Source organism: Solanum dulcamara, chromosome 11 (genome assembly GCF_947179165.1).
Source record: "Solanum dulcamara chromosome 11, daSolDulc1.2, whole genome shotgun sequence".
NCBI lineage: Eukaryota > Viridiplantae > Streptophyta > Magnoliopsida > Solanales > Solanaceae > Solanum > Solanum dulcamara.
Genome location: NC_077247.1, coordinates 43,824,663 through 43,938,218, shown reverse-complemented (window position 1 = coordinate 43,938,218; position 113,556 = coordinate 43,824,663). Strand labels below are relative to the sequence as shown.

The window sequence follows — 113,556 nt, the reverse complement described above, 5'->3', positions numbered from 1 at the left end:
CTCATACTACACAAGTGCTTGCGAATTTTGTTTTACCTCTGGAAGGATATTAACTTTGAAAGATTTACTTTATACTCCTTCCATGAGAAAAAACTTGATGTCTAGTTTTCTTCTTAATAAAGCAGGCTTTAAACAGATTATTGAATCTGATCAATATGTAATTGTGAAAAAGGTTATTTTTGTGGAAAAATGGTATGCTTGTGATGGGATGTTTAAACCGAATGTTGAAATGAATAAAATTTCTACTTCTGTTTACATGCTTTCTTCTACTAATTTTTGGCATGCTCGTTTGTTTCATATTAATGATCGTTATGTTGGAATCATGAGTAGTTTAGGATTAATTCCAGTGATTAAAAAGAAATTTGAAAAATGTGAAGCTTGTAGTAAAGCCAAAATCACAAAAAGGCCTCATTTTTAAGTTGAAAGAAAAACTGATATGTTAGAATTAGTTCACACTGATATTTGTGAATTTTGAGAAATTTTAACTCGTGGAGGAAATAAATATTTTATCACTTTCATTAATGATTTTTCTAAGTTTACATATGTTTACTTGATGAAAAATAAAAGTGATTCTTTTAAAAAATTTAATTTTTTTCTCCATGAAGTTGAAAATCAGTTTGAAAAGAAAATAAAAAGAATTAGAAGTGATAGAGGCCATGAATATGAGTCAAATGAGTTTAATTCATGAAACTACTCCTCCTTATTCTCCTTCATCTAATGGTGTAGCGAAAAGAAAAAATAGAACTTTGGTTGAATTGACTATGCCATGCTTATTGAGCCAAATACGCCTTTAAATTTTTGGGGTGAAGCAATTTTGACTGCGCGTTATGTGTTAAATCGAGTGTCTAATAAAAAGATTAAACTAACACCTTTTGAGTTGTGGAAAGGTCACAAGCCAAGTTTGGAATATCTAAGAGTTTGAGGTTGCTAGCCTTTGTGAGACTAATGGATTCCAAAGTTACAAAATTGGGTAAGAAAGTTACTACTTGTGCTTTTCTTGGTTATGCTTCAAATAGTACAGCCAGTAGATTTTTTAATTTTTTTAAAAAATATTATAATAGAATCAGGTGATGCTATTTTTCATGAAAATAAATTTTCTTTTGATTCTAAAAATAGTGGGGGTCAAAGAATTGAATAAAATATTTTATCACTACCTAGTTCTCCTTCTTCCACTTTAAAAAATAAAGAAATTGATGATTTTGAGTGAAGAAGAAGTAAAAGAGCTAGAGTAGAAAAAGATTTTGGTCCTGATTTTTATGTTTTTAATATTGGAGATGACCTTTTTACTTTACAAGAAGTTTTGTCTTCACATGATTCTATTTTTTGGAAAGATATTGTAAATGATGAAATGGAATCACTAATTTCTAATAAAATTTGGAAGTTAGTTGATTTACCACCAAGTTGTAAAACAATTGATTGTAAATGGATATTACGAAAAAAGTTAAAACCAGATGGATTAATCGATAAATATAAGGCTAGACTAGTTGCTAAAGGATTTAAGAACCTAGAAGGCCTAGAGTTTTTTAATATTTTTTCTCCGATTACAAGAATTACATCCATTAGACTTTTAATTGTTATGGCTGCAATTTTTGATTTGCATATTCATCAAATGGATGCAAAAACTGTTTTTTTAAATGGAGACCTTAATAAAGAAATTTATATGGAACAACCTGAAAATTTTGTTGAAGCAGGCACATTATGTTGAGAAAATTTTGAAAAAATATATTTCTTGATTGCAAGCATGTTTAACTCTTTTTGATTCAAGTGTACACTTGTTTTCTGTTCAAAGTGAAAATGATGTGATAAATCAAAAGGAGTATGCTAGCTTAATTAGGAGTTTGAGATATGTGATTGATTGCACTAGGCCTGATATTGCATATGCAGTAGGATTACTTAGCAGTTTTACAAGCAAGCCAGGTAATGAACATTGGCATGTTATAACAAGAGTTATGAGATATTTAATTGGAACAAAAACTTGTAGTTTGTTCTATAAAAAATATCCTATTGTACTTGAAGGCTTTTTTGATGTAGATTGGAACACTCTAGCATGTGATTCTTGTTCTACCACTGGTTATATTTTTACATTGGATGGTGATGCTGTTTGTTGGAAATCAAAAAAGCAAACTATAATTACTAACTCTACCATGGAGGCTGAACTAATTACTTTAGCTAAGCGAATTGGTTAAGGAATTTATTATTTTAAATACCTTATTTTGAAACACCAATTTCTCCAATTTTAATTCATTGTGATAGCATTGCAGCAATTGATAGAGTTCAAAATCGCTATTACAACGGTAAATCCAGACCTATAAGGAGGAAACACAGTAATGTAAGATCTTATTTGACAAGTAGTACCATTAATGTTGATTATGTTAAATCTTATGAAAATCTTGCAGATCCTCTTACTAAGGCCTTAACAAGAGAAAAGGTCTGGAACACATTGAGGGGGATGGGATTGAAGCCTATAAATTCATGAGTCATATATGAGGAAACCCAACCTGGAGACTAGAGATCCTATAACCAGATTCAATGGGAAAAACGAATCATATGATGACTTGTTGTGAAAAAATGCACTATTTTTTATTCCCTCCCTATGATGTGAGTGCATTGTTTCCTATAGTGAATTGTGGAGGTTGAGTTTGAAAAAAAACTCTTAATGAAAATCTGTTGCCCGTATGGGTGGAATGTTAAATTTACAGGATCACTCTCGACAGATTTCACCTATGTGAATGTGGAAGTAGGCCGCTTCCTATGAGAATTGGACTTATTCTCAAAAGCACTCATAAAACCAGGATAGCACAAGGCCGTAATGTGTTATCTTATAAAGCTCGCGACAATACCTTGATTACTATGTGTTAGCAGTAATATTTTATGTCCCTTAAGCAGTCATAGTTCAAGTCTGAGACCACTACGGCTCTGGAGTAAAATTTATTGTTTCACTAAGTGGAGGTTCAATGCAGAGCACACCTTCATTATGTATAGTAGTCTTCCTTCAGCTGATAAACTCTCTTAGATAATATTCAAATGAGTGGGGGATTGTTAGTTTTAGCATTTTAACATCAATATTAAGTGATATTAATTTGCATAAGTGACATATGTTATAATTTTCTCTTTAGTGCATAAAAATGCATTTCATTATCATCTTTAGTTAGTGCAAGATTATTCATTCCATTATGTATTTTTTAACCTAATTATCACTAATAAGTGGTGCACTAAATCATAATGGGGCACTAAAATGATAATGATGATAATGATGGCATTTCATTATTTTTTCATCTTTTGAATGATTTCCTCTCCTATAAATAAAGAGGTCTTCTTTGTTTTGAAATGTAAGAAAACATTGAGTGTATTAAGTTTGTCAAAAAAGAGAGTTCTTATAAGTTGAAGGGAGGTGTTCTTTTTTGTGGAGCTTTAAACTCAACTCTTGTCCAGATTTTGTTGAGTTACATTTTGTGATAAGGCTGTTGTATCCTGGAGGGGACAAGTCAAGAGGACTACTGCTAGATTGATGAAAAAATTTGATGCAGTGGGCTTGACTCTCCTTAAAGAGAGCGAGATATCCGCGCCTCAGCCTAGAAGTGAATTTATTTTTTTCATTTTATTTTTCAATTGTAATTTGTAATCTTGTAAAATCAACAACACAAAGTCATGTTAATTGGACTTTATTCCCCCGTCCCCTCCCCCCACCCACACACACAGAGCTGATAGCTATATGATAGATGGACTAATGAGTATTTTATACTTGGCGTTGGCAAATCGAAACTCAAAAGCCAATGATTTCTTCCAGAGCTCTCGTCCTTTTTTCTTTCTTGGTGACTTTAATTCATATTTTCGAGTCGAAAGTGAGAGCTGCTTACCATAGTGAAAGTGGAAATTAATAAGAGTTTCTGATTCTACTATTCTATTTACATTTGAATAAAATTTTAAACAGATTTCACATAAAGCATAGAAATTTCAAAATAACCAATTGAATTGACCTATTCGTTATGCAATTTATCAATATTCTATAGATATATAAAAAGTTATAATGTATAACAGGTGCAGAAGAATATCAAATCTTTAGGATTTTTTTAAAAAAATATCATAATGTTCATAAATTTAATTTAATAAGTGCATTCCTTGTGTTGATTTATGTGTAAATATTTTTTCTTTATTTACTAAAACCTAAAAAATAAGTTATAGAATATTGTTGTATCGAACACAAAAAAAAAATTAGCATAATATCTTTTACTTATTTATCGAACAAAATTTTTTTAAAAAAAATCACTTATTTTTTCAAAAGACATTTTTCATGAAAAATATTTCCGTTCCCGCATTTAACACAAAACCCTAAATCAACATCATAGTAATCTTAAAAGATGGAAGCTATATTTGTGTTTACAAAGTTGCATTCATTGGGCATGTTGGCTCTATCAGATTAAGCACTTCAAGAACATTTTGTTGCAATGTGTAATTAAGTTGCCTTCTTTCACCATTAATGCTTCAGTCACATCATTACAGCAAAGTCATTACTTTGTATGAGGAAACTAGTCCAACTTAGAAGAAATTCAATTCTCTATTTCAATTTATATAACGGTGAGCATAGTTTGGCCAACTCAAAATCCAAATCAGAATTTAATTTTCTTTTGTTTTATATTCAGCCCTACTCATATTATATGTTCAACGCTAACAAGTTCAATTTCCAAAAGTCAAATAGATTTGTAATCCAACAAATTCATTCATAATAATATTAAGTCAATATGAAATCACATATCCTAGGGACATTATAACCTCAATTCTCGTTAACAATAAAAAATTATAAGTTTGCAAACTATTAAGTGAATTTTAGAGAAAACAATCAAGGGAAAACATTCAATTCAAAGAGAAAAAGAGTAAAATGATGGTTCTTAGTCAAAACAGCAATAATATATCGGTGAAATTCCACAAGTGAGGTGTGCAGATGGTAGAATATATGCAAATTTTACCATTACCGCGGAGAATGGTTCTTAGTCAAGAAAGCATAAATTTTCCTTCACTCTAAAATTTCCGTCTCCTAAAGCTCCAATTACTTTGCCACAAGCCCATAATCAAAGAACCAAATGTGAATCTCATTCATTAATCATCTTTTCCTAATAAGTAATTGCACATTTAAACACTAGTCAAATCTGGAAAAAAAATTATAACTGACATGTGCAATATGTCCAAATCTTAGCTTCATCAATATATAAACACCATAAACTCCTTACACTTTCTTCATCAATCCAAAAACAAATTAAAGATTATCAGATATGGCTTCTTCAAACTTCATTATGGTTTCATTTTTCATCATAGTCCTATTGTGGAGTTCTTGTTATGTTCTTTCTCATTCAATTCCTACAAAGTTCTACCATTGTATTTGCAAGAACTCTGATTTCTCTGACCCTTTCCCCACAGCTTTCTTCACCCCACAAGATGCTTCTTTTATCCCAATCTTGAGTTCAACAGCTCAAAATCTTAGGTGTTTGATGACATCAGTTCCTAAACCTGAGCTGATTTTCATTCCAAAGACAGAATACCAAGTCCAAGCAGCTGTCATTTGTGCAAAAATGCTCAATATACAGCTCAGAGTTAGGAGTGGAGGCCATGACTATGAGGGGCTCTCCTACATTTCTGTAATAGGGTCGTCTCCTTTTGTCATCGTTGATCTCTCTAAGCTTCGAGGGATCAACGTGAACATAAAGGAGAATTCAGCTTGGGCTCAGGCTGGTGCTACTGTTGGTGAGGTCTATTATAAGATCTCAAAGAAAAGCAAGACTCTTGGATTCCCAGCTGGACTCTGTACTAGCTTGGGAATTGGTGGTCATATCACTGGTGGTGCTTATGGTTCCATGATGAGGAAATTCGGGCTTGGAGTTGATAATGTGATCGATGCTCGTATAGTCAATGCCAATGGCACCATACTCGATAGGAAATCGATGGGGGAAGACTTGTTTTGGGCTATTCGCGGAGGTGGAGGAGCTAGTTTCGGGATCATACTTTCTTGGAAGATGAAATTAGTCACCGTTCCATCGACTGTCACTGTGTTCACGGTCCCGAAAATATTGGAAGACGGAGCAACAAGGATTTTTTACAAGTGGCAACAAGTTGCTGACAAGATTGACGATCGTCTCTTCATGAGGGTAATCATAAGTGTTGTGGACAAAAAAGAGTTAGAGGGGGAAAGAACTGTTCAAACAGCTTATAACTCATTGTTTCTTGAAAATGCTGACAGACTTTTACACATAATGAATGAGAGTTTTCCTGAATTGGGATTGACACAAAAAGACTGTACAGAAATGAGTTGGATTGAATCAATTCTGTACATTGCAGGATACCCAACAAACACCCCACCAGAAGTACTCCTCCAGGGGAAATCACAATTCAAGAGTTACTTCAAAGCCAAATCAGACTTTGTAAAAAAGCCAATACCAAAAACTGGACTTGAAGGGGTATGGAAAAGGGTGTTAAAAGAAGACTCAGCATTGATGATATGGAATCCCTATGGAGGAATGATGGGTAAAATATTAGAATCAGAAACCCCTTTCCCACATAGAAAAGCAGTCATTTTCATGATTCAGTACTTAACTGTCTGGAATCAACCTGATCAAGAATTGGCCACGAAGCACGTCGATTGGATCAGGAAGCTCTACAAGTACATGACTAAATATGCATCTATGTTCCCAAGAGAAGCCTATGTGAATTACAGAGATCTTGATTTAGGAATGAACAAGAATGTGAATAGTAATTCCAGCTTTTTACAAGCCAGTATGTGGGGAAACAAGTATTTCAAGAACAATTTTAACAGGTTGGTGCAAATAAAGACTAAGGTGGATCCAGAAAATTTCTTCAAACATGAACAAAGCATTCCAGTACTTCCTCTTAACCAATAAAGGGATGATGCTAAGTTTATATTTGATCAATAGTAATAGTATCCTTTACATAATGTATGGTTTAATCAAGATCATAAAATATAAGTAATTTCATCTAGTGTCTAAGGGACTGTTGTAATATTGAGCATCAAATTTCTTTTTGTTATTTATATTGGTAATGAATAAATAATTAAATTAAAAACTAATATGTATATTTGAGAAATGACTTCTGTTAGTGACATTTTGTATATTATTTATTTGCATCTATCCATAGTGTGTAGATGTATGCTGCACGTTGACTATAGGATGCATTTGGTGTGTCATTATGGTGCATTACTCCTTTGTGCATTTGTTACTTAGGTTACAATTTCTTCAGTTTGTGTCCGTGTTGCATTTGCACGTTGGGCATTAGTTACCCCTACATTATTTCACTCTTTAATTTATTCCTCCATTATACCTTGTAACCTATGTAACTCTTGCCTATTTATCTTTTCTATTTACTTTATCATTATTTTTTTATTTAGTGCTAGGAAGATTTCTTCACCTATAAATAGAGATGATCTTCTTTTATTTTGGACACATAAAAAAATATAGAGTGCATAAAAGTTAGTCAAAAAGAGAGTTTTTATTAGTTGAAGGGAGGTCAGTGGCGGAGTCAAAAATTTTGTTAAGGGTGTTCAAACTTTAAACAGTGAATTTTTTTTTAAGCTGAATGGGTGTACAAAATATATTTTTTATTACAGATGAGTGGGTGCACCCAAATTTAAAATTAAATTACATATCATTAACTAAATTATATGAAAATTTATAATTATAAAACTATCAATGGTATAAATCAAAACTAACAAAGAAAAGTCAACAAAAACAGTTTTAGCTACTACTCCCTTATTCATCTTGTCTGTTTGACTTGGCATACCCTTAGAAAACAATAAATAGGAGGATAATTTTACTATATCACTCTTATTAATTATAAGTTGTTTATTAAGAAATGAATATTATTTAATAATAGGGATAAAATAAACATAATATAATAAATTATCTCTTAATTTTTTAAACTAAACAAATAAAAGTGAATAACTATTTTTATATATTGAACAAGTAAAGTTAGACAAAAGAAGTTATTGAATTATATAAATAAAACAAAAAAAATCTCCATCAGTAATTTTTTTAAAAAAAATTGAAATGTGTACCATTTTTAACGTGGATTTTATTATGATGATGGGACAAACTTTCATAGTATTAGTAAAAAAAAAACGTATTTAATGGGCTTGAATAATGGGTGAGAGGGCTAATTATAAGATAGGTAGCTATTTCTATTTATTTCCCTTCTGTTTTCTTTACAACTTAAAAAGATTATTACAAAATTGCTACATCAAGATTCCATGGACACTTAAATGAACACCCTTACCGCTAGACTACCAATCTCAATTGTGTTTAAGGGTGTGCATTTTGTATTAATATAATTAAATAACAGGAAAAAAAAAACTTATGCACACGATTTAATTTTTCGATGAAGGGTGGTCACCTGACCACCCTAATAAGGCTGTAGCTCCGCCCCTGAGGGAGGTGTTCTTTTTCATGGGGCTTTAGACTCAATTCTTGTACAGAATTTGTTGAGTCACATTTTGTGATAAGGCTGTTGTATCCTGAACGGGACAAGTCAAGAGGACTACTGCTGAATCGATTTTGAATCTCCTTAACAAAAATAAAATATCCGTACCTCAGCCTAAAGATATTTTATTTTCTTCATTTTATTTTTCAATTATAATTTTGTAATATTGTAATTTCACGATATTAAACTTCAAAGTAACAATTTTGATATGAATATAGGAAGTTAGTCATAATTAGGACAGATTCTGATGGAACTATTAAGACAGATTCTTATAGATTTAGGGGAGGCTTGGCCCACAAAGAATTTTATTTAGAGGCCGTTTGAATTAGCTTATAAGCTGCTTATAAGCTGTTTTTAGTTTTTTTTGAGTATTTAGCTGGTCAATTTAAAGTCATTTTGTGCTTAAAATAAGCCCTAATAAATAATTGAGTTTATTTGGATGAACTTATTTTAAGCAATTTATAAGATGAAAATAGTTTATAAGTTAAAAAAAAAAGTTGGCATGTACCTATTTTTTTTTTTAATTTAAACAGTTTTCAACTTATAAACTGCTTAAAAATAAGTCAATCCAAACAAACATGCTATTAGTCCTGTCCTGTTTAACATTTTTTTTAAAAATTGAGCTGCCTCACCCTGCCCCTCTAAGACTTGCCCTGACCCGTCAGACAATAAAAAAAAAAATCCTCCCTTTTTTTCCTGTTGTTATTTTGGTATATTTTCTTATTAAAAAGTTGCAACTAGATTCTTATTAGATTTTTTCATAATAAATTAAACTAAGATTAGAACATCAATTAGTACTCAGTGGTAAACAAATAAGTAACGAGCAATGAGAATTAAGAATAAGAACTAAAACATTCATCTGTGGTTCTTTTTCAATTATTGTTTTTTTAATTATGTTACTGTTACATTTTACATTTAATTATTGTTATTTGAAGAGTTAAAGTATTTTGCAGCTCATTTCTACACATTCTTGCAGGAAGCTAACATATGAAAATACAAACAACAGATTGGCTTCTAACGTTGTTAGGAAACTTGTCTATTTTATGTCATGGTTTGCTGTTAAAATATTTTGACCCATTAATTACCTGCCCTGCCCCATAAAAATTATTTCACAGATTGAGTTTCGCCCAATCCTACCCCCACCTTACCCTATTTAAGTACTCTCCTGTTTTTCTCCGTTAATGTTTTGTCTTGCCCCGTCCCGCCCTATTATCATTCCTGATAGTGAGGAAAGATTATAACTTTTATCGGATATCCTCAAAAGGATAAAGGCGGGAAATCCCTTGTTTGATTTCAATGGTGCTTTAGCAAATTGGTCTAGACACCCATATAAAACTTCAAAAAAAACAAAAGCAAAGATTGATTTTAAAAATTTAAATGAATTCACTTGAGTATCATAAACTCATAATCGAGGTTTACAAAGAAGTAAAAAAAAACCATCTGTCTTATTTTTACTCCTTTGCAGTAGCATGCTGCTATTCCTAAAATCAAAATGAAGTTTTGATCCACAACTATACACATACATCCTAGTTAAAAACTTTTAAATAGATGCCCATTTTTAATATTTTACTTAATGGTAAAAATTGAAATTATTAGGTCATCATAGTTTTAACAAATGTTATGTTGATCTCAAATGTGTTTTAGAGCATTACTTAAGTCTTTATGAATGATAGAGGTGTGTGTAAGACGGATCAGATATCATCAATATAAGCAAATTTGCATGAGAACATATACAAACTTAAATATATATATATATATCCACACACATATTTTTAAAGTTTGACCTTAAGTCATTAACTTGACAGTATTTTCCCGTGAGAAAGTTTAGTTAAACATTAGCAATTAATTGTAATTTTCTTTTCTAAAAATCATATATCGCTTCAAAATCTTCCCTATAATATAGAGAAAAGGTATAAACAAAAAGCAAACATCCCATTAGAATTCCTAGTTTTCATGACATCTATTTATAAAACAACAAATCTATTATGTATATAAATTTTACGTTTACATATAAAAATCAAACAAATTTATTTCGAAATTTTATAATCTTGAAAATGACTTAAATACAGAATGTATATGATTTTAAAACTTTTGTTTTAAAATACATTTATCTCAAAAGCATAGAAAATCTTTATATAGATAATGTCATTTATATCTTTGCAATTTTTTTCTCTGTCTCTTTACATATAGTTCGTTAATATATACTTTTTAAAGAAAGCATCAGAACACAGTCTGGTAATTAAAGACGATACAAACGTTCAAAAATGAAATAATAAAAGGAGAAATACATCCATAAATTATTCCATAGAATGAAGGGATACCGTAAAGGAAGAAATATTTTTTACGAGAAAAGTAAATAAGTAGTGAATCCAAAGTGTAGATGAATTTTGTAAATGACTTTCTTGTTTGTTTTCTGATGATGAATGATAAAATAATAATTGTAAGTTTGTAACATTGTGAGAGAAAACTGAGATTTTAGGAAAACAGATATATCAATCTTTTGAGTTTGTGAGAGTGATATTTTGGGAGACGCACAAAAAAATCATTCACTAATATTATGTATCAAAGAAACTTAGTAGCATTGATGCAGTTCACTTTTAAATCTAAAAATGATTTTTAAACTTATCCAAAGAATTATTAAAAAACTTAAAGCAATTATATAGTACATCTTGACCGCAAAATAAAGTAAACAACTTGATAGTTAAAAGAATATACTATTATATGAATTCTTTGTTATGGTTTCTAAAGGATGTTTATCATGTTTTTATCAAAATTTTCTTATATATAATTGGTTGTTTATTTTCTTTCTATATATAAATGATTGTTTTTTATTTTCTTAGAAGGAAAAAATAATAATATATAATACTTGAGGTTTTCTTTTGCCTCTAGAAAAGTGGATCACAAATTATTACAATATAAATTAAGCCTCATTAGTAATATGATTCGCCATATAATAAATTAAAAGATCTTTTTCCATCCCCCAAAATTAAATCAACATCACTGTATTTGAAAAGATGGAAGCTCTATTTGAGTTTACAAAGTTGCATGTTAAGTCTATCAGATTAAGCACTTTAAAAGCATTTTATTGCAATGTGTAATTAAGTGCTTTCTTTTACCATTATTGCATCAATCACATCATTGTCACTAATGGCATTACACCAAAGTCATTACTTTACTTTGTATTAGAAACACTAGTAGAACTTAGAAAGAAATTTAATATTGTGTTATTAATTATTATGATTTATCGTACTTTTTACGTTATTTTTGATAATACAAATTTTATTTTAAAAAATTTAAAGTTTTTGTAACCAAATTCACAAACAATTTAGAAATTAGAAATCTCAAAACTTTATTTGTGTTACATTAATTGAGACGGAGAGAATACTCCTTCCATACAAATTTATGTTGGGGTGGGCATGGTTTGAGCCAAATCAAAATCCAAACTGATACTCAAACTTTTTGGATTTTTAGATGACGAATTGGACTTTAAAATTTTATTTTCAAAAAAATTTACGCCTTATATTCAGCTATTCCGTCTTACTCATGTCATATATGTTCAATGCTAATAAGTCCAATTTCCAAAAGTTAAATAGATTAATACGTTATTATTTTATCTGGTATTAAGTCCAATGTAGAATCATGACAGAATGACCTAAATTTTCGTTAACAGTAGAAAACAAGAATCAAACTATTAGGTGAATTTTGGAGGAGACAATCAAGGGAAAGCATTCAATTCAAACTATTAGTCAAGAAAGCATAAAAAAAATTTCATTCTAAAATTTTCTTTCTTTTTCTGTCTCCTAAAGCTTCAATGCCTTTGTCACATACCCATAATCAAAGTTCCAAATGTCTCCAAACTGCTTTTTGAGGAATCATCCATTAATTATATTTTCCCAATATTAGTAATTGCACATTTAAACACTGACATGTGCATTATGTCACACAAAGTCAGCATCAAATCTTAGCTTCATCAATATATAAACACCATCAACCCCTTACACTTTCTTCATCAATCCAAAATAGACTTCTTTTTATTAGTTATGGCTTCTTCAAACTCTATTATGGTTTCATTTTTCATTATAGTCCTATTGTGGAGTTCTTGTTCTGTTCTTTCTAATACAACCCCTGAAAAGTTCTACCAATGTATTTGCAAGAATTCTGATTTCTCTGATTCTTTCCCCACAGCTTTCTTTATCCCAAATGATGGTACTTTTAACACAATCTTGAATTCAACAGCTCAAAATCTAAGGTGTTTGATGCCATCAGTTCCTAAACCTGAGCTGATTTTCACTCCAATGACAGAACCCCATGTCCAAGCAGCTGTCATTTGTGCAAAACAGCTTGATCTTCAGCTCAGAGTTAGGAGTGGAGGACATGACTATGAGGGGATTTCCTACATTTCTGAAATGGGGTCTCCTTTTGTTATCGTCGATCTCTTGAAGCTTCGAGGGATCGACGTTAACATAGAGGAGAATTCAGCTTGGGCTCAAGCTGGTGCCACTGTTGGTGAAGTCTATTATAGGATTTCAGAGAAAAGCAAGACTCTTGGGTTCCCAGCTGGACTCTGTACTAGCTTGGGAATTGGAGGTCACATCACTGGTGGAGCTTATGGTTCCATGATGAGGAAATTTGGGCTTGGAGTTGACAATGTGATCGATGCTCGTATAGTCAATGCCAATGGCACCATACTCGATAGACAATCGATGGGGGAAGACTTGTTTTGGGCTATTCGAGGAGGTGGAGGAGCTAGTTTCGGGATCATACTTTCTTGGAAGATGAAATTAGTCACTGTTCCATCGACTGTCACTGTGTTCACTGTCCCGAAAACATTGGAAGACGGCGCCACGAAGGTTTTGTACAAGTGGCAGCAAGTTGCTGACAAAATTGACGAGGGTCTTTTCATGAGAGTAGTCATAAATGTTGTGGACAAAAAAGAGGTAACGGGGGAAAGAACTATTCAAACAGCTTATAACTCAGTGTTTCTTGGAAATGCTGACAGACTTTTACAAATAATGAATGAGAGTTTCCCTGAATTGGGATTGACACAAAAAGACACTACAGAAATGAGTTGGATTGAATCAATTCTGTACATTGCAGGGTACCCAACAAACACCCCACCAGAAGTACTTCTCCAGGGGAAATCACAATTCAAGAATTACTTCAAAGCCAAATCAGACTTTGTAAAAAAGCCAATACCAGAAACAGGACTTGAAGGGCTATGGAAAAGGCTCTTAGAAGAGGACTCACCATTGATGATATGGAATCCCTATGGAGGAATGATGGCTAATATATCAGAATCAGACACCCCATTCCCACATAGAAAAGGGGTCATTTTCAAGATTCAGTATTTAACTCTCTGGAATCAACCTGATCAAGAATTAGCCACGAAGCACGTCGATTGGATCAGGAAGCTCTACAATTACATGACTTCTTATGCATCTATGTACCCAAGAGAAGCCTATGTGAATTACAGAGATCTTGATTTAGGAATGAACAAGAATGTGAATACTAATTCCAGCTTTTTACAAGCCAGTGTGTGGGGAAACAAGTATTTCAAGAACAATTTTAACAGGTTGGTGCAAATAAAGACTAAGGTGGATCCAGAAAATTTCTTCAAACATGAACAAAGCATCCCAGTACTTCCTCTTACTAGTACTAGTACTAATAAGAAGAGAAAAGGAAAGAGAATTAACCATTAAAGGGATGATGCTAAGTTTATATTTGGCTAGTAGTAATAATAGTATCCTTTACTTTATGCTGTTTAATGTGGTATAATGTATGGTTTAATCAAAGATCATATAATCTAAGTAATTTCATCTAGTGTTTAAGGGACAGTTGTAGTATTGAGCATCAAATTACTTTATGTTATTTAAATTGGTAATGAATCAATAAGTATATTAAAAACTAGCATGCATATTTGAGAAATGATTTCCAGCTTAATCTATTATTGGCTTATTACACTTCATAGTTCAAAGTAACAGTTTTGATATGAATAGAGGAACTTCAAGTCATTAGGACAGGTGATAGTGTGGAACTATTGAGGGGCAGTTTGGTACGCGGGATAAGTGGGATATCCCATGATTAAGTTTAAGATAAAATTTATACTGAGTTGGGAAACTTTATCTCAGGCTTAATCATAGGAGAAGTGAGCGAGTTCCCTGTCCCGTATCTCGGCCATCATATTTGCGAGGGCGGCTTCTTCCGTTTGGTCCAATTCCAGCTGGAGCGCCTTGTGTAGTCGGCTCGGATTCCACAGAAAATTGATTGGGAATGAAGAGGAGGAGCCCGTTCAACCCACTCAAGCTCTCGTCGCTCTGGACAAGAGAGCTAGTGGACATGTGGAGCTAGCAAGCGAAGCGTGTCATTAGTGATGGAAAGAAAACTATCATTACTTTGCCTCTTTGTTGGACTACTGACATGAACATAGTGGTCTCTGATCAAGACCAGGAACTGATCACCTTATTCCATTCAACTTGAGACTATTTTATCCCATTTCTATTCTACCCAATAGGATAAATTAGTACAATAATTATAATCTCTAGATAATTTAGTCCCCGTATCAAACAAACCTAGAAGATTCATACAAGTTCTTCTAGATACAAATTATACATAAAGTATTAAGTTAATCATAATCACAGTGTTGTTAATACATGTAAGAGATTTTGAATAATGGGCCTTGACCAAATAGTTAGTAAGTGGCAGTGTTTTATTGACTTTTGATGACCAATGCACCCACAATCCATATTAAGTCAATCAAACGTGCACAAATGTCCCATGACCTAGAATTTCTAATTGACTTTCAAGTTCTTATCCCATGTGCCTAAGAACCAATATCTGCCTAACTTTCAGCAGAAAATGTCAAGACAAATTATGTTGCATTTGAAGAATGAGTATTCAAAGAGTCACTACACTTTTGCAATTTGACGTACGTGTCAAGGATGATATTGTTGGTGCATAGTAACGGATTCATCCCAACTCAGTATTTTCGATAGAGCATAGTTATATATATATGAAAAAATAATGTATATATAAGCTTATAATTTTAAAAATATATTAGATTTAGTGCTAAACATCTTAGAGATCGAATTTATCAAATTTAAATTCTGAATATATCTCTATCCGTCCGAGTGTTATTTAACAAGTGAACCGCACAATGGATATTATATTCCCGTTTCAAGATAGATTTTAAAGGGAAGAGGCAAGGTGGAAGATGAAAGCTGTATACAACTAAGAACAAAGTACCTAAGAAAGTATTGGTTTTATAAAGCTATAAAATGAAGTTTAAGATATGCTCAGCATCAAACACGACTTTATAAACTATCACGGTAAATTTGAAATGGGGAAAAAGTTTAATTTAATTCCTAAATTATTTAAAATAGAATAATTTTACTTTTCCTTTTGTTTTTAACACAAAAATACTCTCACCGTTAATCGAGTAGGCTCCAATTACTTAATATCTCTGACACGTCGTTTTTATACTTCTTTCGTTCTCTTTTATATGCCATATTTTGCCTCTGGATAGTACGGACTTTGACCCACACATTTTAAGATGTATTTTTTCATCATATTAATATGAGAAAGATTGCAACCTATAGTACTTTTTGTATACTTTTCGAACATCTAAATTTAAAATTTAAAATTAATTTAATTCAATTTATCCTAAAAAATTAATAAAATTGAATCGCATAAAGCAAAATGTGACAAGTAAAAATAAACTGAAGGAGTATTTACAGACTGAGGTCCTATGTACAATCTAGAAACAGATTGTATCATTCGACATGCTATATATAAATTCACGACTACAAGACGTGCAATATGAACACGAACACGAGTTACATATATACAAGTACAGCACAACCTGAACATTTTGATTACTTACACTACAAATACAATAGAAATACCGATCACCCGTACTGGAATCATCAATATGTTGTTCTTCGACTTAACCCATTTAATTAATATGGGGCGCAACAATACTATAGTAGAAAAGTCATAGAAGAAATTAACACATAATTAAAAGAATAATTTATAATACAGGTTAAACTATACTGAGATAGTCATATGAACAAACTTTTAGGTTGTTATTAATATATATACAAGTTAAATCCTAATTAGATATTCCAACTAATTAGGTATTCCAAGAATTCTTCAACTACAATTGAATCGGCATTCGGCATAGTGTTTTTATTTGAAGTATAGTAACACATTCTCAATGTTGCATTCTCCGCCTAGAAATTTCCAAATCAGTTTAAAGTTCATACATAAATTTAAACTACAAGTCCTCAACTATTTCTAGATAACTACTTTTCATTGTTCTTAACGAAGTGCCTTGCATTTAAAATTAATTGGATATTGTTAAAGGATTTAACTTGTACTATACAATACTATAAGCATAGGTTTCAATACCTATAATAAATCCTCAAAGTATTACTCTCATCAAACAAAATTGCTTGGTCATATATGATATATGTTAGATGTTTGAATTAAATCCAATATATACCTAAATTGCTCATTCTTTGATCATATCAAAACATGACTTATTCCATAGTACTACTAGTTTTCTTTCTTCTTACAACATTAAGCTATGGAAATCTTCAAGATTTTGCCAAATGCATGTCTTTTCACACAACTTCAACCTCTTCAAGTGTTGTTCACTCCCAAAAATCTCCTTCATATGCATATCTTTTACAAGAATCTCAACAAAATCCAAGATGGTTGAATTCAACATCACTACTTAAGCCATCATTCATAGTGACACCAAAGACACAAAATGAGATCCAAGGGGCAATTCTTTGTGCCAAGAAACATGGTTTACAAGTTAGAGTGATGAGTGGAGGTCATGATTATGAAGGCCTGTCTTTTCTTTGCAAAACCCCTTTCATAATCCTTGATTTAGTCGATTATCGATCGATTAACATTGACATAGAAGATGAAACTGCTTGGATTCAGAGTGGTGCAACCATTGGAGAGGTTTACTATGACATAGCTAAAAAAAGTGACATTCTTGGATTTCCGGCTGGCGTATGCCCAAGTGTTGGTGTTGGTGGGCACTTTAGTGGAGGTGGCATTGGCACCATGATGAGAAAATATGGCCTGTCTGCTGATAATATCATAGATGCCAATTTGGTTGATGCAAATGGTAGAATTTTAAACAGAGGAACAATGGGAGAAGATGTATTTTGGGCAATTAGAGGAGGTGGAGGAGCTAGTTTTGGAGTAATATCAGCCTGGAAAGTGAAGCTAGTTCGCGTTCCGCCCCTGGTGACAGTTTTCACTATTCACAAGAGCTTAGATCAAGAAGGTGTCAAGCTTGTACATAATTGGCAATACATAGCTTGTAAACTACCCAAGAGTCTCTTCATTCGAGTAATTATTCAACAAATCGATGGAGTTGATAGCCAGGGGAATGTGAAGCAAGTCGAAGTCTTGTTCAATTCACTCTTCTTAGGACTGAAAACTGACCTGATTTCTGTTATGAACACGAATTTCCCTGAATTAGGCTTGAAGACGGAAGATTGCACGGAGATGAGCTGGATACAATCCGTCCTCTACTTCACAGGCTACCAAAAAGGCGAGCCACTAGAAGTCCTGTTGGATAGAAAAACACAATACAAGAGCAACTTCAAGGGAAAATCAGATTTCGTCGTTGAGCCAATGCCTGAAAGTATTTTCCAGGGGATTTCCGAGAGGTTTTTGCACCAAAAAATGGTTTTCGTGATAATGGATCCATTAGGAGGGAAAATGGATGAAATTCTTGAATGTGAAATACCATTTCCTCATAGAAAAGGGAACATTTACAACATACAATACATAGTGAAATGGGATTCAAATGAGAGATCCAAACAATATTTGTATTGGATCCAAAATCTTTACAATTACATGGAGCCATATGTGTCCAATTCACCAAGAGCTGCTTATATCAGCTATAGGGATCTTGATTTGGGAATCAATCAACAAGGTAATTACTCAAGTTATCGACAAGCTATCATGTCTTGGGGTGGCAAGTATTTTAAAGGTAACTTTCAAAGATTGGCGAGAGCAAAATATCAGATTGATCCAAGCAACTTTTTCACAAATGAACAAAGTATTCCTCCTCTTTCTAGTTAGTAACAAAAGATGTGACTCCACAACTTTCATTAAAATAGTTGGCATTTTATTGTTGATCAGCTTAAAAGACAAAATAAATCATAAATGCCATTGCAAAAACTACTTTCAGTTCAAGCAGTCATAAATGTAAGTAATGCAAAAGATGACTCATCATTTCATTCTAAGTAAGAAAATGGAACTTGTTAGTCAATGCTCAAAGAAGAATTCCATTACTAGACATGGGGTGAGAAATTAAAAAAAACTGTTAACATAAAAATCCTAGATTCATCTCTATGCTAAAAATGGTATTTGATTTCTATATACAAATATATTTAACTTTTTTGAATTTGAAATAAAGAAAACAATTTTTGTTGATTATTGAAGGATCAAAACTACTGAGGGGTATAATTTCTTGGACTATTTGAACCTAACCCAAACATAATACTTAAACCATTTTTCTAATTTTCTCTATAACAACACATATTATAAACACCATCAGTAAAATCATGCACAATGCTCAGTAATAACCTCGTGGACTCAATTGATTCCATACTCAATTCTAAATCACGGGATAACTCAGCCATTACTACCTCACGTACAAAAAGAAAAATATCATTCAATGCTAATATTATTGCAACTTGCGATCCCACTGGCCTCTACTATATTCCTTATATCCTACTCTGACAAAAACTATACAAAGGATCACATTCGAGCACATTTACTATATGTGTGCTTAGGAAATTCACTCTTCAATGAATTGATAAATCTATGAATGAATTCATCAAAAATAATTTTCTTAGCATTATCTAGAGACATATAAAGCATTTGTAGAGCTGCAGGACCCGACGAGGAGATGAATATTTGGAGGTGATTGGAGCTGTTTTCCCTTCTAAATTAGTTGTATCTCTGCTGTGGGTATTGACATAATTGTATTGTGAAGGGATTCTACTATATTCCTACAAGTAGCTTGGAAAATCAGTGTTTTGCCTCATTTTCAAACGATTCATAACTAGGCTATTTATTCGTAAAAGTTAGACTCGCCACCTATTTTTAAGGAAATTAGAAAATCATTTTAAACAAGAGAGGTTATTTTAAGGGAAAATTTCTTAAATAACCACTATAATAAATTCAATTAGGCTCTTTAGCTATAGTTTGAATATTTACGGGTTGTAGCTATAGTTTAAGCTATCTTATTTGTATAATTCGCGGATAATTGAATTATTTTTGTATAAATTAAAAATAAAGAATTTATACAATCACAAATATTTGAACTTTAAACAGTTATACAAATTATATTATACAAAAGTTATACAAATTATATTATACAAATTTTGAATTATACAAACGTGCGAATTTTACAAGCTTGAACCGTAATTAACATTAAATGTTAGTGGAGAATTGTAAATTAGCTAAAGTATAGTTATATTAACTAATTAACTAGTATATGTTTGCTTTGCAAATTGTAAATTAGCTAAAGTATAGCTATGTTAACTAATTAACTAGTATATGTTTACTTATTTACGTAATTTTCCCTTATTTTAAAACCTTAATTTCAAACCAAAGGGTAAGGGTTCTAGGCGTTCTAGCCATTTCCCAAGGAAGGTGTAAGGCACCTCAGAAATTCGCGAATATGATTGACCGGTGAATTTAAAATATTTTGTGGCTAAAAGTGTATAAATTATTTAAAATGGAAACTTTGAAAAGAGATGTTTTTAAAATTACTTTCCGCATTTAAATTATTTCATTAATACAACTAGTGAATTGACTTATAATTTTGACTAAATTAGTAAAGAAATGACTATTTCTAAAAAAAGATGTATTAGTTTAATTTTAGACATTTAATTAAATTTGTTAATTCAACTTCTAGACTCACAAATCGTTAGGCTTTTTCTTGATAACTATATGATTTATTCTTTTAAGTTATTTAATGCTCTTTAATTAATTTTAAAATTAGCTAGGTGCTTTTCGGAATAGAAAAAAAAATGGTTTCTTTGGATTCACATGATTATTAGCTAAAAACGCCGTTTGAACATAGATATCCTAACTCCTAAGACGATGGAGGAATTAAAAAGCTTAACATTCACCATTTAACTAAGGCCCCGTTTCACCATAGATATTCTGTAATCTCAAATATATTTAAAAATAAACTTCACAAATATTGTATGGCCTTACAACTTGTCATTATTTGACAAATAATTTTGGCAGACAATCCAAATTCTCAAACACTAGAAAAAAATTAGTATTTGGGCCAAGTTCTATTATTTGGAAACTTTTAAAAATTACCCATTTTTTTATATTTTATAAAAATATCTATCATTTATAGTTTTGGACTAAATTTCAGTCCTAATTCATTGTACAAATTTATACAATTAAAATGCATATTTTATACAGTTTTTATCCTAGCTTGCTCTCCGAAGTTACCTCCAATTACAAGTAGTAATAGTTGTTTTTAGTATACAAATCAATGGCATTTTTCATTTGTTTTCTTCATCTCTACTAGTCAAGTGTACGTGCTTTGTATGTGTGTATAGCGTTTATTAATAATATATATATATATATATATATATATATATATATATATATATATATATATATATTGTTATTGATATCAAAAGTCAAAATTAATTTCTATTGATATATAAAAACACACTATGAATGATAATGTAAAGGAAAAATGAACGCTATATTATACATGAACATAATAATATAACATAAATACTCAAATCATAAGGAGCAATTCTCGAAATCGTCTAATGGCCTATTTATTCCTCAGGCAAACACCAACATAGACCAACAACGAAAATTTAACTGCAAGCCAAATAACTACGATAATTAAAAATCAAATCTCTATTTTTCTGATATGAAGGAAAAAAAATTCATACTAAATTATATATTACATAACTTCAAGAACAAATTTAAAATATTTATAGTAAATTTACCTCAAATCGTAAGGAGCAATTCTCAAAATTATCTTTTGTCTTTTTATTCCTAAGCAAACAACAGCGAATTAATAAATTTCAGGTCATACAAAGAGAAAAAATTCACATTAGGATTAAATGTTATGAATGTGGAATACTAATTCGTAATTTTTATTAATTATTATTTTACTTGCTTAATCCAAAGAGCTAAAAGTAAACTAAAATATACTTAACCCTTCTGCATTAATTTTTTTCTGAAAGCAATTAGTGGCTACCTTTGATTTGATTTTTCGCTATATGTTTTTTTTAATAACTATGCCAACAAAAATAATCAAGAGAAATATTCTCTTTCCATGAAAGCCAATCAAAAAAATCAAATCTAATACTAATATTGAATAAACTAATTATTCTTACTTTCTGAAAATAAAGTCATAATAATAATTATCTCCTTTTTTTTTTTTAGAAATTCTTAATCAAAAAGGCCAAAAAAATAAAATCAACTCTCTTGAGATTAAAGAGCCTTTTCCCAATATTCAGAAATTGAAGCACCGATATAGTCTTTTCACTATTTTCTTTTAACTATTATATCATTATTTTAATAATATTAAATATTGACTATAATAAAAACTAAATGAAGAAGATTTTTTACAATGCTTAAATTTTGAAGAATCTTTATCCAACTAAATTAAACTTGATTCAGAAAAAATATAGTAAAAAAACTTTCAAAATAATAGTCAAAAAGGTTTTATAAAAACGTCCAAAAAAAGGTCCACAAAAATACAAAAATAGGCAAAAAAAATAGTCAACAATATCCCAAAAATAGACAAAAAGGTTTAAAAAAACTTTCAAAAAAGAATTTCCTTCAACATAAATTTCAAAACATTGATTTATGGCAATCATCATAATAAATTTGACGATATTTATTTTTTTCTAAATATTTTTAGGACTCTTTTTTCAGATACCCAAAAACAAAACAATTTTTCATATATTTTTCTCTAACCATATATTTTAGAACTCCATAATTTTTCAAGTTTATAGTTAACATTATAAAAATAATTAAGGTGTATTTTTCAAAAATGAATATCAGCTAATAAATATTTTATTCTCCCTGAATTATTATGAAACTCCTCCTTTTTCCAAAAGAAAAAGACTTAAGGGGTCGTTTGACATAAAAAATAAGAGATAATATGTACATTATTTTATTTATTACTTGTCTCAAAATTATTTATCTACTCATTTAAACTAAAATAATGGGATATAATAGATGACTTGGTACGATAAGTAGTATGGAATTTTTCGAACTTATCTTAGCGCAATTTATTAAAAAATCCAAAAGTTGCTAGTAATATTCGAGGCACATACTGGATGCGTGAGTTGTGACCAGACTGGCAAGTGCGTGCCGTAAATTTACCCAATAATAGAAAACTTAATTAACAAGTAGAAAAGTTAAAAGTAAACCGACTCCTAAAAATATCAACCATTACAGCCAGCAGTTGAGTGTTTTGTGGTCTGCACATAGAGAGAGACATCCTTTCAATTGGGGAGAAAAATACTGCATTTTTCGAGGTAAGTATCTTCTCGATTCATTGTATTGTGGTTGAGTTTTCGCCATTTGTGAAATAGATCTATGTTGTTAGAGTACAGTATTTGGGGTTTTGAGATTTATGACTTTTTTTATGTGTGGTGGTGTGAATGTGCATTGTGGAAGGAAAAAAAAACGAATCTTTAATGGGTATGTTTGTTGTTGTTGTTGTATGTTTGTAAATTGAATTGTTGAAGTTCCGTATGCATCTACAAGGATTTTGATGTAATTCATGATGTTTAAGCAAGTTGCTTTTACAAATCAATTACGCTTTCTTTCTCGTTATCCTTCTTTTTTTGGGGGGGTCAAACGAACATAAAAACAACAATTTGAAGGTAACTGGAGAATTTATGAATCTCCTCTGCCTGTATTAAGTAACTAGCAGTACTCTGCAAGTATATGTAGCTTCCTGATACATTCATAACATGTTTGCAAAGGATATCATTTTCAAGTATTTCTTTTATCCCAATGGGCTAAGACTGATATACTGAAAATTTGATGCATTCTTCTATAAACTGAATGTTATGAAAATCAATTTCTTGTGTGCTTGAGGGAATTTTCTTAAATATTCTAGCCTGCTTTGATACTTTCTGCAATCTTTTTTACTGGCTTGTTTATTTACAATTTATGGTTCCTCTTGATAAATAAGACCAGTTCACCTAAGCCATTTAAAAGATATTACTAGTAGTTAAGAACGGAAATGAAACAAGCGGAGTTGCGCCATTTTTTGCCATTGTTTGTCTATTCCACGGTAACTGATAACTTCCTCATTTCCCCTTTAAATTTTTTGATTTTCCTATCTTATATTAGTAAAACTTCAATTTAGTGGGAGCATTTTACTTTTACTTTTGGAATCACATATTGACACAATAAAATCTCCACTCTTACTCTTGACTCTTTCCTTGTCAAAATTTGATCTTTATGTTTATGAGGTAGCTACTTGGGATAGGTCAAATGATAAACAATCATAAATGAGACTTATCACTTATTTTTCTTGATTTTTGCAATTACATTTGATATCATATATAAGCTGCATGATGTTTGCTTGATCAAATACACTTGTCTCATAAAAAAAGGATTTATGCATGCTTGTGCAGTTTGCCAAAATTTTCCTTGAAAATAGTTCAATGAAGCAGGCCAAGCTATTTTTGTTTGAGTTAGTAGTTCTCCCAGAGCACCCTGAAGTAAATATAACATGAAATCTCTTCTGGACTCAATCATGGAGCTACTGAATTAATTTAAGTGCCCAAAGAGATAGAATGACTCACCAAGCGCCAAGATGTATTACAAGTAAAGTTCTTAAAGATAAAACATCAAATAGCACCTTGTGGGTAGCCATATGATCTGTCTTCTATTTTCTTTATCGGAACTGTTCTCATCTCAATAGGTGCTCTTGAACTTCTTATCGAATATTTCATGTAGAACCATATCTTAGCAGCCTTCTAACTACTTTCTGTTTTCTTTGCTAGATCTATCAATTAGCTTCTATCCACTATGGTTGCACAAGGCTTCACTGTGGATTTAGATAAGCCACTTGTATACCAGGTAAAACTCTACAGTTTACACCTTCTATATTTTTTTTCTTCCATCCTACTTTATTTGATACTTAATTTGGGAAGTCAACGATTAATTTTAACTACATTTCTTCTCAGATTTGTTAAATAATTTTTTAAAATATTTTTAGTCCACCTAATAGTTGGGAGTTGGGACTATATTTTAGCCACATTAATATGTTTACTCTAGGTCTTATGCTTTCTAGGAGGCGCTTAATCCAATTTGAGATATATATGCCACTGTGAAATATAGAAACTTCTAGTAAGGATTCATATACCATACTCCATGTCCCCAACTAGCTTAGGATTAAGGTGTAGTAGTAGTAGTTGTTGTATAGTATTCCATTTGCTCCAATTACATGTCACTCTTTCCATTTGGGGAATTTCAAAATATTTGATGGAGTTCTACTGATACATATTATTCCTACATTATTCTTAAAGTTGTAAGAATTTCAAACTCATTAACTATTTAGCTTTTCAACTCCGATATGATGCTTTCTCTATGAAACTCTTTTTTTGGTCATTACTTTACTATTTTCCTCCACTCTCATTAATATAGTACACGGGTGAAATTCGCATCCTAAACTCTGTATACAGTTAAGCAAGTGCATTCACTAAAAAATGTGATGGAGGGTATTCTTATATGTAGTGTCTAAATAATTTATAAAATTGATGAAGCAATGTCAAAATGTTTGCCGGAAAGTAGACCATTTGACCGTTGTACGCCAAACTTTGTTTTTTGGGGGGGGGGGGATGGATGATGCACTTTTATTTAGATCTGCACACGTGTCTTTAAGGTTTACGTTCTGCTCCTTGATCTTCCTTCCTGCCAATCATCAGGGTTTTTCATTATGTAATTAAGATTATTCCAGTATGTATTGGCAGAGACATTTGTCTTATTATTTCATTTTGTTTCAACCTATATCATTATTGAGCTCCATAATTCATCTCTTTGTTGTACTTGTCAAAGTATGCAGAAAATTAAATAACAATGACAGGAAAGAAGTAGAAAGGAATAATATGTGGTGATGTATTTCCTTGTCATGATCTTTCAGATGGAAAACTATTTATGGTTTTCCTGTTGCAAGCGCCTTTTCTTCTTCCTCTTCTTTTTTTGTTCGATAAAGTCTTTGTAAAGTCTTCTTTGTCATGTATAACAGGTTCCTTGGCCTAAACCCCTCTATTCTGATTGAAATTAGTAAATAAACCGTCGTATTACCACTTGTATTTTTTGACTTCTCAAATGTGCTCTCAGGTTGGCCACCTTGGAGACTCTTATCAAGAGTGGGTTCACCAGCCCATTGTCAGCAAGGAAGGTCCTCGATTTTTTGAAAGTGATTTTTGGGAGGTACAGTTACAGTTAGAATTATTCATTTTTCTTTTAGCTTGAATTTTCATTTGCCATGCGTTTCTATTAAGACAAGATTGATATAAAACTTGTTAGAGTGTGCACCATACAAATACCCCACACCACGTGAGATAATTCATTTTCACATCATCTTGCTATGTACATAAGGTATTGATACCTTTTATTTGTGAAACAGTTTCTGACTCGCACAGTTTGGTGGGCAATTCCTACCATATGGCTTCCAGTTGTGTGCTATAGCATCTCCATATCTATCCGTATGGGTCGTACTGTTCCAGAGGTGACACTGATGGTGACTTTTGGCATTTTCATCTGGACACTGATGGAATACACTCTTCATCGTTTTCTTTTTCACATCAATACAAGGAGCTATTGGTTAGTGCTCTCTCTATTCTTTTTTGTAATCTGAGAAGGGAATGATCATGTTTGTACTTATTTTGCCTGACGTTTCCCTCTGCTTCAGGTTCTTTATTCCTGTGTGCTTAAACTCATGTTTTGTTACAGGGGAAACACTATTCATTATCTTCTTCATGGCTGTCATCATAAGCATCCCATGGATGGTCTACGGCTGGTTTTTCCTCCTGCTGCAACGGCTATTCTCCTTGTACCAGTATGTTGGATTTAATATCTTAACATTGTCTTATATTTTACCTGAGAACTGTTTTTTTATTTTATTTTATAATTTCACACAAATCTAAAAGATCCCAATTTCAAATGGTTAAAACCGCTTTTCATGAAATAAAAGATAATTACTCTCTCCATTCATTGATGTTTCATTTGGTTTTCAGAGGTCAAACAACGCTTTGGCAAAGCCATCTTATCTGCCTAATAAATGAAGAAAAAACACTAAAAAGGAATTAAGCACTTGGTATACACCAGATATTACATGAAACTCCACTAGACAAATTCTAGTTTGATTTTGGAAAAGTCAACATGGCCAAAGCAACTAAAGGAATATAATACTAGCCTACTTCCACAGCTTGTCGAAGTTCGGAGTTTATATACAAAATGTTGCAAAATGAATGAAAATCATAAGTTTCTTATTATTTGCCTTTCCCCAAGTGACATTGATCACGACTATACTTAATGCTGAATTGTGCGAGTATGCTTAAGAACAATGATTATTTGCTTTTCCCACAACTTTTGATACTGTACTTTGTAATTGCAGTTCTGGAACTTGATCAAATTCCTGTCAACTCCCTCCACTGCTCCTGCTTTGTTTGGAGGTGGATTATTGGGCTATATTATGTATGACGTAACCCACTATTACTTGCATCACGGGCAACCATCAGCTGAAGTGCCTAAAAATCTTAAGGTAAGAGGATATGTTTGTTAACACCTCCCTAACGCCATCATTGTGGTATTCAGTTAGCTTTTTGTGATGTCTCCTGTCAGGTGTAATAATGTGTCCGTTTGAGAAGATGCTTTTAGACCCTGCTGGTTTCTTTGTTTAACGTTTTCAACTACTAACAAGAGAATTGTCATACCATTGCAAGTTATGTTTTCACTTGTGGTACTTGAGATTGAGACTGTTGTTTCAGGTTATAGTTTGTGGTTAAATCCTTTGTTTAGGGTAATAAAGAAGCACTCTACCTGGGGTTTGTCATGGGTGGGTGGGGGAATGGGTATATGGGTTGTTTTGAAGCGATATTTTCATCTCAATTTATGAATCTCGATAAGATGCAGCATTCTTAACCTGTTCTATGATCCTAACTGGTGATCTTTTGCCCTTCTTTCACAGAAATATCACTTGAATCATCATTTTCGTATCCAGAACAAAGGTTTTGGTATCACCTCCTCTTTCTGGGATAAAGTGTTTGGAACTCTACCACATTCAAAATCAGCCAAGAACAGATGATTCCCTTCGGATAGGAGAATCATAGCACTATGCACTTTCTATTAGAAGGGTTAGAATTATTTTTTCTTTGAAATCCAGTTCCAGTTTTTTCATTTTGCCACTATTTTCATGCTACAATATAATTGGAACTTGGCATTTCATCCTTGTGATAACTTGTGTAAGGGTTACGTAACCTTGCTGCGAAACATTGTGCTCATCAGTCCATCTAGGTTGTATTTATTTATCATTGGGCTGTATGTTGGCCATTTATTGTATCTTGTACCAGTTTGGCAATTATAAAAATCCTGTTGAAGCATTGCAACAAATTCTCTTTTTTCTATGTATTAACGTGACAAACTGGATTTTTAGAAAAGAAACAGAACTATTTATTGTCTTAAAAAGTATACTTGGAGGAGTGTGACAATCTATAAGTGGGAATGCATCAATTCTAAGTTTACCACACATTTCAAATGTAATGGAATTATTTGAGTGGGAATATATTTTTTCATATTAAGCATGTGTATCAGGTGGCATAATGTTGCTTCCTACCTAACCTTCTCTTTCCTGCCCCACACGAGATTCGTTTCAATTTATTTGATATATTTTTTTAATTTATTTATAATTTTTTAATTTCAATTTTTTATCTGATATGTTTAAAATTAAAAAATTGTTTGATACGTATTTTTAATTTTAGATCATAAAATTCATAAAGTTTTTGACTATAGGTACGTTGTAAAGAAACAAAAGAAAAAGTAATGGCACCATAGTAGGACCTCTAATTATAGTGTTCCCACCTTCAGATTCCTTTATATCATCCTCTCTCCTTCTCTGTTTCTTCCAAAGATATTTTTTTTTTCCATAAGTATACGCGTGACCAGACCTAGATCTTCATGCCCGTCTATATTATTGTCCAAGATCATGTGATGTTCAACAGTCCAACACTATAATGTCTTGACCCTTGTAATGTTCTTGCTTCTTATCTTCAGCTTTGTTTTGGATTTCCCCTATTAAAATTCCTCAGATACTGCATATTTAGAGGGGGGAGGGGAGGAGATTAGATTTTTATTGAGTTTGAATTTGGATATTTCCAAGCATGTCTTTTCCATGGAAAAAGTTAAAGAAGACAAGTATATCTCAATTGGTGAAGGACCATGTTCGTTCTCAAACTCCTCTTATGGTGGAGACTGGTTTCCCCTCTTTCCTTGTGGATCTTTTTGTCAAGAATCGTCGAAAGTTCATGAAAACTTCCAAGAAAAAGAGGCATCCTCCAGTGGTAGCTGAGCCCCATTTGAGCTCTCCTTCGACTCCACCTTTTCCAGGATGTTGCACCATTGAGAGGTCTCAGTTAAAGGGGTGTCAGGAAAAAGATGAAAGATTTGATCTTGATGAAGCTGTTGATAAAAATATGGTGTTAATAGCGCTTCTGAAGATCTTTCTGGTGGTGGTTTTGGTTTTAGGAACAAAGAAGCTTGTAATGGGAATAACAATATCAGCTTTCTTGTTGTATTTCCTTGAACATTCGGGGGAATGCGTCTATAGATGGCTCATGCCTGTTGCAGGAGCACAAAGGAAGAGTCTGTTGGTGGTACAACAGGTTTGGAGATCCTCTGGAGTTAAAATGGTTGAGTTAGAAGAAAAAGATTGCGTTTTTAAGGTGCCATTATTACAGCAAGAAGAGTTAAGTTCCTCTGAGTCCAGTAGGGAAGGAATGGACTCAGAGAAAAAAGAGGAATTGAGAAATGATTTGTTGGAATCCAAGAGAAAGAAATCTCAGAAATCCAAGATGAAAAGATTTCTTGCAAAGAAGTTCAGAAGGAAGATAAGTAATCAGATGATCACAATAAAGGAAAATGATGTTAAAACTCAGGAAAAGGATAAACTTGATTGTCAAAAGAGCTCTGAAAAAGTGCTTGATGCAACCATTGTTAAGGTAGATAATTTAGCAAGAAAAGAGCAGAATTCAGCAAGTATTGTTCTTCTTTTGGTTGTTCTAGTTGGCCTTACAGGAGGCCGGACTTTCGCCCTTGTATTTACACTAACATGGTGCATGATGTCAAAACAAGTTTTGCTCAAAACTCTAGTTAGAATGGTTCAATTTATTCCTGGAAAGCTGTGAATTGCAGACCATTTTAGATTAGTTTGGTTTGTTTCTACTGAGAAGTGCTCAACATTTTGGTTGACCACTTAGGTGGAGATTTTTGTATTGTGTCTTGTAAAGGTTCTGATACAAGAGATTTAAATTTGTCATATAGAGAATCATATGCTGCCTTGTCTTGCCAAATAACAAAGACCATATAATGCATAATTAATGTTGTTGTCTTGTATTCCTTTCTAAATCTAAATGCAAATATAGACTCTATGGCATGCCTTGGACACTTTAATATCCTTATCATTCTAATTTCTATCTCAAGTTGTTAAATTGCACGCATGTGTTAAAATAAAATGATTTAGGAAAAAGAAAGTTGTTTTTCAAACCGAAGGAGGTAAAATTGAGCATTACGATGAATATAAGTTGCTTAAGAACCATCGTTAACAAGCTGAAAGTTCATCGAGTCAATCAATTGAGCCACTAAGATTTTCGAAATGTCCATTCAACTAAATTGCTTCTTACATCAGATTTCATATATACAACAACAACAACAACAACAACTCAGTGAAATTCCACAACGTGGGGTCTGGGGAGGGTAAAGTGTACGCAAACTTTACTCCTACCAAGGTAGGACGGCTGTTTCCGAGAGACTCTCGGCTCAAAAGAAGCATAAAAAGAGGTCAGATAAGGCTAAGAAGTTCAAAGTGATATGGGAAAGCAAATAGCGAATAACATAGATAACGAAAGCGACATAGATAAGATAGAGTAATCAAAGTACAGAAAGTAATAGAAAGATAATAACAGAAGTCAGAGCACAAGAAATTATTGTGCGCTAATGCGCCTACTAATACGGAAGACTAACGAGACTATGTACTAGCCTTCTACCCTAATATGGGTCCTCCACACCCTCCTATTTAAGGTCATGTCCTCGATAACCTGTAACTGCGACATGTCTTGTCTAATCATCTCTCCCAAATATTTATTCGGCCTACCCCTACCTCTTCTGAAACCATCCATGGTCAACCTCTCACACCTCCGCACTGGGGCGTCTGTGTCTCTCCTCTTCACATGCCCAAACCATCTCAGTCGCATTTCTCGCATCTTGTCTTCCACCGCCGAATAGCCTCATTTCTAATCCTATCGCTCCTGGTCTGCCCACACATCCATCTCAACATTCTCATCTCGGCTACTTTCATCTTTTAAACATGAGAGACCTTAACTGGCCAACACTCTGGCCCATATATATTTTCTTTAATTTTATTACATAAAGGGAGGAAGATGGAAAGGGGAGGGAATATTATGGTACTAATAGAGTTTGAACCCTCTATACCTCACCAGTAGAAGATCTCTTGAACCCTAGAATTTCATAAAGTTGATGCGTTAATTGTTTTTAGTTTTTTATTTTATGTCTGATATTTATATAGGCTTTGAATAATTTAAATGTATGTAGGGTTCAAACTTTAAAAAGTTTGGTTAATAATTAAGAGATTTTACTCATTCTACTACAATCTTCATAAGCTTAATCAGGATTTAAATTTAACAGGATCATTTTTATATCCTTAGAATTAAATTATTGCCTTATGTGTTTGAATTTAATAATTGTTTTTTTTGATATTTCAAGAAGATTTTATTTACATTATCCATATAAAAATCATATAAATTCAAATGAATCTTTAGCCGAAAGGCTACATTCATCCCCCTACTACGCCCAAAAGGGTAAATATTTATTCACAACGGATGTCTACATTTAACAGTTGTTTTAACCTTAGTTAATTGAAAAATAAGAAAAAGAGATATATTAATTAATTATGATTAAGTGAGATATCTTTTGCATTCATTATGGGGTGTAAACCTCCTAAATGAATAAAATTATTCTTTGTAAAAAATTGTTTTTTCCCAAAGCGGCAAAACCACGTTTCCCCTCCAAGTGTTTGTTTAGGGAATAAATTAGGGAAATTCATCAAATATGTCATCAAATTTTGAAAAAAAATATTTATACGATTCATTAAAAGTTTGGCTCTTTTATGTTATTCTTGTTTGAAAAAAAGGATTATCCGTGCCATTATTTTTTAACTCCAATTTTGCAAAATCATTTTTTACACGTGACCAAATTAATTATTTTCTTTTAAAAAAGTCAAAATTCTAAATTCATTTGTGAAATTAAAAATATTCACCCGTATTTAAAAAACTGAAAATCAATCCCAAAATTTTGAAAATTTTACTTTGATTCGTGTTTTTGTTGTTGTTTTGACACTAGATTCTTATTCCCTAGTGATTTTGAGTCTATGTTCAAAATTTCAAGTGATTTGAAGTTATGAAAAAAAATTACAATTAAAGGATGTTGAAGTTTTGAAACTTCAAAAAATGTCAAGTGAGTTTTGTTAAGTTAGGTTGAATTTGAGTTCAAAATTGAGTTTTGGTATCTAGCTCAGATAATCGCTACTCTTGAAATTTGAGGTGATTTTGTGAAGAATTGAAAAGGTTGAAAATTTGGGAATTCTTTGTGTTTTTTCATGTGTTCTTGAGGAAAAAGGAGCAAAAGAGTGAGTCTAAAACCTCAATTGAAAAATGTTAAAAGTTGTTTGGGGACTTGTTGAGTTAGGTTGATTTTTTTAAAAAAAAATAATAATAATGACGTGGTCGAATTATAATTGGTCATGTGTAAAAATGATTTTTTTTTGGCAAAATCGGAGCTAAAAAAATAATAACATGGATGGGCCTTTTCTCAAATGGTAATGATATAAATGAGCCAAACTTTTAACGGATGATATATATAAATCTTTTTAAAAAAAAATTGATGGCATATTTGAACATTTTCCCAATAAATTATTTTTATGAATAATAACACTTTTGATCCCTAAATTATTGCTAGATTACAACTTTGGTCCTTGTATTATTATTATTATTATTATTATTATTTTAGTTAAATAAAGTATGCAATTTTGATCCTTAAATGCAATTTGAAGTCAACACCATTAGCTTTTGATTATTTAGTTTTTAACAAGAAAAGAAAGAATTATTTTCACCGTACAAAAATGTTTTGTAAGAAAGAATTATTTTCACCGTACAAAAATGTTTTGTTGCTAATCATTATTTGAAATTTTGGAGGAAAAAAAGAAAATACTTTTTAAAAAAAACTAACAATGTTAACTTCAAGTTAGATTTAAAGACTAAAATTACATATTTTATTTAATTAAAAATTAAACGTAGTTAAACTAATAATATAGGAACTAAAATTGGAATATAACAACAATTCAAGGACTAAAAGTGCTATTTTCTCTTTTTTTTATTGTATTTATTTACACCATATTCCATGAGTGATGAGTCCATCAACCCAAAACCCCTTTATTATAATCTTTTCAAATTCCCAAAACCCCTCAACTCAACCTTCTTGTCCTCTTTTTCTTTCCCACAACAATCTTTCCTTTATTTGGTACCCCTTTACCCCCCACCCCCTTCTTCAAAATTCACAATATATGCATGTATACAATCACAGTTGTGTATCCCTGTTTGCCAGTAGTAGCTACTATCTTCTTCACCCTTTCTTGATTCTTTGTTATCATTGCCAGTAAGAGGTATTTATCTTTCTTGGTTTCTTGTTGATGGGTGTTTGATTCCACTTTGTAACCCTTCCCCTACCCCCAATTATGTTAAAGGTACAATCTTTTTTCAGCCATTCTTGATTCTCTGTTACTATTTGCTTATCTTGTAAAGTAAGTCTTGTGACCCTTTTTTCTTTTTAAGGGGTATCTTTCAAAGGTAACCACTCATCCAACAAGTATACAGTTTTTTGTTGGTTCTTTTGACCGATTGTTGAACTCTTGTCATCTGAGTGAGGACCCAGAAACTGATTTTGTTTTTATAGTGGTGAAAAGAATGATTAGTTAATGTGTTATTATTCATGTAATCTGCATTTTAGAAGCAAGTTTTTGTTAATCATATAAGATTCCTGTTATAAATGCAGGACATTTATTGATTGCTTCTTTCTCTAATACCTTCAGGGGTCGTTTGGTTAGAAAATAAGTTATGCCTTGTTTGGTTTGTTGTATTAAAACTAATAAGCATTGGTTACTTTCTATAAGTTATTTGTTTACAAAACTATCCTCGGTCTTATTTAGCTTTTTTTATATTTTTTGTAGAGATTTAATTGTTACAAAATCAAAGGAATCTCAATTATTTATAAGTTTTCAATCCACAAGAATAAAACTGGAGCAGTCTATTGAGGCTCGTGGGAAGCCTCTCTACTTCACTGTCATAAGCAAAAAAATAAAAATAAAAATGAATCAACATTGGAACGAAAACTGCACCAATATAATAGCCTAAACTGGGTTGCAATTTGGTAAATTTGGTAGTATTTCTTGTTGTAAAAATAATTTTTTTTCCAATTACAACAAGAAACAAAGTTCTAGAAATTCCTTTGATTGTCAAAAAGGATGCAAGCAGTTGAATAATTTTATCATGCTAATTATTGATTTATGTGAAATTAATCAAAACTTCATCCGATGAGTAACAAAAATTTTCAGCAGGCTTTATAAATGAAAAGTGATAATGAAGTAGATTTCAGGGATATTTTTGTCATTTTAATTGTTTTATCCCAGGATAAGCTATCCTGGTATTGTTATTCTACCAAGAGGAAGGGATAACTTATTCCAGTACTATTTATTACTCTTGGGATAAGTTATCCCATACTCTGTAACCAAACAAGAAATAAAGAGGTACTAAAAATTTATCCCATGACTATTTTGTTTTATCCATCACACCAAACGGCCCCTCAAGGTATAACAAACCCATAAAGACTTTTTTTCTTCTGATAATGTTGTGTGTGGTGAAATAAAAAAAAAGAATCAATTTTTGGACTCTGGCATGCTGCTGTCGAAAAGTGTAAACATGTAACGGCCTCTCTAAAACCTGATTAGTTGTTTAATAAAGTATTAACGCATGGATGGAGATTGCTTACTTCTCCTGCTGCTGGCTCATTCTGAATGGAATGAGTATTCAAACCTAATTAGGGAATTATTGGTATTTACTATTGTACTGTGTTTTGGCCTTTATATGCTTTATGTATGATGCACGATGGGAATCAGTACTGAAACACCTTTTCAGTGTAGGAGTTGAATTGTTATAAGTATTCAATTCGCCTGGCAAAGCTATGGAAACCGGAAAAGGCCCAGCGAGTGGTCCAAAGAAATTACCTTTCACGCCCAAGGCCATCATACACCAGAGATTTGGTCCTAAAGCTTGCTATAAGGTCGAGGAAGTTCCAGAGGTTGTACAAAATGGATGTCCTGGTTTAGTGATCCCTCAGAAAGGTCCTTGCCTCTATCGCTGTTCTCTGCAGCTTCCAGAATTTTCAGTAGTCTCTGATACCTTCAGAAGAAAGAAGGATGCTGAGCAATCTGCTGCTGAGAAGGCTATACAAAAGGTTGTCTTATTCTCTGTTCTTGAGCTATTTAAATATTTGATAGAGAGGAGAGGCTTGCCATAGGAGGTCTGTTTTGGTGATGTTATCTGCAGAGGCGAATCTAGGATTTGAAGATAGGGGGGCACGATTGCTTTAAAGGAGAAAAATCAAAAAAAAAAAACAGCCCCTTGTCTGGGCTCGAACTCACAATGTTGCAAGATAAAGTTAGGGCTTCAACCAGTGCACCCAGATGAGTAGAGTGCACAATTAAATATATCCTGGCTTCAACCAGTGCACCCAGATGAGTAGAGTGCACAATTAAATATATCATCCTTTATTAGACTATCTATACATATATATAGAAAAAAATTAAAAATTACCGGGTGCACGTGCACCCTCACGGCACCATGTGGATCTGCCTCTAGTCATAAGGGGCATATGCAGGGGGGTTTCCCCGGATTCACGTCCCATGCTCCCCTCCCGAAATCATATCTAGTAGTGTTATATTTTTAAAAAAATTCTTAAATATAGATGTGTGAACCCGCGCTCGAAGTATCATATAATCTGATGATTATTGGGTGCACCTCTATAAGTGGGCTTAGAAATTTAAATCTTATATCTATCTTGTTTCTTTTCTTTCTAAAATTGGATAAGACCTCTCGAAGTAGTTATTGATAAGTGGTAACACTTTTGGCGTTTTAATTGCAGAGTACTATTTTTTTTCCTTTAATCTTCCAAAAATTTTAAGTCTGTCAGATTGAAAATTCCTAGTTTTTTTAGCACCGTAAAGTTTTTATATAATTAAACCAAGTAATACTGGATGATGTAACATACAATCAATGGTTCAACTAATCTCAATACCTTCGACACGAAATATAGCTATATATATAAATTACTATTTAAATAGATAAGAATTATTTTTGGACCTATAATTTTAAATATTAACGGGTTCAATGATGAGAACTTAATGGTTAAATCAGACAAATTTATACCTTAGATCCACCTTTTCATAATAGTGCACCCATTCTCTCGAAATCCTTGGTACGCATCTGGATGTCATGTGATGGCTAGTGCAAGAATACTGCGTGTGTTTTGGAGCATAATCTGACATTAAGGGTGTCCTGTATTAAATGTGTTCTTTTAGTGACTTAATATAGTCCCTTTTTTTGTCGACAGTGTTGAAGTTGAAGTTGATTGACGCTCTTTGTAATTACCTTTGCATTCCATAGAATTAATTTCTTGGAGTATCTCCTCAGATCAAATAGTCTTAAATGCTGCCCTTATTATTGACTGCCACAAGGGCCCGACTGTTTGGGGCTCTAGAATAGCCCAGTACAAAAGAAACAGAAATATTAAGACTCGGGTAAATTGGGTTTCAACTCAAGGAAACAACTTTTTATTTTATCTTTTTGCTGATAATTCAGGTTGTAGAATTAATTCAACCAACTCTTTATCATAAATTCTTCAATTCACTTTTAAGTTTATCCAAGCTAAGCATGCACTTATGATGAGTACTGCAAATGAAGTGAGCAGTTGATGAATTTTTTCTCTCACAGCTTGTCGTATAGATATTCGAATGTCTATGAGAAGTTCATCATTAGCTCATGCTTGTTGCTTATCTGCAATTCTGCATGCATTTGTGATCAGTTTTAACATATGAAGTGGACAAGTTCTGATTTTTGTCTCGGCTTGGATCTTAGATTTTCAAATGTCGATGACAAGCTAATGTATTAACCACTCGTGGTTGTTGTTTATCTGCAGCTAGGCATCCAGCCTAAAGAAGATAATCTCACTGTGGAGGAAGCATGGGATGAATTGGCTGGTCGACTATCATATTTATTTTCAATTGAGGTATGCAACTCAATTGGTGTAAAAATATGGTACTGCAATTTATTTATTTTTTGGAGTCAGCTAAAATATTACACAGTTTGACTAGCCATGGAGATTAAGTGAGAACTTTGACTTATATACATGTTTATTGGCATAAGAAAGTATTTAATGAAATTATTGAAACTTGTCTGTGAAGCTGGTTTCTAACAATCTACTATGTTTTATTAGCACAGTTTTAAAAAGGATAAATGACCTGAAATGCATGCTAGAGTTTGTGAAATATTTAATGCTCATAAAGGTTTATTAAACTTTTTCTGTTGCATATTCATTGAATCCAGCTTTAGTTGATAATTACTGAGTTGTTTGTGTGAATAGGATTAAATGATGTAAATGGATAGACTAATAGGATGTAATTCATGAATGCAACTTTTCTGCAGCTAATGAACTACCTAACTGATGTTAATTTGCCATTCATTTTTTTCATTTCCGGTTGTTGATGAAAGTTCCTGCCTGCAATTCATCCGCTTAGTGGTCACTTTAGAGCAGCGTTGGTGAGAGAAGGTCACCTCAATGGATTTGTTCCTCTAGCAGCTATTGCTGTGTTTGATGCAAAGATTAATAGCTTATGTAAATCTATATCACCTGAAATGGAGTCAAATCACTTGTTGGTGATGTCACTTATTATTGAAGCTGCAAAGAGATTAGCAGATTCCCTCTTGTTCTCTGAAGAGAAGCTTTCATTGAAGAGGCTAACTCCACACCCTCCTGATATTATACAGTCTTTACTAAAGAATCAACCTAATTTCCCAGAGAGCATTTCAATTGAAGCAGTACGTATCCCATCTTCAGCAGAGAAGACTGTGGAATCTGTGATGCTTAATGCCTTTTCTGGCAATTATTACCTGGATGTTATTGCGAAGGAACTAGGGGTTAAGGATGCTTCTAAGGTTCTGATTTCTAGGTGAGAAAGACTATACACACAGCATTGGATTAGTACCTTGTTTCGCTGGTAGAATGTTGTAATACAGTCTGCTTGATTTATAGCAATCAGAAGTTGATTTTAATGTAGTATGGTAAGAAGTATATGAATGAGCTTCTATCCATTGCGGATGCAGCCTTTGTGCTGGGGGTCCAAACGGACCCAGTATTTTCGTCAGAGTTTAAATATACATGTGAAAATCATTAACATTTCAACAAGTATTAAACAACAAGTATTAAATCTGAACCCATAATTTCAAAAGTACAATGAGTTCAGTCTAAAAACCGTGAAGGTTGAACTGATCATATTTATCCTGTGTCGGTCTTTGCTTCTATCTAGAGCTTTCTAATTGATTGTATGGTTCCCTCTTCCATGCTGCCATGGTATATACTCTATGCATCTTGGAATTTATGTAGTTAAGCTAGACGACAACAATCTAGTATGATCAAAACTGAGAACATTCCTCATAAAGTAGTTATATATGGGGGATTGGAATTTTTCTTGATAGTTGGTTCAACGTGAGCTGTAAGGTAGCTTTGTGGTTTATGTAAGAAAAGGCTTGATTAAATAAATAATTGTTTCCATTTGACTCAAGCATTTCCTATATCTTTCATGATGAACCTTTTTTTTTCCTGTTACAGGACTATAGGCAAAGCTTCCTCAGAAACGAGGCTGTACTTCTGTGCTCCAGAGTCCATAACAATTGGCCTGTCATCAGAGTTATATACAAAACAAGCTAGTTCATTTAAAGGATATGTCAATACCATCGCGACTTACCTATCTGGTCAAGAAATATGTGGTGATGCAATTTTGGCATCTGTAGGATACACCCGGAAATCTACTGATCTTTTTTATGAAGATTTATCCTTGCGTGCGTATTACAGGTATGTCCTTAACATCATTTTTGAGATTTTAGGCAGCAAAGTCTGGTTGAATCAAAGCTTAGTCTGGCTTATTCAAAACCAGATTGACATATATGATATGTTTGATTTGTGATAGCCATTGTAGTAAGTTTCCTCCCTTTGATCTGGATGTGGTGAGGCAAATAATGGAGACAGTGGATTTGTATGATGAGTTTAGGGTGCCCAACACTCGGGACCTGAAGTCACAATGCTGTACTTCAGGAATTTCTGTTCTTTCTTATTTTGTGTTTGCCTTTTGGTTTCTTTACTTATCCATGATGCTTAGTTTCTATTGTCGATTTTGCTTAATTATTTCTTTATTTCTTTCTTCTTTTTTCATGCATAATAGTGGGGTTCATTTTCTCTTCTCTTTTTTTTCCTCTCAAGAATACTTGCCAACAAGATACCTAGTGGAATTTACAAGTTGTCAAGAGAAGCAATATTTGCTGCGGAACTGCCAACAGCTTTCACAACAAGGAGCAATTGGAGGGGTTCTTTTCCAAGAGATATTCTCTGTACATTTTGCCGCCAGCATCGATTATCTGAACCTATCTTTTCAAGCGATTCCATTGAACCTCTGCCAGATTTACCTGGACGTAAAAGATTGAGGGATACAGCATCAGGTGGAAACGAAACTAATGAAGGGGGTATTACTGCTACCGCTGTGGCACAAGAAGGGTGTAATCTAGTCTACAGATGTACAGTGAAGATATACTCCAAGTGCCAGGACTTGATTTTGCTGTGTTCACCAAAGGAATCTTATAAGAAACAGAATGATGCAATTCATAGTACTGCTTTAAAAGTTCTCTCATGGTTGGATAGATTTCTTGATAAAGTTGATATGTCTGAGGAAGAGATCACATCATCTGCAAAGGGATTTGATATTCTTATTTATCCTGAACAGTTTGTTAAGGAGTTCACATTATGTCAATTTTTGCCCAAATATCGGTGGGGCAGTGCAACACTAGCAGGCAGCTTCTTGTGTCCTAGCTACTCTAATGTACAGAATAACACACTTGAAGATGAATTATCATCTGGAATGACTCCATCTAGTGGTTCTTTGGTGTGTGTGACGTACAAGATATATTTAGCCACGGAAAGGGAATGCATTAAGGAACAACTTGAAGGGTCTGAAGAGTTTGAGTTTGAGATTGGCAGTGGAGCTGTATCACCTGTTCTTGAAACAGTTGTAACACAGATGTCCATTGATCAGTCTGCATGTTTTACTATGGAATTGCCTTCCAAAGAGATTGTTCTAGCTGTGGCTCATGATTCTGCAAATATCCTTTCATTATTGTCTTCAGGTAAGTTAGGCATTTGTTTCATTTTATTCTGATTGGTTTTTTCCCTATTTGTATTGGTTTCCAACATAGAACATCCTTTTCGCTGAACATTTATCTTGTCCAAACCATTTTAATTTTCTGTTGTGTTCCAATAATCTAAAGTTCCCTCTCCTCTCTGGACTCTCTGGAGGCAGGTACTTGCTTAATGAAATGTGAAGTCACTTTGCTGCGTGTGACAGTACCCCTGGAGGATAGAATGGAACAGGCCTTATTCTCTCCCCCATTATCAAAACAACGTGTTGAATATGCGTTGCAGCACATTAGAGAATCTTGTGCTGCCTCTTTGGTATTAGCCTTTTCAAATGATTTTACTGTCTCTTTAGATGATTAAAGGGCTTGTTCTGATCTGTAGTCCATTGCAGGTTGATTTTGGATGTGGTTCTGGAAGTCTGCTGGAGTCTTTATTAGCTTATCAAACCTCTCTTGAGAAAATAGCAGGTGTTGATATTTCACAGAGAGCTCTTGCTCGTGCTGCAAAGGTCTGATGCATTCACAGCCTTTTGACACTGCTTTTTTGCTTTCTCAATCTCTCTGTAATTGTCCTATAACTTATTCTTTTTTACTGCTTTTCTATTTCTTGGTAATGATATTAAGAGCTTGTGGATCTTCTATCTTAACCGTCTAGATTTGAAACTGAACTGTGATTCAATTAAGTGAGAAAATTCAGGATCTGCAATGGTCCATCTTCTGCCAATCCATTATTTAGATATTATCTTGTGTCATCAACTAAATCCGATTTAGCCTATGATTTCAGTGCGACATTGTCCGATCTGATAGTTAATGACATTATATTTGGATTGCCAAAGCTAGAAAGATGTTTCTTAGGACAAAATGTCAAGGTCCTTTCACACGTCAAAAGTAACTATACGACATATGTACACACTGAGACACGTGTGTCTATTTCCTTGCTTACCTATATTCATGATATAGATTTTCTATTTTCATATTCTGGCGCTGGAAACACGGAAGTAGATACTATTCAATCTATGGTGATATCTGGTTATAGAGTCTGGGAGAATGGTTTCATGTAATGAGTTACATTAAAGTGAAAAAGAGACCTTTTTCCTCCTTTTTTTTCTTTTTTGGATGGCAAGCAACTTCGTACCATCATCCATATAATATCACTGGTTGTTTTTAGACTGTCAGAACCATTAAATTAATGAGGTCAAAAATGTTAACTCATGATGCTAAGAAATTTCTGATTAACTTCATGAATCTCGCAAAGATCTTTAAAAAACTGCTCCAATTAACTTTTTTTTGCACTGATGGAGCTAGTTCTATACCTTTAGTGTCTACAACATGCAGAATGTATATGATGTTGATAGCTTTTTAGAGTTCCTCAGTTATCTCTCGAATTAGACTAGGTGGGAACTCACTTTTTTAAGTTTCCTGGATATGGATACTGATACACTTGTTAGAACCTGATGTGACCCACTGCACAATCTATGTGCGTTTTTGTTTTAATAAAATGTTAATTATCAAAGAAGGCCCATCACATGCATTGCCGATACCAAATTGTTATTTAGACTTTTATTTATGCTTTCACCTAAGATTATTCTTAACTTCCAGATACTTCATTCAAAACTCGATGGAAATATTGAAGCTGAACAACCGATCAACAGAATCAAGTCTGCAATACTATATGATGGTTCTATTTTGACTTGTGATTCTCGGTTGCGTGGATATGACATTGCAACCTGCTTGGAGGTAATCAATGTCTCTTCTATTGATTGTTACATAGCTTTTAAGATTTGTTACGTTTTTTTTCTCTAAAAAATTGAACTTTAGGACAATTCGAGTTTCATGAAGTATTTGTGTAAAAATGCTGATGTACTACCTTATATCCATCCCCAAAATGAGTTCCATGGCTGGTTATCTGTACAGTATTTTTCATTGAAGCAACTGAGTGGATTGGTGGACTCAGTGATATGATCTGTCAACTTGATTGCTGTAGATGGTTTAGTGTGTTACATGTCATGTCATGTACTCATGAATTAGTATTTGAGGTCGGAAGGTAGGTATTCTGGAGCAGTAAACAATATGTGATCTGTAGTGTTTATTCGGAGAAAGTTAGTTTCTGAACCTTGTCATTATCTAAGTTGGAGACTGGTGTAAGTGGCATCTTCAAAACTTCTATGTATTTGATTTTTAGCAGAGATCAGACTGATTTTTGTGCTTCCTTGACATATGAAACTGGCAGAGATATGATACATTATTTCACCTACCAGAAGAGTATAGAGCCCAGCACTCATTATGAGAGAGGAAGGGAGGGAGAGGCAAATTAGAAACTGAGTTTTCATTATGGGTTGCTAGATCATAGTGATGGCAGATTTCTTCAATATTTCTAATCCTTTGAAATGAACTAATATTGGAGCAGGTGTTTCTTATCGTTATGATTGGTTCAGTTTAATCCATTTTAGCTTCACTGGGAATAATGATGTGATGATATTTTCTAGTGGCTTGCTAGTGTCTATCCACTTAAACACGCAATCTTTAAGTTTGAAGAAATTAGCCTTGCTAGGTAGGTGAGTGATGCTTCCAATGTTCTTTGTTGGCGCTTATGTTGTCCCAATTAAGGGTGAATTTTGGCGCATTCTGCTCCGTATTTTTCCTTTTGTTACTTATTTCTCTTTATTTTTCGATATATTGACTAATCTCCTCATGGAAAATAGACTTGGATGTTATTCCTTGCTTTCAGCTTTTGTGTAGCTAATATTTTGATGGATTTATATGGTTTACACAAGATTATTTATTTTTGTGAGTCCAACATTTAACGTGTCTCTCTTTTCTTAATAGTGTTTATCTATGTTATTTATGTATATGTTAAGCTATTGAACAGAGGTTTCTACTTCAAGTGGTCTTGCCTTTACATCGTGATGTATACTTCTAGGGGTTAAATGAAAGCTTGCTTTTCTCCAGTATATATTTTTGGGTTCTGTCTTTTCTTTCTTTAGAATCTGTAAAGCATTAACTCATTTTTGATCGTGAAAGCTAATCATTTTGATCAACTATAGGTGATTGAACACATGGAGGAACATGAAGCGTGTTTGTTTGGTGATATTGTTCTCAGTTCATTTTGTCCACAGATTCTTATAGTCTCCACTCCCAATTATGAATACAATGTGATTCTCCAGAAATCTACTCCCCAATACCAGGAAGATGACCCAGATGAGAAGAGCCAGCAGCAGTCTTGCAAATTCCGCAATCACGATCACAAGTTTGAGTGGACGAGACAGCAATTCTGTCAATGGGCATCTGAGCTAGCTTTAAGGCGTAATTATGATGTTGAGTTCAGTGGTGTTGGGGGAGAGCCTAACAAAGAACCAGGATTTGCCTCCCAAATTGCTGTTTTTAGAAGAAAAGATAGCAGTCCCACGAATGCAGATTTTACTGAACACTATGATGTTATATGGGAATGGAGTAGTAGCAACAATTCAAGATCTTAACTGTAGATGCTTTTTAACACCCTCATTTTTGCTGCATTTTGGTTAGTGATGTGGATTCCAGAAGCTATAGAAATTTCTTTCCCTCTTTTAAATAGACCAGATTTGCTTCACCATTTTCTTTTGCTTATACCAAGTGCCGAATGTTGTGGAAAATCATACTTTGTATTCCTTACCTAAATGTGCTTGATGTCTAGTTGCTAGGTGCAAAATTATACTAATTGTTTAGAAAGATACAGTACTCCTTAACTCATGACTTCAATTTTTTATGCTTTGAACTTTAGTTGTGTTCTGTTTTTCACCTTCACTTGTAGAGATGGCCTGTTGTGAGGTCATACTCATAGTTAGAGACAAATCTGGGTGGAGAAGTTTCTGTTCATCGATAGGACTATCCTTTTTGTACTTGTACCAGTTGGCCCAAAAGACAGTTACCAAAGTTGAGCAAGCTGAGGATTGCTAGGAACCAATAGAAAAGCTTGATGTGGTTCTTGTTCATGTCTCTCCCTTGCAGCCATCCTTGCTTATTGGAAGTGAGCTTTGAAGTGATTGAGTTGATGAGCTCGACAAAAGCTGAGCTCAAGTAGTAGCCAATGGAGAGCGACAGAAATGAGAAAGACGTGGAGAGAGACCTCATCCCAGCTGGAGCCTCGCTGTAGAAGAACTCCATCAGCCCAACAAACGTGAACATATCTGCTATCCCAAAGATTGCATAATGAAAGGAGAGCCAGAAGAGGCTGGTGCGATGGTTGTGGTTGTTGAACTCGTTCTTCCTCTTCACTTCCATGGAGATAGCTGAGAGGACAAGCCCTACCCCGACCCTCTGCAGGTGTGTTATCCCAGTGGGATGGCCTGTGAACATCCTCATTACAGGAACGAAGAGGAATGAGAAGAGACATGAATACAAGAGGAATGACCGGAATTGAAGCAGCAGGTACATCAAACTTGCCAAGGCTAGGATCCATTAGAGTCCCTTGTATTAAGATTGTTTGTAGCTGGGCCAAACAAGTGTTCATGATGATAGTACTCAAGAGGATTGGCATCATCCTGATAAGGATTTTCACTTCCTCCTCTTGAGTAACAGTACAAAGTCTCCATTTTCCTTGCTTATCGGTGCCCTCCATTTGAACTGCAGCTTTGTCTAGTACTCTGTTCATGATTAACACGGCAACATAAGATCAACATGAACATGAAACACTCGCCTGAATTGTTGTGTGGGGAAGGCGTTGTCTGGTTAAAGGAGAAACAGAATTTGGGTCCCGTATCTCATTTAGTTGACGCTTATCAGTTGGTAGCTGCACATACCAATTTCGAGCTGCTGCTACCAAAACCTACAACAAATGCAGCTTAAGTTGCGTGTCCAGTCAAACTATTGTCACATAAATTCAATGGAGAGAGAATATATAATAGTACGTTCCTCACCTGTAAAACACTAAGCAAGGGACTATCACCAGGAACTCTCACTCAATAAAAAGGCTTCCCCATTGAAACAATACAGAGGCCAACAAAACAGCAAACAATAGATATAATGAACCCTTTATCCCATCCAACATTTGTACTGACCCAAACCACAACAGTAACTCCAATGGATGCTCCAATAGTTATGCTTAACAAGAACCAGTTGAAGAAACTGGAAATGTTCTTGCTGCTCTGTTTCGGGTCGTCCTGTTGGAATTGATCTGCACCAATACAGCCCCGAATTCCGCCTGCTCCCAATGCCATTAAGTAAACTGAAGTGTATAGAAGCACCGCCTTTCCTCCATGAACGCAAGTTGATTCTCCACAGGGTTGTGGTTGAAGTTTACGGAAGTGGGATTGGAGTATCAACAGTAAGTATCCCTGTGAAATAACAATGCAATTACTATAACTTTGTAGGCGTTTGGCCATAGGATTTGGGAGTCTGGTTTCAAATCAACATTTGCTTATAAAATCTGCACAAAATTTCAACTTTAACTTCAAATCTCAAAATTTGTTGCATCCCAGGCAACTAATATACTCATGAAATATAAATTTACCAATAATTGGAAGATGCCAAAGATTAAGGTAGTGTTGAGACGAGTCATATATGCATCTGAAATGAAGCCTCCCAAAATAGTGAGCAAGAAAGAAGTACCCAAGAAGTTTGTTGTATTAGTTGCTGCATCAGCTAAATCAAAATGCATCACATGATTAAAGATATATCTTGCTAATGGGGGCGAAGTCAGATAGTGTCCAGGGGTTCGAATTCAGAAAAAATTATATTGTTTATACATGATTAAAATTATTTCTTATGTAAAGATAGTAATATTGAACCTCTTTTCAATTTTTTGTGTGTTTACTCTTCATATTTTGAAATTTGAACTCCTTTAGCGAAATTTCTAACTCCGTCGTTGCGTAACAGACTAATAACGAATCAAATCGAATCCTCTGCCCGTTTTCAACTTTTCAACAAAGGATATAAGGACAAATACAAATCTGTAATTACAAAAGTTACAAACCGGCCTTTGATACAGTTAAAAGAAATTCAACAAAACTATTCACGATATATGTATAGAACTTTAAATAAACTTTTTGCCCCTTAACTTGGCACCAATTATATCTTATAAATATAATAAATTGTTAAGTTCATGCAACTCCAAATAAAATTAACAAAAGCAGAATACTAACATAAAAATATCAGTATGTGCTTGATGCCTTCCTCAATTTCCTTAAGAGTTTTCGAGCAGAGGTGGAGCTGAAATTTTGAATTTATGAATTCTAAATTCTAGAAAACGTAATTTATTGGATTCTTGATAAATTATTTATACAAAGTGGTGTTTTTTAATAAAAATAAATTTAAAATTTAAATCATCCGTCGAACTAGCAGGCAAAAGTGAAAAAGGCTGCGATTCTTTTTTTCATTGAATTAATTAACATAAAATTTCTGGTGATTGATTGTCTATGATTATGTGATTTTATGAATATTGATTTGATCCATGATGTTAATGTCACGTACTTAGTGTTTGAATTACATGTTTGTCCATGATTTGATTCGAATGAGGTGTCAAGAAAGATACAGGGTTATTTTAATTTGAATTTATAAAAAGATACTATAGAAAAATGCAGCAGCAAGTTGGGAAAATGAGAAATGAAAAAATTGACTTATAATATGACTATAATATAGGTATGGCCGTATGGGACAGAGTTGGATGAGTGAGGAATAATGAGAAAAAGAAATAAGGTAGCCGTCAGATTCAAACATCTAAATTTTAATTGTAAATTTAAATATTAAAAATTTTAAATTTTGTTTTTAAAATACGTAAAAAAAATATTAAAAATCACAATAATTAATAACATAAAATATTTAAAAGACATATAAAGAAATTCTGATCAAAGATAAGCTTAGTCGACTCTCAAAATTTTAATTGTATCACATAAATTGAGATGGAGGGAGTATTATATAGAATGAACATTTTCATCGTTATGTGACAATGAATTTCATAATACAATACGTGACACCTTTTGAATTTCGAGATTCAGACAAATCTTTCTTGACCTTGATTTTTTATATGTTTTTTTAATATTTTGAATTGTCATTTATTATTATTCGAATTTAAGATCAAAATTGTCAAGTTTGACTTTCGAAACTCCAATTGTGACACATAAATTAGTAAAAGAGAGGGAGGCAAAGGAAATTATAAGTACGGAATCAAATGCTCACCAACAAAGTTAAAGTTCACATAATTAACCAATTAAGTTAGTAAGATTTCCAAAACCAAATGCTCTGTGTAAGAAGTAACTTAGTTGGAGGTTCAAGTTAGTGCAGAACAGGTTGCTGAGGAGCTTGAGAGTTTACAACTTAAAAATAAAAGGGAAAGACAGTAAGTGGTTATTCATATATATATATATATATCCGACTCCAACTTATTTAAAATTCCAAGATTGTTCCGACGTCATTTGAATAGATTATTAAAATAAATTTGTTTTGTTTTTTATGGCTGAAGGGGCCTTCATTTTTGACCATCTTGTATTTTGAAAATGAGAAATTACTTTCTGTGTATTATAATACATAAGCTTTTGGCTAGCTAGTAGTTGAATGAATCATCTCATTGAAATGGTCTTTGTACAGCAAGTCAAAACAGCAGTGATAAGAACAATATAAGCAAAGAGTCGAACGCGAGAATAAAGAAATACTTATTGCTATAAATTAGGAGGTTATTTGTTCTTTCAGTAGTCCTAATTTCCTTCAATGGAGAACGAAAAAGAAGCTCTTCATGTAGTGATGTTCCCATGGCTAGCCATGGGACATATCATACCTTTTTTCCATCTATCCAAGTGCTTAGCTCAAAGGGGCCATAGAATCACCTTCATCTCAACTCCAAGAAACATTGAGAGAGTAGTAGATAAAGTTCCCTTTGATCTTGCTTCCCTGTTTCATATTGTGAGTTTTCCTTTGCCTAAAGTTGAAAACCTGCCTGATGATGCAGAATCCTCTATGGACATACCTTACCAAAAAGCTCAGTTCTTGAAGATTGCTTTCGATTTGCTCGAAACCCCACTAACCAATTTTCTTGAAAATTCATCCAACCCCAAACCAGATTGGATTGTCTATGATTATGCTTCTCCGTGGCTACCTAAACATGCACGCGATTTAGGCGTCTCCTGTGCTTTCTTTAGTCTCTTTACTGCTGCAACTATGTCCTTTTATGGACCTCCTTGGGCTTTGTTAAATGATGAAAGGTCAGTCCCTGAGGACTATACAGTTGTTCCCAAATGGATTCCTTTCGAAACGAAAGTCAATTATAGACTGCACGAGATTAAGAAGAATTTCGAAGCACCAGCAGCTGAATCAGGTACCTCTGATGGAGCTCGATTTGGTGCTTCGATAGATGGAAGTGATGTTGTGTTGTTTAGAACTTGTGTTGAGTTCGAACCCGAATGGTTCAGCTTGGTTTCTGAGCTTTATCAGAAACCCATAATATCCATTGGTGTCCTTCCTCCATCTGTAGTAAAAGATGGAAATTTGGACAGCAATGATACAACATGGCTAGGAATCAAGAATTGGCTAGATAAGCAAAATCAAGATTCTGTTGTCTATGTTGCACTTGGAACTGAAGCAACACTTAGTCAAAAAGAGCTGAATGAGCTAGCTCTGGGGTTAGAAAAATGTGGTCTTCCATTCATTTGGGTATTAAGGAATCAGCCAATACATAATCAAGCAGACTCGCGCATTCAGCTTCCTGATGGATATGAAGACAGAGTCAAAAACAGAGGAGTAATATACAGAGGATGGGTACCACAGACAAAGATACTAAGCCATTCATCAGTAGGTGGATTCTTGACTCACTGTGGATGGAATTCGGTCATAGAGGCGCTATGTTTTGGGCGGGTTTTGATTATGTTCCCAGTGATGAATGATCAAGGGTTGAATACAAGGTTGTTGCAAGAGAAAGGAGTTGGTGTAGAGATACCAAGAAATGAAAAGGATGGATCTTTTAGTAGTGATTCAGTGGCTGAATCTGTGAAATTTGGTGTACTGAGTGAAGAGGGTGAGTCATTGAGAGCTAATGCAAGACAAATGAGTGGTTTCTTTGGAGATAGGAATAGAAATGGAGGACTTATTGATGATTGTGTTGGGTATTTGTTGGAAAATAGGACAGGCAAATCTTCTAGGTGAATAATATTTGGCATAAAAAAGGCATAAAAAAGAAGAGAGTAATCTTCATCTAAATAGATGTCCACAATAGGAGTTAAAATGGAAATGGGAAATGTTAGTAACCCGGTTGATTGACTATCTCAACTTACATTTGGTTAGTTCCTCACCATGTAATCTTCTCATTTTTACGTTAGATATATTTGACATTATACGCTTTAGTTATTTTAGTTTGTGTGAGTTGTTTCTGATATGCACAATTGTGAACAGAACCAAGTGTACAATCGGATCAAGACTTAGAGCTCGTTTGGATTAGCTTATAAGTTGTTTTCAGTTTTTTAGAGTATTTGCCTAGTCAATTTAAAGTTATTTTGTGTTTAAAAAAAGCCTCAAAAAATAATTGAATTTGTTTGACTTAGCTTATTTAAAACAGCTTATAAGCCAAAAAAAAATAAGTTGGACTACCCCAATTTATTTATTTTTTAGCCTATAATAAGCAGTTTTAAAAAATCTTATTCAAACAGGCTCTTATTACTGGCATCTAAACAGGAAATTTGGATAAAATTTAAGAAGAGTATAAGAGAGAATGTTGTAAAGCAATAAGCTAGACCAAAATTTGATTGACTTCTCCTCTATGCTACGGATGAATCTAGTTACGCGGAGTTACTCATCTCATAGAGGCGCATATGTATTCAACCTTAGTTTTACACCAAAGATGGAATGAAAATTACTCATATATCTCTTGAGTAGTTGATTAAATCGTTCGACTACCAAAAAAAAATCAATAGTTTGTTCATCATTCACATATTATGAAATGATATGAGGCAAAAATTCAAACTAATGTATTAAATTAGGAAAAAGATAAGTAATAAACTTCCTCCTTTTTGTTCCCTCTTCTAGCTTCCTCCTCAAGAACTCCACCCCCACCCCTTACATTTTTCTCCATTTTCTTGGCTACATGTAACTGGTTTCATTGAAGATACGGGAGTAAGATTCAAAGGTGTTACGAGTCCGGTGCCGACTAACTGTTCGAGGAAATGCTCAGCAGGAGTTGTTGCATGTTTTCAGTCACTTATGAGTCCTTTCCTTGGTCTTCATCCACATATTCTATCTCCCAGACTAGTAATTCCAGTAATTACAGAGCTAACCATAGAAAAGTTCCAAAAAACCTTAGAAATTCTCGACGACCCAAGTTGCTACCAGACATGGACTATAGTTTCAAAAGGGTCTTGTACGAGGATGATGAGGGAGTTGCAAGTGAGTCTTCTTCTAATGGAATTGATGAAGAATTGGAGCTGGAAGTAGAAAAAGGAAGGATGTGTGATGATGAGGGAATTATATGGGAGTCGGATGAGTTGGAAGCAATTTCATCTCTTTTCAAAGGGAGGATCCCTCAGAAACCTGGAAAATTGGATAGAGAGAGGCCTCTCCCTCTGCCCCTTCCTTCCAAGATTCGACCTTTAGGACTTCCTACACCAAAGAGATTCACAAATTGTTCAAGGCAATGCATATCAAAGCAAGTGTACAAGAATCCCACTTTCTTGATTGGTTTGGCAAAAGAAATACAAGGCCTTTCAACAGAGGAAACTGTATCAAAGGTTCTCAGTAAATGGAGTCCATTTCTTCGGAAAGGATCATTGTCGTTGACAATCCGAGAGTTGGGTTACTTGGGCCTTCCGGAGAGAGCTCTGGAAACATTCTGTTGGGTGAAGAAACAACCCCATCTTTTCCCAGATGATCGTATTCTTGGTTCTACCATTGAAGTTCTGGCAGGATCGAATGAGTTAAAAGTGCCATTTGATTTGGACAAGTTCACTGGCTTGACTAGTCGGAGTGTGTATGAAGCAATGTTAAGGGGTTATATTAAAGGAGGAAGCCTGAAGCTTGCTTTGAAGCTTCTTTCAATGGCTAAGGAATCTAACAGAGTGCTTGATACTGGGGTATATGCTAAGCTAATCTTGGAGCTTGGTAAGGATCCTGATAAAAGCACACTTGTCTTGTTATTATTAGAGGAGCTTGCTGTGAGAGATGATCTGAATTTGACACCACAGGACTGTACAGCTATCATGAAGATTTGCATTAGGCTGGGAAGATTTGAGATCGTGGAGGGACTATATGATTGGTTCAGGAAATCTGGTGGTAATCCAAGTGTAGTTATGTATACTACTCTGATTCACTGTCATTATTCAGCGAATAAATATAGAGAGGCATTAGCCATGCTATGGGAAATGGAGGCTTCAAATTGCCTTTTTGATCTTCCAGCTTATCGTGTAGTGATTAAGCTTTTTGTTGCTTTGCATGATCTCTCAAGGGCTGTACGCTATTTCTCTAAACTTAAGGAAGCAGGTTTTAGTCCAACTTTTGACATATACTGCAGCTTGATCAAAATTTATATGGCTTCTGGAAGGGTGGCTAAGTGTAAGGATATTTGCAAGGAGGCAGAGATGGCTGGATTCAGGTTTGACGAACATACTTTGTTAAAGTTGCAGCAATAGAATTTGTTGCATCTTGTTGTTTATTTTCAATTAATTTAGAGTCCCTGTTGTTTAAAGTCAGACCTTTATCCCACCCCTCTCTTCACTTGCATAGTTAAATGCATTGTAACTAGCATGCATCCGTATGTTCTTGAAACATTTCCTTTTCCACCTTAAGTATCTGTATAATGATGTTGCAATTGAATTTTTCTTGAGAAGTGGACAAGAAGAAAAACCAGTATCGGTTGTTCATAAGCTGGCCATTTGAGCATATATTCATACTCCACATACTGTGAGCCGGGATTCCCCTTGAAAACCTTTTCTGGTCTGTTTGCACTGCAAAGTTAATGCCAGCATTATATTTGATTGAGCATCTGAAAATGTTCTGTGAAACTGTGCTGCAGAACTTGGAAAATAAACAGACGAGTATGTACTCCAAAGAAAATGACAAACATTGAATGCTCATACGCCAAAAAGGGGAGAAAAGTTTGTGTACACATTAAATATGCCCCAATTTACAACAATGGTCAATAAAACTAGCCCCATTCACACACTAAATGTTCTAATTCTACTACTAAAAAGGGAAGTCAATGAGCTATTTGATTCCCAAAGTAGAGCAAAACGTATGGTTCACCAAAACCAAAATGAGTACAAACTATATAGATGAAAGGTCCTCATATATAGTCTTGATACCAGGTCTCTCGGATATAGAACGAATGCATCGCACAGCTATACCAAGAACCTCCTTCATTTGCTTCTCCATTGCTGGATTTCCCATCTCAGACGACAACACACTATCAAAACAATCAGAGCTACGACCTTCTGCCACCTTCAACCTTACCCAGTCAGTCAAGTCTACTCCACCATCTTCGCCAGAGACAACATCACCTGCACATTTCCCACTTAGCAGCTCCAGCAAAATAACTCCAAAAGCATATACATCTGATTTGAAGGAAGGCAGTGGTTTCTTTGACGCAGCCAACTCAGGGGCACGATAACCCAACACTCCCGCATCAAGAATCTGTTCTATTGTGCCAGCTTGAGTCATGAGGCGGTGAAGGCAGTAATCCGCAACCCTTGCATTAAGGTCAGACCCATCCAACAAGATGTTGGTTGCTTTAAGGTTTCCGTGTGGAACCTCACGATCAAAATGGAGGTAGTTCAAACCACGTGCAGCATCAACTGATATTTTGAGTCTTTGGGGCCAGGTTAGTGGTGGACCTTTTCTACCAGGTCGATCTGCAAAGGTGAGAAGTATATTGAGAATGACGACATATATAATGATCAACTGAATAGAAAGCAAGTCCATTTGAAGGATTTGCAAAAGAAAAAAAAATGAAATTTCCAACAAAGTTAATCATGAAACAAGCTAAACATCACAATTTTCAGATCCATTACGAACTCAAACATACAGAATTTTAACTACTAGAAATAATAAGTGCCATACGGCAAATCCCTCACAGCCTGTGTAGTGACCATCACGAAGAGCACATGGTGATGGTGTATTACTACTTTTACTAGGTGTGAAAATTACATAAACAAAAGTCATACATAATATATTGGGCTCTAGATACGCTAAAGTATTACCACATCAAACCAAGGACTAAAGACTTGATGTTCCCACATAAAATCCCACTACAGGATCACACAGCAATGATTAAAGTGCTCAAATGTAATGTGCATGCGAAAAAATCTTAACTGTGAGATATGTCACACAATCAGATTGCCTCGTATGAAATATGAAATGGGAACTAAAGGAAAATTACTAGATTAAAGAACAGGGACACAAAGCCTTTACTAAGTATTTACAGCAAAACATAACATGAGAGTTTAGAGTACATGAAGCTTACCATAGAGGAAACTTGCAAGACTTCCAGGGGATATATAATCCGAAAGAATGAGCTTCTCATGCTGTGTGGGACCCCAGTAGTAACCTCTTAATCCTACTACATTAGGATGCCTAATATTGGCAAACTTCTTAGCCTCCTTTGCAAAATCCTTTCTCTGCTTCGCCACTCCTTCTCTCAACCATTTCACAGTCAGGAGCAACCCATTCTCTAGTGTTGCCCTGTAAGATGTACCATGGCTGCTTCTGCCTAAGACTTCAGCCGGAGCCCTGGAAAGTTCCTCAGGTGTAAAAGAGATTGTATCATCAAGGAAGTACAACTCTCCGGCAAGACGATCTGGAGACTTCACATCCAGTCTTGCAAAGGTTTCTGCAGTATACGAATCTCCAGATTCTGGTGACCAAAAGAAATGGCTACCTTTTGAAGGGGAGAAACCAGTTATAGCAGCCATTTTCTCATCTGGACTAATTATTTCTGATGATCCTTTTCGTGAAGTCATAAAATCTTCAGCTGAAACGACTGCACCACCAGTACCCTCCCTACTGCTAAAGCCAGAAGGATTTGATGTGGCTTGGCGATGAACATCTTTTTCAGTAACTCGAGGATGAGGCTTCCTTGAAGCTCGTATATAATAAAAGAAAATGGCTAGCAAGACCAAAATAATAAGAGCAATTACACAAGAAACTATTATTACCACCTTGATGATAGTTTTAAGTGATCGACTTTTCTGGTTTTCTGGTGAAGCTTGGCCAGGTCCTGAGGGAGGATTTGGAAATTGAAGTTCAGAGTTTCCAGGGTAGAAAGATGATAAAGGAAATTTTCTCAAATTTTCAGGGACAACACCAGATAAGTCATTGAGCGATGCATTGAAGCTTTGGAGGCCATCAGGCAGGTTTTTTGGCAGTGGACCAGTAAAATGATTCTGTGAAATGTCTAGAGAAGTAAGCGAACTAACTTGACCAGTTGATGTAGGCAGAGATCCATAGAAATTATTTCCAGCTATATCAAGTACTTGAAGCGCAGTCAATGATACAAACCCATCAGGAAAAGAACCAGCAAGCTGATTATGAGAAAGATCAAGAACGCGGAGGTTGGGTGTAGCAGAGGGGGCAGAGAAATCAATATTTCCAACAAGTGCATTGTTTTGTAGGTGAAGTTCTTCAATAGTGGGTAATGTTAGCAGAGAAGTGAGAAGAGGTCCATCCAGCTGGTTGAAACTAAGATCAAGGACTGTTATCTTGGGAAACTGTGTGATAACTTTTGGGAGAGATCCAGTAAGAGCATTGTGAGAAAGGTTTAGGCGATTTAATCGCAGAAACTGAGCTGTAACCTCAGGGATGTTTCCAGTCAATTGATTCTGGCTGAGGTCAAGAAATTCAACATTCCCCCATTTCTGAATTCTAGTTAGATTCCCCTCTAACTGGTTTTTTGAGAGATCAAGAACTGCAGTACTTCCTGTCACCAGTGGAAGTTCACCGGAAAGAACATTAGAGGATAAGTTAAGAACACGCAGAGTTGTTGATGTAATCATGCTTATCGACCCTGTAAAATGAAGGGACTAAGTAAAGCACACTAACATAATGATAGGAAATAAACTACTTTGTTGCAACTCAAGTTCAGCGCTAGGACAACGAAATACTACTTTATTTGCAAAATGAATTATACCTGTGAGGTTGTTTCCACTTAAATCCAGTTCTGTGAGAACTAAAGCATCTCCTTTCAAAAGATCATTTGGAACGAATCCAGAAAATCTGTTGTTGCTGAGTTTAAGGACCTGAAGATCATACACAAAATTAAAGCCAGGTAATTCCCCGGACAGCTGATTGTAGCTCAAATCCAGAACCTTCAAGTTCCCGAATGCAGGAGCTTCACCGCCACTTACTAGTGACCCCGTAAGCTGATTATGGCTAAGACTCAAGTACTTGACCGACGCAGATATGCCTGGTAGAAATTTCTGATGTTCAGAAGTGGAACTCATGAGTAAATTTCCACTTAAGTCAACATAAGTTGCAGCAGTAAGTAGTAAGAACTCTGGATCCAAAGTACCATCAAGCATATTTCCATGCAAATCAAGAACATCAAGGTTAGCCATTAGCTCAAAACCTTTTGGGATTTTTTTTGTAAATCCATTAAGAGACAGATTGAGGTATACTAAATTATTTAACTTGGTCAAAGATGAAGGAAGTAGCCCAGAAAGAGAATTGTGGCTCAAATCCAAAGATTCAATTGACATGAGCTCTGAAATAGTATCAGGGATTGGGCCAGAGAAGTTGTTACCAGCTAGTGACAGATTCTTTAAGCTTCCTACTTTCCCAATCTCTCCTGGTAAAGAGGAGTTGAATAGATTGTTTGAAATATCCAGATATTCAAGACTCTTGAAATCACCAATTTTCTTTGGCATTTGTCCAGCAATTGAATTGTTAGCCATAGAGAGTTTCACAAGCATTGTGAGGTTAGCAAACACACTCAAATCTGCATCAGCAGATAAACCCATGTTGTCAAGAACAACTGCTGCAACATTACCACCATTGCACATTATACCATTCCAAGATGAAGGGCAACCATTGAAATCAATGGATTCCTCATTCCATGACTGCAATACATAACCAGTTGGGTCATGGTTGATACCCTTCCTAAACTCAAGCAGGGCCAAAATGTCCTGGGAAGGAAGCTGACCCATTGCAGAACCAAAACAAAGCACAAGCATCAAAAACCTAAATAGCTTCATTGTAACACCAGAAGAAGCTTCTCTACCAGACAAAGTGACAACAAACTCGCTCCCAAAAATACAAATAAAGCTTCAACCTTCCAAGAAATCCAAAAGGGGCAGCTGTAAGTATGAGATTCACTGTAAACAGCAGCTCAACATATGAAAACCACCTTTCATAAACATATATCTATGCCACTACACCTCGATGACATCACAGTTCAAAGCAGTAAAACAACAGGGAAAAAAGAGTACACAACTTCAACCCAAAATCACCAGAGCCCTTCAACAGCAATACAAGACAGATGCAAAAAAAAAAAACTTTTCTAGGTATAGAAGCTGAAAAGAGACAATGAGTGACAAAAACAAAGTACAGGCTGAACTTTCAAAGATTCAAGATAGGAAAACAAGTTCAGCATTTCCTTCCCAACCAACACACATTTTTCCCAAGAACATCAACTCAAATAGAAGAAAAACAAAAAAAGAAGTGTCTTTTTCAAAGATTTACTGAAGAAATTGACTATAACTCAAGCCTACTGCTCCGTACTTCTTGCAATGATTACAGCTTCAATTATCTTGGTACCTCGAGTTCTTTAATGCACTCAACTGGTGGCCTCAAAAAAAATCTGCATTAAAGTACAAGAAAATGAAATGGGACAGCAAAGTGTTTAGCCCTTCAGAAATCTTGATAAATGAAAGTTCAAGAAAATGACCAAAATTTCTTTCTCCTCAGGTAAAAACTAAACCACAAGGGTAAAACCCTAGTCCTGTTTTGAATATGAATGAATGAAAGAGAAAGCTCACACCTCTCAGAACTGGCAGTGACACTCAGTATTTGTCTTCTTCCCCACATATCTTCTCTCTCTAAAAAGGACATTTTTTGTTGGAGAACACAATAAAGCTACCTAAAATTATGTGTCTTTTATTCATTCGAATATTTATTTGGCTTTTTGTCAATTTAAGAAAAATCTAGTACTTCAATTATTATTATTTTTGGAATTTCTTGACTAAAAATTTGTATTATAAATTTGTTAGTACTTTTTTTTTGGTTTTTCACCGGTGTGTTCGGAGTCCGTAGAGTTTCAACTAAATTCAGATTACGCAATACAAGGCTTATTAGGGGATATAGCTCCCAACATGATTTTTTTCATACCCAAAGACTTAAATTTAAAACATCTGATTAAGGGTGAAGCAATCACATCACTACACTACAATTCATATTGATAAATTTGAAACTATCATTAACCTTTTGGGGCAATTTGCGAATAGTCATTTCATTAATTTTTTATATTCTTTTTAATTTGAAAAGGAATTTTATATTATATTTCTAGATTACGAGGCCGTTTGGATTAACTTATAAACTGTTTTCAGCTTTTTTTGAGTATTTGGCTGGCCAATTTAAAGTCATTTTGTACTTAAAATAAGCCTCAATAAATAGTTGAGTTTATTTGGATGAACATATTTTAAGCAGTTTATAAGTTGAAAACAGTTTATAAGTCAAAAACAAAAGTTGGTCTGCACCTACTCTTTTTTTTTAACTTATAATCAGTTTTCAACTTATAAACTGCTTAAAAATAAGTCAATCCAAACAGGCTATATATATTTTTAATATTTAAAGGAATATTGTATGTTAGAAATAGTGTTCAAGTATTCATAGTTTTACTAAATTTGAAATTCATAGTTAATTCATTTTTTTGTAATCAGATACATGCTATAAAAAAATGCTACATGAGAAGTGAAAAATCTTCAATCTTGTCTAAAATTTCAACATCAATAAGATTTGATTTTGCATGATCTTTTTTCGACCTTTTTAAAAATATCAAAATATTATTTTAAAAAACTTAATTAGAGTTTTGATGACTAAGTACTTCTGCCCTTTCATTTTACTTAGCCACTGTATTATAATAGATATTTTATTTTACTTGTTCATTTCAAGTAAATTAATAAAAAATTACTAATTACACAAAAAATAATAGAATCTCAAAATATTATTAATAAAATTAATTTAGTCTAATACATTTTTAGTTTAAAAAAATTAAAAAGTCAAGTCAACATTAGGTCAAGTGATATGAAACACAAGATATTCTAATTTAGTTTCAATCTCGTGAGATTAAGTAATTGTTAATTTGTTTAAAAGGTTCAATATATTTAAGGGAAAATTTAAAGTTTGGCAGGAAAAAGAGAGGGAAAAGGAAAAAGAGAAATAGCGGGAAATGATGTTTCAGTAAATGGTGAGCCTTTTAACCCGCGAAAAGAACATTAGGAATCTTTTTATCAAAAACTATATAAATTGGATTCATTAACAAATATATTTATTTAAAATTAGATTCAATCTAAATTATTTATTAAAATTAAATTTATGGTCTAAATTATTTAGTTAAATATGTCCTTTTTTATTTATTGAATCATTATTTCTTTACATTTGATACCATCAAATATATATATCTAATAATATTAAACAGTAATTAAATAACTTTTTTTTACTAAAATACTATATGTTATACATATTTCAATGATATCAAAAAATAATCGAACAGTATTTTTTTTTTAATCCCATCAGAATGTACATATGGATTTCTGGTTCCATTTTGGATACAAGCGTTCTTTTTCCATTTTTTTATTATTATACTATTTTATTGTGGACGTGAAAATGATTTATTAAATATGGTTAATTAAGATACTGTTCAAGTCCTTTTATTGGGAAGTGATGCTGTCTTAGAAGCATTGGCAGATTCTGGTCCTACATATTACAAATTCCCCTTTGACTACCTTTTACTCTTCGTTTTGTCATAAATAATTTTTACTATGTTTTAAAATTATGTTTGTGTTATGAAATATTCTATCTTTAATAAAATAAAGTGGAGACAGTAAGAGAAAAGGAAGAAAAATAGAAGAAAAAAAAGAGAACGAGAAGGAAATTTCCTTTTATATTTTACGTTACCTTCTTCATGCCAATATGGCATATATATATAGGTAAAAATTAGTGGGCTGCCCATTTTCAGTGGGCCCCACTTTATTTAAATAATTTATTGTGGACATTCCACTTACATTCCACTTAACACTCCCCCTTTGATGTCCACGTGTAAAAAAAAACTTTACAAAACATAATATACATATTTATCATGAATATTCATAAAGCTTGTGTCTACATATCTGGTAATACGCTTTGATTGCTGCTTCATTAAAAACCTTATCAGGAAAACCCACTGGGACAAAACCTTGGTTAAGGAAAAAAGAGTGCAGCGCGTATTTTACTCCCCCTGATGAAAGCTTCATTTGATATTTTGGAGATGGCGCATTCCAACTTTATATCTTAATTTCTCAAAAGTTGATGTTGGTAATGCCTTTGTAAATAAATCTGCAAGATTATCACTTGAACAAACTTGTTGTACATCAATTTCACCATTCTTCTGAAGATCGTGTGTGAAAAATAATTTTGGTGAAATATGTTTCGTTCTGTCTCCTTTTATGAAGCCACATTTCAATTGAGCTATGCACGCGTCATTGTCTTCGAATATAATTGTGGGTATTTTAACATTATTTTCCAGACCACATCTTTCTTTGATGAACTGTATCATCGATCTCAACCACACGCATTATCTACTTGCTTCATGAATTGCTATTATTTCAGTATGATTTGAAGAAGTAGCAACAATGGACTGTTTTGTAGATCGCCATCATATAGCAGTCCCTCCGTGTGTAAACAAATAACCTGTCTGAGATCGAGCGTATTGTAAAATACGCGCTGCACTCTTTTTTCCTTAACCAAGGTTTTGTCCCACTGGGTTTTCCTGGTAAGATTTTTAATGAGGCAGCAATCAAGGCGTATTACCAGATATATAGACACAAGCTTTATGGATATTCATGATAAATATGTATATATTTTTTTTATTTTTTTTTAAAAAAAAAGTGCAGCGCGTATTTTAAATTTTTGTCCCACTGGGTTTTCCTAGTAAGTTTTTTAATGAGGCAGCAATCAAGGCATATTACCAGATATGCAGACACAAGCTTTATGGATATTCATGATAAATATGTATATTATTAGTCCTGTCAATATTTAATACAGATAAAAAAAATATTTACATATTATTAGTCCTGTCAATATTCATATTTTCATCTCGAAAATTAAAGAAATCAGCTACATCTAGATGCATAGGCTCAATATTATCTTCAGAGATAAAATTTGTCTCTAGATTATTTTTTGCCCTTTTTAATGATGCCTGATATAGCTGAACCAGACGTTTTGACGACCGACAAATCCGCGACCAGTGCCCCACACCTCCACATCTATGACATATTGTTTCTGAATTATTCTTCAGTAAAGCTTCTGGCTTTTTACCCTGCCTTTTATATTGCTGGTTATTTCTCGGTGCCAGCCGAGCATCATGATTAAAATATCTTTTTTGACTAAGACCACGACCACGACCGGGGCCATGACCTCTTTCTCGTTGGTTAGAATTTGTCCGATTCACTTTAGGGAGTGGCAAAGAACCAACTGGCCGACTATCATGATTTTTCATTAATAGTTCATTATGTCTTTCAGCAATAAGAAGGTGAGAAAGTAATTCAGAATATTTTTTAAATTCTTTTTCGCGATATTGCTGCTGCAGGAGCATATTCGCGGGTGGAAATGTGGAGTATGTCTTTTCAAGTTTATCTTGCTCAGTGATCTCTTCTCCGCATAAATTTAACTGAGCTATAATTCTAAATAAAACAGAATTATATTCAGTTATATTTTTGAAATCCATTAATCTTAGATTTAGCCAATCATGACGAGCTTGTGGAAGCATGACCAACTTCAGGTGGTCATATCTTTTTTTTAAAATTTTTCACAATTTAAGGGGGTCTTTTAATGTAAGATATTGTAATTTTAGTCACTCGTCAAGATAGTGACGGAGAAATATCATGACTTTAGCACGGTCTTGATTGGATGACATATTGTCATCTTTAATGGTGTATGCCAGGCCCATTGATTCTAAATGAATTTCGGCATCAAGTGCCCATGATGAGTAGTCTTTTCCATAGATATCAAGAGCAGTAAATTCAATTTTGGAAATATTTGTCATTTTATAAAAATAAAATTAAATAAAACTCTTACCACTTTTGTTACCTTGAAAAATTAGTCGGAGCCTCGTGCTGATAACGTGTTATGAAATATTCTATCTTTAACAAAATAAAGCGGAGAGAGTAAGAGAAAAGGAAAAAAAACAGAAGAAGAAAAAGAGAACGAGAAGGAAATTTCCTTTTATATTTTACGTTACCTTCTTCATGCCAATATGGCATATATATATAGGTAAAAATTAGTGGGCTGCCCATTTTCAGTGGGCCCCACTTTATTTAAATAATTTATTGTGGACATTCCACTTAACAGTTTGGACGTTTTATTTCGAATCATTTGCAAAAAATTAATATTGTTTCAAGTTGTATTCTAACTATTCATGTTCAAGCATAGTTTTAGTTTTAAAATATTTTTATTTATTTAGTATTGTCTTGGCATATCTTTTAAAAATCAAGAAATTAAATAATAATTTTATTATATCACTATTTAAATTTAATATTTTCAAAAATGTATTTGGAAATGACTTTTGTTAATAAGAAGGGTAAATTAAGAAGATATGTCTTGTTTGGTTGGTGAACAAGTTATCGTGATATTAATTATATTGAAATTAGTTATCGTGAGATTGTAATTTCATTCTCAATGTGTGAAAAAAATATCATTACAATTTTGGGATAACTAATTCTGAGATAGTCGTTCCCGTAATTTTATCCCAACTAAATATGAGATAAAGTCATTCTAAAATTAATTTTAAAATTAATTATCCTTATCCTTTTTACCAAACAAGCCCTAAATAATAAATTATTTCTTAATTTTTAAATTAGATAAATAAAAATGGACACTATTTTAATATAAGGACAAAAAAAATTGATGGAGAAAAAAGATGATTTTTCGGCTATTTTCTAATTTCAACTTTTTCTCAAATTTCACATTTTTTTTTTCAAATACCCACTTAGATATTTTCTCCTGTAGTACTAAATGATGAGTAATAGAAATTAACATTTTTAACGTCACTAATAATAAAAAGAATTTAAGTTATACAATTTCACTAAGTTGTCTTTATCAGTACCCGGTCATTTAATTTTATTTTTAGACTAGTAAAGGTAGCTCCGGGCAACATGAATTTAGGAGAATCGATTTTTTATGTTATATTTTATTTTTTTATAATAATATATTATTTATAATAATAATAAAATTTATTATAGCAATATATTTTTTGTAAAGTTATCTCATTATAATAATCATTAAATATTGTGTAATGATAATTTGTAAGAAATATATTATATGTAAGATAAAATACTAAAATATTTATATTACTCATTATTAATGTCATGCACATAACAAATTTCAAGTATGAACATCTAAAAGGGGAAAATGTATTTAAATGGTGACTTGGTCATAACTTTACGAGAAAAGATTACTGGTATTTTTATTTTTTTTACATTCATACTCTTTTAAATTTTGCCTACTTTTGTTTATAACATCTAGATGAGATCTAAATGTCTAATGTTAGTATTCATTTATAACATCACCTCACTATAGTAACCATGAAACCTTCACACAAACGTTCTCAATATAGATTGGTTTGATTGTTTTTGCACTCTCGTCCATAAGACTAAATTTAAAATTAAAAATATGATACTCCATCTGTTTTAATTTGTTTGTCCTACTTCTTTTTCTAGTTCATTTTTAAAAAAATGTCCTTTTCTCTTCTTTTTTTTGACAACTTTTAAACTTCAGCTTGACATATTTTTAATCTCACCAAAAGATCAAAAAGTATTTTTGATACATTTGAGACAAATAATTTGATGTGCTTATCCCTTCTTTTTTTTTCTTAGTAAGCATATATAATGCAAATTCCATATTTTATATGTACAAACTTATAAAGTAATTGGTGGAATAGCGCATGAGTCATGTATATAAATTAGCCATAATTACTAATCATGATCAGTTTATAAAACCTTCCACAAAGTAATGAGAGATTAATTATGGCCTTTTGACCTTCCCTATTTTTTTTATGCAATTGTCAATGGAAAAATATGAATAAGGATAAAAATTGTACCACAAGTTCTACTGCATGAGGTCTCAAGTTGTTCTTTCATTGTCTCTAAAATATATTCTTTTCCATCTCTTTTAATTTGTGTGATAAAGACATATTTTTTTAGTCTGTTTCTAAAATAATAATCACCTTTCTATAATTACAAACAATAAATATCTAAGATTTATTTTAAATTGCAAATTTCAAAAATTTTTATTTTTTTTTAAAATATTGTGTCAAGTCAAACAGTGTCACATAAATTAAAGACAGAAAAAATAAATTATAAAAAGTACAACAATATTAACAATAATATATATAAAGTAATTCTACGAGTTGGATTAAGAGTGGTGTGTATGCACAGAAAATATAATATTAAACTTTCTAAAGTCTTATCAAACCATAATTGTGGTACAACATCAAATTAAATATAAGGGACTAACAAACTAAAATCATTGCATTCAAGAAACTTATAAAACCAAATGATACCCACGTTAAGAAATATTTGTAAGAACCATATGACAATCCACATTATGACATTAATTCAATTAATATTGCATGCAATAGAGGGAATTGGTTTGATAATTGATGGTGTTGGTGTCTCCCTCTTTGTCCTTGGCCAATTGATACAACACTATCTAACTCCACCTTCATTTGTTTTCCTATGGATTACAAGCCACTAATCACAAAGCTATATATCAAACAATTGTTATTGTAAAAGACACTTGTGTCTCATTTTCAGCTCCCCATTTCGCTATATATTTTGAAGTTGAAATTAAAAAATTGAATTATTAAAGTTGTGAATTTTGAAATTTAAAGTTATATCTAGATACACATTTACTTTAAGAGAAAAAGAAGAAGAAAGTTTTAATAATAAAAGTCCCCAAACCCCAAATTGGCCTAAACCAGCTTTTGAGAATTTGAAAATATTTGAAGATTAAATTTTTAAAATTTGATCAAATAAATATTTAAAAATATATTTTTAATATCTGATTTAAAATTTATGATCAAACATTAAATTTATGAGCCCATGATGATCCTTTCTCTGGTCACCATTCCTTTGACATTCATCTTCTTATTAATCTGTACTCTTTCTGTTTCAAATATAAGTAGTGTTTAAGAATTTTCATTTTGTTTTAAAATAAGTTGTGTTTTAGAACTTCAAAAAGAAATTGATTTTATTCGTTCAAACTTATCCTTACTTTAATACATGAAGTTTTATATCATTAAAATAATCATTTTTTTTTCAAGACACTTAATTAATTAATTAAGGGTAAGATATTAAAAACACACCTTATTTTTTAGGAATAAATAGTTTCTTAAAGAATACATATATGTAAGCTAAAAACACCACTTGGAACAACCAGAGTAATTCTTTTCTTTGTTAATGCTATGTCTTTCCTAGATCACTTTAGATTTTATTTTTTAAAACATTTTTTTGTTTTTTATTCTTCACATTGAACCCTGACTAAATTCGGATATCGTCCATTTGAGGGTGGCGCTCCCAACAGAATTTTCTTTATATCCAGAGCTCTAATCTGAGACTTCTAATATTAAGGATGAAGTAGTCTCACCACTACACCATAATCCATATTGTTCACTTTGGATCTTTTCTCGTCACTTTTGCCCTTTTAACTTTTAAAAGTAAACTTTCCTCCTTTTTTTCCTTTTGCCTCTTTTGCTTAGGTGGAGGAAATGATGTTCCTTTTATCTTTAACAGAAACTTTTGGCAAATAGTGATCTTTTTTTTTACTTGAAAATGAAAAAGAAACTATTTGTACTTTTGGTAACTCAGGATAACTTTCAAATAGCTCAAACTTGAAAGGAAAATCTTTAGAATCTATTTGGATTTATTTTAAGTAATTTATAAGTGAAAAATTAAATTGCTTATAAGTTAAAAACAAAAAAGTAAGTGCAATCCAATTTATTTTTTTTGATTTATAAGCTGTTTTCAATTTATAAGTTGCTTAAAATAAGTCAATTCAAATAAACTCAATTATTTATTGGAGATTATTTTAAGCACAAAATGACTTTAAATTGGCCAGCCAAACACTTAAAAAAACCTGAAAACAACTTATAAGTAACTTATAAGACAATCCAAACAGGATCTTAGACAAAAATTAAATTTGCATGACTGCACATGATGCATTAAAACAACAATAAATTGATGGTAGTACTTTTAATTTAGAAATCAGGGTCCTACAAAGGATTATCTAGGCTCTTATATTATGAGGAAACACTGTATTATTCTTATGCACTGTATTAACACATTCAACTTAATGAGTCAATAGAGATTCTAAGAATTTGTGAAGTAGGTAGGTCTGGCCCACCTGTGTATACTTACCACTTACCAGCAACCTGTTGTACAACAGCAGATTTGTTTCAGAAAAATTTTCATAGTTTATTTGGTCGGTGGGATAAGAATAATAATCCTAAAATATTTCGTGAAATTATTTTATCCTGCTTTTGATAATAGGTACTATTATTTAGTCTTATGATTATTTTGTCGCATATTTTGGGGTGTGACAGAATATATAATCCCATATTGAGCCTTTTGCAAGATATTCTAGGGAGACAAAGTCGTCCCTTCTACAAACCAAACCCTCAGTTCAGGGGCCTTGAGTAAACAGGAGAAATAAGTCAGCTATATAGAAAGTAGAGACATTGAAGATGTGAAATTTATACAGTAAATGAATTGACCCAAATATGCTATATAGTAATACATTCACAGCAGCCTCATTAGCAAGTTCCCTTAGACCTTCAAATTTCATCACCTGTTCACACAAAGATGCCCTATTCAAGATTTTTCAGAAACTTCAAGACTACAAGCAAGTAGTGGAAAGAGTGTCAATTATTTTGGTGGTGTCCCTCAAAATATTCAGGCTCTTATCTTACAACACCTAGGATACAAAGGGAGAGTTGTCGTTTAAATACTTGGAAAAACCTTTGGTCTAGCAAAAAGATCTCATTGATCCAAGGTCAACCTCTAATTAACAAAATGGTGGCTAGGATTACTTTTTGAACTGCCAAAACACTCTCTTATGCAGGGAGAGCACAACTTCAGCATACAAGCTTACTGGGCACAGTTGTTTGTATTACCCTCTTAAGTAATTCAAACAATTGAAGCTTTCTGTAGAAGCTTTTTGTAGAAGCTATCTCTGGTCGGGTACTAATACTACAACAAAGAAAGCATTGATAGCTTGGGATAAAGTTTGTACTCCCAAGTCTATAGGAGGCATGGAGTTGAATTTGAAACTGTGGAACAAAGCAGCCATCTCCAAAGTCTGTTGGGATATAGAACACAAGGCTGATAAATTGTGGATCAAATAGATTCACACATATTACATTAAAGGTCAGTTGTTTGTGCAAGCAAAGGAGACACAACAGGCAAGTTGGATGGTGAAGAAGCTCTTTGAAAATAGGCAGAACCTGCACATATGGCCTAGTCCCTACAGAACTGGAAGCATGATACAACAACTATACTTGCAGTTGATAGGTGACCAAGAGAGGGTAATATGGAAGCCTCTAAAATTTGGTAATGATGCAAGTCCAAGACACAGTTCACCTTATGGCTAACCTTACATGGGAGGCTTTTGACTGTGAACAGATTGCTGGCTTGGGGAATGACTATGGATAAAAATGTGTTTATTGCCACACTCATGAGGAAACCAGAGACCACCTGTTATTGCACTGTCAAACTACTAATATGGTCTGGGATGGTTTAATCACATGGATGAGAGGATTTATGCATAGATACACCGACTGGGAACAACATGTACTACATTGGATCAGTAAACAGGCCAAAGGGAAGTCACAGGCAGCTCAGATCTTCAAACATATATGTACTGAATTGTACACTCCCTCTGGATAGAGAGGAATATGCACATTTTTTAGATGAGGCAGAAGTTGACTACTCAGTTGATTAGCGAGATTGCCTATATTTTTGCTGTGTTAGGGCAGGCACTAAAACATTATGTTAGCGCTAGCTGAATATGGAGTGTCTATAAGGTTTCCTTTAGATTTAAATGTGCATATTAGTTGGAAGCACAATTTTATTTGAAGACAGAAGAATGTATGCAGATAACTTTTGCTCCCCATTTGTACGCAAAATGAAGTTTTATCTTTCCCAATCTGTTCTGCTATTGTGGAGAAATTTTGTTAAGATTTGATGCAGTGTTTTAACTGGTATAATGTTCCATTCATAAACGGGTGCATCTAATCATTATAATGTCAATGATTACTGTGTACACACAAATATTCCCAAGTCAGCACCTTTACAAAATAGCAACACAATGTGAGCTCAATGTCTGAAAAGGCTTAAACGACACGCATATCATTTTTTCCTGAAATGAGAATCATGTCACAGAAATTTCAAACACAGGATATATAAGAAATTTTCAGCTTTTGTTTCTGGTGCAAATGTGGATACAGGCAGCTCGATCTTAAGAGAAATTAATAGTTATGAGGACTTTGCAACCACAAACTAGGAGAAGCAAAATGGATGGCGAAGTAAGTTACATATGTAAGGCACTCCCCTTCTGAGATCTTTCAAAGTAAATAAAAAAAAGGAGAGGTAAGGAGGGGTTGGAAGGACTGGACTCCTAACACAAATAAACAAATAGTAAACACTTTTTTTGGAAGCATCCCACACATTTAAACCAGCATAAACATGAGTGTTGGCAGAAATGAGATTATTGATGTCACAAAAGTTAATGTATATAAGAAAAAGAAAACAGAGTGAAAAAGGGAATAGATTGAAGACTGTAATATACCTCATCTGGCCCTGCAGTGAAGAAATAAGTGAGATTATAGCTGAAAATCCAGTCTTTATGATAACACTGAAACGTGATAGATCAACATTAACTATAATTAGTGGAAAATTGTTATTTACATCTTTAACATAGGTGTATATCTATCAAAGCAAGTAGAAAGTAGAAGTCAAACATGTGGTTTATCACCATGCAGAAGTAATTGACATATGAAGTTATTGCAGGAAAATCATTCATACAATTCTTGGATTATCTAAAAATTAGACTACTTGATATTTGGTATGATTCTTGACTGAAAAGATTGAAGCCATAATTGGCTGGCGTTCTTGGCTTCCCTTCGATGCTTGTATCGCTCTTTCAAGACAACATGGAGAGAAGTGGACAGTAATCATGGCCAGAAGGAATTCCTTTAGTCACCCCAAATGACATAAAGTGTAGTAAATACAGGCCATTAGACTTCAACAAAAGTTTGTGTCTAAACTAACTCTTTTCAAATGTAAGGTAGGAATTTAGGGCAATGCGCATGCTACAATGGCCGGGACAAATCTAGGACTGAATCAGAGAAGCTAAAAGATGTAACACAGTACTGTTATATTTGTGTTTTGATGATTTAACAAACTATGGGACTTGGTACCTGGTTAGCAGAAACATGAACACAAGTCCGCATTGTTTGTCATCATCAAAAAGCGGGAAAATGTTATATTTGTGTTTTGATGATTTAACAAACTATGGGACCTGGTAGAGGGACCTGGTCCCATGATTAACGCCTGTCAAGGGAAAGAAAGTGGAGTACAGTTGTAAAGCTATAAAAACTGCAGAGGTTGGTGGACACTGCAGCAGAGGTGCACATTCACGTTTTGTGTATCGACAAACCATGGGACCTGATCAGCGGACCTGGTCCCATGAATGATGTGCATCACAGATCAAATGGAGACCAACTGTAAAGCTGCTGTGGTTGGTAGCACTGCAGCAGAGGCGCTGCAACAGCAGAGACCTCGACCAATGGCATGGCTCCAAGGTTTTTTGTCTCTCTTATGAAGAGAACATTGTGACAAAAAACACCAAGCTTTTTGCAAATCAAGTTCATACACAATGCAAAAGCCACTTAAAGAAAGAACAACTTCACCAAGGCAGCAAGGGACCTGATAGAGTCATTCAAGAAAAGTCCTTCTTTGTTGTTTTGTTGTAATGTTGTATCTTATGTGCTAAATATTGCAAGATCAGTTCCTACACTATAAAGGAACATTGATCAGTTTGTTTTTGTAAGTGTGTTGGGTTCTTGGTTAAGTGTTGACCTTGAATCAGTGAGTTGAAGTCTACATTAACCTAGGGGTGGTTGTGTAGTGGGCAATAGTCTTATTGCTTAGTTTTCGAGTCATTAGCCTTGATCGGAGTGTTCAAAGTCTACGTCAACTAGAGTTAGTTGGGGTAGTGGGCAATATAGTTATATTGCTTAGGCTCGAAGTCTTGTAATAGAGGTATTGCAAGCTGAGAGGTGGAGAGGGTTAGTGTCTAGTTACAATAGGTTGTAATAGACTACTTTGCTCTTGCATCTTTAGTGAAGTTGGTTGCTAAACCCTGTGGGACAGGTCGTGGTTTTTCTCCCTTGAGCAAGGAGGTTTCCACGTAAAAATCTTGTGTGCACTTTAGTGCATTAGTTGTCCTTACATTGTTATTCTGTTCAGGGACCTGGTCCTTGAGTGACAGTGGACGCATCCATTCTAACAAGTACCATCAACACTAGCAAAAAGAAGATTCCCCTTGAAGTGATATGTAGTTTGCATTAACACTGAAATACACCAATCACAAGTGTAGGAACTAGGAACCTAGGAGACTGAAATTTGTCCACATAAGAGAACTTATCCATCTAAACTTGAGGAATCAAAGACTGTTGTATGTATACCACCTGATCTATTAAATCCAATGGATCAAAACTGTTAAAGAACACGGGTACCATTGGTCCATTGGATTTTCAATCAGGACATTTCCTAAAACAAAATAAAGGATCCACCAAGAGACAGGGCAAAGGGGATATTTCCTCTTTTAGTGAGACAAAAAAAAACGAAAACCAAGAAGTACAGCTTCGTAAGAGTTCATAATGCTAGTACCATGACTTAAAAAGATTAAGAATATCAAAGTTTGAGGTTGGCAGAAGTGTGACAATCTCTTTTTCTTCACAAGTGAACATTCTTCTTTGTATCTACAACATTATGTTAGCGCTACATATGCTGCTGCTTGAAAGTGAGGTACGACTCTGAATTATTCACCTCTTTTAATCTTAGGAAAAAGTTCACTTCTTAGTCACTAAATCTGTAGGCACTAGCGATTTTTTTTTTGAAACCTTTTAAAGGAGAGCCTCAAAGATGACACTCTAAAGAATGACGGTACCCCAAAAAGAACATTGAAACAACCAACATCACATGAGCACAAGGAAACAGTAAATTGTTGCTACCACTAATATTTTGCTAGTGGTAGAAATAATCTCTTTATTTCTTTAACAGACAACGGTTCTCCTTTAGACACACTAAACAGAAAGACAGAGACACCTTTGCCATAAACATTAGATCATTATCCAACATCCATATTGTTGTCGGAATAAAGCAAGAAACTTTCTCAATGATAATCAAGGAATTAGAGAGCTTGCGGAGAACCTTGGAATTAATTGTGATGATTATGGTTGGGGGAGAAATCCACATGAAGGGGGGGAAAGGAGGAAGAAGATGATGACATCAAAGCAGTGCCAGAAAGCGGAGAGGGTGATTAGCATATTGTACTAGAATTAAGATTGGTGCCATAGAGCTATTATGTCGTTTCTTTAGATTTCCATACTTCTTATGAATAAAATTTGTAGTCTTTGCAAAATTATCATCCTATGCTCAAAGAACATTTTCAGAAAATCAAAACAGCTACCAATTCTACTAAAACCAACTATTTAATTCATTTAACTTTGATAGGTTTTTGATATGTTCAAACATTCTCTTTATACTACACTTAACATTGTAGACTTAACCAAATAAGGATATGCTTCTCTTCAAACAAAGATTGTTATTAACTACTGGAAAAATTCTAATTATAACAATTTTACAACTGATATATTTTCCCTTTGAAATTTTCAGTTCTCTGTAACAATTCAGTAAGGAAATTCAACTGTCAACAAAGTATAAGTTCAAAACCCCAAAATAAAAACCAAAAGGCAAACTCAAAACAACAAACTAACTCGGATTGTGAAAAGAACAAAATGGAAATATTCAACTAAAAATTTTAGGCTTTTCCATATTTCACTCAATCGAAAAAACAGTTGCATAACGACTTAGCACTGAGGACAGCAATGTCTAGAAGAAACAAGAAAAGATGTCGAGGAGCAATGGTTCAGGCAATCACATGTATAACCCTTTTAACAAAATTGGCCTTGATTAACTTCTAAAGCAACAAACAACAACAACTCTCCCAGTGTAATCTCATAAGTGGGGTCTAGGAAGAGTTAGATGTATGCAGACCTTACCCTTACTTTTGTGGGGTAGAGAGGTTGTTTACGATAGACTCTTGACTCAAAAGGGAAGTTATTCAGAGAAAAGGGTTGTGAGAAAGAAAAAAATGACAACAAAATATCAAGATACAAAGAAAAATGAAGCAACAGATAGTAGAAACACATAGAAGAATAACAAAACTATGCGATTTATCCTACTACTAATAAGGAGAAGAGGATCTTTTTCCAGGTCATGCTGTTAATGTTTTAGCCAAATAAATATAGCACCTAATAGTTCTCCTGTTGCAGCTTTATTGTGATCTTAGCTTTAGTTTGACAAAACTTGTCAATGCATCTGCTGATTCATGTTGGAGAACTGGATGGGTTTATACTAGAGTGCAGTATCATGTGGCATTTATGTTTAATGGTATAATCTGATCCTTTGTTTTTCTCTTGCTTAGTTTTTGTTCCGTTGTTTCCTTCTTGTCTTCTATTACCACTTGTGCCTCTGCTAGGAAAACTGAGAGAGTTTGTTTTTTCTACTATAGGGCAGGTTGTTCTATCAGAGTGGCACATTGGAAGCATGGCAGCTGATGGAATGAGTTGTGAGTCCGTCAGCTTGGTGGTTTGGCTGTGATTACATATAGAGGAGCAAATATTGTTATGGATTTCAAACTTGGGGCTAATAGCCCTGTGAGACTTGTTATCTCAGAGTCTGGTAGATCTCCTGCGTGTGTTGAAACTCAGTCATTTTCAGTACGGTGGAATAAGGCTTGAGAATTTGAAGATGGGAGTTGTGCATTAGTTGAGACAAAGTATTGAATGGAGAGGCTAATGAAGCAATTTTAGAGCAGGAAGGTGTTTTGATGATTAGAGATAATTTGTTGTGTTTGGTATGTAGGAAAATGTTTTCCAATTTTCCTGTTCGATTGGTCAAAATATTTGGAAAACATTTTCTCTAGGAAATAAATTCCTTGAAAATGACTTCCCTAATGGAAGTATGAAAAACAAGTTGCATAAGTGACATTCCAAATTTATTCTCTCCTCCCCACCCACCTAGTCCCCCACTTCCACCACTTGATCCCGCCCCCGCCCCTGCCACCATCGAACCCCCACTCCCAATACCATCACATCTGCATAATGTTTTGCTAGATAACATACAAATGCTCTTGAGATAATATTTTCTTTCTTGTTTACCAAACACTAGAAATAAGTAAGAAATTCACTTGTTTTCCAACAAAACTTTTTCTAGGAAATCATTTTCCGTCATACCATTGTACACACAAAGAGGCCCAAGTCAGCACCTTTACAAAATAGTAGTATTAATATCAACAGAGAACACAATGTGAGCTCAATGTCTGAAAAGGCTTAAACGAGACGGGTATCATTTTTTCCTGAAATGAGAATCATGTCACAGAAATTTCAAACACAGGATATATAAGAAATTTACAGCTTTTGTTTCTGGTGTAAATGTTGGATACAGGCAGCTCAGTCTAATGAGAAACTTATAGTTATTGGGACCTTGCAATCACAAAGTAGGAGAAGCAAATCAGACGGCAAAGTAAGTTATATATGTAAAGGCACTCCCCTTCTGAGATCTTTTTAAATAAAGAAAAAGGAGAGGTAGGGAGGGGTGGGGAGGACTGGACTCCTAACATAGCTAAGCAGACAGTATACATGAGCATCCCACACATTTAAACAGGCATAAACAATGAGTGTTAGCAGCAAAGAGATTATTGATGTCACAAAGTTAATGTAAATAAGAAAAAGAAAAACATAGTGAAAAAGGGAATAGATTTGGCCCTGTTGTGAAGAAATGAGTGAGACTAATGGCAGAAAATCCATTCTTTATAATTTTGGAGAGGACACTGAAACATGATAGATCAACATTAACTATAATTAGTGGCAAATTGTTGTTTACATATTTAACATAGGTGTGTATCTATCAAAGCAAGTAGAAAGTAGAAGTCAGACATGAGGTTTATCACCAAATAATTATGCAGAAGTATTGGCATATGAAATTATTTTATTGCAGGAAAATCATTCATACAATTCTTGGATTATGTAAGAATTAGACTACTTGATATTTAGTATGCTACTTGACTGAAAAGATTGAAGCCTTAAATGGCTGGCGTTCATTTGGCTTCCCTTCGATGCTAGCATCGCTCTGTCCAGACAATATGGAGAGAAGTGGACAGTAATCATGGCCAGAAGGAAATTCCTTTAGTCATCCTAAATGACGTAAAGTGCAATGAATACAGGCCACTAAACTTAAAACAAAAGTTTGTGGCTAAACTACCTCTTTTCAAATGTAAGATAGAAATATAGGGAAATGTGTGTGCTACAATGGCCGGGACAAATCTAGGACTGAATCAGAGAAGCTAAATGATACAACACTGTACCACCAACACATGCAAAATCTTTTTTGCCTTGAAGTGAGATGTAGTTTTGCATTAAACACTGAAATACACTAAAGATCACAAGTGTAGGAACTAGGAACCTAGGAGACTGAAATTTGTCCACATAAGAAAACTTATCCATGTAAACTTGAGGAATCAAAGACTGCTGTATGTTCTTACCTGATCTATTAAATCCAACGGATCAAAATTGTTAAGGATCATAGGGATGCATATGGATCACAGTGTTGGAGGTACCACTAGTCCATTGGATTTTCAATCAGGGCATTTCCGAAAACAAAATAAAGGATCCACCAAGAGGCGGGGGAAAAAAGGGGAGATTTCCTCTTTTGATGAGACAGCGAGACAAGAAAGCTGAAAAACAAGAAGTACAGCTTCGTAAGAGTTCATAATGCCAGCGCCATGTCTTAAAAGTTTAAAAATATCAAAGTTTGAGGTTGACAGAAGTTTGAGGTTAGCACTACATATGTTGCTTCTTGAACAACAACAACAACAACATACCCAATGAAATCCCACAAGTGAGGTCTGATATTCATCTCTTTTGATCTAAGGAGAAAGTTCACTTCTTACTTCTTAGTCACTAAATATGTAGACACTAGGCACCAGCGAAAATTTTGTTTGAATCCTTTTAAAGTATAGCTTCAAATGACTCTAAAGAACAACGGGCAGCCCTGAAACAATCAACTTCACATGAACACAAGGAAACAGTAAATTGTTGCTGCCAGTAATATTTTGCTAGTAGTAGAAATAATCTCTTTGTTTCTTTAACAGAAAATGGTTCTCCCTTCGACACACAAAACATAAAGACAGAGACGCCTTTGCCAGAAATACTAGATATCCAAGATCCATATTGTTGTCGGAATAAAGCAAGCAACTTTGTCAACGATAATCAAGAGATTAAAGAGCTTGCGGAGAACATTGGACTTGATTATGATGATTATGGTTGGGGGCGAAATCTACCTGAAGGGGAAAAAGGAGGAAGAAGATGACAACATCAAAGAAGTGCCAGATAGTGGAGAGGATGATTAGCATATTATGTGGTTTCTTTAAACTTCCATACTTGTTATGAATAAAATTTGTAGCCTTTGCAAAATTATCATCCTACGCTTTAAGAACATTTTCAGAAGATCAAAACAGCTACCAATTCAACTAAAACCAACTATATATTCATTTAACTTTGATAGGTTTTTGATAAGTTAACACATTCTCTTTATACTACACTTAACATTGTAGACTTAACCAAACAAGGATATGCTTCTCTTCAAACAAAGATTGTTATTAACTACTGGAAAAATTCTAACTATAATTATCTTACAACTGATATATTTACACTTTGAAATTTTCAGTTCTCTGTAACAATTCATTAAAGGGAATTCAACTGTCAACAAAGTACAAGTTCGAAACCCAAAAATAAAAACCAAAAGGCAAACTCAAAACAACAGAAACTAATTCAGATTGTGAAAAGAACAAAATGGAAACTTTCAACTCAAAAATTTAGGCTTTTTCATATTTGACTCATATAATCGAAAAACAATTGCATAACTACTTCACACAGAGGACAGCCATGTCTAGAAGAAACAAGAACAAAAGTCTAGCAGCAATGGTTCAGGCAATCACATGTATAGCCCTTTTAACAAAATTAGCCTTGATTAACTTCCAAGGCAAATAACAACAAAACATACCTAGTGTAATTCCACAGGTGGGGTCTGAGAAGGGTAAGATGTGCGCAGACCTTAATGCAACCTTTGTGGGGTAGAGGGGTTGTTTTCAATAAACCCTCGGCTCAAAAGGGAGGTTACTCAGAGAAGGGTTTCAAGAAGAAAAAAATGACAATAAAATATCAAGATACGAAGCAAAATGAAGTAGCAGATAGTAGAAATACATAGAAGAATAAGAAACAATGCGATTGCTAAATCCTACTACTAATAAGTAGAAGAGTATATCGGACAAGTCCCTTGCCTCTTCCACCTAACAGATGACCACACTCGGCTACCTACTGATAACGTCCAATCCTACACTTCAAATTCAAGTGTAGTACGGTCGTAGCAACAAAAACTCAACAAAGGTTGGGGTCGATCCCACGAGGAGTATGTGTGCGTCGATATCAAAGAGTGTGCAAATTTGAGCAAGACTTAAGTTTTCTTCAAATACAAGAGTGATTGAGTAACTAATTCTAAACCTAGACTGTTTTCTAAGCTAGGAATATAATCAAACATTTGGAGTGCAATAACAATGTTTTGTTCTTCAATTAAGAGAGGGACCGGGGTTTTAGCCTCACTATGACATCACTAGTTCATGAACACAAGTATCTTGCTCAAATACATGGGATTAATGAAAATGATCCAATTGATAATTACGTATTAGAATTTTCCAACTCTAGCGTACTAATCCCCAAAAGCTCTTCCAAACCCAAGGAAAACTTTTAAGACCCAATTGATAAATTTAAGTAGGAATCTCCCTATTCCGAGTTCAATTCCATCAATCAAGCACAATTAATTCCTAAATATACTCGATTCCTTGCTACTTTAAAAATCAATACAATTTCCACTCTTCCAAGCAAGAAATGGATATGTAGGGCTTAATCTAGTGTTTGCAACCACCAAATTGACAAATAGGAATCTAACAAGTAGATAATCATAACTCAAGTAATAATAAGCAAGATAAACTAGTATTCAATCACACAAAAACCATAAGAGTCAACAACCCTAGCTAATGGGCCTAGCTACTCAAGCTAGAGAAAGAAAATACAAGATGAAATGCAATAATAAACATAGTTAAAGATTAAACAAAGAAGAAGATGCAAACTCTATGGTGAAAATCTCTAAATCCTTTCCAAGTTAGCTATAAATACTCCTCCAAGACTTAAAAGATCAAAAAACTCCCCAAGAAAAGGACCTTATTTCTCTTTATATATGTCTATAAATTGGGACAAAAAATGCTCTCAAGCTCTTCTACCCTCAGAAACTAAACTTGGGCACTATTTTTGTGTTTTCTCAATTTTTACTTTCTCACTCTTTTGCTCCAACTTTCATCTTTTTTCATTATTCTTGACCAGATACTCAGATTGATTGACTTCTTTAAGCTTCAAATCCTGAAATTCACCAATTTAAGTTAGTTTAGGTTATTAAATTATCCTCAAAAGACTTAAACTTTAAGAAAAAGGTAATTCATAGGTTGGTAATTTGCCAACTTATTACCTAGTAACTTTCTATCCTAATTCTCGATATCTATACCTTCCGTACTCAATAAGCTGAAGATGTGTCATTTCCTTTGTTTCTGCAATTCTTTTCGGCCTACCTCTACTTCTCTTAACTCCTGCTACAACTAATCTCTCACACCTTCTAAATGTCGCATCCGCGCACTGCTTCTTCACATGCCCGAATCATTTCAGTCTCTATCCCCTCATTTTATCTGTCACAGAGGCCATTCTCACTTTGCCCCTTATAACTTCGTTCCTAATCATATGGTCTAACTACTACTCTATAGAAAACCCCTTAAGTTTTGGCGACACATTCTTTTAGAGTGGTTTACCATCTCACATTGGTGGGAAATGGATGGGTGGGTTACTTATATGAATTTGCTCGATCATCCCTCGTGAGCTAGCTTTTGGAATTGAGTTATTTATATATATATATATATATATATGGAAAGTGCTTTGGAAGTCCTACTCAAGAGAGGAATTATATGTTAAATGAAGTCCCTTGTTGAGAAATATGATTAATTGAGTATATAATTAGGTTGAGAGCCACCTTTGAGACTATTCATATTTGTTTTCTTCCTTTTACATGGTTGGATCTTGTAGTGTCAATATTCAAATATAGATAATTGTTTTATTTTGTAGGACACGATTTTGCGTGGGAGTTATGTGTGTCATGATCTGCAAGTTTTGGATCGTGATAAGTTTGATATTGAAGCTCAAATTTAAGTGAGTCATATAAAGTCATGGAGTTGTGTCAAGGAAAATCTCTATTATAAATGTGTTGTACACCACATTAATTTGGAGGCTACGATAAATTTATGAAATCATTCACTTAATTTTATTTATGTTTTTGTGTTAAAGCTAAAAAAAATGTACAAAGTCTAATACTTTTATTGTTTTTCCCTTTTAGTGATGGCACAAACAATTTTGTAGTATTGAGTGAAGTGTCTTGATTGTGCGAAATGTAACTCTTAACAGACTACCCAGTACATCGAAAGGTCTAGGTCGTGGATGCAATCGGAAGGGAATGTGGTAGAGCCTCAATTAGGGTAGTCAAATTGATCAAAGTTGATCGATGAAAATAGGCGCATATCGATGGATTGGAATACTCTAGAGTGTAGGACATGAAGCTACTATTGAGTTGCTTGTCAGACTTGATGTTGATCTAGCATAAAAGGAGGCCTAGTGGAGAGAGAGTGCATTCGAGCGTGTTTCAAAAGCTTAAATTTCTACCCTCATTTGTATGGGAGCGAATGCAAATCCTCAATTATTCTTGGAGGGAAATCATAAAGGAAATTGTACCATTGAAATCTTAATACGTAAAGAAAATATAAATGATCTTAGAGAAAGAGTAAATTATGTTTCATAATATTAAAATAATATAGTTAAATAGATGAAACTTTATTGCAATTACTATTCTGAATTTCTGCTATGTCATTTTTTTCCCTTAAAAAGTCATTTGAGATATGTATTGAGTAGTTAAAAATAATCTCGATTCATATATAAAATAGATATCTCTATAAAGTACTCGTAAAGCATGACTGAAAAAAGAAAAATATGAAAAGGAAAAGAACATAAAAATCTCAATTGACAAGAACAGAAAAAACACATTTATAAAATAACAAGAACATAAAGAGATTCAATAGAAAAGGCACACAAATCAAACTAGTAAGTTGATTATATTAAAATTTGATAGTAAGAACTTATAATTTTCTCTCTCAAAGACAGTAAATTGAATGTATTAATAAAATCAAATCTTAATAACTATATAAACCGTTAAACAAAAATATCTGAAATATCAATTAAGATATTAATTAACCGTTAATCTAAAATGGAATTTTCTTTATAAAGATTAGTGGTAGTGACAAACACTCTCCTCCCAACATAGCTAGATCGTTATATTGGTAATGAGTTTATTCACAAAATCGGTGAGATTACAATAAAAGTATCCTTCACTATTCGCGCCAGTTTTTAAGTATTAACGACTAAACTGAATTTTGTAAAATACACCATAATAACTATGTTCTTTTAACAATAAATTATCAAATCTGAATTTCAATCTTATTTAGATCGGAATATCAAAATCTTGTCAAAAGTCAGTTACACTCTCATCGGAAAAGCTAGGATACAATGACATAGTTGCCCTTGGCAATAAATAGAAGGACACTATAAGATGGCAGTATTATAGTTATTCCAAGAGTTCCTTTGGTCGAGGCCCTCTGTGTGCCAGTACCTTCATCTTCGCCAGTGCCGCACTTGGTTTCTTCTGCGGTTTTTCATCTTCACTTTCAACCAAAGGTCCATTCTTGAATTGTTGCTAACTTTTCTTTGTTTCAAATTCCCCTTTCCCCTTTCTCATATTCAGTACCCTTTTGAAATTTTGATGTTTTTTGCATTGTAAATAGTTAGATTTAAAGCATCTATATTCCATTGTTGATTATCCAGGTTATGAAATGGTGTTAGATACTATTTAATTTGTGAATGTCTGTTAATGTTATAGGAATACTGCTATAGGTGAATCAGAATTTGTGGGGGACTCTTATGATCAATTTTTGTGTAGGTTAATAGGGTTTTGTTTGATTTTTTTTGTTTGCAGATGTTTACCTTGGTTTCTTGATTCATGTGATTCTGATGGATCTTTGTTTCTTCATTTTGTTTTGATTTGTGATAGTCTGATAGATATCTGTCTAGTTGCTAGTAGTTCCCTTTGGTGGGCAATCTATAAGCCAAAAACTACATTGACTGCTGTGGTATGTCATGGGTCGGAAGCCTAATCATATTTGAACCTATAGCTATATATATCAGTGTGGGTTTTTTGTTGGAAAACACAATGGTGGATTATTTGATTGAATTGAAAGGGAAATTGCTAAAACCTTCACAATGTTGAATGAAATCATCATTTGCCCTTTTTGCATACACGTCTTATGGATATACATGGGTATGAGTAATTTGAGCAGATCCTTCAAATCACACCGAAAACTTCCTAAAAATTTTAATGTACCCATACCTGATACACACTCTGTGCCAGACCCAATGAGAGATAGCTCTTTCATATCTTCCTGCTAGATTTAATGTTCCATTAGGAAAACGAGGACATGATGACTTTTGATTGCGTGTAAGTTGTTATCACTTTTCATGAATCAGACAATTGAATGGTATTGAAGACGGGACATCTCGCTTTTAATCGTGTAAACCAAATTGTGAATACATGGAACCTAGTTTCCCATTAGCAATGCGTTTACTTAACTCAAAGGCCTGCAGTCTTAATGGATCCCGACATCCCGTCCCTGAACCAAATGACTGCTATTGAAGGAGCACTATGTGTAGGAGCACTATGTGTGTGACCATAAGCTTTTACGTAATGGAAATCGGAAACAGCCACAAAATTCGTATAGACACCTATACTAAGTGGAAAAAAAAAGGACAAGTATGACAAATTATCTACTAAAAAAATGTAATAACAAAATACTCCCTATGTTTCATTTTATGTAGCATTCTGCATTCTTTCTTTTTTTAGTCGAGTCCAAAAGAATAGGACCTTTCTATATTTTGGAACTCCTTAACTTTAAAAGTCCCATAATGAGATGCTCTTAAAGCCACATGCCCACATGGTATGATTAGGGACATAAGTTCTAAGGGTACTTTTAATACCTGACAAAAGTCTTCCCTTCTTTCTTAAACTTCGTCCCTAGTCAAACATCACCACGTAAAATGAAACATAGGGAGTGATTGATTTACAGATTATCATATAACTTCATTGTCCATTTTGAGGGACACATGTTTCCTTTTCCCCCACACACATGGCTTTTAAGAGTTCGAATTTGGAATAGGTATCAGTTATGATTTCCTTCTCATGCATGTCTATTATTATGTGTTCTTACATGATTTTTTAGAAATCCTACTTATCTTTCCTTTTTAGGGCTGCATTCATCCAAAATCCTGTGGTTTGAGCAGTATTATTCAACTTTATATTGATTGATGATTTGTTTGTTATCTGATTGCAAGTTTCTTCTTATGATCAGGGAACACAACAAAGATTAAAAAAAGCTCTAATACTAAATTGGATTGGATGTATAGGAGCATATCATTTTGGTGGATGTACTCATAAGCAAGAGAAAGATAATTCCTTCATATTAGTGTGTGGCTCAATTGATATGCTGATACAAAATTATCTTTCTGGTTGCAAAGTAACTTCTTTTGCAACCTCTGTCTCATCTGAGATCACGAAACAAGACTCATGTGACCAGGGTTCTGGTGCTGAATTGTTGGAAATGAGTCCAGAAAAAGATAAATGTCCTCTTGATGGCTGTATAGAATCTGATTCAAAGGATGGTGATCCTTTTTCCTTAAACAGTCTAGATGGTTCACGACCTTCAACTTTCAGTGCCATGGCTGGAAGTTCTAAGCCCGTAGTATATCGTAGGAAAAAGTTCAGAAGGAACCGTCTTCCTACTTTCTTCATTGAACCATCAGCTGAAGTTAGGCCTAGCAATGGATGTCCTTCTGAGCTTTGTTCTGAAGTCCATTCAGGAACTTTGAAGGAAGACATTGTTGCTGCTGAGAAATTAGCTACTGCAGCCCCTGTTCTTCTGCCTGCTGAGTGTAATAGAGGGAACCTTCTATCTAAATCAAATTCTTGTGATGGTAGGCCTGAAGGGGATGAGCAGTGCTCTGAAGCAGGATCAAGAAGTGATATGCAAAGGACTTCAAATGTTTGCATAAACGATAGCCATTCGTCATCAAAGTGTGATTTGGATTTTGGGTCTTCTTCGTTGAAGACCGTTGTGGATGATACTGGTGAATGCTCCTCATCTGGTGCTTTATTTCCTGAAAGATTGGGTGATAATATGCCAGAAAAGGCTATATGCGCAGCAATTCTTAGAGGTTATGGGTTGCTTGAAAGAGTTGTGGTTACAGAGCTCCGTGTATCCACAGAAGACTCTGATACCAGTTCTGACATCTGCTGTTTAATCTCATGCAAAGCCTGTGATTGTTCAGAAGCTACAGTGAACATGCTACTCTGTGATAATTGTGATGATGCATATCATTTATCGTGCTGCAACCCCTGTATAACGGAAGTACCTCAGGATGAGTGGTTTTGCCAAACTTGTTTGATAAAGAAGCAACAATTACTCGAGAAATCATCTTGTAATGAGAGTTCTAGCAATTCTCATTCTGAAGGTGAATCGGGACCTACAGCTCTCATGTTGAAGGACACCGGTATATATAGAACCTGTGTTCGTATTGGCAATAATTTTCAAGCTGAGATACCTGACTGGAAGGGTCCAGTGACAGAGTACGTTCTACACATCTTTTTTTTTTAATTGTTGTGGATCTTCCTATTGACTTAAGGGGAGTGAAAATGACAACTAGTTTAAATGGTTTTGTCACGTAGGAAGATAAAACATAATGGGGAATGTCTCATCCTGTTTCTACCTTTTGTAACAGTTTGTATATATCATTTTCAGTTGTTATGTCTTATGATTTAATAGTATTATAGATATGATGGAGTCGCGTACAAGGAAATACAACATAGAGAATTTACACCTAAAACATGTTGCTACAAGTACTCTCTTGTCAATGCTAACGTGGGAATTGCATTACACAAAAATTTTCACTATTCTCTGCAAGGGAATTTCCTAATCCCTTAGACGTCTTCTGTTTCTTTCTTTCCATGTTGCCACACAAGCTTTGAAAGAGCTATTTTCCTTGTTCCTGTTCCCTGCCTCTTCTTTTTGAGCTTCCGTTTTAGTAGAATCTCATTGATAGTTCTTGACATCATCATTCGATACCAAACATACCATACATCTTAACCTATATGCAATAGTGCAATTGCATAGTCAAGTAATAAGTAGTTAACATCCTTTTTCAGTTCTTTTACATTAGGTCGAATGCATAGAAAAAAACCTAAACTTGTTCAAGCATTTCATACAGCTACCTAAACTAAGTCTATTACCTATTGAACACTTGACATATGCCCAAGCTGTAGCTATTAGACACATATTGCAGATATGGTACATAACATGGTTATTGATAATGAGCGCTTGAACATGTTAGAAATTGAGTTGTCATGGACTTTCTTCTTCCTCATTTTATTCTTTTCTCACTCCTCTCAACAAAATAAGACATTTCCCATCATTTTTCATGCTTGAGCTCCACCAACGAACCAACCCTCCACCCCCCGCTGACCCACTTCATCCATCAACACACGGTCCAACCCTTCTCCTTTGTCTCTCTCTCTCTCTCTCTCTCTCTCTCTATATATATATATATATATATATATATATATATATATATATATATATATATAGACAGCCACCATAGTACACAAACAGCACAACGCCACTCACACACTACTCTCTCTATTTTTTGTTGCATCTCTGTTGAATGCCATATTCAAAAAGGCACCACAGCCACCCCTCTTGTTGGCTCCTTTCATCAGATAAGAGAAACAAAAGCGAGACCTTTGACAATTAAGGGAGGTATTTCTCCACTGCTTCATATCTTTCTCCTCTCCAAGCGATTGGGGTTCCACCCCTTTCCCCTACAATGACAGGGAAAAATATTGTCCAATTGATAATTTAGAATGTGATAAAATTTCTCTGGTTGAAGTCCTCTGTTCAAAGTGTAAATGAATAAAGCAACAGTCGTTATAGAGTGCAAAGAAGAGGGCTACTTAGCTATGATTCTTCGTGGAGACGACGCAAACGATATCAAAGTTGTAAAGTTGATTGCCATTACAGTTGAAGGAAGATTGTATTTCAAAACTTAGTGACTACTAACATTCAAATCAGATGCTATGTCTTCAAATTTAATTGTTCTTCTTCCCCAAAAAGGGAGAAAAGATAGATGGAGAAGAGGAGAGAAAGAAGAATAGTGAATGTTTTTTCTTAGCTCTTGGGTGTTGGTGGGTCTGGATTCAATGGTGGAAAGATAATAGGAGGAATAGTCTTTTAGGGAAGAAAGATAACACAGAGTGAAGTGGGTTGAGAATAATGAGGTCTCAGGTTTACATCCGTGGAGAGACAAACACTAGGCGATTTCTTCCACTTGTCCAAGCCTCGATGGATAGAGTTACCCATCACATATGGTGGTTTGAGGTAGTAGGTACCCTGTGGAATTAGTTGAGGTACGCGCAAGCTGGTTTGGCTACCACAATAATTAGAATTACATGAGCGGGTAGGGGAGTTGGAAAAAACAGACTTTTTCCCTTTTTGGATCAAAAGTTTTCTTTTGGTTGGATTTTTTAGGTTTAAGAGCTACATGTCTTTCTTCCACGGCTTATTTGCCACATGAAAGTATTTGGGATCCTCTTAAATGCTTTGACCATGGACATTTTCGAGCATATAAGGGACAATTGCGGAGGCTTCATTGGAGTTGACGAAGACACAAAGAACAGATCCCGATCCCACTTTCTCTGGCCTATATTTTGGTCAAAAATTTCGACAAGAAGTTTCCGGCAAGTTTGAATTTGGAATCTGCTGGCTGGTTGTTCGATTTGGCGATAGTCATGGAGATTCGATCCTCTCCTTTACTCGCTAGACAAAATTCTGACTCGACTAAGGTTGAAAAGTTGTTGGGAGCACAACCCGATACAGTCCCATATCACATCAGTTTTAAAACTCCACGTGAGGGGCACGTGAAAGATTACCTGGGCAATAAAAAAGGCAAGTCTCATTTAACTTCAAATTGGCCGGCCCAACACTACTATGGGAGTACTTCTTCAGCCTTGAACAGTGGTTATTATACTAAAGGCCCAAACAAAAGAAAGCAACACAAGAAAAATTACAGCACACAATTCTGGAGAGCCTCCATTGCCAAAGCAAACCCATGCAGCTTCAGACCTTCGAGTTCTTTTGATGCAGCCTCCTTCGATCCTTTCGAACTGAAAATTCAAGCCTCCAATCACCAAAAATTGAAGCATGAGGCAGGGGCCTTCTCTCAGCTTGAAACAGATGATGAAACAGAAAATCCAGTGCCTTTGGGGTACATGCATGCAATATGCAATTACCACCATAGGGTGTGACTCTGATTCCGGTCTATCTTCTCAGCCTTTCAACAATTTTCTCCTTCTACCGTGGCATAATGATCTTTCACCACAAATTATTGATTCCCTGGTTGTGGTGGAAACATCATAATGGACAAAATTTACTATGTTGAAGGCTTGCAAAGTGCTGGGGAATGTTTCAGGTTTCAATCACGAAATCTTGGATATTATACTAAGAATGGAGGAAAAGAGGAAATCTCAGATTCTTGAACAGGGGAAGACATCTGGTGATGCGAAAAAGGGGAAGAGCAAAGCAACAAATGAAACTTAAAAAACTGGATTGGGGTCTCCAAGATAGAAGTGGAAAGAAAAACAGGGGCAGGTACCACAAGGCTCATTCTAGATGAGGGTTAAAATAGTCAAAATTGGAATGTACAGGGTCTCAATAATAAAGATAAGAGAAGTAATTTGAAATCTCTTATCCAAAAGTGGGGAGGACGTTTCTTGTTTACAGGATTGCGAAATAGTCTTGGAATCCATCTTTAATAAGACAAATAGAGGGGACTAGATGACTTTCATAGGCAAAAGTCAAAACAATTGGCACCAAAGGTGGGCTATTAATTTTATGGGACAAAACAACTTGGAATTGTGTTAAGTCAGAGGCAGGGGCCTTCTCCCTACCATGTAGATTTGAGAGCACCTCTGAAGACTTCAAATGGGTTTTCACTGGAGTATATGAACTTCATACCAATCCAGAAAGGGAGGACCTCTAGTTGGAGTTAGCATCAATTAGGGAATCAGGGGATTGTGGTCTGATATGTGGGTCATAGGAGGAGATTTCAATGCATGTAGATTCGAGGGTGAAAGGCTAAACTGTACTAGAAGATCTAGTGCTATGCAATGGTTTTCCAATACCATTTTGGTTGAACTAATTGATTCTCCTCTCCAAGGAGCACAGTTTACTTGGTGAAGAGGGGAGGAGACATTCCAAGCCTCAAGAATTGTTAGGTTCCTCTATTCATCAGAATGGAGCGAGATGTTTAGGGCTATCAGACAATACACAATGGCTACAGTAATTTCAGATCATAAACCCATCATCTGGAAAGTGGAGATTGGGAGGCATCACCATCCTACTTCAAATTTGAGAACATGTGGCTCCAAGCAGAAGGCTTCATTGATATGATTAAAGGATGGTGACAGTCCTACATTATACAGGGTATCCCAGACTTTGTGTTGTTAAAAAAAGGCAGAAACCTAAAGAAATACATTTCTAAATGGAATGTGGAGGTTTTGTAACACAAAGAACTAAGGCTCTTTTGTAACTGGGGAAATTGGATCAATTAGCTGAACTCATAACCCTTTCAACACAAGAAAAAGCACAGACCTTGAATCTGAAACTGCTGCTTCAACAAATTGCAATAGCTGAAGAGATCTTATGGAGGCAAAAATCTAGATGCTTATGGCTTAAAGAGGGAGACAAAAACACAAAATTCTTTTAGAGAATGGCCAACTCACATAGAAGGGGTACCTTCATTGACAAATTGAGAATAGGGGATGAACTGATTGAAGGATAAAGGATGTCATTCTGGGGTTTTATCAACGAATTTTCAAAGAGGTTGAATCCTGGAGACCCTCAGCTGTTTTTGAGAACCTGGCCACCCTCAACACAGAAGAAAAGGAGGAGCTTGATCTTCCTTTCACTGAATTGGAGATCTCTAATGCTCGTATGGCTTGTGCCCCTGACAAAGCCCCAGGCCCTGATGGTTACACCATGGATTTCTTCTAGAAATCACGGTGCTTTATTAAAGGTGTTGTGGATCTCAGAGACTATAGACCTATAAGCCTCATAAGCAGCAGTGTCTTTAAGTTGTTGGCTAAAGTCCAAGCTGAGAGGATGGAAAAGGTGATGAATTCTCCCGTCTTAGGGTAGCAAAGTGCATTCCTAAAGAATAGACTGATAAGTGATGCATCCTTGATTGCTAATCAAGTGTTAGACTGGAGAATGAAAAGTGGTGAGTCTAGGATCTTATGCAAATTGGATATAGAGAAAGCCTTTGACCAGCTCAACTGGGCCTATCTAATCAACATTCTGAAACAAATGGGCTTTGGTTAGTGGATAAGATGGATATTCTTCTGCATTTCAACAGTAAAGTTCTCAGTTCTGATCAACAGAAGTCCAACTGGAATTTTTCTCTACTCAAAAGGGGTTGAGGTAGGGGGATCCACCCTCTCATTTTCTAATCATCCTTGCTATGGAAGGGCTAGCTCAGTTGCTAGCTAAGGCTAAAGAACTCCAATGGATTTAAAGATTTCAAGTAGGTAGCAATCCAACCACCGCTATCAATGTATCTCACCTACTCTATGCAAATGACACTCTCATTGTTTGTGGAGCTGACAGGCAGCAGGTCTCCAATCTCAACACCACCACCCTCATAGTTTTTGAAGCCATCTCTGGACTCCATATTAACATGCTCAGAAGTGTTATATATCCTGTAAATTAGGTGGCCAATCTAGAGGAACTTGCTCGCATACTTAGTTGCATAACTGGGTCCTTACCCACCACTTATCTAGGCCTTCCAATGGGGGACAAGTTTCAAATCCTCTGGAATCTGGAATGGAGTTATTGAAAAAATGGAAAAGAGGCTAGCTACATGGAAAATGCAATACTTCTCCCTGGGTGGTAGGCTCACTTTCATCAATAATGTCCTAGACAGTATTTCTACATACTGTGTGTCTTTATTTCCAATACCAGGTTCAATTCTAAAACAAATGGATAGGCTCAGAAGGAATTCTATGGGCAGGTAACATTCTCACTCACAAGTACTCTCTTGTCAAATGGAAATCAATTACTCAGCCGAAGACTCAAGGAGAGGGAATCAGAAATCTCAAACTCCACAACAACAACCTACTCATGAAGTGGTTCTGGAGGTATGGAAAAACTGAGGCTGGGTTTTGGAGAGACATTATCAAGGCTAAATATGACATTCAAGATCACCGGTGTCCAAAGAAAAGCACTGAACCCCATGATGTTGGGGTCTGGAAACATATAAGTAGTTTCCAAGATGATTTCTTCCAGGAAGTATCCTTCAAGGCTGGTAATAGGCTCGAGATCAAATTTTGGCAAGACAAATGGCTAGGGAACTCTATGCTAAAAGACTCTTTCCCCTCCTTGTTCCAGATACCCTCCGACAAAGAAGCAACTATAGCCCAGTTAAGAGACAACAACTATTGGACTCCTATTTTCTGGAGGAAGTTTCAGGGTGGTAGATTAATGATTTCCTTTTCCTCCTGGAAACTCTGGAAAGCACTACACTGGTGGTTGAAGATCAAGCTAGGATTCTTTGGGGTAATTCTAAGGAGAAGGCCTACATTGTGAAAGAATGCTACAAAAACATGAGCTCCCAGAATGACATTCTTCAATTTTGGCCTTGGAAACATTTCTGGAAAACTAGGCAACCTCTCAGAGTTTCTTGTTTCACCTGGAAAGCCCTGAAGGAAGCATACCTAACACAAGGCAATCCCAGGAAAAGAGATGTAATCCTCATCAACAGATGTGTCATGTGCAAGTAGACCAATGAGAGTGTTAATCACTTTTTTTGCACTGCCCTGCAGGCCGCCGCTATCCTATGGCATTTTTTCTACTCTATGCTTGGCCTACAATGGGTAATGCCCTACACCATCAAGGATGCCTATGCCAGCTGGATACTGTGGTGAGTTGGCAAATCCATCAGAAAGATCTGGAGAATGATCCCAGCAGCAATTTTTTGGAGCCTATGGAAGGAGAGAAACAACAGATGTTTTGATGGAATATCAACCTCTTTTGCGCACTCAAAGCCAAATGTCTAGTTAGTTTATTTAGTTGGCATTTCTTCGCCACTGTAAACAGTGTGGATAACTTTTTAGATTTCGTTAGTTCTCTATCTCTAGAACAGTAGAGTAGCAGGGTTCCCTTTTGACTGTTTCACAAGTTTTTGCCAAGCTAGCTCCATATATTTCTGTTTGGAGTAGCTTTCTTGCACATTGTGTTTTGTAACTTTGCATCTTCTTGATGCTTTCAAATATCATATAATTACTTTACCAAAAAAAATTGCACACATTCTATTTTCTTGATTGTTTCAGCAACGTGCCTAATAGGCAAAATTTGACCACAAGTAGTTTAGATGGCTAGATGAATAATCCGGACTAGTTTAGGTGTTGTCTATGTGTTCAACCTTTACATTAAGCATCAATTGACTGAAATTGTCCTCCTCAAGTTCTTTGCCGTAATGATGGTGCCCTAAGCGGCTCTCCATGTGAAAAAGCACTTTTCCTTTTGTTTATACATCATTTTCAGTTGTCATCTGTGCTACTTTGTTTATGTTTGAATGACTCCTGGTTTTGTCATTGGATCTACCTAATGAAATTCTCTATGCAAAGAAGGAAATCTTTGCAGATAATTTTATTTGAAAAAGGAACTTTGTAATGTCTCTAAAATATTCAGAGCCTGTGGTGGCATGTTTCGTGCATCTACAACTCAAAATTCTGATGGTATTTTTTTCTCTTATCTCATAACCTATAATTCTATACCTGCAAGTGCTAGCATATCTTAGCTAACCTGAAGTATGATTTCTTGAATGCTTGGTGGAATATTAATACTAGGGAGTTCAGGTCAAAATGGATTAGTGTTAGAGGGGGTAACTATGGCATGTTAATGTTTACTCTAATTTATGAAAATCCTGCATATAGGAATGCTGTTAACATTTACTGTTATGATATTATTATCTATTTGAGCTGTTTGTATCTTTTGAGTGTGCCTGCTGCATTGGTTTTGATGATGAGATTTGATGCAGTGAGGTTGATTGTAGTGGTGAACCATTTGAAATCAGCCCTTCAGAGAGTCTCTGCTTGCGTGTAAGTTCCACTCCTGAAATCTATCTTTTCCATACAGCTGGCTGCTCAGTTGTAGGAAAACTTGTTTACAAATAACCAAATTATATTGTTCAGGAACGATCTTCTAACAAAGATTTGAGGATAAGTTCTATTGGCAATTGGCTTCAGTGCCGGCAGGTCATCGAAGGTTTTGGGGAATGCTTGGATGGAAGTATCTGCGGGAAGTGGCGAAGGTAATGAGCCTGCCCTTTGCACTTTTACTATTGAACTTTTTTGCTCCAGCTTTATGTGTTTCAAGTGGATGCTGTTAATTTTGGGCTGTTTCATTGAAATAGCTTCAGCTCTCGGAAATGGACACCATTACATGTCTTGATCAGATTAATTTGCATGTTCCCTTTATTATTTTCCTCTATTAATGAGAAAGAACTCTAAAGCCATATCAGTAGTTTGATAAGAAAGTACAATAATGATGGCACATTTTAAGGAACAAATAATGCTCCCAGGCACGGTTACCAAGACAAACTTTTAGAGGTCCCTTTTGGGCTCCTAGAAGCTCCTCTCCGGCGATCTTCTATTGCCAGAATTCCTTTCCACCTCCTTCCTTTCTTCCGATCTCTTCTTTCAGAACATCCACCATGGAAGATGATACCATCTACTTCGCGATGGGTTTCAAATCCTACGACATCACAAGGGTAGTCTCCAAAGCAGAAACCTGGTACGACTGGGTAGAGAGAGGGCGTAATATGATGATAAGAATGACTGTCAGCCAGAAGACAATGGAGTGGCTTGTCTACGCCCTTAAAGAAGCTTCGAAGGGCCAGGGAAATTCTATCTGTAGATGGAAGCGATGGGACCACTCCACAAAAATTTTCTGCTCAAAGAATTTCAACAAAAATATAGACGGTATATTAGTATCATAAAAACACAGGAGAAGAGGTGAGCCGTCATCATTATTTCAGAGTGGTCTTTAAATTCAGGTTGGATGGACATATCAACCAAAATAACCAGATTCATAAATGCTAAAGGTCCAAAAGGCAATTAAGGTGGTTCACAGGAAAACACAGGAGGGTTTATTATATTTTGATTCTGTTAGGAATAATAAATGGACAACAAGAGAAATAAATGCCGCAAAGATTCAACAAAAAGGGAACTCGATTATTATCTCTGAGGCCGTGAGGAGTCAGAACTAATTTCTAGCAAAAAGTGTGGTCAGAAGTCTATCGAAGGAGATCACCGATGTCGCTTTGTCGGAGGTTCGTCAGTGGGTGGCAAACTCATAGAAACACTATCACGGCACCAACATATATGAGCTGGGTCACAATAGATTTCTTTTTGAGTTCCCTAATAAGGCCGTTGCAGAACATACTATCTGTGGGGAATGGTTTTGGAAGTCTCAGAAATTTAATCTGAAATGGTGATCGCTGACTTCAACCGCCACATTTGGGTATTTGCATGCAACACTATACCTCACAAAGGAACGAAAAAGTAATTCCAATCTGATTTCGATAGAAGAAGCAGTTCCTTTAAATCAAAAGAATCTGGAGGAAGAAGAGGATCCAGAATTTGACATGCCAATCTGGATTCATCAGACTATACTTAAGTTCGCCAAAGATTTTGGTGTTGACATTAAGGGATGCAAAGAGGAAGCAACAATGCTATTTATGAAGATTGACAGTATGAGGCAGATCAACAGTGATAAGGGGAAGAAAATTGCTAAATCATATACACCAGTTAAAAGGGCAAAAGAACTAAAGATCCTGGAATGTGGTAGCATCTTCAGAAGCAATGGGACAAGAAGTAATGGGGGATACAATATCTCAGATGATCAATGATAGTCAATAGCATATCATGGAACGTGAAGGGTTTGAACCAGGCGAACAAAAGATGTATAATTAAGAACCTAATTCATAGTTGGAAAGCGGATATTTATTGCTTTCAGGAGACAAAAATTGTGGGAGAGATTGGGAACATTGTGAAAGACTTATGGGCCAACAGATGGATTAAATATTGCCAACTGGAAGCTAGTGGAACCAGAGGTGGTATATTAATGATATGGGATGGGAGAGTGAGGTCAGGGGAAGTAAGCAGCCTAGGAGCTTACTCTATTTCATGTAAGTTCACTGGGATAAACCAAGATTTTATTTGGTTTCTCACAAGCATTTATGCTCCAAATAATAGGGAAGAAAGAAAGGAAGTCTGGTGGGAAATTGGCTCAGCCAGAGGTCTATTTGATGGCCCGTGGGTGGTCTGCGGAGATTTCAACACAACTAGGTTCCCTTCTGAAAAGAAGAATTGCTCCAGGATATCTAGAGCAATGACAGATCTGTCTGACTTTTTTGAGGACATGGGATTATTGGACCCCCACCTAGTAAGGGGTAAGTATACTTGGAGGAGAGGGGACTGGCATGACAAAGCAGCCAGATTAGATAGATTTCTTTTGTCTAATGAGTGGGATGAAGTATTCAAAAACATCAAACAAACAGTACTACACAAGGTTACATCTGATCATAATCCCATAATGCTTCAAAGTGGGAACTGGGAACCTGTGAGGTCCTATTTCAAATTTGAAAATTGGTGGCTACAGACAAAGGGTTTCATGTATAGAGTGAAGGAATGGTGGAGCTCTATAGTATGCGAAGGGAGGCTAGACTTTATCCTAGCTTTCAAATTGAAAGCTCTTGAGGATAAGTTGAGGGAATGTAGTAAAACATACCACAGAAACTTAGCTCCTCGGAAACAGAATGTACTCAATCAAATTGCAGAATTAGAAGAAGTCCAAGATTAAAGAGTTCTTAATGAAGATGAGATTCAACTGAAGGCTGGTCTTCTTATAGAGTTATAAAATTTAGCAAAGTTTAAGTAGATAGCTTGGAGACAGAGAACTAGGGTAAACTGGTTGAAGCAGGGGGATAAGAAGACAAAGTTCTTTCACAATACTGCTAACTCACACAGGAGATAAAAGAACATTGATGAATTAAATGTGAATGGAGAAGCAATCAAAGATCCAAAGTCAATAAAGAAAGAAATCATAGACTTCTATCAGAAACTATATTCTGAAATTGAGCCATGGAGACCTTCTGGTGGGTGCAGGGTAGGGCATATAATTTCTAAAGAAGATAATAGTGTGCTACAGGGGGATTTTGAGAGACAAGAGATATGGGAGTGTGTAAAGCTTTGTGTTGGAGACAAAGCTCCTGGTCCTGATGGTTACACCATGGCCTTCTATGCCCACTGTTGGGAGGTCACCTGAGGAGGAAGTCATTGCTGCAGTAATAAATTTCCATTTCCATGAGAGATGTTTTTTTGAGCAAAGCTGCAACAACTCTACCTATGTGGCTTTAATTCCCAAGAAGATGGGTGCAAAGAAGCTCATAGATTTTAGACCCATAAGCTTAATGGTTCTGTGTATAAGATAATCTCCCTGTTAACTGAGAGGCTTAAAAATGTTATGCATAAACTAGTGGACACACAACAACTTTCTTTCATCAAAGAAAGACAGATCATGGATGCCATTTTGATGGCTAATAAATGTGTGGATTCTAGAATTAGAAGCAATGTGCTAGGCATCTTATGCAAGTTGGACATTCAGAAGGCATATGATCATCTCAACTGGAACTTTTATCTGGAGACCTTATCTGAAAGAGGTTTTGGTGGTAGATGGATAAGATAGATAAAGTTTTGTATCAGTACTGTGAAGTTTTCTGTTCTCATCAATGGTTCTCCTACAGGTTTCTTCTCTTCACAGAGAGGCTTAAGCTAGGGAGACCCCCTGTCCACTTTCTTATTCATTATAGCCATGGAGGGACTCAATGATATGTTGAAAATTGCCCAATAGAAACAATGGTTGAGGGGGTTCAGAGTATCAAATAGGGTGGGGTTTGACATGGAGATCACACACTTGCAATATGCTAATGATACATTGATCTTTTGTGATGCCAACAGAAACCAATTGATGATCCTCAGAGTTATATTTGTGCTATATCAAGCTTCTTATACCCAGTCAATGAGGTCACGAATCTAACCTCTCTGGCTGGGACACTTGGGGGGAGGACTAGTGAACTACCAACTGTATATTTGGGTATGCCACTGGGAGCAAAAAGCAAATTGTTAGGGATTTGGAAGATTGGTGAACCGGAAGAGTCAATATCTCTCCATTGGGGGGAGACTCACTCTCATCAATAGTGTTTTAGACTCCATTCCTACCTATATGATGTCCATCTTTCCTATCCCAGATTGGGTTATTGACAGACTTGATGCACTCAGAAGGAATTTTCTATGGGAAGGAAATAGTGAGACTAAGAAATTCCACTTGGTTAAGTGGGATGCACTGATTGAGAGCAAACAAAAAGGTGGTCTTGGGGTAAGGAATTTGAAGACTCAGAACCAAAGCCTTATGATGAAATAGCTATGGAGATTGGCTTCCAGTGAACAACCACTATGGAAAGAACTGGTCAAGCAGAAGTATGAAATGGAGGATCACTGGTCTACCAAATTGGTCACTAGTACTTATGGAACTAGCCTCTGGAAGGCCATCAGAAACCTCTGGCCAAAAATAAGAGAAAATTGCAACATTAGAATAGGAAATGGCATGAAGGTCTCCTTCTTGGAGTACAACTGGTTAGAACAAGGCTCCTTGAAAACCCTCTTCCCAGACATCTACATTCTGAACCAACAACTTAGGGACACTGTGGCAGAAGTTTGGTCAAATCAGGGATGGAATCTGAGTTTTAGAAGGCCCCTAAATGATTGGGAGATCCAAAGACTAGTAGAGTTCTTTAGAATCCTTGAGCAATTCAAAGGAACCTCTACCTCCCAAGATGGACTGATTTGGAATCATAATTGCCAAGGATATTTCAGTGTGAAGGAAGCTTACAAAAAGTTCAACCCCTTCACCTATCAGGTTACTGGTTGGCCATGGAAACTTATCTGGAAAGTTAAAATACCTCTTAAAGTGTCCTGCTTCACTTGGCTACTAGCAAAGCAGGCTGTTTTGACTCAGCAAAACCTCATGAAAAGGGGTATCCAACACCTCTTTCTTCACTGTAGGATCACTAATATTTTGTGGAGCATTTTGTTCAATTTGAAGGACCTGCCGTGGATGATGCCAAGAAATATTGTCCAGATCCTGAAGATATGGAGTAGCTTTGCTTACATGTCTGGTCATAAAGAAAGATGGAAGTCATTCCCACCTATATCTAGTGGTCTGTGTGTAAAGAGAGGAGCCTCAAATGCTTCCAGAACAAAAACAACTACATCCAGAAGATGAAGATGAATTACTTGGTTTTATTTCATTTTTGGTGTAAGCAGGAATATGGAAGATCTAGAATCAGTAATGAATGCTTTAGGCACCTTGTAATTTTTTGATATTTAGGGTTAAAGATCTTCCTGATACTCTCCTTTTTTTTTTTTAATTAGTAAACCTGTAACATGTTGTGGCAGGTTTCATCTTTTCGAATATAATACAAGACTGTTACCTTCTCAAAAATAAATAAATAAGAAAAGTACTGAGATCAGTGATAATTTAAAGTGGTTGTAGAAAGGGAAGTTAACGTATCAAGGAATCCAGGATAACTCCTATATCTTTAATTCCTTCGCACTTCACTATGATCATGTTATTCTTTTTTTTCCCTCTTTTGTTTGCATGATATTCAAGTTGTTTTGTCTTGGTGTTTCAATATTTATCTATTCAAGATGCCCAATCTGCAACTTGGTGTTATCATGACAGGGCCCCGCTATTTGAAGTGCAAACAGATGATTGGGAGTGCTTCTGTTCTGTCCTTTGGGATCCAACTCAAGCCGATTGTGCTGTACCTCAAGTATGTGAGTTTTTTCAGTCTAGATGTTGTGTTCAACATCCTATTTTCAACTTAACTCATTAACTTGCTTCATTCCGTCCCCATTACCATTCCTCACCTTATGTTTTCTTTTCTTCCCCATCCCCAAAATGCTCAAACACTAACTTGCTTCTGTGCAAGATAGTTCTGTTGGATTTTCTTTTTGTTAGTTTGGAGAATTAGTTTCTTGTTAAGATTAAGACGTTTGATTCCAAAGTTGTCTAGCTGCTGCACAGGTTTTATGCTGGCATGTATAAGCAAGAAATATTTATATCTTTTAGTTTATATGAAGAATCTTTCAAGTGCTAATAGCTTCAGTGTTTTTCACCATCATCTCGGGGAAGATGCTTACTGTAATAGCAAGTGTGGTCATTGTCCCTCTTTTGGGCTAGTATATTTGCTATGTTCGATTATCTTGCAACACTCTTCTCGTTTCCCTAAATGATGGAGGTTTATACTGAAACATATACAGTAATATTAAACTAAACTTTTGGCATGGACTCTTACGTGTATAGAATGATGAAACGTTTGATACACTAAACGATTTTCTAGAAGCAATGGAGTACATGTGGATTGAAAATCCTACAAATGCCATAACATTGATATAATTGCGTTGCTGCTCTTCTACTGATCTTTGAGTTTTTCATTTGCTATATTGCCCATTCATTGAGATATATCCTTATTAATAACAACAATAACATACTCAATGTAATCCTACAAATGGGATAATGGGAGGGTGGTGTGTACGTAGCCTTACCCCTACCTTGTGAAGGTAGAGAGGTTGTTTCCAATAGACTCTCAGCTCAAGTAAAGCATATAATATTTTCTTAAATTGCTTTTCTGATCGCTGTTCTTTGTCTCTCACTCTGGCTCAGGAACTAGAGACGGAGGAAGTTCTGAAGCAATTGAAGTATATAGAGATGGTATATCAGCAAACCTTATTACATCACTCTTTACCTGTTTTGATAAAGGAACGAATCAGCTATATACTTTATTTAGCAAGAGGTGTAGGTAATAAATAATATAATATAAAAGATCGACCCCATCAGCCAAATTATATATATATGACTAGAAAGTTTCTGTCTTTTGGTGTGTTACATTCTTCTAAAATTGAAAGTGTCTTTTCAAGTGCAGTTATATTTCTCAGCTATTTTTTTACATTATCTGTTTAGTAAATAAGCTAATGCAAAGTCACAGTATTTCTCTATTTCCTTTGTACTCGGTGGGGTTTCTGCAAGTTATTGTTTTTGTATTCTGCTGTCTCTGCCTCTTGTACACCAAGGTGTTCGTTCCTTTTGTTATTAAAATAGTTTTCTAGTTGAAGAAGATATATCTAAACTTTCTTTGGTGATTGCATTAGATACTATTTTTCTTTTCCTTTTTCTCTTTTAGTGTAGTAAGGTATTATTCTCCAACGACTGCCTCCCTGTGCACAGATGGAACCCAACAGGATTCTGGCCCCTCTTCACTATTAGACAGATCAAAGTTTGAGATGTGCTGTAGTAAACTAGTTGTGCAGAGTCTCCATTTACTACTATTGTACAAGACAAACAGCAAAGAGAAACTAGGATTTAGGCTTTGCACAATATGGTTACCTTGGTCATGTTTCCAGTTTCAAACAAACTAATATGGTTTCCTTGGACAAGAAAAGTAAGGTGGATTTTGTAACTGCTTTATCTCTCTCATTTGTTCATGCATGACCAAAGACGAGATATGTGTGTCACCATTAAAGAAAGATTTTATGTTAACAACTTCAAGTTACTGAGGACATTACCTTACATAGGAGGGTGTGGGGGACGTGTATTAGGACAGAAGGTTAGTAGGTAGTGGAATGTTTCTTACTTTCCGAGGGTTTAGGAATTGTCTGATGTTTATTGTGTTTCGATTACCGCACTATTTTGTGTTCTTGTTCCTTTCTTGTAGGATTTGTGTTGCTTCCCTTGTTAGTTGCTATGTTTTCTTATTCTTTTTACTTGGATTTGCTATACTTGAGCAAGGGTCTTTTGGTAACAACCTCTCTACCTCCACGAGGTAGTGGTAAGGTCCACGTACTCTCTACCCTTCCCAGACCCCACTTGTGGGATTTCACTGGGTATGTTGTTGTAACTCTTTAGTATAGTTTTATTTACTATTTTTTTCCTTTATGAACAGAATATCTAAATTGTCAAAAAAGGGGGAGCCCATTTTAAGTGGTGAATTAGTGGTGGTGGATCCTTGTCCTACAATTGATCTGTGTCATTTTCCCTTACCATTGTTATTCAATGTACATTGTATATTTTCTAGATCAACTTATGAAGGTATAGAATACTGAACCTAGTGTTGTTCCTTCTGTTTAGTTGAAACCCCGGCTGGCAGTTAAGAGGCGCAAATTGAATCAAACCTCAGGTGCTGGCTCACGGTTCTTGACAAAGAATTGAGAAGATATAGCTTCATGTACGGAAATGTTCATCTTGTACATTTAAGCATACAAATTTTGGACGATTGGAGTTGTACTACATGAGATTTTCATCACAGTACACTGATGTAATTGCTTCAGAAACATAATTGTACAATTTAGAAGGTGCAAGGAATCAGCTACAAACTCGACTTGATCATTCCTGGCTTCACTTCATCTCTTAGTCCATCTATCTCTTCTCTTTACGAGGCATTTACGTTTTTGCATTGCCAGGGCTGACAAATTAACATTTCACTTTCTTCGCCCTTATGTCACATTTCTGTAATGCCTTGATGAATTCGTGAGGCCCTGGTTTAGTCATTGCAGGATAGAGAGCAGGTTGTGAGGATATGGGGAATTTGTACTCGTGATGACTTTGTGTTCGTGCATTTATGTTCCTATTTTACTCTCTGGTATAGGTAGTTTATGAACAGAAAACAGCAGTATTTGTTTTCAGCTTCCAGCAAAGCAATCTTTCTCTCTCTCGAGAGTTTGTCGTTACTGTTCACCGCATATTTGGCATCTCTGTCACTCTTCCAGGTTAGGAACTTATGGTTCTGCCCTGTATCCTAACAAAGTGTTCGGTCCAATTTGAAATCAAGTCAGCCCTAGTGATATGAACGTGCTGAGTGGAAGGGCTGTCTTTCAATGAATAAAAGTTACTCTAGGGGTAACATGCTGTGATACTGATCTTTTCGAGAATTCATGAGTCTCCGCTGCTTGTTTATTAGCATTTGGTTCCTGAATGAGTGAAGGATAGTGGTCATATGTCTTGATGGCCAATTTTAACCTGTGGGGCATTTTGTTTCACCACAAGAATGATGAATGACAGTGGAAGATTTGAGTTGGTATTGAGCAATTCTTCTCACTTGTGGGGCAAATGAAAGGGAATTTCATCAAACGAGCTGTCCTTTGAAAGGAAGGAAGAGTCAAATTTTAACTATGCCAACTCAAGTTGGAAAAATAACTAGACAAACACATTGAACTTGGCCCAATGGTAGGCAACACGTCAACATTGTAACTGGATTAGACTAGAGTATCGAATTTTTTTTACACCTACAACCATCAAACCAGAAATTTAAGCGGTGCTTGCTTGACTAGGCAGGAAGTACCATATTATGTCGTTCTCACATAATGCAATTGGAGTAGAATCACTTTTCGTTAATAGGTTTAAAAATCCATAATTCTTCAAGACGACAAAAAATGGAATGGAATCGCTTTTTGTTATTAGGTTTAGGAGTTCGTAATTCTTCAGAAGACAATTGTTTTACCCATTTCTGAAAATAAATTCCTACAGCAATTTTTTTTTGATGTACTGTGATAATTGCATCCAAGTCTGGAAGCTAGATAATAGTTTTAAATCAAGTGGAATACATGATGACCCTTTAAATTTATTAGTAAATTTTATTCAAACACTAAACGCTTGGAACTATGATCTATTCCAATTAAACATCTAACATGGTTAAATATTCGTATTAGATACTTCGTGCTCAGATCATGCAAAAGCGTTTGCTCTTGTTCTTAAGCACCCATTACGTATATAAGTTAACCACTTAAAATATATCACCTTCTTTAATTATATTCATTAACCTTAATAAGTCGTAAAACCTTAACATGTTCCAATTGAGGTTGATGAGTATAATAAAAGGAGGTGACATATTTTATATGGTTAATTTGTCGTCACCTCCTTTAATTATATTCATTAACCTTAATAAGTCGTAAAACCATAGCATGTTCCAATTGAGGTTGATGTAAATAATAAAAGGAGATGACATATTTTATATGGTTAATTTATTTACGTAAGCGTAAAAGCTTCATGTGTACAACTGAAACAAACTATAGTTCAAGTGTTTTAAGTTTTACTGGCAAGTTTAATGGACTGAGAATGTACTCCGCCTTTCAATCATGTCCTCATCCATTGATCTCTCAACCATAATAATACACCATAATTCAGAGTCTTGATCTAAAAGTAAGTGAAACTTTTAGAGCCCTTACAGAACCTCATAAATCCACTTTCTCCAATTTAAGACTCAAAATGCAGGAAAGAAATTTGGACATATTAACTGTTTGAGAGGAAATGTGCCATCAAACGAGATATCATATTTCCACTGAAATAGAAGTGAATATATATTAGTACATCCCAATTCATCAACTTAGGGGCATTGTCTCAAACATAAAGTACATACAATAATAAAAGAATCATTAATCCTAAGCAAAAAGGATTCAGCAGGAAAAAGATTGAAGTATAATCTGAGTAAAAGAATACAGCATGAAGGTATTACCAAGATCTTCACATTCTCCATTCTAAGCTCTTTCTGCTTAATTAGTACTGTCGAAGCTGATTGAGCTTATCGTGAAGTTCTCACACACGCATGTGACAAAAATGGAAAGAATTCAGGCCTATGACTGTCCAGACATTACAATCAACTGTCTATTGTTTTAAATTTCACCTTCCTTGTTGACTGACGAATTGCGAAAAATCATCTACTCCAGTAGCCATGGCATCTGTAGTGCCACTGGTACTTGTTGCAGATTCACCCTCTTCTTTGTTTATTGATTCAACATGAGTCTGGTCTTCAGAATTATCAGTTCCTCTCTCCTCAACAGTCTCTAGAACACGAATATCAGAAGCAGAGTCTTCCCCTGCATTCTTCTGCAGCCAAGCCTCATGAAGTTGCAAAACATATTCCAGATGCCATAGGACTTCTCCCATTGTTGGTCTGAACTTTCCCTCGTCTGCCAGACATTTCTCAGCAATTTCTCCAAATTTCATCAACGATTCTGTGGAATATTGTCCTGCGAGTTGTGGGTCAATGATAGTTTCAAGAGATCTTTTTCGTTGAAACCGCATTGCCCATTCTGCAAGATTGATCTGATCTCTTGGTAAGCTTGGATTTATAACAGGGCGTGCACATATAACTTCAAACAGCACAACCCCAAAGGAGTAAACATCAGATTTCTCAGTCAACTGCTGCCGCCTGAAATACTCAGGATCCAGATAACCAAAACTTCCTTTCACTGCTGTACTGACATGAGTATGCTCCAAAGAAGGGCCAGTTTTAGACAGCCCAAAATCAGCCATTTTCGCCACAAAATTCTCGTCTAACAATATGTTGGTTGTCTTGACATCTCTATGGATAATTCCCCGCTCTGACCCTGTGTGAAGGTAATGCAGACCACGAGCTGAACCAATGCACACCTCCAGTCTTTGCTTCCAGGTTAGGGATGGTAGATCACTGCCAAAGAGATGACTCCTGAGTGTTCCATTGGCCATGTACTCATAAACCAAAATCATTTCATTCTGTTCATCACAGAAACCTATCATGGAGACCAAATGCCTATGCCTTAGCTTAGAAAGCATTTCAATTTCTGTTTCAAATTCTTTCAGACCTTGCTGAGATTGAGGATTGGCTCGCTTGATTGCAGCAAGGGTGCCATCATCAAGTTCTGCTTTGAAAACCTTACCAAATCCTCCCACTCCAATCACTAAGCTTTCATCAAAGTTGTTTGAGGCTGCTTTAATCTCTGCTAGAGTAAACCGCCTTCCAGATCTTAGAGTTCCAAGACTTTGATATTGTATTGATCCCTTACCATTACCAGTGCTGGTCACAGCAGCTGCATGAAGGAATAAAGGTCTCCATCCAGGTGAGCTTTTCTTTGTGTCATCTTTGCTACTCCGCCTTCTACATAGCCGTATAATAAGCATGACTAATCCTGCAAGAAAGATAATGGATGCAATACCTGCTCCAATTCCTACCCACAGGATTAAATTTTTTGAAGTTGATTTTTCTGGAACATCCTCATACTTCTGTATATAGGCAAGATTACCATTCCGACTCAACTTGAAAACCTCTAAACCATTCAAAAGAGCATCAGTGCCTGCAGAACCAGTCGTTGTATCTGGACCAAGTTGAACCCAGAGACTACTGCTTTTCGAGGACATCACATCAAAGTAATCCTCATGGTATGCCTTGTTCATTCCCCCAGCTCGTGAGAAAATGTCATAGTTGTCTGCTGCAGTTTTGTTATTTATATAGATTTTGAAGATCCTTTGATTTGGTTTATTATAGTCAAACTCACAGAAATGTAAGCGGATTACATAATCAAAATCTGGATCCACGTCCAATTTCCATGACATGTTCAACCGCTTCTCCATGACATCTGTGTTGCTCATAATTCTTGCCGTTTCATACACAAGAAGCGGAGCAACAGAGGTGTCATTTGGGGAAGCATAAGTAATGTTGGAATGGTTTTTGGCTTCTGAACCTGCATCTGCAATAATCATATAGCTTGAATCCGCATCCCACTTCCTCCTGAACCCTGAATCTTGAGTGGATTTAATTGCTGAACCACCAATGTTCAACCTGTACATAGTTTGAATCCCTCGTTTACCCAAATTTAAAGAACTGTTAGCACCATTGCCACCGACTTTACTGATAGAGTCAACAAATAGCTTATCAGTCACGGGGATGATCTCAATGGCATTAACAAATCCAAAAGAATCCTTGTTTGGAATAAACTCGAGCACAAAGACATCAATATCAGAAGTCACAAAATACTCCTTCACCAATGAGAAGATGCTGGAGTTTCCTCCAGAACCTTGCAGGAGCGAGTTCTTGAGCAAAATCTCGCCAGCAACATTAAACTCCGAAACCAATTTCAAGCCATTTGCAGCAACAGCAAAATACGACTCATTCGCATCGCGATTCCCAAATGTAAAGGGATAGAAATGGAGCCTGAGGAAATAACTACCAGGTGCTCCGTTGAAAGTATAGTTAAAACTTTCAGAAAAAAATCTGGCAGTTTTGTAGAGTGGCTCATAAGATGGATCACCATTAAATGAGTCAGTAGATGCCTCAATACCTGGTGAACTCAAAGTGACATTACTGCCAGGAGCAGAATCACCTATCCATTTGCTACCATCCACATTCACACTGGAATTTGTACCACAATTTACAAGAAAAGTCTTTGTTTGAGCTTCCCCAACTTCAACAAACACAAATAATACCAAAAGAGGAATTATCCCAAACACCTCCCTGCCTCTGACTTTCATAACTTCACTATCCCAAATAAGGCGATAAATCCCCCCAAGTTTCTTCCTTTTTAGTACTATCTATACACTCTTTCAAGCTCAATTACAAAACTGAAAGCCCCAAAAACCCACCAGTAATTGTTTCAAAACTAGATAAATTTTCAGATAAGAAAAACCCCTAACTTGCAATCACTTTCTACCCCCAAATCAAAAACAATCTATATATCTTGTAATATCTCAACAAACATCACAAGTGAAGCATATACATCAAAAGAATACCTTCATCAATCTCTCATAGGCAACTCAGAAAACTTCAACAACATGGGAAAAAAATTAACCAAACCCCACAACAATATATATCTTCAATATGACCAGCTTCAGTAAAGAAAAAAGCCAAAATCAACAAACAGATCAGAGACCAAGAAAATGGTCAAAAGCTCAATTCTTGGAGACAGTGGTAAGCAAAAAAAAAAACCCAATTTTTCAAGAATGGTGACAATTGAGTCAAAAGACAGATCACCTAAAAATGGTGATTATAGGGAAAAGAGCTCACTTTTTTTTTCTTATTTTTCTGATAAAGAAAGATGAGTAGGCTGGAATTGTTTGAAACAGACTGGAAACATTCATATATTGCACTTTTTTTTTTAATTTTATTTTATAGAAATGGCATCTCACCTCAACAGCATTATCTGTACTGTTTTATTACTCCATGAGTATTTGTTGTAACCGCTACAAACAGCCATTTTTTGAAGGGTTTAAACTAAGATTTACGATTTATTAGGTAGACACTTAATTTAATTTAATTTGTCCTATTATTTTGTCATCGCACGATTTCTTTTCTTTTTTGGGAAAGAGAGATATATACGTTTAGTTGACTGGTTTATTAATATATAATCAAAATATATGTAACTAATTTTCTACTAAATAATTAGAAACATGAATAACCTCATGGACCATCTATGGATGTAATTTTTTCATTTTTTTTGTCGCCTTCGGAAAATAAAATTCTTATACTCTGATGTGACAATTCTTTAGAATAACTTGTAGTTTAACACGGCAATATTTGGTTCTTTGTTAAAAAGAAGGGGGAAAAGTTTGAATTTGCATTCTATTTGAAGTTATTTAATTTTATCGCCCGTCATTGTTTATAAAAAGATTGTTATAATTAAATTTAGGAAAAAGGGTCAAATATGTCCCTGAACTTATCGAAAATGTCTAGATATACCCTCCGTTTGAAGTTTAGCTCACTCATGCCCTCGCCGTCTATATTTGGGCACATATATACCCCTTTCAGCGTTAGTTGCTTCATTCGAATTTTTTTTATTTTATATTACACGTGTAATTGCCAAATCATCATTTAATTGACACATGACATTTATATTAACTAATCTGACCCCAACAAAATCGACCCATCCGATCCAAAAAAATCAACCCACCCGACCCAAAAAAATCGACCCACTCGACCCCCAAAAAACCTTTTAAGCCTATTTTCTTCAAAATCCCTAAATGGGTCTTTTCCTCTCCACTTTCTTCTTCTGCGCTGCTGCATTTATGAGAAGAAGAAAAAGCTTGAAGAAAATCAAATAGATAAATCTTACCGTGACAGAATCAATCACTATCTAGTTTGTATAACTATGAACACTCTTTCTTCAAGCTTCTTCTTCTTCTCATAAATGCAGCGGCGCAGAAGAAGAAAGTGGAGAGGAAAAGACCCATTTAGGAATTTTGAAGAAAATAGGCTTAAAAGGTTTTTCGGGGGTCGGGTGTGTCGATTTTTTTGGGTCAAATGGGTCGGGTTTTTTTTGGATCGGATTAGTTAATATAAATGTCATGTGTCAATTAAATGATGATTTGGCAATTACACGTGTAATATAAAATAAAATAAAAATCCAACAAAGTAACTAATGCTGAAAGGGGTATATATGCGCCCAAATGTAGACGGCGAGGGCATGAGTGAGCTAAACTTCAAATGAAGGGTATATCTAGACATTTTCGATAAGTTCAAGGGCATATTTGACCCTTTTCCCTTAAATTTATATGAGATGCAGAATACGCGTTATTAATTTAGATTTGATTATTAACAATTTAAATAATGTAAGATTAGCTAGTAAAACCAAATGAAATGAGTAAAAGAGCAAAGCGAATGGAGCGTTTAGCAGGGATGCATATCGATTGATTCGGTTCAATTTTATGTATTATCGTTTCGGTTTATCGATTTTTGATTTTTAAATATGTTAAACTTAATAATTAAATCAATAAGATATTTTTTATTGATTTTTGATTTATCAATTTATCGATTTTCTATCCTCAACGGTTCGGTTTTTGATTTAACGAACAAGATATGTTCATAAAATAATTATATAACTTATCCAATAATTTGGCGAGACAAGAATATAATGTAACTTTATAAAATATTCATAAAATAGAAACATTAGTAACTACCATGAAAAGAACTATATAAGTACAAAACAAATATAAAAATTAGGATAATAATATAAATTAAAGGCTAAATGACAAAGATAATAACCAATAAAGTAGGGGCGGAAGAATATTCTAGTACGGTCATTTCTTTGGTACTCATTCATATTATCTTGCTATTAAGTATTAACATACTGTTATTTTGTATTTGTTCTTCTCACCAACAAAACTTTTGCTCGAAATAAACATATTTCACGCGTCTCAGAGAATTTATTTTTTCTCTTTTTCGCTCGACTTTTAATTATGATTTAATTACTCTTAGATTAAAGTATATTAGGAGTTAAAAGACAAAAATACTACAGTTTGCTGAAGACAAAAGTGAAACACAGACAAAAATTTAAGAAAGACAAAGTTGCCTAATTTTGAATAATACAAAAAGAGGTTACGCTATTAAGTAAAAGAATTCAACTTATTGAGTGTTTAAAGAAGCACCATGAATTATGATTTACTTATCAATGGATGGGTTGATAATTATGACATATCAAATTTAATTTTCAATAAAATTAAAATGTTAGATAATTTCTTATGATTTATTTAAATATTGATGGATAAATTTTTTTACTAACTATTTTTAGTAAAAGATGATAAATATTTCATAAAATTAATTAAAATATATTTTAAAATAATAAATATTTTATAAAATTAATCAAGATGCGATCAATATCAAAAGAAATAGTTTGGTGTGGATGGGAGAGAATGGACCTCCATGATTTGGTTGGGTTTTGCGGTGGTCACATGGCTATGTTTGGAAAATAAACAACAGTCCAAAAATAGCCTATGTTTTTCACAATTAATTTTATTTCTTAAAATTATATTTTCAACAATTAAAATAGTAAAATCTCCTGTCTTTTTGCTCCTCCGTACCTCAAGTACCACTAACTATAGTTGGTCAAAATGATAGCTGTAAAACAAGAATAAAATTAATAGAAGCAATAACTGTTGTACCAAACTTTCAATTTGTCAAAAAAAAAAAAGGAAATAAGTTATTCATATCTTATAAAAGTTTATATGGTTATAACTTTATGTTTAATAGTTTAAACATAGTCCAGATGCGGCAGACTTCATGCCAGAGCAAAACCACTTATCACAATTAATTAAAATTTAAATATATTTAATTAAATATCAGATGGACTAAATTAAAATTGAAAATTACTTAAGGATCAAAAGTACTAATACTATTATACCTGATTAATTATATTAGCAAATTGAATGACAAGCGCAAACTTTGGCCTACTCTGGGTAGTCTAACATAGTTGGACCCCAATCACATTTATTGTGGATGATTTAATAATAATAATAATAATAATAATAATAATAATAATAATAATAACAATAATGGATAATAATAATAACAATAATGGATAATAATAATGGATAACTATTGTGGACGATTTGACAATTTACTAATACTCGATGATTTGACAATTTAATAATACACGACGATTTTGACAATTTACTTGTAATTTGTAAGACAAAAATGCAAATGCAATAAATCACTGACAGTAATGCTTAGTTCAAAATAATAATCATATTTGACGAGCAACCAAATTCATAATTTAACACTTTGTTTGAATGATTATTAGGTATTATTTCATAATTGATTGTATTATATTGTATTATGTTATATTATATTATATTGTATTGTTTTAATGAATATAATATTTTGAATAGATTGTATCGTTATCCGTCAGTATATAATATAACATATCAACAATTTGAATGATAAATCTACAAGAAAAATAGGATACCTAGTAAAGCTACTATAAAAAGGCAAGATAAAATGATAAAATCAGATTATTAAATAATAAATAAAAACAAAATAAATCAAGAATTAAATATTACGGTAACAATGCGATCACACCAAATCGGTCATTATACAAAATAGGACCTTTTGTTGTTACCTAACAGTAGATTTAAACGATATAATACAATTAAATTTAAGTAACAATCAAAACAAATATTATATCTAAATTAACAATACCATACAATACAACGAGTAACAACTATTCAAACAAGGTGTATGGAAAAAACAGCCCTCATCAGTTGCACGACATTTTTGGGTGGTCCAAAGGCAATTTTAAAATGTTAGTATTAATTATTACTATCAAAGATGACACTAAACTTTTATATTTTTTATTATAATTTTGTATATCAAATGATCCAAAAAAATTATTTCCTTTTTCTTAAACACATTATTTGAAGTGTGATATGCTGCTATAATTGGTGACAGGCCGTATGTAGAGTTTCACATTCCTATCCAAACAAATAGACAAGTTTCAACGCCATTATATATATATATATATATATATATAAAGTTAATAGTCCTTACATTTTAAGTTTATATGATTTAACTTGATATGAAGTTTTAAAAAATAATTTTATTTTTAATATCTTAAGATATACTATAGAATATAATAAAATGTCCTTTAATTTTACAGTTTTCAATATATTACAACAACAAAGCAGTGTCATTCAATATTTTCTTAAATATATCATATAGAAAATGAGAATTAGAAATTTGTCAAAAGAAATTTAGCCAATTAATTTTAAATTGGACCAAAATGGAAAGCAAGAAAAATAAATTGAAACGAAGTAAAGTGAGTATATAATTAGTAGTAGTATTAAACATGACATCTCATTTATGAAAATGACCCAGGATTTCCCGACAACAATATACTCAAATCTTAAAAAGATAATTTGGTTCTTGAATTCTTATTTTCATTTAATTTCCTGTTTCAATATGATATTCTTTTTTGTAAAAAATAATTTAGATTTGATGTAGGCACCGTCGAACCAAAATGATCGTCTCACAACTTGAAATAGTGATATTTTAAAAAATTACGATACGTAACAATAATTTGAATTTAGTAACAAATACACTAGTATTTTATTTCAATTTTCAAGCATGAAATACAAATGTATTTGATAAAATATTGACACATATACAAGTGATTTTTATGGTGGTTGAAGTATTTGTATTTCATAAAACAGCGACATATATATATATATATATAAAAGTGATTTTTACGGTGATTAAGGTTGTTTCTAGTATCTCATAGAATAATATAAATGTCATATATATTGAAAATATAGTAATATGGATATAATATATTTGCTTGCGTGCAAATACTCTACTATATTTTGGAATCAGTTATTGTTGTGTTTCGTAAATACATAAATTGGCACCATTTTTTCATAATTATAAGCACAACTATCGTTATATATCAAATTTAATTCGAATACATACGGTAAAGCCCCACTTTAAAAAACAAACACTTTTTCATGAAAAATAATTTTATAGTCATAATTCCAACTTGTTAATTAAAAATGAAAAACTAATTTAGCGTCCATCATAACCTTTCATGATATTTTGCCTGGTTTTAATCTTAACTTGTAAGCAATAGACAGACAATTATTTAGGAGGGGATGATACCAATAATGCTGTTTGTGTTGATTTTTCTTCAAAGTCTAGAAGCAATCATAATGTTATAAATTCTTTATTTATTTTATTACATAAGTGAAGATATTATGCTAGCAATGAAGTAAAAAAATGATATAATAATTGAATAAAAATATTTTTACAGAAATAGTGAGAGACCAAAACTAGTTGACACTTGTATAGTTGTGTGTCAATTACCAGCCAAAGGGGGAAAAGATCCAATCCTCTCTGCCCAAAAGTTTTTACCTTGAATTGACAAACTTCTTCCTATTGATTTCTTTCTTTCCCCCCCCAACTTTTGTTCCTATATTTTAGACTTATAGTTACTCTGCTTGTTTATTTTTACTGGTGATATTTAATTTTATGAGAATTAAATTTAACTAATTTTTGGAGTTATGTATATTGAATTAAATAAGTTTAACATTTTTAATTTAAATTTAATATTTAAAGATTATATAAAAAATATTAAAAATTATATATTTTTAAATATTAATATAATAAAAAATATATCTTAAAGTATTGATTAAAATTTATGTAATTTAACTCTTAAAAAATAAAACGTGATATGTAAATAGTAAACGCAGGCAGTATAATTCTATTTTTTGTATACATATTTCAACCGATTTATATGAATATTAATTGTGACAAGACAATTTGGTGTTTCTGGTGAAACATATTAATGTCTACACAGAATCTTTCATCGTATATACTATATAGGAGTGTTCACGATATACCTAAAAATTAAATTATCCTAAAAACTTCTTTCCTTTAAAAAAAAATTCTTTGTGCCATGAAACCTAAAAGTCATTTATCCTGACTTAGCTTTGACCAAAACAACACTACACCAAGTCAATTCATGTCACCTTACATCACCTTAATTAATTTATTCTTTTTTTTTTTTTGAGTATAAACCCTTATATTCCTCAAAACTAATTAACGGAAGTTTCGAAGCTAAACCAAGAGATGTACTAACTTTTACTAAATCTTTCAGAGAGATTAAAGGAAAGATAATCAACTAATTAACGTGATCATGGAATTAGTAGAAGAAAACAACTACATAGCTATAATCGGAAGAAATTTACTTTGTTTAAGTTTTATCATTTTATTGTTGTCAAAACTAATTAAAAAAGACACTTATTTGACTAATGAATCTAAAATCTAATAACTCGACCCTCACTAGCTCTTTGACTCCTTTTAAAATACTAATAAAAACGTTCCTCAAATGATTTAGCCAAATACAAATTAGGTACTACAGCTCCCAAGTACTTGTTAATAAACTGTATTGGAAAATATTAAACAGTAACAGAAACTTCTGAAAATAATAAAAACAGAATCTGAAAATATTAATGCAGAAACAGAATCGAGCCCACTGAGTGCACAGTGTGTCCTTAAGGAAATTATTCCCCTCAAAGTACCCGAGGTTTTTGGAATCTTTCCTCCCAGGATAGAACGATTACTCACCAAAGTAGAGGTACTGCAAATCTTTGATGACAGCGAACCACTTGAAGGATGTATATCACACGATTTTAGGAAGTGCAGAAAGAAGAAGAAGAAGATGGTATGTTCAGAATTTCGTATGGAACATTCTGAAGATTTTACAGATATATATAGACTGTTGATACCTTTTCAGAAAAGGCACCTGTTGGGAAAAGGTTTGCCTGTTGAGAAGATTTGCAACTTTTCGGACAAGGTTGCAACCATTCAAAAATCCATTGGAAAAAACGGAGGGAAATTTTAAATTAATCCGGGAAGAAACGGGTCGCAGGTCGCGGGTCGCGGATCAGAATTTTTTTTTTCACTTAATTAATTAATTAAATAAATAATATTAATTAATTAAAAATTTAAAGAAAATTTGGTCCAAAAAGATTATCAATCAATCATATCAATTGACCAAATCCAAATCCAAATCCAAATCCAAATCCAAATCCAAATCCAAATCCAAATCCAAATCCAAATCCAAATCCAAATCCAAATCCAAATCCAAATCCGAAGCCGAATCCGAATCCGAATCCGAAGCCGAAGCCGTAGCCGTAGCCGAAGCCGAGCCGAGCCGAGCGAGCGACGACGACGACGGCGCGAGGGGAGACCCTCTTCTTGACCCTTTAGCAACATGAAGGAGTGCTTCTATTTTTAAATAGGAGACTTTTCATTTCCACCACCTATGTGAGACCAAAGCTTATTTAATAAAATAAGAGAGAACATATCATTTCCTCTCCACTTCTTTTTCCCTCAATTTCCCATTCAACCTATCAATTAAACCCAACAATCCCCCACATGAATGGGGAATGTCTACAAGATAAAGGAATGCACGGATAAGTGTGTGATATACAAGCGAAGATTAATTGCATCTGGATAAGTAGGTTTCCCTTTGAACTTTCCATAGTGAACTTATATAGGATATACTCGATCAATCGGTAGATGCGATATCTTTGAACCGTCGAACTTTGTTGTATAACTAGACAACATAAGTCACACAATCAATCATCAACCATTTATGGTTCTCACGGTTGTGTTCGTTTCAGCCATGAACACCGCCTGGTTTCGTGAATGCATAGAGAATGGGCCTTTACTGTCATTCCCCTTGAAGCGGTTTATACTTCACATTCACATAGGTGATTTCTAAACGTGTAGTCTTATAGACACACTATCTAGTTATTTTCCGTCAGATTTAGATAATCATTAAAAAACCTTTAAAGCTTTATTAACTCATTAAAAGCCTTAAGGTTTTATCCTTTGTTTCTGAACATTGTCATCATCACGAGAATGGGTTGAGTTATTTGACAATGTTGAACCGTCAATCATAACTTTGTTTGATCTCTTTGAACCTAGTTCTTGGGATCTCCAGTCTACTAGGTAGAGTTACCGCCATGTTGACTTGTCCTAGGCCTTAACCCCATTCCCCTCGATGATCTTTCAACAGCCTCTCTAGATAAGCCTTTTGTTAGTGGATCCGATATATTATCTCTTGACTTTACGTAGTCAATAGTGATAACACCACTAGAGAGTAGTTGTCTAACAGTATTGTGTCGCCGTCGAATGTGACGCGATTTTCAATTATACATAACATTTCCTGCCCTCCCTATTGCCGCTTGGCTATCACAATGTATACATATGGGTGCCAAAGGTTTGGGCCAAAATGGAATATCTTCCAAAAAATTTCGAAGCCATTCAACTTCTTCACCAGCCTTGTCTAAAGCTATAAATTCAGACTCCATTGTAGAGCGGGCGATGCATGTCTGTTTTGATGATTTCCAAGACACTGCTCCTCCACCAACGGTGAAAACATATCCACTTGTGGATTTAACTTCAGATGATCCGGTGATCCAGTTTGCATCACTATATCCCTCAATTACTGAGGGATATTTATTATAATGCAAAGCATAGTTTTGGGTGTGTTTCAAATACCCCAAGACTCGTTTCATTGCCATCCAATGAGTTTGATTAGGATTATTCGTGAATCGACTCAACTTGCTAATAGCACATGCTATATCTGGTCGTGTACAATTCATAATATACATCAAACTTCCCAAAACTCGTGCATAGTCCAATTGTGAGTCACTTTTACCTTCGTTCTTTTGAAGTGCAAAACTTACATCAATTGGAGTTTTTGCAACATTGAAATTTAAATATTTAAACTTATCAAGTATATTTTCAATATAATGTGATTGTGATAATGCTAGACCTTGTGGAGTTTTATGGATCCTAATTCCTAAGATTAAGTCAGCAACCCCTAAGTCTTTCATGTCAAATTTGCTAGCAAGCATACGCTTCGTAGCATTTATATTGGCAATGTCTTTACTCATTATCAACATGTCATCAACATATAAACAAACAATGACTTCATGATTTGGAGTATTTTTAATGTAAACACATTTGTCACACTCATTAATCTTAAATCCATTTGCCAACATTGTTTGGTCAAATTTTGCATGCCATTGTTTAGGTGCTTGTTTAAGTCCATAAAGTGACTTAACAAGTTTGCACACTTTCCTTTCTTTACCTGGAACTATGAAACCCTCAGGTTGTTCCATGTAAATTTCTTCCTCCAATTCTCATTTAAGAAAGCCGTCTTAACATCCATTTGATGAATTTCAAGAC

General features: G+C 34.4%; 11 protein-coding genes, 1 long non-coding RNA gene and 1 pseudogene across 13 annotated transcripts; 9 read left to right on the top strand and 4 right to left on the bottom strand.

Annotated features, from left to right (window-relative positions):
- Positions 1-5,264: 5,264 nt before the first annotated feature.
- On the top strand, positions 5,265-6,887 carry LOC129872606 (berberine bridge enzyme-like 15). Its single transcript, XM_055947549.1, has one exon. The coding sequence runs from the start codon at positions 5,268-5,270 to the stop codon at positions 6,885-6,887; it is 1,620 nt and encodes a 539-aa protein (XP_055803524.1). The 5' UTR covers positions 5,265-5,267.
- Positions 6,888-12,505: 5,618 nt separating this feature from the next.
- LOC129873709 (berberine bridge enzyme-like 15) lies at positions 12,506-14,373 on the top strand. The gene has a single exon (XM_055948847.1). The coding sequence runs from the start codon at positions 12,519-12,521 to the stop codon at positions 14,175-14,177; it is 1,659 nt and encodes a 552-aa protein (XP_055804822.1). The 5' UTR covers positions 12,506-12,518; the 3' UTR covers positions 14,178-14,373.
- A 2,633-nt stretch (positions 14,374-17,006) lies between these two features.
- LOC129875170 (berberine bridge enzyme-like 22) lies at positions 17,007-18,678 on the top strand. Its single transcript, XM_055950612.1, has one exon. The coding sequence runs from the start codon at positions 17,011-17,013 to the stop codon at positions 18,583-18,585; it is 1,575 nt and encodes a 524-aa protein (XP_055806587.1). The 5' UTR covers positions 17,007-17,010; the 3' UTR covers positions 18,586-18,678.
- A 4,184-nt stretch (positions 18,679-22,862) lies between these two features.
- Positions 22,863-28,146, top strand: LOC129874290 (dihydroceramide fatty acyl 2-hydroxylase FAH1-like). The gene is made up of 7 exons (XM_055949553.1): positions 22,863-23,048; positions 24,534-24,609; positions 25,873-25,965; positions 26,162-26,358; positions 26,488-26,593; positions 27,152-27,298; positions 27,725-28,146. Exons 2-7 carry the CDS (start codon positions 24,559-24,561, stop codon positions 27,839-27,841), a joined length of 711 nt encoding a protein of 236 aa, XP_055805528.1. The 5' UTR covers positions 22,863-23,048; positions 24,534-24,558; the 3' UTR covers positions 27,842-28,146.
- A 438-nt stretch (positions 28,147-28,584) lies between these two features.
- LOC129873195 (uncharacterized) lies at positions 28,585-30,144 on the top strand. The gene has a single exon (XM_055948241.1). It carries the CDS (start codon positions 28,914-28,916, stop codon positions 29,934-29,936), a length of 1,023 nt encoding a protein of 340 aa, XP_055804216.1. The 5' UTR covers positions 28,585-28,913; the 3' UTR covers positions 29,937-30,144.
- A 3,078-nt stretch (positions 30,145-33,222) lies between these two features.
- Positions 33,223-43,920, top strand: LOC129872267 (small RNA 2'-O-methyltransferase-like). Of its 2 annotated transcripts, none has more exons than XM_055947185.1 (10): positions 33,223-33,484; positions 35,018-35,331; positions 37,072-37,161; positions 37,644-38,101; positions 38,761-39,003; positions 39,409-40,325; positions 40,499-40,650; positions 40,727-40,843; positions 41,934-42,071; positions 43,379-43,920. In XM_055947185.1, exons 2-10 carry the CDS (start codon positions 35,059-35,061, stop codon positions 43,808-43,810), a joined length of 2,820 nt encoding a protein of 939 aa, XP_055803160.1. In that variant the 5' UTR covers positions 33,223-33,484; positions 35,018-35,058; the 3' UTR covers positions 43,811-43,920. The 2 variants fall into 2 exon arrangements, with proteins under 2 accessions (XP_055803160.1, XP_055803161.1); XM_055947186.1 differs by having other exon boundaries at positions 35,013-35,331.
- Positions 43,921-44,065: 145 nt separating this feature from the next.
- LOC129872605 (protein NRT1/ PTR FAMILY 4.4-like) lies at positions 44,066-44,961 on the bottom strand (annotated as a pseudogene).
- A 2,985-nt stretch (positions 44,962-47,946) lies between these two features.
- Positions 47,947-49,518, top strand: LOC129873347 (UDP-glycosyltransferase 91C1). The gene has a single exon (XM_055948424.1). The coding sequence runs from the start codon at positions 48,012-48,014 to the stop codon at positions 49,437-49,439; it is 1,428 nt and encodes a 475-aa protein (XP_055804399.1). The 5' UTR covers positions 47,947-48,011; the 3' UTR covers positions 49,440-49,518.
- A 453-nt stretch (positions 49,519-49,971) lies between these two features.
- On the top strand, positions 49,972-52,127 carry LOC129872089 (pentatricopeptide repeat-containing protein At2g01860). Its single transcript, XM_055946960.1, has one exon. It carries the CDS (start codon positions 50,453-50,455, stop codon positions 51,908-51,910), a length of 1,458 nt encoding a protein of 485 aa, XP_055802935.1. The 5' UTR covers positions 49,972-50,452; the 3' UTR covers positions 51,911-52,127.
- A 193-nt stretch (positions 52,128-52,320) lies between these two features.
- On the bottom strand, positions 52,321-56,846 carry LOC129872088 (LRR receptor-like serine/threonine-protein kinase GHR1). Its single transcript, XM_055946959.1, has 3 exons — positions 55,402-56,846; positions 53,740-55,278; positions 52,321-53,128 (listed from the first exon to the last, which is right to left on the bottom strand). The coding sequence occupies exons 1-3, from the start codon at positions 56,462-56,464 to the stop codon at positions 52,545-52,547; spliced, it is 3,186 nt and encodes a 1,061-aa protein (XP_055802934.1). The 5' UTR covers positions 56,465-56,846; the 3' UTR covers positions 52,321-52,544.
- A 9,313-nt stretch (positions 56,847-66,159) lies between these two features.
- LOC129872956 (uncharacterized) lies at positions 66,160-72,881 on the bottom strand. Its single transcript, XR_008762621.1, has 2 exons — positions 68,307-72,881; positions 66,160-66,308 (listed from the first exon to the last, which is right to left on the bottom strand). It is a non-coding gene; the product is annotated as an uncharacterized LOC129872956 (long non-coding RNA).
- Positions 72,882-79,569: 6,688 nt separating this feature from the next.
- On the top strand, positions 79,570-98,784 carry LOC129873739 (uncharacterized). Its single transcript, XM_055948906.1, has 7 exons — positions 79,570-79,683; positions 81,408-82,681; positions 90,202-90,262; positions 90,356-90,474; positions 95,967-96,057; positions 96,951-96,998; positions 98,412-98,784. The coding sequence occupies exons 2-7, from the start codon at positions 81,540-81,542 to the stop codon at positions 98,490-98,492; spliced, it is 1,542 nt and encodes a 513-aa protein (XP_055804881.1). The 5' UTR covers positions 79,570-79,683; positions 81,408-81,539; the 3' UTR covers positions 98,493-98,784.
- A 1,805-nt stretch (positions 98,785-100,589) lies between these two features.
- Positions 100,590-104,069, bottom strand: LOC129874309 (probable receptor-like protein kinase At1g30570). The gene has a single exon (XM_055949571.1). The coding sequence runs from the start codon at positions 103,560-103,562 to the stop codon at positions 100,956-100,958; it is 2,607 nt and encodes an 868-aa protein (XP_055805546.1). The 5' UTR covers positions 103,563-104,069; the 3' UTR covers positions 100,590-100,955.
- Positions 104,070-113,556: the final 9,487 nt, after the last annotated feature.

Coding starts and splice junctions, on each gene's coding strand:
- LOC129872606 (XM_055947549.1), top strand. CDS start 5,268: ATGGCTTCTTCAAACTTCATTATGGTTTCATTTTTCATCATAGTCCTA.
- LOC129873709 (XM_055948847.1), top strand. CDS start 12,519: ATGGCTTCTTCAAACTCTATTATGGTTTCATTTTTCATTATAGTCCTA.
- LOC129875170 (XM_055950612.1), top strand. CDS start 17,011: ATGACTTATTCCATAGTACTACTAGTTTTCTTTCTTCTTACAACATTA.
- LOC129874290 (XM_055949553.1), top strand. CDS start 24,559: ATGGTTGCACAAGGCTTCACTGTGGATTTAGATAAGCCACTTGTATAC. Junction 26,359..26,487: donor ATCAATACAAGGAGCTATTG/GTTAGTGCTCTC, acceptor GTTTTGTTACAG/GGGAAACACTATTCATTATC. Junction 26,594..27,151: donor CGGCTATTCTCCTTGTACCA/GTATGTTGGATT, acceptor TTGTAATTGCAG/TTCTGGAACTTGATCAAATT.
- LOC129873195 (XM_055948241.1), top strand. CDS start 28,914: ATGTCTTTTCCATGGAAAAAGTTAAAGAAGACAAGTATATCTCAATTG.
- LOC129872267 (XM_055947185.1), top strand. CDS start 35,059: ATGGAAACCGGAAAAGGCCCAGCGAGTGGTCCAAAGAAATTACCTTTC. Junction 40,651..40,726: donor AATCTTGTGCTGCCTCTTTG/GTATTAGCCTTT, acceptor AGTCCATTGCAG/GTTGATTTTGGATGTGGTTC. Junction 40,844..41,933: donor CTCTTGCTCGTGCTGCAAAG/GTCTGATGCATT, acceptor CTTAACTTCCAG/ATACTTCATTCAAAACTCGA.
- LOC129873347 (XM_055948424.1), top strand. CDS start 48,012: ATGGAGAACGAAAAAGAAGCTCTTCATGTAGTGATGTTCCCATGGCTA.
- LOC129872089 (XM_055946960.1), top strand. CDS start 50,453: ATGCTCAGCAGGAGTTGTTGCATGTTTTCAGTCACTTATGAGTCCTTT.
- LOC129872088 (XM_055946959.1), bottom strand. CDS start 56,464: ATGAAGCTATTTAGGTTTTTGATGCTTGTGCTTTGTTTTGGTTCTGCA. Junction 55,279..55,401: donor AAGTGGAAACAACCTCACAG/GTATAATTCATT, acceptor TTCATTTTACAG/GGTCGATAAGCATGATTACA. Junction 53,129..53,739: donor TCTTGCAAGTTTCCTCTATG/GTAAGCTTCATG, acceptor TCACCTTTGCAG/ATCGACCTGGTAGAAAAGGT.
- LOC129873739 (XM_055948906.1), top strand. CDS start 81,540: ATGCTGATACAAAATTATCTTTCTGGTTGCAAAGTAACTTCTTTTGCA. Junction 90,263..90,355: donor CAGAGAGTCTCTGCTTGCGT/GTAAGTTCCACT, acceptor TATATTGTTCAG/GAACGATCTTCTAACAAAGA. Junction 96,999..98,411: donor AATTGAAGTATATAGAGATG/GTATATCAGCAA, acceptor CCTTCTGTTTAG/TTGAAACCCCGGCTGGCAGT.
- LOC129874309 (XM_055949571.1), bottom strand. CDS start 103,562: ATGAAAGTCAGAGGCAGGGAGGTGTTTGGGATAATTCCTCTTTTGGTA.